Source organism: Salvelinus sp. IW2-2015, unplaced genomic scaffold (genome assembly GCF_002910315.2).
Source record: "Salvelinus sp. IW2-2015 unplaced genomic scaffold, ASM291031v2 Un_scaffold1253, whole genome shotgun sequence".
Taxonomy (NCBI): domain Eukaryota; kingdom Metazoa; phylum Chordata; class Actinopteri; order Salmoniformes; family Salmonidae; genus Salvelinus; species Salvelinus sp. IW2-2015.
In genome coordinates this window covers 205,904-348,116 of record NW_019942801.1, presented here as the reverse complement: position 1 = coordinate 348,116, position 142,213 = coordinate 205,904, and the positions used below count along the sequence as shown (strand labels likewise).

Sequence of the window (142,213 nt, the reverse complement as noted above, 5' to 3'; positions counted from 1 at the left end):
TAACGGTTCCCCACTTTAATCAGTTTTCCAGGGCATTCCACTCCCAAGAAAATTGGCTCATTGTTGCAAATGTTAGATACTGCCAGTGCCAACTGAAAGTATGAAATTATTATGGTTTGCTGGTTGCATTTTAAGTAAGAAATGATGCATTATGTAAGACAATATTGTGGACTAATAAATAGTCCTGCTGTAAGTTATTACAAAGGTATGTGTATACATTTTTGGCCTTGATTTAGGCTATCCTAGCACCTAGCCACTTGGAGCATATGGCAATTTCCTCAGCCTATATTCTAGATCCTTCTATGTCCTAATTTTGCGTCTAACCAATCAATATAGAGGCCAAGTTGCCCGGAAACAACCAATAGAGGTATGGCTGGTTACTGCTGTAGGCTACAGACCATAATGTACACAAAGCAACATCTGTTTCTCTGGTTAGGCCTAAATGTAGGCCTATTTCTAATTATTATGCAAATCTATATGTACGGATCTGCAGTGTGTTTTCATAGGCGCACTGGGTTTGGGATTTATCCTGTCAGACTATTGAGTTGGCGAGATGAAAGCAGAACCTGTTGGTATTACTGATGTTATTACTTGGTATTGTTCAGGCCCCCTCAGGCGGTTAATGTCTGGCTTCTCTGAAGACTTCAGCTCATGATGAATAATCTGTTCCAGTCAGACACTTGAAATCGGTCTGAGCAATCACAGCTTTATTCATGCATCTAAATGATCTGCTGTTGTGTTTTTTTGTAGAAGCAGTTGTTGTTGCTCATGTTTTTGGGTTGCAGGTATTTTACAACTTGGTTTGGCATATACTTGATCTGTCGCTTATGTGGACACATACACTAGTCTCTTTCCTGGAATCCTGACTGGAGGAAGAGCTGAAGGGTGACATTTGGCTGACTAAAACAACACCGTTGCTGGCTGTTTTGATAGTGCAAGCCTAGTCTGCCAAGGCCAAGTACATTCAGACACACACAACCTCCTATTTCATGCCCTCAAGCCAACATCCCCTCCCTCCACCTCAATCCATCTCAAACCAAGGGGCAGTGCCTCCCTCTGAACTCAACCTTGCTTGGAACACACCTGAAACAATACCTTTGTTCACTCTCCTCCCAGAATGCTCCATTCCTGAATGTTTTTTTCCCTTTTTCCCCCCGCCCCCTCACATAAGAGAAACATGGACCAGCCAGCCACGTGGGAGAAGCAGGAAAAATAAATCAACCCCATTCAACAATGTACATGGCCTGAAGAGAAACCAGAGGAGAAAATGACTTAAATCCCCAAATAAACTTTGATTAAAAAGGGAGGGGGGCGGAATATGGGCTAAGGGCAATGGGCTAATTTACCAGACTCCTGCCTAAACTTGTCATGGCTCCTCAGTAGGATGTTAAAGGCCAAAGTGTTTCACCCTTCCAGGCCTAACTTCAGACAAGCGAGTTGCCCAGATCCTAGAGGTCAGGACAGGGTCAAGAGGAAGCCTGACCACTGGTAGGCTCAGCAGGGAGTAGCTCGACTGACACACGGGCCCCCATTCGCTCCTGTGCTGAAGCCACCAAACCAGTCTGGAAGTGGATCCATATGCATCATATATCATCGGGTGAATTGTGGAACACAGAAACACACCATAGGTTTGCTGGTTCCTCAGAGTTTTACTTCTCTCTATGCCAGTTAGCCTATTCAGACACTGGCTTTTATTTTTGTGTTTTTTTAAAACCCTACGGTCAACTAATTGCCCCAGCTTGGTAGTACCTCAGACAACTGGTTGAAATCTCAATGTTTGAGATTAGAGGAACAGAGGAAACTCTGAATTCTTTTCAGACCCAATTGTGGTTTTCTGTTGTGTATTTCTGTAGCTTTTTTCCCTTCTCGTGGAGAAACCTGAACGATTAAGAGACTTCAAAGGCAGAAACCACTGGCACAGTGTTTACAAAACCAGGTGCGCTGCACTGTGTATGAGGAGAGGAGTGAGTATACCCACGGGTTGAACCCGACCTATAGTCTAAAGTTCAGTGTGATGTGGCCTGTGCTCCCTGATGGCCTAATGGCCCAATTAAAACTGCACAAAACTACATGCTTCCCTTCCTCCCTGGGTCGTTCCATATGATTTCAATCACTTTTTGACTACACCCCTTTTGGTTTGAACAAAAATTTATCTAGGCCTAGGTATTTGCCCATGGTAGAAGTAGGGTTGGGCGACATGGCCAAAATATCATATGGTATAAAAATAATTGTTGGGTATTTGACAGTATTGTATGTTTTTGAGTAATACTAGTTCTAAATATGCTTTGTGAGTATTGTGTGGCCCAAGGGTAGCAACACATACATTTTAAGTGATTTTAATGGGTCTTTCTCCATTCTGCTTTGTACTGTTCAATTAAACCCCCCCCCAAATTCTGTATTTCCTGCGCTCATTTGAGATTATTTCCACACTGCCACGTTGGGCTGCATGATATGGGCAAAACATGTAGGCCTTATTGTTAACCCAATGTTACAATTGCGATTTGACTTGCGATTTAGTGCAAACTACTTGGGTGAACTGTTGGCATTATGGCAATTCTAATTCTATAGTTAGAATATAATAGTGGGCACTTTGAATACAGTGCATTGACATGACACGAATGAAAATGCCAGGGCGGAGTTATTGCAACAGGGTAGGAACCAAAGTGTTGATAAGTGTTTCTTAAGGGACCCTATAATCTTTGGCTACATTGAATGTTTTCTCTTAGCTACTTCATGTAGCTAACGTATTCTTGCTTTGCGTATTCTTCTTTGATTTAGAAGATACTGTTGCACAAACAACATACTGATTTTAAGTCTACACCATCACTGGTATTATCAGGCTAAATAGCTAATTATGTTTGTGCTGACTCAGTACATTTATTAGCTAGCTAGCGATTAGCATTAAGCAGCTAACAAGATTTAGGCCCTACTTGCTAAGAAAAGACAAACTAGCTGTTTGCAGATGTAAGAAACACAAACTAATAGTGTAATTATAAAACACTAGTGGATTTATATTAATTGCCTGAATGCATCTTTATAGCCTAGGCATTAACAAAATATTCATACAAATGTGATTAGTCCTCTCATAGACCAGGCCTTGTAGAAAGAGGGTCAATCAAGTTAGGTCTGCCACATGAATGTAGCATTGGGAAAAAATACATAAATCCAGTATAACCTTTAATCATCATCAAAAAAAAGAGTTGTTTATAACATGCACAATTAGAAGCATCAATCAAAATAGAGCAAGCTTGACTAAATTCGAGCCCAGTTACTTTGCTCACCGCATCCTCCTTCGATTGTCTCGTCTGGCTTCCACAAAAAGCCCCGCCTGCTGATCTGCACGAAGTGTGCGAGTGCCACTGGCTATGTACTTTGCTGGACATGCTAGCTGTTCTCGGCGGCGCATCATCACTTCAAACGCATTCCGTTTGAAGTGATGAAAAACCATCGAATTTGCCTGGATGGCCACCGATTTTTCAACACTTATATTGGTCAGCCTGTTGTATCCTTTGGTGTGTGTGTTCCCAAACAAGGACCAGTTGTGCTCTGAGGCGGCTGATGTTGGTGGGATTTGGAGGATGATGGAGGCAACAGGGGAAAGAGCCTCAGATCTACAAAGTCCCTTCCACCAGGTGGCTAATGCAACATGGCAGTTGTACCAACATATCTCATCTTCATCCCAAAGCCCTTGCTTAGAAGTGTACTTCGCCAGACTGCCAAGAACCTTGCCCTCTTCCAGGCCAAGGTGGCGAGACACGGTAGTGATGACACCATAGGCCTTGTTGATCTCTGTACCAGACAGGATGCTCTTGCCAGCATACATGGGGTCCAACATGTACGCTGTGGTGTGTATGGGCTTCAGGCAGAAGTCTTCACGCTTTTTGATATATTTCAGAACTGCAGTTTCCTCTGCTTGGAGCAACAGTGAAGTGGGCAGGGCAGTACAAATTTGTTCTCTTACATCTGCAAGCAGAGTCTGAACATCAGACAGGATGGCATTGTCTCCCTCAATCCGTGCAATGGCTACTGCTATAGGTTTCAGGTTGCTTACCAGTCTCCCAAAATACATAATCCAGGAGGATCCTCTTGATGGGGCTGTCCATATCGGCAGACTGATATGGCCATTTCTTGGAGAGAATCCTTCCCCTCCAGGAGACGGTCTAACGTGATGACAACACCACCCCAACGGGTGTTGCCGGGCAGCTTCAATGTGGTGCTCTTATTTATCTCGCTTTGCTTGGTGAGGTAGATTGCTGCTATAACTTGATGCCCATTCACATACTTAACTATTTCCTTGGCTCTCTTGTAGAGTGTATCCATTGTTTTCAGTGCCATGATGTCCTTGAGGAGCAAAATCAATGCATGAGCAGCACAGCCAATGGGTGTGATGTGAAGGTAGGACTCCTGCACTTTAGACCAAGCAGCCTTCATGTTTGCAGCATTGTCTGTCACCAGTGCAAATACCTTCTGCGGTTCAAGGCCATCGATGACTGCCTTCAGCTCATCTGCGATGTAGACTGGTGTGTCTGTTGTCCCTTGTGTCTGTGCTCTTGTAGAATACTGCTTGGGGTGGAGATGATGTAGTTAATTGTTCCTTGCCCAAGACCATTTGACCACCCATCAGAGATGATTGCAATAGTCTGCTTTCTCTATGATTTGCTTGACCTTCACTTGAACTCTGTTGAACTCTGCATCCAGCAAATTAGTAGATAAAGCATGTCTGGTTGGAGGGGTGTATGCTGGGCGAAGAACATTCAGAAATCTCTTCCAATTCACATTGCCTGTGAGCATCAGAGGTGAACCAGTTCCATACACAGCTCGAGCAAGACATTCATCAGCATTTCTCTGACTACATTCCTCCATTGAGTCAAAAAAACTATTGATTCCAGAAGGACCATGAGCTGTTGCTATCGATAAGGTGTCTGATTCATAATTTTCACCTCGAATAGAAGTAGAGGGACTTTTTGTCAGAGGTTGCTTGTTGTGAGCGCTGAGGGAACTTCATGCACTTTGCCAGATGATGCTGCATCTTTGTTGCAGTATTTGCAAATGTACACAGCTTTTCCTTCTACATTAGCAGCAGTGAAATGTCTCCACACATCAGATAGTGCCCGTGGCATTTTCCTGTAAAGATTTTTTTTTAAATGAGTCAACAAATACAATTCCATGTACAGATAAATAGTTAAGCAGTTAGATTAAACAACTCCTTTGTAAGATCGATGTTTTAAAATGAAGCATAATTCTCCTGTTTCCAGTATGGAAACAGGGGAATTAACACTCCTCAGTTAGCAGGCTCAAGCAAGCTAAAACCCACATGGTAGCAAAAACTAACTAGCAGAAATTAACAAGTTAGAAATGATTTAAATACACTTTGCTGTAGGCTACTATTTACTAGTTAACAAAAAATCATGTATGTCAAATAAAGTATTTTCGCCTCACCCAGTATTGTAATCAAAACTTACCAGAAAGCATGTAGTCCTTGGCTCAGACAGTGTAGTAGTGTGGGCTCGATAGCATCTCATTAGTGTGCAAGATCTTGAGAATCAGCTGTACATGTGATGGGAAAATGCACTGTGCATGCAGAGGGTTGCAATTCCATTTGAATTGGGGATAGTTTAACCAAAATATGTCACAAGACCTAGAATTGCCTTGTGTATCCCACAAAAAAAGGTTCACTGTTATAAGCTAACTTTTTTTGATGAATTTAAGCAAAATTCCCGGGCTTAACTTCCCATGGAAAATTTCCGACTCTTTGCAACCCTAGTGCCTGATCCTTATTGTGGCAAGCTTCACAACACATAACCCGGTCCGGTCGAGCCTCACTAGCCAGATGAAGCTAGCTGGCTGCTTATAACGTTAGCTTTGGGCAACCGGGTTAAGTAGCTGGCTAGCTATTTATTTTCATGAACTGAAGTTCAATTTCAATAGGCGAACAAGTGGCAACCTAGCTAATACTTACTCACACGGATTCCTAAATCATTGTCTAGAATAATGAAAATGACTGCAGTTTCTACTGGTCATTGTTTTCAGGCTGGTTGTATTGGTGCTGGCTAGGTACCAAGCTAAAGCTAGCTACCCCAGAAGTTGTGGTCGAACAAATTATGCTTAATTACCATTGCGATATTGTAAACACATCATTCGTGGCTGCTGTTTGCTTGTTTGCAGACTTTTTTTGTACAGCTTTGACAGTGCTACTGCATTTTTTTTGACACGCAACAACCCAAGCGGCATTCCATAGTATGTATGAAGCTAATAGCAGTCACGCTATTACTGTGTAACTCCGGCAGGGCAGCATCTGAAAAATAGCACACTTGGTAATGTGTACCGGTGCTCAACCAGTTGGCGAAAGCCAACATCACCTATGACAGAGAACAGTTGATTGTCAAGGGCAATGAATTCCATTATCTTGGCTTTAATGGATTTCGCCTTTGAGTTGTCTCACTGAAATGTTCTTACTCTTTCAAATGACTGCTCAACTTGTTGACTGCTAAATCCACATAGCAGACATTGTTGGCTAGGTTAGGAATGCTGTGTAGCACTTGTAGCGCAACATTTTTATGTGGCGTCATTACATCATGTACCTACGTTATGTAGGTATGCACGTCAGCTTTGACATCGGTTTTGCACATGGGCATTAATCTAGACATCGGCCGATACTGATGTTGGCATTATTAGCTAATATCGGCCGATTCCGATATGTTCACCGATATTTCATGCATCCCTATAAATTACGTTGTTGTTTTGTCTATTAATCGCTTCTGATAGATCTGAAAATGATGCAATACCATGAATTTAACCGGGTGTTTGTTTATAATGAGGGATGTCCCACGTTTAACCTGGACACATAAATAGTAGGAATTTGCGCTGGCTTCAGCCATGACTGGACATCGCGTGCAGGTGCGAGTGTGTGTGTTTCATTGTCCAATCCGAGGCTTGAACTTGATCTGAGCGCGTGATCTGAGGCTGTTTGGTCTCTTGGGCATCAACTTGGGAAAGCCTCAAGGGAGAGCGAACAGTGCATTATAAACAAATAGCTGCGTATATTGGCCAAAAAACGACATCAGATTTATATAAAAAAAATCCCCTGTGTGTGGAGAAAAGTGAGGCGGGGCATCCGTTAAATAGTAATTCAACTTTGTCCGGCCTAATGATTTAATACAACGAAATGTTGTCTAAATGCTGAGCGCTTTATGTCCCTACCAGCCTATTGTCACACTCTCAAATGCTTCACAATGTATTTCTTTGTAGGCTATAGCCTTGAAATAATTGAAATAATATAACCTAAATACTTCCTTTTCGTTCTTCCTTAGGCTACTTGTCTGGTTCCTGAACTATTTAGTGTTTTATGCTGTTTAATCTGACATGTAGCCTATTTGAAATGATGTTCGCTTCTTACATTCACCATTTCATGTTTATTCAAATACTTTTCATTCAAATCCATATGGCTTGGTTTCAATACTTCAACAAATTGGTAGGTCCAGGTAGTCACAAAAATAGATGGATGTTGGTTAAATTGTGATTTTAATGAATGGCGCGAATTTGGAGTGGGAGTTTACTTTCTTTCTTGACCGCGGAGCAGTTTTTAGCGTTGCGCATCGCTCCATGAGCTTCCAACAGCTGAACACACACACCACACACACACACACACACCGGCCTATGCATGGGCACACACACAGTCATTATCAGTGTAGCCTGGGAACTTTGATCCGGACACATTAACTGCTGCATGCAGGAGAAATCCTTATCGCATTCAAGGGCTGGGTTTAATGTGAGTTGGTGGATGGTTCCCACGGATGTCAGAGATAAAGGTTATGACCTTCAGCTGCAATCCGAGTAGCTGCAGTCTGATGGATTTACCTGGTACTGGACCAGGTGAGGGAGAATCATTGATGTTTCTCAGTCAATAGGTAGGATATTGTTTTGTTGTAAAAATAACATGTGTATATATACAGTTGAAGTTGGAAGTTTACATACACTTAGGTTGGAGTCATTAAAACTAGTTTTTCAACCACTCGACACATTTCTTGTTAACAAACTTATAGTTTTGGCAAGTCGGTTAGGACATCTACTTTGTGCATGACACAAGTCATTTTTCAAACAGTTGTTTACAGACAGATTATTTCACTTACAATTCACTGTATCACAATTCCAGTGGGTCAGAAGTTTACATACACTAAGTTGACTGTTCCTTTAAACAGCTTGGAAAATTCCAGAAAATGATGTCATGGCTTTAGAAGGCTAATTGACATCATTTGAGGCAATTGGAGGTGTACCTGTGGATGTATTTCAAGGCCTACCTTCAAACTCAGTGCCTCTTTGCTTGACATCATGGGAAAATCAAAAGAAATCAGCCAAGACAATAGTACGCAACTATAAACACCATGGGACCATGCAGCCGTCATACCGCTCAGGAAGGAGACGCGTTCTGTCTCCTAGAGATGAATGTACTTTGGTGCGAAAAGTGCAAATCAATCCCAGAACAACAGCAAAGGTCCCTGTGAAGATGCTGGAGGAAACAAGTACAAAAGTATCTATATCCACAGTAAAATGAGTCCTATATTGTCATAAACTGAAAGGCCTCTCAGCAAGGATGAAGCCACTGCTCCAAAACCGCCATAAAAAAGCCAGACTACGGTTTGCAACTGCACATGAGGACAAAGATCGTACTTTTTGGAGAAATGTCCTCTGGTCTGATATGGCCAAACAGTTCTATTTTTGTTTTAATGACCATCGTTATGTTTGGAGGAAAAAGGTGGTGTCTTGCAAGCCGAAGAACACCATCCCAACCGTGAAGCACGGGGGTGGCAGCATCATGTTGTGGGGGTGTATTGCTGCAGGAGGGACTGGTGCACTTCACAAAATAGATGGCATCATGAGGCAGGAAAATGATGTGGATATATTGAAGCAACATCTCAAGACATCAGACAGGAAGTTAAAGCTTGGTCGCAAATGGGTCTTCCAAATGGACAATGACCCCAAGCATACTTTAAAAGTTGTGGCAAAATGGCTTAAGGACAACAAAGTCAAGGTATTGGAGTGGCCATCACAAAGCCCTGACCTCAATCCTATGGAACATTTGTGGGGAAAAGTGTGTGCGAGCAAGGCGGCCTACAAACCTGACTCAGTTACACCAGCTCTGTCAGGAGAACTAGGCCAAAATTCACCCAACTTATTGTGGGAAGCTTGTGGTAGGCTACCTGAAACGTTTGACCCAAGTTAAACAATGTTAAGGCAGTGCTACCAAATACTAATTGAGTGTATGTACACTTCTGACCCACAGGGAATGTGATGAAAGAAATAAAAGCTCAAATAAATAATTCTCTCTACTATTATTCTGACATTTCACATTCTTAAAATAAAGTTTGGATCCAAACTAACCCAAAACAAGGATTTTTTACTAGGATTAAATGTCAGGAATTGTGAAAAACTGAGTTTAATTCTATTTGGCTGATTTAAACTTCCGAATTTTCTTACTGATAGACCCTATTTCAAATCAAATTTTTACAAGTCACATACACGTGATTAGCAGATGTTATTGCGGGTGTAGCCAAATGCTTGTGCTTTCTAGCTCCGACAGTGCGGTAATATCTAACAATTATTATCTAAGAAATTACACAACATATACACACAAATGTAAGTAGGAATGAATTAAGACTATACATATGGACGAGCGATGTCAGAGCGGAACTAACTAAGATATAGTATTGAAAACAGTATATACACATGAGATGAGTAATGCCAGATATATAAACATTATGTGACTAAGATACCGTAGAATACTATGGAATAGAGTATACACATATGAGATGAGTAGTGCAAGATATGTAAACATTATTCAAGTGACTAGTGTTCCATTCCTTAAAGTGGCCAGTGATTCCTAGTCTGTGCCTATAAGCTGCAGCCTCTAATGTGCTAGTGATGGCTGTTTAACAGTCTGATGGCCTTGAGATAGAAGCTGTTTTTCAGTCTCTCGGCCCCAGCTTTGATGCACCTGTACTGACCTCGCCTTCTGGATGATGGCGGGGTGAACAGGCAGTGGCTCGGGTGGTTGATGTCCTTGATTATCTTTTTGGCCTTCCTGTGACATACTTAGCATGTTTTTGACCAACATTAGCTCTAGGTCTTTATGCTTAACCATCATAAATGCTAACTACAGTATATTGTGTTATGACAAAGTGACTAGCCTGTTTTCCTAATGTTAACCTTTATAGCACAGGCTACATTCTTCCCTCTGTACTGGAGGTTGATCCATTTCAGGTTTTACTGGTGCTACCTCTGCGAAGGCGGCCTCCACCGAAGAATAGCCTAATTTAATTACATCTATGCATAATAGGGTGATGGGTGTAGAATACGCATCATGACTAGGTGAGAGGGGCCTCATCGGAATAAGGTGATTGTGTGAAATTCGCGCCATCGCGGGGCATGTCCTAAACGTAGCCTGCGGTTGGTTGGACAGGGTATCGCTGGCTGGGTGGAGCTTCTTATACGCCTGCAACTGGTTAGACTGGGAGGGTTGGTCTTAAAGGGCTCTGTAACAGGAGTCCTGTTTCCAGCGCTCGGCTCCGCACACCGCCATGCCTGGCGAGCATTATGGCTCAGGGTCGTCCATAAGAAGGTGGATTTGTTTGTATCACCGTGTGTGTGTGTTGAGAGCCGCTCTTGCTTGCCTGGTTGTATAGGTGGAATAAATGTGTCAAATTCAATGGTGAGGAGTAGGGATGCACCTATATGACATTTTTGGCCGATATCCAATATTTTCCTTGCCAAAAAACACGATACCGATAACTGATATTTTACATTTGAGTGGCCTTTTTAATCATTCTAGTACAATTAAATAGTTGAAACACACACACTGACCAAAAGGTTTTTGTTTCACTTGCTGTGCTGTTTCGTTGTTCAGTCGTTTAATTTTCACCCATGATTTCATCATACATGTCAAGCAGTGAAGTTTCATCTCTGTCTGTCCGTTGCCTCTTCTGTCGTGGGTCCTCTTCCTCTGCGCCAACTGTCCCTGTATCCAATTCCATCTTGTCCATCTGTGTCTAACATTTCACGTAAACCCTGTTTCTCGTCTGCGTCGAAGTAGCGGTCCTTATACCTAGCATCAAGCATGGTGGCGTCACAGTAAAGAGGCTCAGAGAGAATACCACCGACTCGCTTGTTCACAGCCTCTAAGTAGAGTACTTTTGTAAGTTTTAACCCGACGGTCTGTGTCGGCAGTTTTGTTGAGCAGGCATTTCAATGCCATGACCGAGGGTATGATGTGTGCTGCAGATGCAGTTGGTGAGCTTATTTCTCGAGTCAGTCGTTCGAATGGAGCTAGGAGTGTGTTCATGTTTCAAACATGTTCTCAAATGCCATTGACATGGCAGCAGCAGTATGAGAACCAGCGCATTCTAGGGCATGCAATACGGCTTTCCTCAGTACAAAATCCTCGTCAACCCACTGTGCTGTCAGACTCCGCATGCTCATGGGGCTGACATGGCTGGCCCAAATGTCAGTTGTGAAGCTAATAGCAGTGACGCCCATAGCAAGTAACTCATGGATGTGCGTTTCAACAATACTGTGTAACTCCGGTAGGGCAACATCTGAAAAATAGCGCCCTACTTGGTTGTGTGTACCGGGAATCATGGTGCTGGACCAGTTGGCGAAAGCCAACATCATCCACGACAGAGATCGGTTGATTGTCATAGGCAATGAATTCCATTTTCTTGCAGTTAATGGATTTCGCCTTTGAGTTGTCTCACTGAAATGTTCTTACTCTTTCAAGTAGTTGTTGGATGTGTGCGCTTATTTGTTTTCAGCTTTTCTAAGTAGACATCTGGGGGTCATGCACTTTGAAATGGGTGGTATTGATGAGTGGTAGGTTTGTGGTATTGAAATATTTCATACATTACACGCCTACAGAAATGTATAATTATGTAATATCCTCCTTTGCATATTATTCTACACACTGGCTATTATTTTAATGATCTCCGCCCCCAAACAAGACCAAATTTGGTTGGACTGGACCAAATCTGAACCAATCATAGACGTCTATGTTTCACAAGTTTGGATATCAAAGTACAGTAGAGTTTAGTGCAGTGGCGCATAGTACAATACAGTAAATTATAGTATACTCAACTCAATAGTATACTGTACCATACAGGACTGTACTGAACTATACTCAACTTAAAAAAACGAACTATTTATCTTTACTGTACGGTGCTCTTCACACTTGTAAAACAAACGTCTATGGTTGGTTTAGATTTGAACCAATCATGGATGTCTATGTATGGGCCAAATCAAAGCCGGACTGGAACAAAAATAAACATCTGTGGATGTGGAAATTAATGCCGGTCCAGATCGTATCAAAAACGTATTCTCTGGATGTTGAAATCAGGGCCGACTGACCAAATTTCATTTACTTTTCCACTTCCATTGACGTCCGGTGTTGGTTGGTGCTCAGATGTGAGTTACAATAAATGGAAAGAGAGGGGGCTTGTGTATGTGTGTGAGAGAGACACCAAGGAGGGCCTACAGCATCACCTAGATCTTCTGTCAGACCTGGGCCCTGACAGTAAATCTCAGTAAGACAAAAAATAATGGTGTTCCAAAAAAAGGTCCGGTTGCCAGGACCACAAATACAAATTCCGTCTAGGCACCGTTGACCTTGAGCACACAAACTACACCTACCTAGGCCTAAACATCAGCACCACCGGTAACTTCCACAAAGCTGTAAACGATCTGAGACAAGGTAAGAAGGGCCATCTACGCCATCAAAAGGAACATAAATTCGACATCCCAATTAGGATCTGTCTAAAAATACTTGAATCAGTTATGGAACCCATTGCCCTTTATGGTTGAGATCTTATAACCAAGAATTCACAAAATGGGACAAACACCTAATTGAGACTGAAAAAACATCCCCCTGTGTACAACGTAAATCGCCAAATAATGCATGTAGAGCAGAAGTAGGCCGATACCCAATAATGATCAAAACCAGAAAAGCGCCGTTTAAATTCTACAACAACTTAAAAGGAAGCGATTCCCAAYCCTTCCATAACAAAGCCATCACATATAGAGATTAACCTAGAGAAGAATCCCCTAAGCAAGTGGGTCATGGACAGCAACAGAAACACAATTAGACCCAACCAAATCATGAGAGAACAAAAAGTTAATTACTTGACACATTACTCTGGTTTTTGTTAAATTCTTTCCAAACTGGAATAATATTTGGCCCTGAAAGAGAGTACACAGTGGCAGAATACCTGACCACTGTGACTGACCCAAAATTTAAGGAAAGAGAGACATATATTTCCCTCGATTGCACAGACCCACAAAGAATTCGAAAACAAATCAAATGTTGATAAACTCCCATATCTATTGGGTGAAATACCGCAGTGTGCCATCACAGCAGCAAGATTTTGTCAACTGTTGCTACAAGGAAAGGGCAACCAGTGAAGATCAAACACCATTGTAAATACAACCTATATTTGTGTTTATTTATTTTCCCTTTTGTACATGAACTATTTGCCCGTTATAACACTATACGTCGCCATATGACATTTTGAAATGTCTATTCCTTTGTAACTTGAGTTTACTGTTAATTCTTGATTGTTTAGTTCACTTTTGATTGTATTTGAGAGAGTGAGAGGGAGCGAGCCAGCTTTGACCACCAGCCAACAAGGAAAATGGTTGAGTTTAACGTAATAATATGCCAATGGAAGGGAAGACTGGTTTGTGACTACTGATTTCCCATTGTAGCCAATTCAATTGCAGTAATTCCTTTACTGATTTTAAGGAAATTCTGTCACCAATTTGGTTAATTTAAAGTTTTAATCACTTAATAATTAAGAAACCAAATGAATATGGTTTCTACCTTGTTACTTCTGTGAACTTTCATTTTCCTCCCTCATGAGCGAGAGAAATTAGAAAATATCTTAAAGATATATGGGCTTTTGGTAACAGAATTAAGGCACGGGCCAATGTTTCTTAAACAAAATATGTGTTGATATTAGTTGGCAGTGTCTTCACTTCTGCATTATTGTGTTTTGATATATTTCAAATGCCTTTTAAGACTTTTCCATCTGTTTGACCAGAAATCAAAGCCTTTGATTATTCCTAATTTTGAGGATGGAAAATGGTTAAAGTTATGTATGCCTTCATTTCTCAAAAAATGTAGACTCCTAGCTTTCATTTGGCACCAGATTTGACATGGAACTTCACATGTTGGTGCTCATGGGGCCTTTTTACATGGAAATGACCAGAGGTTAAAAACATGCTATGCTGTATGCAAAGGAAGTAGCCTAAGTCACGAGTAAATGTGTGCTAAGAATGTCTCATGGTTTCTCTCTCTCCTGGTCTATGACATCACCTTGTGAATAAACATTCTAGAGGTGTCTGGAATCAGTGGTGTATGACTGCTCTGTTCCTCCTCCCTAACTGGAACCCTATGTCCGTAGTATAGGCCATAGTGCATTACTTTTGACCCTGGCTGCATCAGACATTCTCCAGAATGTAGTCTACTTGTAATCTCTGTAGTCTACTTGGTGCCTTGTGTAGAGTGAGGTATTGCTGAGTCATTGCCATAGTCTGATCTCACTTTCTGACACAACAGCCCAAGGGAGGTAACCTTACATTCCAAACCCTCACTGGATCTTTACTCTCCTGGGTTATTATAGTGACGCTGAGCGAAGTTGTTTCAGCGTACTTGTGCGCGTGCGTGCGAGCACATGCGTGTGTGTCAAGGTTGGTCAACATACAATTATTTTCCCCCTTTGAATGGGGAAGACGGTGTTCTCTTTCCATCATGATTACATCCAAACTGTAACATCGTTTGGAGAGTGTAGGACGGGACTTCCCCAGACAGCCTAACTCCCTAATTTCTGTCCCTCCCTGCTGCCTCTCAAAGGCTTAAGTTGATAAAAGGCTTTTCTATGTAGAGACACTTGGGAAAGCACCCATTAAGAAACCCTGGGCTGCAGTAGCTGATACAAGAGGTAACTGGCACCTAGGGTAGACTACGTACCAAGCTGTTCTTGTCACACACACAATTTTAGGCTAAGATGAATCTTGTTTGTCCTATGTAACTCGGGCCATATTTGCATCTTCATTTTACTAAGTACATTCAATTTATATAGACCTACTTGAATCATACTGTCATTCACCCCCCCCCCTTCCCCCGTCCGTTTACTAGGGAATTGTGAACACATACATCGAGAAGGGAGGGGTTGTACCGTAGCCTACTTGTTTTCTACTGTAGTGGATTATTTGATTGAGGTTTGGTGAACTGAGATTGAACCTGGCTGCTGTATTAGTAATGTGCTACTAGCAGGCGGCTGGATTAGCTCCTCCCTACACATAGCTTCTCCTTTAGGCAGGCCCAAATGGTACCCTACTCCCAATACAGTGCACTGCTTTTGACCAGGGCCCATTAGGAAATAGGGTGCCAGTCGGTGCATATCCTTTGAGTTTCACTGTAAATGTCTCTGAGTTTGTGTGCCTGGACATATTTTGAAGGAACCACTTTACAGACCAAGGATCTGACTAGCGATGTGACAAATTGAACATTTTGCTTAATGTTTCAACTGCTATTTTTTTTAAAATCGGTTTTCCATTAAAATGACAAGAAAAATTCATAACATTCCACATCAATTCACAATGCAGAATAATGGTCCTCTTAGTATGTACGGTGTTTGAGTTGTGCAGGAGCTCACCGGATGCGAGTACCGGCACTTCGCATTTTCTACTGCTTGAGCTCCTGCACCTCTTAAAGAATATTATCTCAAGAGTATTGTGGCGCTCCTGTACCTAAATATAAACAGTACCGGCATCTATTCCAGTCCCAGTCAAGCACTGCATATGTATGACCGCTAGGGTCGGGCAATGAAGCGGGATTCATGTCTATCTCTAGACAACCAGAACTGTCAATCAAATAATGTTGAGCTGCCTGTGCAGACCACTCTCCAAAAAAAATGTTTTTAAAGTACCTCCAAAGTTAGTTAAATACAGTGACTTACCAAGACATTTAGTGGAATCGACTCCTAAGATTCTGTATTTTTGGAATGGAGGAGACTGATTGTACTTGTACTTCCGAGAACACAAACGAACACAAGCGAACTAGCAAGGGACAGAGAGAGAGGGGGGCACTGTCTAGATAGGCATAGTGCAGGGTTCTGTTTCTATCTATTGGCAATCAAAGTTGTATCTCGCAATGGTGTGCTGTATTTCGCAATTTTTTTGGCCTCGTAACTTCAGTAAACCAGGGCCTATCGTCATTAGATAGGCTAGGATGTTCTACATGCAACAGGCAGACTGAACACACACTCGCATCATTAGCGAAGAGAAAGAGCAGGCTCCACTGATTTTTCATTTTGTGGGTGACTTGGGCAGGAGATTTATTTCACTGTTCAAATACTATCAATATTTATTTTCCGGATATTCACAATGTAAAAAATTGACCAATCACAATGATGCAAAATGCAAACAGCTGAGGTGTAATCATAAGCTAACAATTAGATTAATAATTGTCCAATTAATAATTGGACAAATTCAGGTAGGTCCCTTCCCGCTTCGTTACGTTACGTTTGTTTCCATCTAGGAAATGTTTTGCAACATAATGTAATAAATACGTCCCAGACAGTGCGCCGGTGTTTCCAGGGTGCTATAGCAGTACTTTTTGGCTAACAACAACGGTGAAAGAGAAGTCTGATGTTTGCCATCATAGAACAGATTTTTTTTCTGCTGAGTACCTTTTTTTTTTGTATTGATCTGCCAGCAGGTCTTGAGGACTCACCATTGGTGTGCGTGCCTGTAGGCTAATTGCTATTTGAAGTTGGGAAAAGAGCATACCGTTGTCAGGGCTGACCATAGGGCTTAACGCACTATAATAATAAAATACCTTTTTGTGTAAAATGCAACCCATAGCCCATAAGAGTGAAAATGAGCTTGAAAATAAAGCAATTACTTTGTGAGTCCTCAGAACTGTAGGCTACATTTACAGTGCACAACTGTAAACAATGACTGTCAACACCACGTTGCGTCTGAAGCAGCAGTAGCTCAAAGAGCCTTAAGTAAACACTACATTATAAAGTTTTGTTTTATTCAATTAAGCGTTTCAAATGTCATAGTATGTCCTTGTGTGTAACAATGTAACATGGACAATATCATTTAGATGAAGCTTTTTCATTGTTAAAATAGGCCAAAAAATATCTCCAAAAATGAATACTCTCAATTGTTTGAATACGAACCGTCCGTTCGGATATCCGGATATTTGATTAACCGTGCCCATCCCTAGAAAGAGAGTGTGTGTGTTGGGTAATCATGCGTGTATTAAACATCTTCTATCATTTCCTTCACCTTTAAATAGATATAATGTCTGCCCTGGTCTTGCTAGGTGCTGCTATTTCATTGGCTCTGGGCTCTGGCTATTGTCTCAGTTGATATTTGACACAGCTGCATGGTTCTAGTGTCTAGTGTGATGTGACTAAATGCCAAGCAACAGTATAACACTCCTCTTTAAAGAGACTGTGTGTGTTAGTGATGCTTGGGCTGACTCATAACCCGCAGTCCCCGCTGTTATATCCGTGGCTCGGTCGTGTGTAGGGTCATGAAATGTTGTGTGGAGGAAGGGTAGGTGGATGGCGGGCGGGCGGGTTGAATAATGAGAAAACAATACCGTAAGTCCATAAATGCATAATTCTTGTGCAATTTATATATATATATATAGGCTACATTGAAGCTGTGAAATGGAGAGTTGAAAATAAAGAGAGGGGGGGGGGCAGAAAAGTAATGTCTGGGAACGATATGGGTATGTGGTGATTGTGAGGCGCTATACAAATTCAACAGGCACAAGACAGGGACTTCAAATAGGCCTATGGCACGTCAAGGGAATTGTAGCTTACTATTCAGATGGGATAAATGGAAACTGAAATCTGCACACCCGACTGTTGGTCTATAACCTCTCACATAGACTTTAATATTAATTCCTGCAGAATAAGGCATTTCTTACAGTAAAATAATACACCAAATGTAGGCTACATTTTGACTAGGGGACAGGAGTGGGGAAATATGATTTTTTTCATTCAGCATCTTGAGAGAATGCATGTGTGCTGTTAGATACCGCCTGTAAAGGTGCTATCTTTATCAGCATCATACAAGCTGATAGTATTTCAACCACATACAATCCAAAAGGAACTGAAATCTTATCGGAAACACGTTAGGTTGTTTTCACAGCTTTCTGTTTTCCTTACGATCGGTCAAACTGATGTCATTTGGACAGTTTAAATTTTCTCCCCGGTCCCTAAAAGGTTTTGCTCCGTGAAAGAATCAGAGATGACTGAGAGCTTTACCGACGTCAACTAGATTGAAACATTCACTCTATCGATTCATGATATTCTGGTAAGCAATGGTTTATTTAGTATTCAAGGGCAACATACTGTGTAATGACAGGAGAGAAACTACATGTATCTAGTTGACTAACATGTCCTACCAAAATGTTGGAAATTGTAAGCAGAAACATCTAAATCCTGCGCCCCACTGTAGTCTACAGGCCTCAGATTTTCACTTGTCACGTATAGTTGGGCGGTTGCGGATGGGTTAGCAATTGCCGGGTGGTGCGGGTGACCCGCGCACCGTGTGTGTGTGTGTGTGTGTGTGTGTGTGTGTGTGTGTGTGTGTGTGTGTGTGTGGCCATACAAAAATAAACACCTGGGGCCCTGTCCACAACTGGAGAGTGACTCCATCCCTCCTTTTAAAGTGTGGCCTTCCATCCCCACCTGACCCCTCATCATATGGTAGCAGCAGCACAGACGATGGGTTCAGATTAGCACGGTTAAGTTGACCTCTCATGCATGTCAGATAAACATACCCCTCCAGAATGTTCTAGAATCTGTTTACTACTTAAGCCGTCTCCCCACTCAACCAGCAACATGGGGGAACAGCCTTTCGGAAAACAACTCACCAAAGAGCATTTCTGAAAAGTGCTTCCAGAAATGGCTTTAGATAAACTCAATTGACTTAGGCCTTCCCGTCCCCCTCTTTTACTCTTTCTCTCCCTTACATTTTCCATGAATTTTGTGACGAGATATGCCCTTATCTGCATTGCTGTTCAACATTCCCCACCTACCAATCATGCAGAGCCGTCTGATTGGTTGCACTGACTGTCATTCAGCTTCGATTGATTGTCAGTGTTTTCCCGTCAATAAGATGTGGTTGGCCAGACGGGGGGGGCAACTTGTTTCCTCACACCTCTCCCCTCCCCCCTACTGCAGCAGCTCAACGTCCCAGCTTGTCCCAGCCTATCCATGGCTGTCACACGCAAGGCATTTTGAGTAAAACATTATCACAAGATTAGGACGAATATAACATATGCCTCTCCTCCCCTCGTCAGTTCGTAGCAGCTGCCCTTATTTTTAAGGTGTTTCTATTTGCATTTTCAGTTTCTTTTTAGGAGCTTCTTGCCTTTCTGCTTGCTAGCGCTGTTGCTTAAAATAGTGCAGCTGTTAAGTAATATTGAATGTAGTGTCATTCAGTGACACAGGTCAATATTTCCTCATTTACTTGGTACTGTTAATAAAACACCCTCCCTGTTGACAAACATTCAGTATTGCAAAAAATATGTATTTATTTTTTGAGTCAAGTTGAAAAATTAATTTTACATCTAGGAAGTGGGAATAGTTTGAATGCCTGCTTTTACTGGGTCAAATAGCCCAGTAAATGCTTTGCATTTATCTTGAAGATGAAACATGGACATTGTTTTTGCATTCTAATAAAGTCATAGGCTACACGTTTGCGTAAGACAAGCCTACGTGATTCTCTACATTATTGCACCGCTTTACATTATTGCATTATTTGTAGACAAATGTTATAAAGCTGAACACAACACTGCCTTTCTTTTGGTGATTTTTAAGCCTTGGCCTAATCTAATAGGAAATGATGGAGCATGTAGCCTATCCTTTTACGCAGCTGCACAGTGTAACCTAACACCTGTGCCATCCATCACCACACCCTTTGGATCTGCAGTGTTACAGCACGGCACCCTTTCAGAACGTAACACACCAGTCTTCTCGCTCTCTGTTCTCAGAAAATGAGTAGTGATTTCATGTCGTGTCAGCCTGACCTGTTTGTATTCATGACCTAGACATTTCTTAGAAATATTACTCACAGATTTTTCTATTGAACAGTTATGTTAGAATCGTGCTAGCATAATTTGCACTTGCAAAGCCAGCCAGCCACCTGCATATTTTTCCTTCCACCATTATGATTTACCTGTCTTCTCCTCAGTCTGTGCCCTCCCTTGTTCTTGAATTACATTAGCCAGGCAGCCTGCCAACATCTAACCAAATCACACATTGAAATGTTGAGCTTAGTTTGGCTATGGGGTCTTAAAAGCCCATCTGAGCTTCAGGAAAGTACTTTGAAAATACAGAAATTACTCCTGGTAGGGTACTTTTCCCATCACTCTGCTCCTTCCTTTTTTTTACCCTGTTAACCTACCGATGATCGGCTGCTGAAATCCCCCTTGTCTGGATGCGTTTTGGTAGGCCTTTGCTCCAGCTAGGGCTCTGACCTACATTTGGTGAGATCAGCTGTTCCCTCCTGTGTCCCACGCAGACATAAATTAAGCTGCATAGCTCCTCAATGTAGTACTGCTGGTAAATGAACCCCCACCCCCCCTGCTTCACTCTCTATCCTCCAGCTATGGTTTCATCTACGCACCTGCTCCTCTGTGCTCTAGAAACATGTAATTGATGTCTGAGTTCATATGTATAAAAGCTTCACTGTCTGTCAGCAACCATATTGCTGTAATGTGGCAGTAGGGCCAGATCATTATGGCTACTATAGGCAAATTTGAAGCGTTACATAGGATGCTCTTGGTTTAGATGACAGTGAATGATGATTTATCAAGTATGAACGTTGGAAATGGCTCATGGATGTGGTGCTGTGTTTTTAATGTATATCTCTGACTCCCCCTCTCTCCTAGGCTGTCCTCTGGCGAGGCGGTAGGTGGGTGGTGTGGAGCTGGCCTCAGCACCGGGAGAGGCCCCCTCGCCCGCCCCCTCCCTGTGCTGCATGGCTGCGATGGCGCCCGCTCTAACCGACGCGCCGGCCGAAGCTCACCGCATCCGCTTCAAACTGGCTCCGCCCTCCTCCAACCTCTCCCCGAGCGGCGTGGAGAGCAYCGGKGGCACCAGTCACATCCTCGTCTCCAGCAACGGCGCCGTCAAGCGCAAGGCKTCRGAAGAGCGCGGTCCCCACGGGGGMMCCATCACAGGTAAGGGGAYGGAGGAGTCGKCGCGAYGCAACGAGGCTRCTTCCACACCTCTTGGGAAACTACAGCCGCTGGTGGCGTCYTACCTGTGCTCYGACGTGACYTCCGTTCCCTCTACCAAGGAGTCACTGAAGCTGCAAGGCGTCCTGCTGCAGAAACACGGCCTTCTGCCCAGCTTCCTGCCCAGGAAACACAAGACACTGGAGCTCTCAGAGGAGCAGCTCAAGAGCATCATGAGTAACAGCAGAGGGGGTGGTCCCCCTGCCCTGTCAAGCCCGCCGCCACCGGTCAACGGCGTGGCTAAGAAGTTCGCCAAAAACGGGCCAGACTGGGACAGTATGACAACGGTCAATGGAGGTAATAACAGGCCTCCTGCTGGACGTGGACTGGACTCCCCGGTGCCCCAACCCAACACGACTGCCTCTAGAGGAAACTCTCCTCTCAACGGGGGAGGGGAGCACCAGCAGCCCACAGGACTGTCCTACAACCCTGCCGGAAACCCTGAACAGCCAGCACCCCCCGCAGCCTCCACCAACACCCCCATGGACTGCCCCGACAGCAAACCCTCCGAACGGCCACCATCGCTGGCCACGGACACATCATCCCTTTCCCCAACGGACCGACAGACCTCCCTGGGCCTGGGCAGCCTTGGAGTTGACGTTAAGGAGCGGACTCAGCAGAGCCAGAGCCGGCAGGGCGAGATTGAGGGGCGTCTGCGGCGCCTGAGGAAGCGCCTCCAGGTGGTTCAGGCCAAGCAGGTGGAGCACCACGTCCAACAGCAGCTGGGGGGGCTCCTGGAGAGCACACTGGGGCCACTGGATGCCCTCCGAACTGGCGGGAGACGAGGAGGCCAGGACGCCCCTCTCACCCCGCAGGAGAGGGAGGGGCTTGGGCGATTCCTGAAGGACGGCTCTGTACCAGCAGAGCTGGAGCGCCTGTCCCTCAGCGGAACCACCAACCTGAGGTCCACGGAGAGCGCCTTCGACTCAGACGCCACGGAGAGCAGCTCCGGAGGAGAGACTGACGTGGAGGAGGACGAGCTCACCAGGGTGGACATCGAGCAGCGACACATCTCTCTGTAAGTACCTAGTACCTGGACAAAATGTTTATTAGGTATTTTTTCCCGCTTAACAGAAAATTAATTGGATAAAGACAGAGTAGAATGGGCCTTTTTGAATGGGGGAATGTTGACTAAATTGGAATTTAGGATGGGGAGAAAGCAGAGAGGGAGTCAGCGACTGAAGTAGTGGAAAATACAAAGATGCTAGAGTGAGTGACAGGGAGGGACTCCATCCTGGCTTGGTTTGTTGGGTTGTTAGCCACTGGGGATCTGTAGCCTTGTTTTAGCAGTAACACACTGCCAGTTTCAGGGTTCATCTCCAGTTTACCACTCTCTGCTGCTGAAAGTAAGCCCAATCCAGGCCCATTCATGTTACGTACAAGCGCGTGTGTGTGTGCTATATCTTCCTGTGTTCATGAGGATGTGGCTTGCACCCTCCTTTGTGTGGAAGGTGACCCTGATGAAGTGATGGGTAATGAAAGTGAATGAAAACCCTGTTTAATAAAAACGCTGTTGTGTTCTGATGCTGCGGTGCAGTGCGGTCCTCTGGTTCAAACACACTTTTATGTCTTCAGGGATAAGCCTGGATCTAAGGCATTTACCAGAGAAAGAAACCACCATTTTCAGAGAAGTGAAGGCAGAGATATCCAGAACAAGCTGGCATGGCCCCAGGTTAGGTTAATTCCAGTGCGGTTGTTATCCTATGTCCGATATCTGATCTTTTGCCTTGTTGACTCCATTGGATGAGGCACTTAATGTGATCAACGCACGAGTAGATTTTAACCTATAGATGTTTCAATCTCTTTTTTTACATGCAGATGAAATGATGTAGGAGTAGATTGACATTCCACCCTCAAGTATTCAGTATTGGTCCTATGTTACCTTTTTGAAAAGCGCTGGCTAGCTTTTGCTGGTTATGCTAGATGTTCCTATTCAGTTGGATTGGCCTTTTCTTTATGATCCTCAGTGCCCACATGTTACTCAACTATGTTTGGATCTTTTTATAGTCAGCCCTGCAGCTTTCCCTCCACAAGGCCCACTGGTTATTGTGTGTAGTGCGAGGCCCATGGGCACTCTAATCAATCTACATAGTGCACTACTTTGGACCAGGGCCCGTAGGGCTAGGATCAAAAGTAGTGCACCATGTAGAGGATAAGGAGCCATTTGGGACTCCACGTGAGCCTGACTGGGTCAGAGTCACTGTGGCCTTGTTTGAATGTTGTGAGCTAAAGACGGACCGACGGCATGAGGGATAACCTACATTCAGGCATGATGAAGGCAGTTGGTCGGTCACATGGCCAATTGCGTAAGACCAAATAGGCTTACTTCCAGGCAGATTATAGTGAGAGAGCATGATGACACAGCTGCTGTTTTTTACAGTCTCTGTCTGACTGTCGGAGTGGGAGAAGAAAATAGGGGCGCCTGCACCTTTAAGAAGTGACAGGGCACTCCTCTTGCAGCGAGGGAGGGGGACTTTGTTTTTCTTCTTTTTTCTTGTACATGACTCATAGAATGTTACGGAAGTGGATATGATGAACAGATATAACATGTTTGCAAACACTTCAACTCACCAGACAGACCTATTCCTGCTTTTCATAGTTTAGGTCGGCAGCTCGTTGATGGTACCACCATGTCGTGTGTCTGGATGTCTGTTGCGTCTCGTGTAAGGAAAGCTTGTTCTTTCCAAACCAGTTGATGTCGCTATGGTGGTGTTGATGCAGCCACAATAAGATCATTTTTAACATTTTAGCTCTGAGCAACCCCCTGAGGATGAGTTTGATTTGTGTGATGTGTCTTGTATGTCTGTCTGCACGCAGTGTTTGTCCTGGCCCACACGTAATTACTCTAGGGGTGTAGCGGTTTACCAAACCACTCAGATTTTTTACCAGCCTAAATATCAGTTTTACCATAATTACACAAAGAAAAACAGATGAGCATGCTTAATGTTTCTAAAACAAGTAATGTGGTATATTGTTCGATTTAATATTCTGTGACCGGAGTATTTTAACAAATGTTTAGCTGCCCCTTTAAGGGTACCTTGGTAACAGGGCCACTCAAGTCATCACATGTGCCTGCAACAATGTCACTAGTAGAGGCCAACGATGTCTCTTTTTGTTAGCTGTGGGAGCAAACTCAAACATTGAAAAGCAACCGAGCTTGTGAACAAAACTATGTAAATAGCCAAGAAACACAAGGACAAAGTAGTAGACTTTCAAGTAAATTAGACCAACTTTTATGCCTGTGCCCATTGCTTCTGTAAACAAATCTTTCAGTGCTCACAACCCTCCAGACAGGCAGTGTTGCTGTGCGAGGTGGGATAGCTATAACGTTAGGATTAAGATTTCTTTGTGCGTTACCAGGTATGAAACCAAACGACAGAAATACTTAAACTGCTACTGCAGCATTTATTTAGCTATAAATCGCAACTCGCACTTGTTTTTATGTAGCACTCACACTGTAGAGTCCAAAGTGTTACCACACGCCATGGCTGTTGAATTAGACATTCTTACCCGCCCATGCCAAAATATACCCGTGTTTGGCAGGTGGCCAGTGTTCATTTTAGGCCCTGTTGGTTAGCCTTATATCCTCAGTTTGTAATCATTAACCTTTGGCTTCCTTCCAGGCAAGGTCTTGTAGCACCCTATAGGCCAAATGTTTCACTCACTCCCATAACCCTAAATATTATGCATTCAAGAATAAAACGTCTCTATTTCATTGCAAAATCAATTAACTTCTATTGCTTTCAGTTCTACCTAACAGGAGTTGTTTTTAGGTTCATATCTACTCATCCATAGGCTCAATGTGTTTGTGAAATACTGTTGCTTTGAGAATTATGTGCCTTCTGGTGACCTTCTCCCTGTGAACCCCTTCCCCATGTCAAAACACAACCAGGCAAACCTGTCTTGCTCCTGGAGAGCATGTTTGAAATACAGGACATGTCACCTGTGCAGGTAAGTGTCTGATCAACATGGCCCAGTAGGCTCTGGGCCCTTATCCACAAAGCGTCTGCGTAGCAGTGCTTATCTAGGATCTGTCCATATAATCTTGTTCATTATGATCTACAAGCCAAAACTGATCCTTGATCAGCACTCCATACTCTAAGACGCTTTGTGGAAATGGGCTCTGATGTTCTACTCCTTCAGCCTTAGTGCTGCAGTGCACTGACTCAGGATGATGATAGGCCTATTCTGGTGCATTCCACTGTCCGCTCCATTTTTTTGGCCTCTTCCAGAGACCAGCGCCTCCTATCAGCAGCTGTCTATCTCAAAGCCTGAAACTAGCCAAGCATCCATTATGCATACCCACTGCCTTTGCTAACAGGATGTTTATATTTTTTGTTGTGTTTTTTTCTCTCTCGCGCTCTCTTCCTCGTCTGTGCTCACCTCTCACAGGCTCCTCTTCATCTTAAGGAGAATCTCCACAAAGCCTCATGTGTTATTGTACTGTCGTGTCGCTGCTGCAACTCATTCTCACATGGTCTCGGTGCAATACCTTTCTTCCTTCAATCCCTTCAAATGGAATATGGAGAAATAGGTCCTTATCCTTTTTGCTCCAACTGATGTTAAACTTGGTGTGAAATATATTGGGTGATGGTGGGGCATGTGAATGTTGACCTAATGCAAATTGAGTGTGAGATTCGTTTGTACCAATACTTTTGGCATCCCAATTTGCTGTAAGTGCAAAACAGTGTTTTATATTCTTCTGCACCAAAACAATGGCAAGGAAATTGGGAGAGATGACTGAGGTGTGTCAAGGTTTTAAATAAGTAAAGCCCTCAAGCACTTACCGACCTCTTCCTTCTGTTACTGGTGTGTGAGAGCTTAGTCCTGATTGGTTCCCAGTCTGTCTGTTTTATTACCATAATTGCAACATTACCATAATTGCAACAGTTTGTTTTTCCTCTCATGCTCGCTCAGGTTCCTTTTATTGCATGGCCGTTTGGCACATATCTGTAGCCTAGGCCTACATTAGGCTAGTTAGCATGAGAGGAACTAAGCTCCTTCTAGCCAAACTATGGAACAACAGGCTTGGTCTTATGTGCCCTGTCCTTCAATTATTCTGTGTGCTTCACAGGGCTGTGCCAAGAGTCCTTCGTGTGATTTAAGGACCTGAGTTGCTCATTTACAAATGGATCCACTACGTCCTTGCGCCTTCCTGCTTGCTGACCTGTCGGTTGGCTTTCCAGTTGAGCCAGTTAGCTCGCAGGATCCTCGATGCAAGCGGGTTGGTTTGGATTTCTTTGTGTGGGTGGTTCTCGTCTTTATGTCCGTCCCATCTTTTCTCTCTTCTTTCTGCCTTCCTTTTGTCTCTTCTTTCCCTGACTTGTGTTGATACGTTCACCTGGTATGTCTGTTCATCAGTCTCTCAGCAGGACGCCAGGCTCTGTTAGCCCTTTTCTTGACGTTTCCATGCAACGTGTCCTCTCTGCAGTCCGTACCACATGTCGCCATATCCTGGGTCCTGTTCAGCTGCACCCCTGGGCAGTGAAATGAAAAAACCCACCCGGACTGACTCTAGCTGCTCAGTGCTCAACAGTAATGTGGCGTCTCAAGTGGCCCTCATCTGCTCCTCTCACACACTACAGGTCTATCTGTAATGTCCGTAATGACCATGTCATCTCGCCCCAAAGCAAGGGTACACTACAAAATAGTTTTTTTTGCCACAACAGTAATACTTTTGTTTGCCACATTTTTTTCATTATAGATCATTCTTAGTGTTCATCATTCTTATCCAACCAGAAGGTTTCCAACGGAAAAAATCTTGATGTGAAAAGAAGGCCGTGTTGGGTAGCACATGGTGCATTAGACGTCTGTTTAATCAGTCTGGAGATTACTAGCACGTTGGATTAGCAGACGGCTACCACCAGCACCACCACTAGATTAATGGGTTGGGATTGAAACGACAACACGCCTGCCTTCTCAGGATGGCTTTCTGTAGCTTATGGTAGGATATGGTTCACCCCCCACCCCCCCCCCATAATGAACGCCCTGGGAGTTGGATGGTAGTGTTTTCCTCATCAGGGTTGTGTTGATTTAGGGCACAGCGTAAATAATATTTTGCAACAGAAAACGAACATGAGCGTTTATTGGACAAGTCCAGGTTAGTCCCTTCCTCTTTCACTTCTTCCATTTAGTGCCTAATGGACACGACCCAGCTGAAATGGTTCAACTGATGTTACTGCAAGGCTGTGCCAATGCATCTGATCAAGATTAGGCCTATCCCAGGGACAGGATGCCGGTGCCTTCCGTTGCTACCAGATAGATCAATATAACTGGTTTGGGAATTTCTATTGGGCTCTACTAAAACAATCGCACGCACATTGACTGAATAGTTCGCTAGGGCAACCACCAGAAAAATTGTTTAGTTTAAATAAGCTGGTGGGCCTCGTCCTTTCACAGGTACAAGACGAGCTTGAAGTGGCATTGAAATGTCTTGTTCTTGGCTCGTTAATGCTTCCTATGATTCATTGAAATGGAAGCTGCTATGTGACACACCCATAGCATGGCTGCACAACACAATGACAATGGGAAGCAATAGCTACAGAGTGAAATGGTGGTGGTCTTAGGACTCCTTCTTACTCAAATGCAATCACATTTATGTGTAAAGCCCTTTTCACATCTGCAGTTGTCACAAAGTGCTATACAGATACCAGCCTCAAACTTCAAAGAACAAGCGATGCATAGGCAGGCAATGGCATTAAGTAATTTTTTCGCTCTCCAGGGAGGTTGGCCTCGGATCTCTTTGTTCTCTGGTACATTTGAAACAGGGTTTCCCAGTGTGCACTTTGGGAGTCTTATAATGTTGGCCTCGTGAATACTCCTGGGATGTGCCCTTGGGATTTGGCACACATTAGGATGGTAGATGGTAACCAGGCTTTTTAACATTACCTGGCAGTAGTCCCATGAATCTATTAATGTTCAAATTGGTATGGGGGTCAAGTCCTCCATTGTGTGTGTTTGCAGTCACTATGACACTCTGTGTATGCAGTAGTGCTGTCCAGAGTCATTTACGCTCTGTGATAGTAGGAAATGCCATACAAATACTAGTTAACCACCACACATGTCTCTGCCTGTGGTGATGTGACTCTATGATTTGAAGCATAGCTGTTCTCTCTCCCTCACCCTCTTTCTCACTATCTCTTTCACCATCTGTCTCTCACTCTCACTCACTCACTCTCACTCACTCTCACACCACTGTGTTTGCTTTTCACTAATGGAGTCAAGAGAACCGTTCTGGCTCAGAGCCTCCCCTCCAAAGATCATTGAGGTTCTCTCAGAAAACCAGCATGTCTTAAATCCTTGGACGAATACCACCGAAAGATGGATGGGGTACAGACGGTCATGTTCATGTGTGGTTTCAGGGCATGGTAGGCTACTAGACTTAGACCGTCTTCTCAAATTAATGAAAAGGGGAGTCTCATTTTATATAATGTTATATGACATCAGTCTTATTTACAATCCAGGGGGATTGGAAAACATGTCAACAAGAGGCTCCTGTTCATGTACATCTTTTTTTTGTCAGATGGAGTTGTTTGTGCAGTAGACAGAGTAGGTCTATATTTGGTGCTATCTTTTGAAACCTTCTGTGAGAAGGTGGCAGAGCTACAGCGGTGTTTCAGACATCCCGAAAATCAGTCTTCTCACAACAACGTGTCTAGCGTCTGATTGGTTTGAGCTACAAATTATTGATAATGGAAAGAGGTGACTCACAAACACGATGATGTTCTCCGTTTTGCTCTACGGCGCCCACAAGTGTCAGAGGCCTCGTCTGAAGGTAACCCATACAAACGAATGGGCGTATGGAGGTAGTTTTGTGCCAACAAAAATATGGGGTTAAATACACTGAGTATACCAAACATTACGAACATCTTCCTAATATTGAGTTGCGTGTGTCCCAAAAAAATATATATATTTCCTTCGCATTCTTGTACAGTACTAGTCAAAAGTTTGGACACACCAAATCAAAATATATTTGAGATTCTTCAAAGTAGCCACCTTGATGACAGTTTTGCACACTCTTGGCATTCTCTCCACTAGCTTCATGAGGTAGTCACCTGGATTGCATTTCAATTAACAGCTGTGCCTTGTTAAAAGTTAATTTGTGGAATTTCATTCCTCCTTAATGCGTTTGAGCCAATCAGTTGTTGTGACAAGGTATGGGTGGTAGAAGATAACCCTATTTGGTAAAATACCAAGTTCATATTATGGCAAGAACAGCTCATATAAGCAAAGAGAAAGAAAAGTCCATCGTTACTTTAAGACATGAAGGTCAGTCAATCCGGAAAATTTTAAAGTACAGTCGCAAAAACTGTACAAAAACAATCAAGCGCTATGATGAAACTGGCTCTCGTGAGGACCGCTGCAGGAAAAGAACACCGAGTTACTTATGCTGCGGAGGATAAGTTCATTAGAGTTACCAGCCTCAGAAATTGCAGCCCAAATAAATGCTTCAGAGTTCAGAGTCTGATTCTCTCCGTCACATCTCAACTTCAAGCATCATTTGGTGGGACTGTGAAATTGGCATGCTGGCTGCAGGAATGTCCACCAGAGCTGTTGCCAGATAATTTAATGTTAATTTCTCTACCATATGCCCCCTCCAACATTGTTTTAGAGAATTTGGCAGGATGTCAACCGGCCTCACAACCACAGACCGCGTGTAACCACGCCAGCCCAGGACCTCCACATCTGGCTTCTTCACCTGCGGGATCGTCTGAAACCAGCCACCCGGGCGGACAGCTGATGAAATCGAGAATTTATCTGTAATAAAGCCATTTTGTGTGGGGAAAGCTAATTCTCATTGGTTGGGCCTGGCGCCCCAGTGTGTGGGCCTATGCCCTCCCAGGTCCAGCCATGGTTGCTACCCTGCTCAGCCATGTGATATTCATAGATTAGGTCCTAATACATTTCTTTTAAATTGACCTATTTTCTTGTATTAGCTGTAACTCAGTAAAATCTTGGAAATTGTTGCATGTTGCGTTTATTTCTGTTCAGTATAGTAAACACCAAATTCAATATTTCATCAAATAATTTTTGTGTATATATATATATTTTTTTATACCTAAATGTGTCCTAAAATCAAATAGCTAAATGATCCATGGTATGGCCAGCTTAAAACAATTCCATATGTTAGCAATTGGGTACTTTTCCACCACTGACGCACACAAAGCTAGCTGCAGCAACCGTGTGGGCGGGCGTTACAGAAAGCTTTAAACATTCTGCCTGCACTGTTTCCCCCCCCCCCCCCCAGCAGCAATGCAGGGAAAACACTGACTCTGCAACCTGCCTTTGCATCATGTGGGTGCACCTGAGTTTTTGTGTGTGTTAGTGATGTGCGGTTCGAACGGTTTATACATTTTTGTGCGACTCTCGTGTCAGTAAAAAGAGTCATGATTTTTTTTGTGACTCATTAATTTAAGTCTTTCGGTTCACCTGCTGGCTGCAATGAATTCTATACAGCAGGATTAAAACGAGCTCCTCCGGCGACTCCGACCAACATCTATCTGTCTTTCCTATGGGTCTTTCGATAAATAATGGGGCCAGTGTTTGACATAGGATAAACATTTCTAAATGGTTTGAAATAAAAATAAGTGATTTTTATGCAGTTCTACATTTAAATAGAGGAATATATGCAAATTGCCCATAACCCCACCTATACATCCTTCAGGGTTCATACGTGACTTTTTCAAGCAGATAATTGTAGTTTTCAAGAACCTCAACATTATTCAATTGTATATTTTCTATAATTGTATGTGTATGGCCTAATATAGAACCCCCCCCCCAAGTAGTCAAAGTTGGCCATTATGCTTTTTTCTTTATGGCTTGCCATTGCATTCTAATTCTAATTACTTTTAAATTGTTAAATGTGACTCACCACCTGGATTTGGTCTTATGTAGCAACATTTGAATATCTGTTTTTTACATTGGATAAAAGTAGAGAATCAGCGCTACAAAATGTTATATCATACACTGCATTTGAGGAAACAATGGGAAAGTAATTCTGCTTTGAAAGTTTATCAACTTGTAAACTCACTTGAGAAAACCGTCTTTCAAGGTTTTGGTACTACTATTGGAGAGCCCTTCTTTGTCTTCACCCATTCAGCATTGTTCACACCCTCTTAAGCCTTAGCCCCACCCATCTCTTTAAGGGTTGATCCGAGTGTTCTGTACTTACTTGCCAGCTACTTCCAGACATCTCAGAGAGAGAACAGCTCACTGAACATTTCTCGCCGTAGCAGAGCTGGGTAGGCTGTTATGTTATCCAGAGCGTTGGTGACTGCAACTGTGCTGTCAGATTGTCCGTTCGTAAATTCAGAGCTTTTCGCCTTCAGAACACACACTGGACGCTCTGGCCAATATGTAGCTTTGTTCCGAAAGCTCTGACCTCACAACAACAGTCAAGCACCCAAGCTAACATGGCTAACATTGGCTATCTACTTCCAGACACACAATGAGAGAACACCCCACTCTGACCATTTTACTTCCCCTAGCAGAGCTGGTTAACCAGAGCGTTGGTGACTAACTGTGCTGCTGGCAACAATTGAATTACGCTTTGTTGCCAACGTTTATTGACACCGGACATATTCAAACAGGTGTTGAGCGTTCAAAAATTAATCAGTTATTCTGCGCTCTGGCACACTAAGACGAGAGTCTTTTGTTAAGAAATGTAGCTACAGTGGTTCCTCCTTTAAAAGTTGCGAGCTTACACTGCGGGACTTAGAGGTACCCAGCGTCACGGCTTCATTGCTCCAGACCACCACAAAGGGGAGTTAGAGCACTCATTATGCATTTGGGTCCAAGGTTTTTATATTACCAATCATATCAAGTGGTTCCAATGACGAATTTGACGTGGGCCACCCGTCCCTGGTGACTTCAGCAAATAATGATAAAAAATACTATTTTCAAAATGCAGATGTTGATTTAGTTATGGATCCATAACGAATTACTATGGGAATAAATATCACTGATTTACAGAAATATTGGAACAAAGTTGTCTAATGAAGGCAAACAATTTGGAATCCTCCAATCCTGTAGCCTACTCCCGACCGTCGTCATGTTGTACATCGCCATATTTTCCATTCCATCCTAACGGAAACCCTGAGGTTTTAGTTTTTCTCTGAATACAAACACCATAATATTAATCAAATTAATTAAGCCAAATTTCTTGATCAATCCCATATAGTATGTTATTACAAAAAAGGTTTTAAGTTCTCTGGTAATGCCAATAAGGAATACTATCAAATGTTTCTCAAAGATGCCCTCTGGTGGTCAAACTAGCGCTAACTTGCAGTAACAGAAAAAATGGCTAAGAATTAAATCACATGCCACAGAATGCTGCGGCAGCACGCAAGGTGTGCCGCAGTATGACGCAACTTTTAAAGGAGGAACCACTGTAGATAGCTAGCTAGGTAAAAAATGGATCCCAACGCATGACGTGACGTTAGTTAGCGAGCCAGGCAGCTAACGTTAGCTAGCTAGCTAACAGTACACTAACTTGAAATGAAAATCCTTTCTCAAAACTAGAGTCAAGTCTTTTATTAACTTCTCTGGGATATGTGGGATGCTTGCGTCCCACTTGGCCAAAAGCCAAGGAAAATGCAGAGCGCCAAATTCAAATAAAATGATATAAAAATCTAACTTTCATTAAATCACACATGTAAGATACCAAATTAAAGCTACACGTTGTGAATCCAGCCAACATGTCAGATTTCAAAAAGGCTTTTCAGCGAAAGCATAATATGCTATTATCTGATGATAGCACAACAGTAAACAAAGAGAGTGTAGCATATTTCAACCCTGCAGGCGCAACACAAAACGCAGAAATAAAATATAAATCATGCCTTACCTTTGACGAGCTTCTTTTGTTGGCACTCCAATATGTCCCATAAACATCACAAATGGTCCTTTCGTTCGATTAATTCCGTCCATATATATCCAAAATGTCCATTTATTTGGCGCGTTTGATCCAGAAAAAAACAGCTTCCAATTTGCGCAACGTCACTACAAAATATCTCAAAAATTACCTGTAAATTTTGCCAAAACATTTCAAACTACTTTTGTAATATAACTTTGGGTATTTTTAAACGTTAATAATCGATCAAATTGAAGACGGGTCTATCTGTTTTCGATACAGGAGGACAACAAACTAACGCTACTTTTCTAGTCTTGCGCAACTCTCGAACAGTACACATAACGTTACTCTGATTCAAGATGGCCGTACTTCTTCGTTTCACAAAGGAATAAGCTCAATCAATTTCCAAAGACTGGTGACATCCAGTGGAAGCGGTAGGAACTGCAAACAAGTCCCTTAGAAATCTAGTATCCCAATGAAAACTCATTGAACAGACAGTGACCTCAACAACAAAAAATATCAGAATGGTTAGTCCTCTGGGTTTTGCCTGCTACATAAGTTCTGTTATACTCACAGACATGATTCAAACAGTTTTAGAAACTTCAGAGTGTTTTCTATTGAAATATACTAATAATATGCATATCTTATATTCTGGGGATGAGTAGAAGGAAGTTGAAATTGGGCACGCTATTTATCCAAAAGTGAAAATGCTGCCCCCTATCCCGAAGAAGTTAAGACCTGAAGCTAGCTAGCTAAACAATGGACCATAATCACAACTCATGACGTTATTAGCCTGCATGAATCTGCAGGTAGCAAACCAACCAGGTTCTATGGCTATAACTAGTCAAGCAAATGTGTCTAAGATACGAAGAATAAGATCATACACATAACGTTAGCTAGCAACCCAGCCAGGAAACGATAGCTAGCTAACGGCACACTTGAAATGAAACCAGTTTCTGTCAAAATTGAAACGTGCAATATCTAAAAATGTAGCTGTCTTACCAGTATACGTCATGGTTGGACGCATCTCCTGTCTGATGCCATGAATGGTTGCCCTTTGACGATGTAATCCAGACCGGTGTTTTCTTCATCTCCTTAGCTATCATTCTCGAATTCCACTGATTTCAAAACTCTGTCCTCCAGAAAGTGGAAAGCATACACAACGTTAGCTAGCTAACAGTACACTTTAACTTGACATTAGGTTTATGCCGTTTTACTACGCGATACATTTGAGGGAGAAAAAAACCTGCTTTTGACACGATTAGCTAGACATACTGACCAGCTCCAATAGACAGACGCGTGCTATATGGCACCAATCTATAAACAAAACTAATAGAAACGTTAATGACCGTATCTGTTTTAGGTTTTAAGTATCTATTTTACGGTGACTCTTTTGGTTAGAAGCATTTTGATTTTTCAATCGCATAAATTATTTTGGAGTTGTGTGCCCATAAACTGACATATGGAGACATGAAATGTTTCGTAGTTACACTGCATTTCTGAAATCTCTGTACAAAAAAACCTGACGGCTATATCCAGGATTCATACAGGTTTCAAGTTCTATGTCTAACAGCTTAATAAATGATATAACGACAACTTACACTGTCATAAATGGAAGGACAGAAAGTAATGTTTAATGTCACATGATTCTGGACAAATCCGTCAAGACGCCAACCATGAGGAAGGGTTAAACAGGTTTTAAATCAACTCCGAATTGTAAAAAAATAAATTGGCAGATTATTATCAATAAATTCTCAACAGCTATAACAAGTTGTCCAGCGTAGTAAATCCTCACTGGTACCCTAGTTTATAGAAAGACTCATAAGCGCACAGGCAATATAGATAATGCTGCAGGCAGCATAGACAAGAAAAATACATGTTTAAAACTGATAATTGATTGTGTGGTGCAAGAATGAATTCAATTAATTGAATATTGAATGTTACAATGGACACAGCTTCGTAGAACAAAAACATACACCACCTCTGCTCAACAACCTCTGAGGTGCTGCAGTTCGCAGACGATATTGTGCCTATCAACCTCACGGCAGTCAAGCAATGCATCCACCAACAGTTGTTCACAATCTAGTCTGGTTGCGGCCATAATTAGACCACGTTTCAAATGTACCAAGAAATTATCTTATTTTTATGCCTAGCAATCAATAACACGTCTTTTGCATATTACATCTCGAACAGTCCCCTTATTGTGACCAAGAGGTTTGTGAGTTTTCTGTTCATTGTTCACCGGTAGGGGGGTCCCGCGTGCTCTGGGTATTACTGACTCAAATTAACGAAATGAGTCGAAAGATTAGTTATTTTGACTGAACAAGTCGAAAAGATCAGTCAGTAAAAAGATCAGAACTTCCCATCACTGTGCCTGCGTGGTTACGTGCGTGTGTGTGCCAGTGTCTCATCCACACCTGCATGTGTTAGAAATCAGTCATCCTAACCGGACCAGTTCCTTTCCCCTTCAGAGGTTATAACCTGGATTACGTTTCTAGTGGACAGTGCTTCCTTTCAAAATAAACGTGTGTGTTCCTTCATGGTTGAGCGCTTTATTCATTGCGGCTGCAGGTGAACACCTTGCCTGAACCTGCATGAGTCTGCATTCTGCATATAAATGACCTCTAAGCCATTTGATTGGCCAAATGTCCCTCTGCTGGACAATTTAAAGGGAAGTGTGGACTGTGGATGGTTTCCCCACCTACTTATATTAACCTGTGGTTACTACCCTACCTCCCTTTTAAGAGGAACTCCTAGCTCTACAGTTAGATGCTGGGGGCTGCAGGTGAACTGGTTAGTGGTTATAAAACCTGGTCATGTCGCTGTGAAATTAGTGCTGCTCGAGAAGGAATTGGAGAACCCTTGATTAGAGGTCGACCGATTTTATGATTTTTCAATGCCGATACTGATTATTGGAGGACCCCAAAAAAAGCCAATACCAATTAATCGGACGATTTTTATTTATTTGTAATAATGACAATTACAACTACTGAATGAACACTTTTCTTTTACCTTTAATATAATACATCAATACATTGATGTATAATACATCAATAAAATCAATTTAGCCTCAAATAAATAATGAAACATGTTCAATTTGGTTTAAATAATGCAAAAACAAAGTGTTGGAGAAGAAAGTAAAAGTGCAATATGTGCCATGTAAAAAAGCTAACGTTTAAGTTCCTTGCTCAGAACATTAGAACATATGAAAGCTGGTGGTTCCTTTTTAACATGAGTCTTCAATATTCCCAGGTAAGAAGTTTTAGGTTGTAGTTGTTATAGGAATTATAGGACTATTTCTCTCTCTACCATTTGTATTTCATATACCTTTGACTATTGGATGTTCTTATAGGCACTTTAGTATTGCCAGTGTAACAGTATAGCTTCCGTCCCTCTCCTCGCTCCTACCTGGGCTCGAACCAGGAACACATCGACAACAGCTACCCTCGAAGCATCGTTACCCATCGCTCCACAAAAGCCGCGGCCCTTGCAGAGCAAGGGGAACAACTACTCCAAGTCTCAGAGCAAGTGACGTCACCGTTTGAAACGCTATTAGCGCGTACCCCGCTAACTAGCTAGCCATTTCACATCGATTACACCAGCCTAATCTCAGGAGTTGATAGGCTTGAAGTCATAAACAGCTCAATGCTTGAAGCACAGCGAAGAGCTGATGTCAAATGCACGAAAGTGCTGTTTGAATGAATGCTTATGAGCCTACTGCTGCCTACCATCGCTCAGACTGCTCTATCAAATCATAGACTTAATTATAACATAACACACAGAAATACGAGCCGTTGGTCATTGATATGGTCAAATCCGGAAACTATCTACTACTACTAACTGTTTATTCTTTCAGTGAAATACGGAACTGTTCCGTTTTTTTATCTAACGGGTGGCATCCCTAAGTCTAAATATTGCTGTTACGTTGTACAACCTTCAATGTTATGTCATAATTATGTACAATTCTGGCAAATTAATTACGGTCTTTGTTAGGAATAAATGGACTTCACACAGTTCGCAACAAGCAAGGCGGCCCAAACTGCTGCATATACCCTGACTGCTTGCACGGAACGCAAGAGAAGTGACACAATTTTCCTAATTATAAGAAATTCATGTTAGCAGGCAATATTAAATAAATATGCAGGTTTAAAGAAACATACTTGTGTATTGATTTTAAAGAAAGGCATTGATGTTTATGGTTAGGTTTGGTGCAACGACAGTGCTAAATCATCACCCGTTTGGCGAAGTAGGCTGTGATTCGATAAGAACGTAACAGGCACCGCATCGATTATATGCAACGCAGGACACGCTAGATAACTACACATGGTTGATGATATTACTAGTTTAACTAGTGATTATGTTAAGGTTGATTGTTTTTTATAAGATAAATGTAATGCTAGCTAGCAACTTACCTTGGCTTCTTGCTGCCCTCGCATAACAGGTAGTCAGCCTGCCATGCAGGCTCCTCGTGGAGTGCAATGTAAGGCATGTGGTTAGAGCGTTGGACTAGTAACCGGAAGGTTGCAAAAACAAATCCCGAGCTGTCAAGGTAAAAATCTGTCATTCTGCCCCTGAACAAGGCAGTTAACCCACCGTTCCTAGGCCGTCATTGAAAATAAGAATGTGTTCAAATCGTTGTCCAAAAATACAGATTTCCGGTTGTTATGAAAACAACTTGAAATCGGCCTTAATTAATCGGCCATTCCGATTAATCGGTCGACCTCTACCCTTGATGGTGTGTGTGCTCAAGAGAAGGGGTCGGGTAGAGGGGAGCAGGTCACACATGTAAAACATCTGTCACAGTTCAAGTATCAGGAACAAGATAACAAACAGCGTAGCTGGTCTCGGTGCTATTGTAACACAAATACCACAGCTCATATTCTCTTTTGTGTGTATGAAAGGTTAGGCGTGTTTAGTGTCTGGTTTGGATGAGCCGGTAACGTGTGACGCTGTAGCAACATGTTATGGAGAGAAAAAAAGAAGTGCTAACCTAGTAAAGTGGAGCTTCCCTCATACACAGTACATAATAGAGCCTGTGCGTGAGAAGTAGCTGTGGTACTCAGTGTAAATAGACTAGATTGGCTGCTCAGGTATCCTGTTGCCTGCAGCAGAGAGAGGAGATTGACTTGTTTTAAAGGGCAGCTCCCTCTGTGCACTGCTCCGGAGCTGTCAATGTGAGCCACTGCCATCTTTGTTTGTGTCGCCGTGTTTGTGTGCGCACATGTGGGCAGTGTGTTTTTGAGTCAGAGGCGCAGAGACCGAGTGAGCTTTGTTCGTTCAACAAACCAGCTGTCGCATCACCTTCTCAGTTTCTCCTCCCGCTCTTTAACAGATACAGGAAGTGGGTATGCGTGTGTTTGTGTGATGATGTGTGTGGCGGTGTGTTTCCTGTTGTGCATCTCGTTCCAGTCAAGCTAAGGTGGCTGACAGACCAGTTTGTGTGTCTGGGAGCTGAGAAAAGGAAGGAGGAGTGCCGCCATTGTGAACTGTGGTGTATCATTACCCATAGGGTTAGATTTCTCGTTGACCTGTGCCTCTCTCCTCCCTTTTACGCTCGCTTGGTTTCTTTCTGTGTTTGGATATTCTGTTTTATTACGCCTTACGAGTCCAGTGGGAGCGTTTTATAGTAACATGATCATCTATGATAATATTTCTTCACCCCAGGCTAATACAGGCCTTATGTGACTCACAGCGTATACCCATTGGACAACCCAATTAAAAAAAAAAAAATTGTAATAAAAAAAATAAAAAAAAGAGTATAGAAAAGCTAACCAGGGACAGTGCTACCAACTAATACAAAATGGAGCCTTTATTAGTCAATCAAACTCTATATTATTATTATATCCTTTTTTTTAAATGGATGTGGCTTTTCTCTTTCAGGCCAAGCAGCATGTCCTCTTGCTCTGCTTGTCAGATTCTTCAGGTCCTTCCTCCTCAGAATGGCAGAATTACTTTGGGACATCAGTCTGATTAACGCTTTATCGGCGAGAACTCCTCTGACCTTTTACGAGACAAAGGGTTGATGGAATATGACATTTGGATGCTCTATATCAATGTTGCGGTTTTTCATTCTTTCAGAACCTAGCAGCCTTGGGCTTTGTCTCCCTACCCTTTGCATGGCGTTCGGCAAAGTGATCTTCTGCTGAACAATCTCTACGACAATTTATTCCAGACGTTGAGTAGCGAGGCCTATTTGAGACGGCCTACCCGTGTTCGGTGGAGCACGTGCTTGTTTGTATGGATGTACTGGATAGGGTTGGATGCGGTCAACATTTCGGCTACGGTTGCCTGGCTTTGTAAAGTGCTTGGAGGCACAGCGGAGGTGTGAGCTAGTATGCTCATCAGTTCCTGGTTTTAGTTGGTAGCTGCAACACACCCTTGGTTTCATTTAGAGAGTGCTGCTGCCCCGCCTCCTCCTCCTCCCCCCTATCCCAATAGGCCTAGCCCGAGTTCGGTGTGTGTGTGAAGAGCTCTTCTCATCCCGTCTCTGTGTGCTGCCTCAGTACCTGCAGCAGAGTCCCTCCCTCCTCCTATAGTCCTGTCTATCCCTCCTCTCTCTTTCTCTCTCACACACACACACACACACACACACACACACACACACACACACACACCCCATCATCTGTAACTGGCAGAGCCGGGCCCATAATGAAAGGGCTCCAGTGTGTGGGTGGCAGTGTGAATAAGGCTAATGTGCCTAGTGTGTTTGTGCTCGCATGCCTATATGGAACTTTTCTGATTGCTTGTGAATGGGTGTAGTTTGCAAGGTTTGTATGTTTTTTATTCCGCTGCGCATGGTGGTCATGGCCTATTTCATTTTAATGTCTAATGTACTTGTTCCCTCCTTTGTTGTTTTAGAAAACACTGACTTTTAATAACTTACTCAGTTTCAGTTGGAAATGGTGGGGGTTGAGGAACTGACTGTTACAATGATCTAAAAATAGAAGAGATGGCGCTGCTATTAATTTGGTCTCCATATCGCTTAGTCTCAAGTATATTTATAGTTAATGGGGGGAGGGGGTGGCGTTCTCAGTCCCCCAGGAGCATGCTTCATCCCTGGGCCAAATGAGTCCTGTTTCTGCTGCTCTGTGGAGGAAAGGTCTGCTGGATGGAAAATGAGATTACAGGGCAGAGAGCGAGGAGAAGACAGCCTGAGCCCCAACCAGCCTGTCTGCTGCCTCAGGACCACTGGGGACTGCACGGCGATGGTCCACTAAACTGTACCACCCCAGGCTTGAATCCTCTAGAAACACACCATCCTCATATTGCAGTGGATTTTCATTTGCTGTAGGCTACTACCCCCGTAATTGTACCTCACAGCTCAGAGTGGGTTTATTACAAAATGGAGGCAGGCGGGCACTGTGACTGAGGAATTACGATGCTATTGAGTCCTTTTTTTTAAAGACCATGCCGTAAACAAATTGATTTTTGCACGCTAGACATCTGTTGGGACAGGACAACTTCTGGTGCCCTCCAAACTTGGAGGTTGGCAGATTTGACACACTAAAATATACACTGAACTAAAGGCCTACACACTGCTACACAATACAACTATTAAAATGTAACTGTAAATGGTGTAATTCAAAGGTTACCCACGAGAAAGGGGAAAATGTGAAAACAAAAGCAAAGCAAAGGGTGTAAGTGGACAGGATTTTGGCATCGTCTCGTTATGTTTTTCTCAAGTTGACACCCTCACGTGGTTTCTCCTTTGACCATTATATGTTTAACAACAACTTGTGACTACATTTGAAATAGCATGACATTTTTACGGAGAAAAAGAAAGTAAACAGAAACCATGCATGTTAACCATATTAGCATGACATCAGTCATGGGGCCGCAGATAACTCAATATTTGCATATTTTCTCCGTGGGGTGGTGGGTAGTATATCAATCTGTCTGTGAATTAGGCTTAATTTAAGATTCTCATGTAATCCTAAACCTGTTGAAAGCACTTTAAAAGCTATACGCCCTGATGCTCCCTGCTTGAGCCTCCTTCCTCTGTCTTGTGCTTAGGCCTATATGTACACAGTGGCCAGTTTATTAGGTACACCCATCTAGTATTGGGTCCCCCTTTGCCTCCAGAACAGACTGAACTCTTCGAGGCATGGAAACATTGCTCAATTGGTATCAAGGAAAATAATGTGTGCCAGGAAAACATTCCGCGCACCATTTATACCACTGCCACCAATCTGTACTGTTGACACCAGGCAAGGTGGGGCCATGGACTCATGTTGTTTACACCAAATCCTGACTCTGCCATCAGCATGACGCAACAGGAACCTGGATGCGTCGGACGAGGCAATGTTTTTCCACTCCTCAATTGTCCAGTGTTGATGATCACGTGCCCACTGGAGCCACTTCTTGTTTTTAGAGGATAGAAGTGGAATCCGGGTCGTCTGCTGCAACAGCCCATCCGTGACAAGGATCGACGAGTTGTGCGTTCCGAGATGCCTTTCTGAACACAATTGTTATTTGTCTGTTTTTAAAGCCTGCTTGTTAGCTTGCACGATTCTTGCCGATATCTCATCAGCAAGTTGTTTTCACCCACAGGACTGCCGATGACTGACTGGATGTTCTTTGTTTGTCGCACCATTCTTGGTAAACCCTAGACACTGTCGTACGTGAAAAGCCCAGGAGGCCGGACCTTTCTGAGATACTGGAACCGGCGATTATACCACGCTAAAGGTTATTTAGGTCACTCGTTTTGCCCATTCTAACGTTCAATCGAACAGTAACTGAATGCCTTGATGCCTGTCTGCCTGCCATGGCCACTTGACTTACTGTCTGTAGGAGCAAACCATTTCCGTGAACGGTGTGGTGTACCTAATAAACTTTCCACTGAGTATGTGTTTGTGTTAATTCCGAGGAGGCACTAATGCGTTGGAGATAATCTTGTTGTTTTCTGACATTGTCTGTGGACAACAATACACATTCCTGGACCGGTGGGCTGTGCCATGGAGGAAGCCACTGGGTTCTTGTTGAGTTTATTTCCCTTCCGGTAGGACAGACGCTGGGAGTCGGGTCAGAGAGAGCAGTCTACTGGGCTCTGCTCAGGGTTTGTTTGGAAAGAGGATTCCTGCCCTGACGCTGCCGTGGTAAAGATTTGGATCTGCCAGAAGCTCAAACTCTCGGGCTCCTCGGCCTTCGTGCAAAATCAACTGGAACTACTGTCGACTTGTTATGAGTATATTAGTCAGCGTGGGCACTGGACATGGTGCATGCATAGGCCAAAATCAGAATGCATGGACACGTACCAGTCTTGCCCACACACACAAAACAAGGCATGAGAACATCGACACCCATACACTTTTCCCAACTGTTACACAGATAAACTCATTTCTTTCATTCACAACGCCCACTCCTAGTCTTCTACCAAGGCCTGAGACTCATTCATCACGCGCGCACACACGCACACAGACCGTTCTGTTTCCTCTTCCTGTTTCAGCACCAACAGCCAACCAGATTGGCCAAGTGGAATACTGGCAGGTCACATGGTCCTCTAGGCTAACTAACCCAATCAGCTGGTTGAGACTCTCCGCCAGTCAGACTGACATTATATCCAGGCAACAGCCAAAGGCTACTTAACAAATGGCACCCTATTCCCTATATAGTGCACTACTTTTTACCAGAGCCTGTGGTAGAGAATGGGATACCATTACTGACACTAAGACTCATCGTGGGTTTTCTCCCTTCCCTGTTGGACCTATGGCAAAAGTCCACGGCTAAAGTAATGCACTATATAGGAAATTTGATGCCATTTGGAATGTTGCTGGTATAGGGTCATTTACATTTAATCCCCAATCCTTATTTCAACCGCAGTCCTTTCAGCAGCTGAATTGCCATAAAACATTTTTTTTTTTTTTTTTTTACATGTTTTATTCTCGATCATTCTATTTCATTGGTACACAACTCTTTGTGATTGTAATGTGCTGGTCTTTGTCCACACTTTTTTACATTGGCAACTGATACAAGCCCAGGCAACAAACAATTGGTCATCTCCCTTGTCAAAATCGGACACAAAACCAGACGACACAGAGAGGAAGCTAGGCTAGGATGGTACATTGAGACGGTCTCCTCCAGGGCTGGTGCTAAGCCTAGAGTGAGGGAGGGCCCAACCCGGGCCTGGCGGTGAGCTAGCTGCAGCCCAGCAGCCTGCCTGCCTGCCTGGCCTGCTAAATAATACATAGAGGAGAGCTGCTGCCAGTCAGATTGTGCGGTAGTCTGGAGGAGGAGTGGAGCCTAGCGCCCGGCTGTGACACCGCAGCCCAGCCCTCACAGCTCCCGCTTCTATTTAAGACATTTATGTAATGTGTAGGCCTTCCACGAACTGGAAAGGGTGCTTGGTTTCCATAGCAAAAGATGTTCAAAGGGTAGGCTAGCCGAGTCATAGCTCACAACCTAAGGAGGCAATTTGTATTACTGATTCTGATATTAACTCCACCGCGAGGTTGTTTTGTCCTTTTGAAAATCTATAATGGATTATTGTGTGAGCCACCATTTTAATGTCCGCAACAGATTTAGTTCTGTAAGCTCTGTCATCCTTTTCATACAACAAATAAAGGATGGCTGGTAAGATTGATTCGTACACCACCTCTTTTTGACCCATCTAGGCCTATGTATTTCTTAGTGTTAACGTCTATATTTCAAGGTTGTATGTATTTCGGGCCGACGTCCCTGTGTCTGTCTGCTTGTATGGCCAGTATAGACTTTGTGTTGTGTACTGCGTTTGTTGTCTAAGCGTAGACTAGGAGCTTGGCTTACTTTGATGTGGCTTGCTTTGATCGCTGCTTCCATCTGTTGTTGTAATATGCACAGCCTTCCCCTCCCCCCCTCCCGTTCAACAGAGTCACCGCTCTGCTGGGTGACGTCACCGTCCCTGTTGCTATCTTGTCACTGTGGTAATTAAGCTAGTAGCACACAAGTACCCCTCACCGGAGCACGGTGTCCGCTCTACCCTGCTCTGCTCAGCTCTGTCTGGGTCATGTTTTTTTGTTATATTCTCTGACAGACAGGCAGGAGGTGAACAATGGGAGTATGGTACACTGTAGGTAGCCCAAGGCTGATTTTCAAGGCCTGTGTACTGTGAGTCTTTTGAGTAATGTTTGGGTTGTATTCTATGCAGGTAGATAGGCTATACTAAGCCTTACCCCCAATTACACCTAATGTTTTTATGACGGCGCATGTAACCTAGGTTGAATACGACCCTGCTGTCAAGTGTCGAGTGCTTGCTATGAACAGTGCCTGGGAGGAGGGAGTTTTTTGTCAAGCAAATTCCTATTGCGATTAAAGTATTAATACGTCCGGTTGCCAAGTAACAGAGAGCATTTGGCCTTCGGTGGTATTTGTGTTGAGAGTTCATGAATCTAGCTTTTCGATTTGAATATTCAAATGGTCCTTTTTGTATTTTGCTTTCATTGACCTATATGGGCCAAAGGTGAATGGTAGAGCATGCAACACTGGCTTGACACCTCCCCTGTGCAGCAATCTAGAGGGTCACCTTTACACCCATCTCAACATAGATTGACAGCCTACTTGATTTACCACCCATCAACAGTAGTATACATCAGTATATCAATTCTCTCTTAATTTGATTGTAAATGTCACAGCATTCAACTTAAACTGAAGTGTCACAATACGTAAGACTTCCATTGTTTGATTAATGAGAAGTCGGTTGACAGGAGATGACAGCAAAACAACGACGGTAGCTCCAACGTGATAGGTTGAAGATGAACTAAAGGTAAAACAGCCTAATTATAGGTGCCAGGCTGTCAGCCCTATCGAAGCCGATGCAGAGCGAGAGCAGTGTGCTGTCGGGACAAGTAGTTTTGAAGTCGTTGGCACTGAAATACGTTCACATGGAGCCGAACCTGAAACTCTTCCTCGTCCACCTATCACCAGCTAAAGGCAAGATGTCTTCCTCTGTTGCTGGCTGGCACCACTCTACGAAGGTGTTGCATTGCTAGGAAAGATTCACCGTAACATGCAGCCGCCCAGCCTCCCTGTGGGAACCTATGAAGGAATATGCTGTGGATTAGGAGAGAAAAAGAGTGGTGTGCAATTCCAGATAAAATCTAGTCAATTCAGGAAGTACACAAAAAACTCAAGAAAAAAATTATTAAATAAGGAAAATGTGGAATTAAATGGAATTTGGTTTACTTTCTGAATTGAAATGGAATTGGCCCCAACCCTGGTGCGTCTGCGGCTAACATCCCTTGCCTAATATTTTATTTTGGCTACTGAAGTTATTGTATGATGACTAACACCCAGTGTCAAAAAAGGATAGATCTGGATTATTCTGGTCTTTTTTTTTTGTCAACAGAATATGTTATTTAGCTCAATATTTTCATCCGGACTGGATTTAATTGCCTCTCATGATGATCTCTCTTATCCGGCCATCTCTGGACAGCATGGTGATGTTTCTCTGGACAAGCCTGAGCCAATAGGGATGTGTGGAATTGGAACATGCAGAGGAGTGGAGCCTCAAACCGGTATCTGAGTTCCTGCCTAACCCCTGTGTGTTGTGCAATCGGACACGCAATATTATTACTAACGCGTCATTTTCCCCTTTCCCATCCTCACATCTGGACTGGGTTAGCCAACACACCGTCTCTCCTTCCCAATACCAACCCACAACAATTTCATAACACACACTCTTTATTCACACTCTGTTCTCCCTCTTCAACTCTCACCCTAATTCATATCTCTACTCGCTCTTTACTACTTCCTCTTTCTTCTACTTTCACTCTCCCCTACTCCTTCTCTCTAGCTCATTATTTTGTCTTTATGTAATGACTCCAACATTCCAGCCCCACTTAACCCCGTTAAAGTCACAGAAGCAGGGCTTTAGACCCCCGCCCACCCCCTCGGGCCCAGGCCCCAGCCACGGTCTGGTCTGGCGTCCCATTAGCACACATTCTGTGTCTCCGTTCACCTAGAAACAAGACGCCGGCCGGGGACGTCACAGAGCACAGAGAAGGCCCCGGGAATACAGGCCTACAGTCTTTTATCCCCGTCCGGTCTGCACCCGTTGAACCGTTTGCTTTGAATCATCTGCGGCCCAAATGTATTGCAGTATAGTCCTACCCCTTTCAAAGAACGCTGTGGGTGTTGCCTGGGTATTGCATCGAGTTATCGGTATTTAGTGTCGTCGTCCCCGTCTTTTTTCCCCTGGAAAGCAGCTGTGCTTCTCTTTGTATGGATTGAAGCTTCCATGTGTGTTTTATTAGCAGAGAAAGGGGGTAAATACTTTCCAGGAAGCCAGGCGCTAAAAGACAAACGTAAACACAAACATGAAAAATTGGGTCTCGACATCATGTCTTGTCAATCTTAGTTTCCTGTTCCTTTCTAGAATTTTCCCAAAGTAACTCTCGCTGGGAACACAAGAACCTTGCCTGTTGCCCCATATTACAGAATACTGACAACATATTCCAGAACCATGAGAGTTTTAAATCTGTGTTCCAGCATTCCTCAGCTGCCTGGTTACAGCAGAACAGACAGGGAGGCATGTGACCTTCAGGGGTTAGATCTGTCTCCTTCCCCAGATAGGAAGGAATCCTCAACCTTGTTCTATAACAAAGATTTTATTTTCCAGTGGAGGTCACCCCCCCGAAACAGTGTGCAGAAAAAGGAATTCATATGCAAAAACCATTGTCTGAATAATCAAAGAATTATATGTTATGAACCTAGCAAATATGAAAACCAGATGTGTCCTACCTTTTTGGTAGGGTCGTAGAAACAAGCCTTGTTGTTTTTGTCTGGGTTTGTGCCCCCAGTTAAAACGTCCACAATGGTTTACAAGACTTCCAAATGCAGTACTCTGCTATTCTTCCCGACTTATCTCCTCTCTGCGAGATATTGCCCCTCATTGCAGCGAGGTCAAGAATGACACCAGTCCTCCTCCTCTCCAATCCGGCCATGTTTAGAACCTGTGGAATATGCCGGGCCAGGGTTGTATCTCAAATGCCTCCCTATCACTATATAGTGTACTACTATTAACGTCAAGAGTATGTCATTTGGGATGCAGACCAGGTTTTTGGATGGCTGGTGATTTATGTCTCTCATGGTGTCTATAGAATCAGGTATGTTATCGGGGGACCCAGAGAGGAGCGGCTGGTCCATTCGCCACCGTCATACAACAGGAGTTATTCACTGGGTTCTACTGCCTTATCTCCCACACCAGTTGGCTAATAGTGGGGGGGGGGGTGGAGGCTGGGTTAGGGGAAGAAGTATTGTGGAAGGGGATAGAGGACGGTGGGAGGGGATAGAGTATAATGGGGGAGGGGGGAAATGTAGACAATTTCTGTTGAAATGTAGACAATGCCACTTTGATTGCATTTCGATGGTGGACATTCTTTTCCTTGTAGAGAAGCTGGAATGACAAGAAGCTGCAGTATGCAGGACATGAGAGTTTACCATTCTCACATAAACCCCTTCTGATTTACAGACAGTCTTAATCACACAGTGCCTTCAGAAAGTATTCACTTTTCCCACATTTTGTTGTTACAAAGTGGGATTAATGCCCTAAGATCGATGTCCGCACCCCCGCGGAAATCTAATTGGCATAATAAAATAAATCCCCATACAAGTCTTTTTTTTTTTTTTTTAATTGGATGCGTCTCAATCTGCCGCATCCACACACAAACGGTTTGGCCTACAAACTACACTGAACTAAAATATAAAGTGTTGGTCCCATGTTTCATGAGCTGAAAACTGGTGGTTGGATTATCTTGGCAAAGGAAAAATGCTCACTAACAGGGATGTAAACAAATTTGTGCACAAAATTTGAGAGAGAAGCTTTTTTGGGGACGATTTGTTGTTCCATGTCATGAATCTGTTATTCAATGTGCTTGTATGGGCTATAAGAAGTTATTTATTTTCATCAAAACATTTTTTATACAGGACCAGTCAAAAGTTTAGACACACCTACTCATTCAAGGGTTTTTCTTTATTCTTACTATTTTCTACATTGTATAATAATAGTGAAGACATCAAATCTATGAACTAACACATATGGAATCATGTAGTAACCAAAAAAGTGTTAAACAAATCCAAATATATTTTAGGCTCTTAAGAGTAGCCACCCTTTGCCTTGATGACAGCTTTGCACATTCTTGGCATTCTCTCAACCAGCTTCATGAGGAATGCTTTTCCAACGGTCTTGAAGGAGTTCCCACATAAGCTGAGCACTTGTTGGATGCTTTTCCTTCATTCTGCGGTCCAATTCATCCTAAACCATCTCAATTGGGTTGAGGTCGGGTGATTGTGGAGGCCAGGTCATCTGATGCAGCACTCCATCACTCTCCTTCTTGGTCAAATAGCCCTTACACAGCCTGAAGGTGTGTTTTGGGTCATTGTCCTGTTGAAAACAAATGATAGTCCCACTAAGCACAAGCCAGATGGGTTGGCGTATTGCTGCAGAATGCTGTGGTAGCCTTGCTGGTTAGGTGTGCCTTGAATTCTAAATAAATCACTGACCGTGTCACCAGCAAAGCACCAACACACCACCTCCTCCATGCTTCGTGGTCGGAACCACACGTGCAGAGATCATCCGTTCACCTACTCTGCGAATCACAAAGACATGGCGGTTGGAACCAAAAATCTCACATTGGACTCATCAGACCAAAGGACAGATTTCTACTGGTCTAATGTCCATTGCTCGTGTTTCTTGGCCCAAGCAAGTCTCCTCTTAATGGTGTCCTTTTAGTAGTGGTTTCTTTGCAGCAATTTGACCCCGAAGGCTTGATTCACGTAGTCTCCTCTGAACAGTTGTTGAGATGTCTGTTACTTTAACTCTGCAGCCCAAATAAATGCTTCACATTCTGAGGTGCAGTTAACTCTAATGAACTTCTCTGCAGCAGAGGTAACTCTGGGTCTTCCATTCCTGTGGCGGTCCTCATGAGAGCCAGTTTAATCATAGTGCTTGATGGTTTTTGCGACTGCGAGCGACAGCCACCACTATGCTTGAAAATATGGAGAGTGGTACTCAGTAATGTGTCGTATTGGATTTGCCCGATTTATATAACACTTTGTATTCAGGACTAAAAGTTAATTGCTTTGCGCATTTCTTGCAGTATTACTTTAGTGCTCTGTTGCAAACAGGATGCATGTTTTGGAATATTTTTTATTTTGTACACGTTTTCTTTTTACTCTGTCAATTAGGTTAGTATTTTGGAGTAACTATAATGTTGTTGATCCATCTTCAGTTTTCTATCACAGCCATTAAGCTCTAACTGTTTTAAAGTCACCATTGGCCTCATGGTGAAATCCTTGAGCGGTTTCCTTCCTCTCTGGCAGTTAGGAAGGACTCCTGTATCTTTGTAGTGACTGGGTGTATTGATACACCATCCAAAGTGCTATTAATAACTTCACCATGGTCAAAGGGATATTCAATGTAAAAAATTGTTTACATATATTGGAAAACCTCCCTGGTCTTTGTGGATGAATCTGTGTTTGAAATTCACTGCTCGACTGAGGGACCTTACAGATAATTTTGTATGTGGGGTACAGAGATCCGAGGTAGTCATTCCAAAATCATATTAAACACTATTATAGCACACTACAACATTAACTTATTATGTGACTTGTTTATCACATTTTTGCTCCTGATCTTATTTAGGCATGCCAAAATAAAGGGGTTGAATACTTACTAAAATTTCAGCTTTCAATTTTAATGAATTGTTGGCCAGTGACAATCTTTCATCTTTAATAGTAGCATTTAGCGAGAGCCTTTGATATCTGTCCTCCATCACTTGGTCTAAACACACTTTTACATAGTAGAGGACGATGGTAGAGGAATATGTAGGCCTGAGGATTGAAAGCCATTGTAGCGGATTGTCCCACCCTTGATCTGGCGTCATTATAAAACATGTTTTGAAGCAGGTCACCCCACCACTGTTTTAATGGATGTAGGCCTATATCATTCATTTAAAACACATATTGCCCCTTTAAACCATGTTTCCCTGTCAGTGCTTATGGCATGTTGGTCTCAGTCGGTCAGTCAAATAAAATGTAGCAGTCTTGGGGGTAGAAGCTGTTCAGGGTCCTGTTGGTTCCAGACTTGGTGCATCACTCCCGCTTGATGTGCAGTAGCAGAGAGAACAGTCTGTGACTTGGGTTGCTGGAGTTTGACAGTTTTTAGTCTTCCTCTGACACCGCCTGGTATAGAGATCCTGGATGGCAGGAAGCTCGGCCCCATTGATATACTGGACCGTACGCACTAGAGGTCGAACTATTCGTCGGAATGGCCGATTAATTAGGGCCGATTTCAAGTTTTCATAACATTCGGAATCGGTAATTTTGGGCGCCGATTTAAAATATATATAAAAAAACACCTTTATTTAACTGGGCAAGTCAGTTAAGAACACATTCTTATTTTCAATGACGGCCTAGGAACGGTGGGTTAACTGCCTTGTTCAGGGGCAGAACGACATATTTTTACCTTGTCAGTTTAGGGATTCAATCTTGCAACCTTACGGTTAAGTAGTCCAACGCTCTAAACACCTGCCTCACGAGGAGCCAGCCTGTTACGCGAATGCAGTAAGAAGGCAAGGTAAGTTGCTAGCTAGCATTAAACATATCTTATAAAAAACAATCAATCAATCATAATCACTAGTTATAACTACACATGGTTGATGATATTACTAGTTTATCTAGCGTGTCCTGCGTTGCATATAATCGATGCAGTGCGCATTCGCGAAAAAGGACTGTCGTTGCTCCAACGTGTACCTAACCATAAACATCAATGCCTTTCTTAAAATCAATGCACAGAAGTATATATTTTTAAACCTGCATATTTAGCTAAAAGAAATCCAGGTTAGCAGGCAATATTAACCAGGTGAAATTGTGTCACTTCTCTTGCGTTCATTGCACGCAGAGTTTGGGCCGCCTGGCTCATTGCGCACTAATTTGCCAGAATTTTACGTAATTATGACATAACATTGAAGGTTATAAACGTTTTGTTTTCGAGATGATAGTTTCCGGATTCGACCATATTAATGACCTAAGGCTCGTATTTCTGTGTGTTATTATGTTATAATTAAGTCTGATTTGATAGAGCAGTCTGACTGAGCGATGGTGGGCACCAGCAGGCTCGTAAGCATTCATTCAAACAGCACTTTCGTGCGTTTTGCCAGCAGCTCTGCTGTTTATGAATTCAAGCCTATCAACTCCCGAGATTAGGRTGGTGTAACCGATGTGAAATGGCTAGCTAGTTAGCGGGGTGCGCGCTAATAGCGTTTCAAACATCACTCGCTCTGAGACTTGGAGTAGTTGTTCCCCTTGCTCTGCATGGGTAACGCTGCTTCGAGGGTGGCTGTTGTGGTTGTGTTCCTGGTTCGAGCCCAGGTAGGAGCGAGGAGAGGGACGGAAGCTATACTGTTACACTGGCAATACTAAAGTGCCTATAAGAACATCCAATAGTCAAAGGTATATGAAATACAAATGGTATAGAGAGAGAGAGTCCTACAATTCCTATAATAACTACAACCTAAAACTTCTTACCTGGGAATATTGAAGATTTATGTTAAAAGGAACCACCAGCTTTCATATGTTCTCATGTTCTGAGCAAGTAACTTTTAAACGTTAGCTTTCTTACACTTTCTTGCACTTTTACTTTCTTCTCCAACACTTTGTTTTTGCATTATTTAAACCAAATTGAACATGTTTCATTATTTATTTGAGGCTAAATTGATTTTATTGATGTATTATATTAAGTTAAAATAAGTGTTCATTCAGTATTGTTGTAATTGTCATTATTACAAATACCGATTAATCGGACGATTTTTTAAATGTATCTGCTTTTTTTGTCCTCCAATAATCGGTATCGGCGTTGAAAAATCGTAATCGGTCGACCTCTAGTACGCACTACCCTATGTAGCGTCTTGTGGCTGGATGCCAAGCAGTTGCCATACCAAGCAGTGATGCAACCAGTCAAGATACTCTCAATGGTGCAGCTGTCTAACTTTTGGAGGATCTGAAGGTCCATAACAATTTTTTTTACAGCCTCCTGAGGGGGAAGAGGCGTTGTAATGCCCTCTTCACGACTGTGTTGGTGTGTGTGGACCATGATAATTCATTCATTGGTGATGTGGACAGCGAGGAACTTGAAGCTCTGGACCTGCTCCACTACAGCCCCGTCGATGTGGATGGGGGCGTGCTCTTACCTTTTCGTTTCCTGTAGTCTATGATCAGCTCCTTTTGTCTTGCTGACATTGAGGGAGAGGTTGTTGTCCTGGCACAACACTGCCTGGTCTCTGACCACCTCCCTGTAGGCTGTCTCATCGTCATCGGTGATCAGGCCTACCACCGCCGTGTCATCTGCAAACTCAATAATGGTGTTGGAGTCGGACCGTTCAGAAGAGCCTTGATTAGCTCCCTGTATTTTTCCAGCAGGAATGGAATGGGTTTGTAAATGCCCTTCCCAGACTTCTCCATTCCTCGCCCTCTTCTCTTTCACCAGCTTCTCTCTCGGCTCCTCACTCCCCTCTCCCTCAATTTTTTCCGCCTCCGCCTCTCTCTTTCACTCCCGCCTTCTCACTCGTCTCTCTCACTCGTGCCGCCTTTGCTGCGCCATGAAGGCTAGTCATGTGACAGGGGAGGTGGGTGGGATCGTTATTTTTTTTTCCCTCTCCCAGCACATCAAACCCTTTGTTCTCCACTAAACCCCGCCCATAGACAGACACACACACACACACACACACACACACACACACACACACACAGGCTGACTGGAAGAGCTACTCTCTCTTCCCATCTTTCCTCCCTCTCGCTCTTTTGTTGCTGCTAAAAGCAGCATGAGGCTCCTGGCTCATCCCACACTGCTAATGGCATTTAGATATGCTCATGTATTTTAAAGAAGGGCGGATGATTTTTCTCCCCTTGCGCTCGTTCCTTTACCCTTTTAACAGTCAGATGTTATGTCCCTGTTACCTCAGCGACCATGACGATTACCACCCGCCTTTTATATCCTGTGTTTTTGTTTTGCCTCACTGCTCGCAGCGTTCATTTCCTGGTTGGGCGGGTTTCTCGTTTGTGTGCGTGTGTACACTACTGGCTGACTTCTGAAACTATCTGAAATATTAATCAAAGTGTTAGATTTTTACATAAATCATAAGGCACTTGGTTTGATGTTGGAGTGGTGGGCTAGGTTGATGTTATCAGTGCTATGTTGAGCATGAGATTCCGTCTTATTTCTCTCTGTGGTTTACCAGCTAGCCATCATCTTGTGGTCTGGTATTCCTTTACTATGGACATTGCTACTGTCTAGCTACACACACACACTACAAAACTGTAGGGCTGTGACGATACCAGTATCGCAATATTTTGTCCATGCTAAAAATGATAATGCGGTGCATTTAAGAACCTGCTGTATGTCAAATATATAAAAGTCACCATGGATAACCATATAATGATATTTGTTTCCAACATTAGGGCTGTTCTCTTACAGAAGTGAAATCCACTTTGTGTTTTGTTTCCTTGCAGCAATACTAACGAGTATGTTGATACTGGTATCGTCTCGGCCCTGCAAAACAGCTCCCATTCCTAGGTGAGAGCAGAGTAGAGACAGGTGTGAATGACTCATCCCTGGTGAGAGGACAGGACCCCACGCTTCAAGGTCACACACACACTTTCCTACCACAAAGCCAGTAATACTCCTTACTGACGTTACTCTGGATTTCTTCTCAATGCCAGGCAGTATATCCCTATATTTCCACCAGGGCTTGTTTCACCCAGACACGGCCTCCCAGAGCTCTGACCCTTCTGTATGTGTCTCTGACGTCAGGCCTCTCACAGAGACACAGGAATCTAATTTTATTCTTCACATGCTTTGTAAACAACAGGTCTAGACTAACAGTAAAATGCTTACTTACGGGCCCTTCCCAACAATGCAGAGAGAAATAATAGACAAGTAATAACACGTAATAATAAATACACAATGAGTAATGATAGCTTGGCTATATGCACAGGGTACCAGTACCGAGTCGATGTGTAGGCGTATGATGTAATTGAGGTAGATATGTACACATAACTAGGAATCAAGTGACTAGGCAGCAGGATAGATAATAAACAGTAGAAGCAGAGTACGTGATGAGTCTAAAAGATCAAATAAAAAGTTAGCAAAAAGGGTCAATGCAGATAGTGTGTGATGGATGGATCTATAAGAGGGAGCCTCACCAGAGAGGATGGCACATGGCCACTTAACCTCTCCCCGACAAGTCGGAGACCGCGTGCATGCAACCGAGAATGTCAGCTAAAAGTCAGAAGAGAGAAGCGAGTGACTCGGTGGTATGTGTTTGGCAGCTACTAAATCCACAGTGTGTGTTTAGTGAATATCAGCTACACTGCACTAGTCAGAGATGAAGAGTGGCTGTGGTTTTTCCCGATGGCCGTCACACTCCCACAGAGAATTGTATTATGGTATTGTCAGAAAGTCAAGGAAGAGGCCTGTTTTTGCCGGACGCCCTCGCCGGCTCTGAGCACTTATTGAAATGAGTTGTGAATAAATGTAAAATGTATTTAAATGTCTTGGCTATTTCTAAAGAACCTCGTCTGGATTTCTGAAAGTCAGCAGGGGCACTTCACATGCCCTCTGTGAGAGTGTTGTTATTATACACACACGTCATGTTTTGTGTGAGAGTGACTTCTTGTCGGAGCTCCTGTCCTGGCATTTGTTTTTTAGATTGTGTGTGTTTTCCTGTGTGGGTGTTTCTGTGAACGTCAGTGTTATTGGTTGTCCCTGTACTGGTGCTTTTCCACTGAGACTAACCCCTACACCAGTAGGTTGCCAGTGTTTTATGTTAATGGTAGCGCTAGTGTAATTGTTTCCATCCGGAGTGTGACACTAAGACCTCTGCATCATTCAAGACTCCTGTCCTGTCTGTCTGTCTGTCTGTGAGAGAATGTGATTGTGGCTACTTCCTGTTTGCCTGCTTCCTGTTCCTGTGTGGATCACAGAGAGGAGCGGGGGGGGACTCATTGTGTCGCTACAGCAGCAAGCAGCAGCCAAAACTCCTCCCTCTGTCCCTTCCTCTCTCTCACCCTCACTCTCCACAGCCCTACTACACACAGCATTCTCCCTCCTCTCCATAGCCCTACAACGCATGGTTCATTCTCTCGCCCAGCCACTGCCCCCGGTGGTTGACTGTAGCACTGCAGTACTTGGCCTACTACAGTACTGCCCCTCCCCCACACTCACCACAGCCCATGTGGAATTTTTTTTATTGAAAAAAAAAGACTTGGAGGAAGAAAACAGCACTGTTAATTTATAATGAACTGGAAAAACTGTATTCAGGTGTCCTGGTTCAGATTTGTGTTTGTTTGGTTAGACATGAGGAGGTAATTGTTTCTCTCCCCACCACCTCCCGCCCTGCAATGGCCTTGTTTATAAGTCCGTGTGTCCTTTTTTACTCATCAGAATATAAAATACACCATCTCTGAGTAGCTGATTATTCCGTCTTCTGAAGTCCTCCCATATGTTGTTGCTCACTGGCTACCTTTATGGAACTGGCCACGTCACGCTCCTTTTGCTATATCACACTACCAATGGAAATGGGAGGCTGCCTTACTTTCCTTTTTCCTACAGTTTTGTGTGTGTGTGTGATTGTGCTAAAGAGAGGGATTATACATGCATGTTCTCATGCACATCCATTTTATCATGTCTTTTTCCTAAAGGGAACTGTGAAGAGGAGTGTATTTATATCCAGCCGTCATGAAACTGTGTGTGTGTGTGTGTGTGTGTGCCCGTGTAGACAGGCGAAACTTTGGAACCTTCTTCTGAATGTATGACATAAAGTCTCTGACTCTTGGAAAGACGTTTTCTATTTTACATTGCCACATTCTAAAAAACAGCATGTTTTGCTATACTAGTCTCTTTGTCGGTATAAGAGATTCTGGAAGAGAGAACTCAGCCCCTTCTAAGCCAAAAGTGACCTTGTTCGGTTGGTTTGTACTGATTATTGATAGCTGTAAAGAGGGTGAGAATGAGAGCCGTAGGGGGATGGGTGCTTGGGCGAGTCTTGAACTGGCGGCACTGTCCCAAATGATACCCTATCCCCTATATAGTTGACTACTTTTCACCAGAGCCCTATGGACCACGGTCAAAATGAGTGCGCTAAATAGGGAATAGTGTGCCATTTGGGATGCAATGTTTGTTGAGAGGTTGTCCTCTAAATTCCAGTCAGAGTAGATGAGGGGGTGGGGAAGGAGGAGGAGGAGGAGGGCCTGTAACAGCAGAGGCCTCACTGGTCTCCAGCCATCTCACCAGACTGATAGGAAAGTGGGTTATGTAATGTTGGCTCTATAGAAAGAACATAGCAGCCCTCTCTTTTTCTCTCGCTCTCTTCACTTTCTCCATTTCTGATCATCTGTCTTTTCCCTGCCCGCTCTTTTACCCCCATTGCACTGATTTCTTGCCCTCGTTGTCCCGGTCTTCTCTGTCGCAACCTCCCACCCTTGTTTTTCTCTCTCTCTCTCCCTCTTTCTGGGACAGAGTGTGATCGAGGGGAATCTTGAGTCATTTCCTACCCAAAATGTCCTTCGCTCACATCGGCCATCATGTCGAAATCTTGGCTTGAACACAGCTCATTCAGGGTTGGGGAGGCAACTACTAGGCGTGCAGGCCCAGGTGTAGAACACTACAGTTTTGTGCTGCTACTGCTATTTAAACGTAAGAAATACAAACAAAGTCGAGCAGCTCGGGGAGCCAAGAGAAAGTGTCGATTTGATTACAATAAAGGTCATCAGTCACTGGGGGACTGGAAGTGTGTGTGTGTTAGGCATGGACATTTGATTTTACTATTCAAATAATATCATGAATATATATATTTTTTTTACTTCAATGGCAACTTGCTCACGTGACTCAGGAGAGGTGGTGCACTTTGCTTGTTGGAGAGAGGGGGATTTTCCATTGGTTAGAAATGTCCCAATTCACTTGCTACACGTGAAGCTTCTCTGATTGATTGACCGGCAATAACGAGCTAGACGTGTGAAAAGTGTCGAGGCTACCGATGCGTCTTTTTTATGGGGCGCATTCGTAAGAACTGTCAGAACTGTTGTTATATAAACATTTAGAGTGGCAAGGTCTGTCCTAGAATGTAGCAATGTCACAGATAATTAAATCAAATTTTAGAAAAAGCCTCTCTTTTTTTAATTATGAGCTTGGAAGTAACCAAATACTAACGCCCGTTCGAATAACCACACCCATCCATCCCGTGTGTGTGTGGTGGCTTAGATGTAATAACAAAAGTCTGTGGCTAGTGTTGTGAATGAAGGCGGGTGGATGTTTTTGAGGCTTTTTTCCCCATTAGTGTTATTTGTGTGACGCCCGTTTACTTCATTCCAAAAGTCCTTGTCACTGACCTCGGAGCCCTCACGGACCCTCCTCCAAACAAGCAATCACACTTCCCACACACAATCTCTCTCTCACACTGACGCGCACACTCCCTTCTCTGCTCTGACCCTGTCCTCCTCTCGCTCTAACCGACAGATGGAGACGTGCGGAGGGGCGCTACGCGGTGGATAGGGCCTCCATAGTCAGCCACTGGAACTGGCTGCAGGCCCACGTGTCTGACCTGGAGTACCGCATCCGCCAGCAGACGGACATCTACCGTCAGCTCCGCTCCAACAAGGTCAGCACCACCACCACACAATACATACAACACTGGTTCTTAACACTGGTTACGTGTTTTAAAAAATTAAAAAGTAGTTCAGTGTTTCTCTATGGTCAGCACCCTCCGTCTCTGCCACCTGGTTGCCCTGGCAACACATTCAAGAGTGGAAGGGAAGGGGCGGACCGGGTGAAAGTCATGTCATTGGTAGATGGGGATGTAGAAGCATGTCACGTGACCTAACGTGTCTCTCAATCCCCGCGCTCAAACTAGCTTAGCTCACACCTCGACTACGGATGAGAAAAGTGGGAACGCTTTTCTACTCTGTTCTTATCAAGAGTATGTTGCGAACCTCGATACCTCTGACATGCCTGTCTGCTTTTAGCCCTCATTTTCTTCCCCACTCTTATCCTCTGCTTCTCCCACTTTTTCTCTCCTTCTTTCTCTCACTTCATCCATCCAACGGTAATTTCCCAGTGGAATATCATAGCCTTCCTGGTAAAATGTGTAGCTTGTTCATGGTGCCCCTTACCTTGTCTGTGGCTACACCAAAACCAGTTACTTTGGTGCAAAGCCACTGTTACCTCTGGTGTTATGAATCAGAAGGACTGAAGAGCTCACCCTGGCCTATCTGCGCTCTCGTAGGGTTCCATAATGCTGGCAGAGACCTCCCCCTTTGACGTGTCACCTGAGGACGGGGAGGTGAAGGCGGAGCCTGTTGGTTGCCCGGTAATAAAGGTAAATGAGTCTGACGATGTAACTGTCCAATCAGATCCTCAACAAGCCTGTGTGTCTTCATTTCTTCGACATCAACTCGCGTATCCTAAACATGTCCTAGTTTTAGATGAATAGGTACACATTTCAATTAGTGCTGACATCCTCTTAAGTCATGTAGTATGATGCGCTGTTTTCATAGAGAAGGAATCAGATGCGACTTTTCCACTTAGTGTGGTCCCTCCCTACCAGTTCAGGGGAGAAAGAGAAGAGGGAGGGAGAGAAGACACCGCTCAAGATGGCACCCTGGCACTGTGCCCAAAATAGAGAGACGGGAATAAGACTCCCCCACAGAACCCCAACCAGCCCCCGGGACTTGGGAGGGAGGGAGGAGGGACTACTATCTCGGGAGGGGGAGGTCCCAAAACAGTGGTGGTCTTTGTTTTGTCATGCCAAGTAGTGTTGACCTTTCTATCCATTCAGTTGTGGCCCGAGGAATTCACTAGGTCATTCAACTGTTCTGGGCTAGGCTGTAGTGGAATGGAGTTGAGGAGGGTGGGTTGGGAGAGAGTTTCGAAGGGGAGTTCCATGTTAGCCGTGCCAACCTTGTCTTTGGTTCCAGGAGTGCGGCTCAGACGGTGGGGCGGAAGGTCCCGGAACGGTCTCCGTGGAAACGGGCCCGAGGAAAGGTTGCGCGTCCGGGAGACGGGTCAACGGGATCATCAACAGGTACGACGCGATGGAATGAACCCTCTTTACCCGTCCACTAGGTCTGTGTCCTTTCAGCAAGGCGGCCTCTATGCCAACCACTCCGTCTGAACAAAGGGGTGTGTGTGCGAGGGGACATGATCCATGTGGGAATTGCAGCTGCTCACTGTTCTTCCCAAACATACCACAGGGTTTGTACACACAGCACTGTACAAGCTTGTACGTACATGTGTTCATGCTGCAGCCTTTTTCATCTAGTGGAATGCAGAACTGTGAATGGCATAATCATTCTGTCACCGAGTGATACGTATTCACACTCCTTATAAATGGGATGGGAGTTTTCCCCCCATGCTGTTACATTGAGACCTACCAAATAAAGATACTCAATGGACAGTCAAAACATAAATCCAGAATTATCATGATGAACATTATCAATCGTAGTAGTAGTAATATACAGAGTCATGTATTGCAGTGTTGATCAGCGATCTTCCCTGCAGCTTATGTCATAAGTCTCTAGACATAGATTGTCCATATTTGTTAGTGCTGAGCGACTATCCGAATTTTCTGTTATTTTTCGGTTTTTAAACTAGTTGACCGACATCGGTTCAATTATTTGAGTTCCATGTTGTTCAGTTTTATTCTGTGAGCTCAATGTGCACATTGCACCGTTTCTCTAGAGATAAATCAGATCCAGCCTGAACTGTGCGATGTAGTAGGGAGTTGTAGTTTCCAACAGGCCAATATTCTACATAGTTTAGCTCATAAAACGTGGTAATTAACTACAATGACCATAATCCATTGTACGTCTACTTGTCCGGTCTCTGTTTCATTTATGCCTGCTAGGGAAGAGGCAGAAGAATGCGCGTTTGTGAGGTGATATAGAGAGCATCTGTTGCTTCGCTAGGTATCACTACCTGATAATACATGATCCAAGTGATTTGATAGTTGGTATTCAGCAGTCATAAAAGTATGCCTTATTTACGTTGAAGAACTACAAAATAGTGATTTTTGTCAGAAAGCATTGGCTCTATAGAGATGAGATGATGACTTGGAATTAAATAAAGTCATAAAATATACACAACTGAAATATTTTTATTGAAGTAATGTGAATAAATGATGGTTAATAAGTGATAAGTAATAATGGGTAGTGGTGTAGTGATGGGTGATGGGCAGTCACTACCATTAATGGGACTTGTATTGTGTTATTTCAGTGTTACAGCATTCAACCCAAATAATCGAAACCGACCTCAAAAAGCACTAATGGACTCGGCGCTAACATTTGTCCGGTCTAGATGCACTGCTGTGCACAGGGTTTCTTCTTTCGTGTAGCGTAGTATTGATGAGTGACTGTCCCTCCCTCCAGCCTGCGGCCTGGTTCTCCAGAGTGTTCTGACCTGGAGGAGCAGCTGAGGAAGCAGCAGCAGAGCCTGCCCTCGTCCCAGCACCAGCTACCGTGCTCCCCTCAGGACGACACGTGTGTGGCGGCCCGCACACGCCCCCTCCTCAGCTGCAAGAGACGACGCCTCGTCAGGCCTAGCACCGTCACCAACCTCAACCGCAAGGTTTGTTTGTGTGTGTGTGTGTGTGTGTTTGCGCTTTACTGTGTGCGTGTGTGTGTTGTAATGTCTTTGTGTTGGTACGCTTCCACTGCTACATTGTCATTCTGTGTGTTTTCAGCTCTTTTTTTGTTGTTTACTGGGTAGTGAATGGGTGTATTGTTTGCTAGTATGACTCAGTGTCCTTGAACTACGGAGGGGTTGGCAGATTTTTGTCTGTGTATAGCCTATATATTATGTGTGTGTTTATATGGATACGCTATCTGCAATGTGTGTCCTTTTACTCATGGGTGGTGGATTGGTGTGTATTTGTTCACGGCGCGGCATTAACGTTTGTCCGGTATGTGAGACAAGCAGAATATAGAATGCAGAATATTGCATGTCGTCCGGATGGACAAGTAAAAAAAAATCACACAAGTCACAGTATCAAACAATTACTCACATCGGAATTGGACCAGAGTATCCTCCACATGCGTTGTTGTGCACTGTTCTCCCAATTTATGCAGAGCGCCATCAGAATATGATTGTATTGCATTGAAAGGCTGGATATGTCCATCACTTTTGAGATCAGAGCCGCACGTAGCCACGTTTGCACATTTCTTCATATCCCTTGCTAGTTAGTGAGTTATTTGCCCAGGTATAGCACATTTTTGGTCAGCAAACAGGGTTCGTATGGTCATGAAAATCCTTGAAAAGTCATGGCGTGGGCATCACCTGCTTTGTGCCTGTTTGATTGGGCCCGAGGAGAGAGAGGGAGACATTATAGCAGGTAGGCCTATAAAATAATGATGGACAACCTATTAAACTAGAGAGCCAATTCAAAACATATCGTGTCGCCTGGCTAGTTATCTCAGTAGTTAAGTATTTATCTAAAAGCTACATCTATTAATGTCGTTGTCATGTCCGACGTCCCAAACAAACATTTCACTAGCACTCGTCGTGAATAATGAACGGGTGTAATACTGTTGTGAAACCACCTCTCAAGCACTCAAAATTGGGAGTTGAGAAATAAATCTGACACATTTGAAAAGCTATATTAAACATTGGCCGTGTCATTCTGACAGCGTTAAAATATTTGTATGATTTGATCCAAGCCCAAATGACAAATGATTCCCAATGCTGTCAATAGATCTCCACTGAAACCTGAATATTTTAGCCTTACAATGCAGATAAACATGTTAGTTACCTTGCTTTGAGGTAGCCAACCGTAGCCGTTTGATCCCTGATTCATTTAATGAGGAAAGTATGTTGTAAAGACAAAGTGTTTAGTTGTAATATGTTTTCGGGCCAACCATCCTCCAGGAGAGCCTTAAAGGGGCAGTGTTCTATTTTCAGACAGGCTTGAATATGCAAAGAAGCCTGTTGGCAGAGGGTAGCCTACATTTTTTGTGATTCTCTGTATGGTAATAATAATGGTCATTGTATTTTGTAAAGTGATACCTTGCATCAAGTCACCCTTTTGGCCCACGGTGTTACAGACCATCAAGTGACTTGAGCTTTTGGATAAGTACAAAATCGGTCCTACTTGTCCAGAGGACAAGTGGCTAAAAAAGTGAATGTATGCCGGTCTGTGCGTGTCTTGAGTTACAAGTGTGAAAAGGACATGCGAGCATCTGTGTTTGTACTAGCATTAAGTGTGATTCCACGTGGGGAGTGTACGTGTTTGTTAATGTACTAACTACAGCATATGGGTTAGTGAGGAGTGACCACCAGCCCTCCACACCAGTACATTTAAGGATCTGCATTAGAACTCTCATACCCTCGGTGTGTGTACATAGTCTACATGTCTTCTACCTCTGCATTCTGCAAAGAGGTCTATTCCTTCATGCGAAGTGGCCTTGGAACAGGTGGCTAGTTTCCAACGACACAGGTAGGGCTGAATGCTGCTGACTCGTGTTCTGTTAAAACCAGACGTGTTGTTATATTTCTCGACTAGGAGGAGCTGCCTGACAGAAACCCACAATTCAAAAAGGTCTGGCTGGGCGGGATGGGGGGGGGGGGGGGTACTTATCCTAGATCAACACTCCTACTCTGTTCAGTAACAGGAAACGCCGACATAACGGGAACGCGCTGTAAACAAGCTGTCCTCTCAGCTCCTAGTGTTTCAGATAGTTGTTAAAGCCATAAACTAAACAGGAACTCTGGCTTATCTTGTTAAACCAGCACCGCCGCAGTTTCAAAGGCTTCGCCTACGCTATGGCAATAAAAGCTAAGCTAATGGTGCTATCTGTCCATGTTTATTTCTTAAACAATTTGAATCTGGTCCACTTTTTGGTTGCCTTGCAAGAAGGCAGGCGTTGTAGAAAGTGTCCATGTTTGCAGCGGTTTCATTGCTGTTGTGCAACAGTGTGTTGTTGCTGGAACAGGAATATGATGACTAGTTCTATCCGAGCTTCCCTCTGTTGTTTACATGTTCCCCATGTGTCTGGATATTACACGCTTGTTATTGCATTGAGAATTTGTACTCACTCAATTACTCAGGCCTACCTGGTTAAATATGTTTAAAGAATCATCCCACTTTCCTTCCCTCTCCCTCCCTCTCTTCTCCAGGGCCAGAGGCTGTGCGTACCGGGTCCTCGCTGCGGCTGCGAGGTCAACCCCCAGTGTATGACGTGTGGTGGCCGCACCCTCTCCTCCTCTGACGTCCAGTACGAGCGCCCTCTACTGGAGAGGCTGTCCCAGTTCGATCCCTGCGTGCACCCCATCCTCTCCCTCTCAGACGGTAAGATTGATTGGTTGATTGATTTGATCATAAACACGCATCCAAACCCGCTCCCGCCGGAGACAACGTTGCATTAAAACAGGGTACGCCTAGTAGCTACGTGCACCCCATCTTTTCTCTCACAGTTGTAAGTAGCTCCGACCTCGTCATGCCCTGGGTCAAAAGGGTTGGCTAACAAGGGACAGGGGTTGCTGTGCCGTCCTGTGCTTGCTGGGTAGTGGAGCAGCATAGTTGGTTTATAAGTGATAAAGATCCAGTATGGAATACTTAGGCGCACCCCATTTTATATAGACTATTTTCTAGGCAGAAATTGAGCTGTAGCTTTGACGTATGGAGAACTTGCAGCACCACCAGCTTCAATCCAATCAAAGGTCATTGTTCGACACATGTCATGTAGCGTTTATTTCATTCTGACTCTTGGGCCTGCCAGTGCTAAGATTAAAGGCAAGGGGAAATAGGATGTAGAGAGCAGGATGAAAGCAGGCCAAATCCTCAGGGGGTCAGCAGGGGTGGAGGGACTTCTAGAGCTTCCGGTCTGGACTTGCTGAAGTCCTCCCCCTGGTGGATTGAGTGAGAAATCCACTCTGACGCTCTGTCAAAGCACTGCTGCTCAATGCATCCACCCTCCCCCTCTCTCGCAGTCCCAGATGTGCCTTTTCCACATGAGAGGAGCTAGCCAGCTAGCTAGGCCTGAGAGATGTGAAAGCTTCAAAAGTCTGCAGCGTAATGAGGTATAAAGGACTGGCTGGAGATGGATGGTGCAGTCAAGTAGGTCAACTGGTGAGAGAGGCGATGGTTGGTGGTTGAACAGGCAATGACCGTGCTATGCTACTGTCTGTCTAAAGGTGGTAGCGAGGGGCTACCACCTGCTGTAGCTGGCACACACAACGGCGTTGGCCTTTTTAATAGTGCACGGTTGACGGGGTTTGTCGTTTTTATAAGTTTGATCTGATCTGTAGTCCCCCTAGAATCTACGCCTATACAGTTCTCGATACCTGACCGGTGCTTTGTTTCTATTTTGCTGGGCCAATGTGTTTAGGTGTAGGTTTATTTGAACATCTTGGTACATATGCAGAAACATACACTATTTGCGCCCCTACTAGATGGAAATTACAAGTGTAATGGCTGTGCTCAATGCAATGGCACTTATAAATGTAGATCCTTCAAACACCCACAAACGGGGAAATCGATCCCAATCAAAGGTGTTATTACGTGCTCCACTAAGGCAGTTATTTATCTTATAACTTGTCCTTGTGGTAATAATGATGTGGCTAAAACAAAGCGTGAATTAAAAGTATGTATCTCAGAAACTTCTGCAAAAACTTGAATTACCCAGTTGCGGCTCACTTTTTGGAGGCAGGCCACTCGATTTCGTCTCTGCGTTATATTGGCATCGAACATGTCACCCTCCCTAGAAGAGGGGGTGACCTTGATAATTTATTGTTAAAATGAGAGGCTGCCTGGATCTTTAACTTAAAGACCCTTGCTCCCTTCGGTCTCAACGTAGACTTTGATCTGAAGCCATTCTTGTGATTATTGTGACTTTGCCATTGTAATTGTTTGTAAGCTTGTGTAGTCTAAAGTGAATCTATGATCGTATGCTATCCATTTGTTTTTTGTATGCTGCTCTTTGTATGCCATTTTAATATTTGAGAATTAACCAATGATATTAGGCCACTCTTGGCCATGATTACAGACACCTGTGTGTCCTTTGACACTATATAAACGAGTCATCCCGCAGTGTTTGTGATTATACCCTGATGAAGACAGCTTTGCTGTCGAAACGTTGGTAATTACATTTTTGCATCTGAGCTCCTAGAGTGTGCGGCTCTCCTTTATTTTCAAGTTTTCTACTCTGCTAGCCAGCACCTCGCCTAAATAGGTGTGCGTTTCTTTTTCTTCTACATGTGCAGAAACAAACATAACATTTGATGTCATACAATGTAAAACACAAGTAAAAGATAATGATCAGCTGAACTATATGGACAATGAATTATCAATAAAGCATGAGTCATAAACAGCATAGTTTGAGAGCTTATAAAAAATATATATTTTTAAAACTATGTTATTTTCTGCTGCTAACCACAACCCCCCCCCCGTGTGTTTATGCAGACGTGACGATGAGTCTGCACCTGCAGCGCGTCCTGAAGTCCCACTGGAACAGCCGGCCCCTGGAGAAGATGAAACCCCTGAAGAAGCTCTCCCTGAAACACAAGCTCTCCGTCGGACGCCCTCACGACCCCTCCGCCTCCTTCACCTCCAAAGACAAACACAAGATGACCAACTCCCTCCTCTCCACAGTCCGTAAGTAAAGCCTCTTCACCTCCAAAGACAAACACAAGATGACCAACTCCCTCCTCTCCACAGTCCGTAAGTAAAGCCTCTTCACCTCCAAAGACATACACAAGATGACCAACTCCCTCTCCACAGTCCGTAGATAAAGGCTCATCAACTCTAAAAGCCTTAGACTTTAAGCCAAGCACCGGGGTATTGCCTCCCAGTAGGGAAGGCTAGTTTAGCCATTTATCTCTAAGCATGTTCATTTTCTACACCTTAAATGTTGTGTAACGCAACAGACCCAAATGTACACTAAGGTGACGTATAGGAAGGATCTCTTAGTTTTGCAAAGCTCTTAGAGATATGATCAGTATTGTCGGTTCATATACTTGTGTAACAACGCGAAACGTATGAGGCCCCACCAGCCTGAAATTTCACAGTCCTACATAACAAGCGTTTCTTTTGTTTGGTACTCTGTAGTATTCAGGTGTGAGTGTGTGGCCCAGCATTTCCTGGTAAATACAGTGACTCAGCGCTTTCCTCTGTGTGATTGATAAAGAAGCTTAGGTAGTTTTCTGCTTAGAATGCATGGACCCTATTCAGAGAGCACAGATGGATGGAGCGTGATACACTGATAATCATTTCATTACGACGTTACATAATTGATGCTCAGTGCTCTCCAGAGTTTCTCAGCACAATGTTAAAATGTACATTTCTAAGCCAGTTTTGTTCGCATTTTTACTCTCACGCAGACCCACAGACCTTGCTGAAAATATGACCGCTTTAGTGTCGTGGTGGGGTCTATTTTATGAGGATTTTTTTTTTTACAGTCAATTAACACTTGGACAAAATCGGAAATATATATATATATTGACTGGTTGTAAAAAATATATTCATATAATAGACAATATATCCCTATGTGTTTGTTTGTGTGTGTGCGAAAAATATACACACTGCCTAACCCCCACATGTTGCTCTACCCACTCGCCAGGCCTGTCCCACCACAAGGTGCGTTCAGAGAAGCTACACAGGCATCAGCTGGACAGCCTGCTGGGGTCCACCAAGCTGGAGGGCCGCCCCCACTACCGAGGGGAGCAGGGCCACGGGCCCTACGACAAGAGCCACGCACGCAAGAGACCCCGAGAACACTCACTGTCACTGGACAGTATGGACAGTAAGTTGCCTACAGTCTATTTATTTTCCCCTCTTTCTTTCTGCCTCTGTATCTTTCCCTCTCCCTCACTCAGCACCTGTCTCATAGCTTGAGCAGCTCAAATGAGTTCCGAAGGGTAATTGTCACACCGCTTCCACCGTTTTTCACTCTACGTTTGACCCTTTCCATATAACTTTTTAGAAGGTCCATCTTTATTCAGTATCCATTTTATCCAGAGTCAGTTACTGAATTTTTAAGGCTCGAATACTTGAGAGATGGATGTATATCAATCAGTCTGGAGGATTCCAGTGTATTTAATATGATTTTCCCTACTCTCTCTCTCTCTCTTCCCCCATACTCTCTCTCTCCTCAGACACCCCTAAGCTGTACCTGGATGGGGGCGGTCTGTGCCAGTCTCTATCTGCTGGGCTCCCCACCCACAGCTCCCTGCTCCGACAGCTGTCAGCCTCCTCAGAGACCTGCTCCATGCCCTTCACCTCCTTCAACAGCACCCCGGTACGATACACACCACATCTGGCCTTTACACCCGTGTGCGCATGCGTGTCCTGTGTGATTGATTGAAACAATAACGGTGACGTAATTTGTATAAGTTGGATTGACGGTGACTGACCCTGCTCCCCTTCTACCCCGTACAGCATCAGCCCATCCGCAGGAGGAGGGGAGAGAGCTCCTTTGACATCAACAACATCGTCATCCCCATGTCTGTGGCTGCCACCACCCGCATGGAGAAACTGCAGTACAAAGAGATCCTCACCCCCAGGTACGCAAGACACAAAATGGCCGCCATGCCTACCTCGGCATGAGGAAGTTGCCTAAAGTCAGGAAACTAAGCACAGATCCAGAGATAGTTTGGGTATTTCCCCCCATCTAATAGATTAATAACGGTTAGGATATGGGACTGTAATTCTGATCCTAGATATGTCCAGAAGGGCAAATAACAATTGTTAGGATATGATTTGGGGGGGGGTCTGTAAGCTGATCCTAAATCTGAGACTGCCAGACTTACGGCACATCAGCTGTACACTCACTTGAAACAACACACACACACACACACACACACACACACACACACACACACACACACACACACACACACACGTGGGTGGTGTATTACTGATGTATTAATTTATCTGGCTTCCATTTTGCAGTTGGAAGGAGGTTGACATTTGTGCTAAGCCAATCGCTGAGGAGGCTGACATTGAGGAGGTAAAAAGGATTTTCTCTTGGTATGACCTTTTCAGAATCTCAATTGGTGTAGTTTACCGATGCAGACCAGAAGTATGATTCAGCTGCACAGTGTTGTCCAAAGAAGTCAAACATCTAGGTAGAGCTGCCACCAACCCCCAAAGAACTGCTCTCTTTTCACCGTATAGCTCTGACGCAATACATTTAATGGTAATACCAAACCAACGTTTCCGCAAGCTGCATTCATCAAGTGTACAGCACTAACTTGGAGTGCTGGTCTCTCTCCCGTCTCTCCCTCCCAGATTGAGGACCTGACAGACACTGCGTTCTCCCAGCTGCACCAGCCCTGCGAGCGACCAGGAGCGTTCCCGCTGGAGCTGGACGGCCAGCGCCATCGCCAAGAGGAGAGGCAGCCGGTCAGTAACACACACCAAAACACCCCCCCCCCCCCCACGGTCTGCCCTAATCCACCCACTCCCCATAGTTTTTCCAAGAAGCAGTGTGTGTGGAGGTTTTTCTATGTTTATTCATCCAGGAATCAGTCTTTTTGGTGCGATCTGTAGCAGAGATGAGGTTCTGAGCTGCATATTGATTGTGATGCTCTTATCTCAGAAACTTGACATTTTTGCACTGTCGTTTCTCCCTAAAATAGCCTGATCCAGCACGTTATACTGCAGTGCAGCACAGGGAATAACTTGGCAAATAGCCTAGCTGTTAAGAGTGCTGGGCCAGGTCGCTGGTTCTCAGATCCCCGGGCGGATTAGGTGAAACATCTGCCGATGTGCCCTTGAGCAAGGCACTTAACCCTAATTGCTCCAGCGTTGCTGTGATTCCTGGCCTTGATCCCACTTTCCTAGGGTGTCTCGGCGAGTTGGGATATGCATTAAAAAAACGAATTTCCAATTCATACACTCATACAGGTTACCCACTTGTACATTAGGTGAAACAGGACAAATATAATCAGCCCCTATTTGACCTTCTAGAATCTAGATGATAGGTTTCTCTACTTAAGGCTATTCTCCTTTCTGTTCAATTGAAGTCTAGCTGAAGACTTCATTTCTGTTCTCCATGTCAAGTTAACTCCCCTCTCCCTCCTCCACCCCCTTCCAGTTCATATGTCAGTGGACGGCTGGACGGTCGCACTACTCCCCTACTGAGCAGCACCAACCCCTCCACGCCGCAGCCCTCCTCCCCAGACACAGCCCACTTCCACGCCCTGCAGGACTACGGCAGCGCCGCCTCCCCCTGCTCCCCGGCCAGCCCCGACCTGCTGTCCTACCCTTACGCCCCAGGGTGTTACACAGCGGGAGGGTACTCCTACACCCCTATAGGCTCCAGGGACTCCCACCGCCTGCTCTCCAACGAAGACACGCGCTGCTCCACGCCTGATGGCACCTACGAAGAACTGGTAGGCTCCCCATAGCACATACACTTCCGTACTATACACACGTTGACACACTTCAGCTGTTTAATCAGTGTGTATGCCGTCTTTGTGAATACTGTGGCAGATTGTAGAGGATATATGAGAAGACACCAGGCCTTTAGGGGATAAATGTACACAGACAGACCGGTAATCTTTGATAAGTGGGTGATAGCCCTGTGTTAAGTGGTGTGGTTCTTGTCCAGTCTGACGGGAGTTTCCTCTCTCCCTCTCCAGGTTCACATCCCAGTACACCCGTGGGACCGGAGGAGCTTCCCCCTGGAGAGCGACCCGCCGCCGGAGCCCGAGGTGCAGCCAGGGAACGCCGAGGAGCGCCCCTATAGAACCATGCGCCACATCTCCGGTTGCAAGACAGGCTCGTCCAGGTCTGAGTCTGACACCGGAGGTCCCCCCTCGCCGCTCCTTCCCCCTGACGACAGCAGCAAGCAGAAAGCCCCCTCCACCACCACTCTCACCAGACCCTCCCACCGATGAACGAAGGCTCTCACTGCATAAAGGACTCAACGCTTTTTTCTTTCACAAGACTCAAAACAAGAACTACATCAACAATGGAATAATGGACTCCTGTTGTTTGATATTCAAACATCAGTCAAATTCTTTCACAGTTTTTAGTGAACATAGACAGAGACCCCCCGTCAGAAATCCGTTTTGTTCTTTTCCTGGTCACTGAAATTAATAAATATATATAAAAGTGAATGAAAAAAGGAGAGAAAATTAAACTGAATTTGTGATGAGCAGGGCATAGAGTTGCTTCCTGTTTCTGGGCCAATGGGCTGAGGGCTAAGCAGCCACTCAGGCAGTGTGTGTACCATTGTAGCTTTCTGTTCCCCGCCCCATGTCAGTTTAAAATGGAGTGAGTAAAACAAAAAACAGCAATGCCTTGTTGTCATAGCTTGTTATGTTGTGTCCCCTTGAATCAACATAATAATATTTGTCCCTCCCCAGAGAATCGGCGTGAACCTGAAATGTTCCTTTAAGCACTTGTTTCACAGAGCTATTTTCCTTGATGTCTGTCTGTGCTTTTCGTTCATCTGTTTGTCTGCATTGGTGTAGTTGTTTTATACATATAGGTTTAATAAGATATTTCCTTTCAACCCCGTCACATAGACTGATGGAACAAGTGGTTGCGGGCGGTGTATAAAATCATTTTAGCACGGCAAGTAACACCACCCTCGATATGATATCAAACAAACCAAAGTGAAACGTTAACTAATATAACGACAGAAAAAAAAACGCATCACCTGTCCTACATAGGAATGATCCTATAGAAATGGAGGGAGGTGATATGAGAGTTCAACTGTGCATATTGGATTTCTGTCTTCATTTTCTTTGTGGTGTGCGTGCGGTTATTTCACTCTTTTCTGATTTGGTTTGGAGAATGTGCAAGAAATTACTAAAGCGTGCAGCCAGGTTCCAATTACAAAGAAAGCTCCTATGTTTTTGAATGTAGTATTTTGGCTTTATCTTGAATCAAGGCCCTTCATTATTCGCTCTTTTAAATTTCTGTACCCTAGCTATTGACACAGGTTGGCGTAGTTCACATCCGGTGCAATGTTTCCAGCTTGTAATGCATAATTGCCATGCAATTTGCATGTCACTTGGTATAATAAAAAAGAACATGAGACAAATTGGGGAAAAATATGTAAATGTACATAATTAATCTCGTTCCTGTGTCACTGGTTTTGGAATTGCACAAGGCAGATAATGTCAGTGTACCTGTTGGATTGTCAATGCAGTTCCACAATTGGATTAAAATCACTCAAGCTCTGAGTCTTATTGGGAGTTCAAATGTCAAATGCTTTTCATGTAACAATGCAAAAGAAAACTCCAAGTTTGGGTTGTTCATTAGAGCGGACAAATGGAAAATGTTGTGTAATGGTTATAAAAAAAAAGTGCACAAGTCCAGGTAGTCCCTGCCTGTTATATTCCGTTTGGTGCATACTGAACACCCAGATCTGCCCAGTCAGCTGCCCTAGTTCCCAGCACCCCCTGCTGTGTCCCTCCCAGCAGATGAAGTGGAGCATTGTACAGAAAGCCTCTCGACTAATCGCTCCATCTAAAAAAGGCTTTTTATGTTTGAGTCACTAAGTCAGAAGGCTGTGGCCATCACACACACAGGAGGCTATGTAGGGATTTATCAGTTGTGGAGTCACTTTGACCGTCTCTCCAAACCTCCCTGCCGCCTGGCCTTTTCTACTATGTAAGTCTGATTCATGCTCTGCCCCAGCAGTTAAAACCACATGTTAGCCCCAACCAATGCCCTGCTCTTGTTCCAATTACTGCTAGTTTGGAATCATGTCATGTTTGAGTGTGGGGGGAAAATCCTTCAGATCACTGTTCAGTTGAGCCTTTATTTTTGTCTTCACCTGCTTCCTTGATTCTGCTGTCTGTCATTGCGAGGAGGTAACTAACGTGAGGTCTTCACTGGTGAATCCTTTGAATCATTGTCCCCTTGGTCGGTCCAGACAGACCAAAAGACAAACCTGACTCAATTTCTAGGGACCATCGATGCCTGTCCCTATCCTTTTCTCCTCACAGAAGTCCCCCGTCATGAATCATTATCAACTATGGTTTGTCTGCGAGTGGGGTTCAGAGGACCCACCAGAAACTGTTTCGATGTACAAGAAGGTTTGACTAGCGTTAAACAGATATTGTATTGTCTGGGCTATTTTCATACTTTCCAACGTGGTGTATGGGGTGGGGTGAGTCTGGTATATCCTTTAGCATGTAATAGTTTGTACAAAAAGTATATTTTGTAAATAACTTAACTGTTTGACGTTCAGGCTGTAGCTGTCCTGATTGTATAGGGAGAAGACACGACAAGTACAAAATATTGAACACTTTTCTTTATGCAGAGGCAAAAAAAAAAGTGTATGATTGACGAATCCGACGGGCAGGCAGCGTTTGTGCTTCTCAAAATAAAAGTGAATTATATTGTATCAACTGTGTCCTTGTGTTCCCTATGATCTTGTAAATTGTATATTTCACAAACAAGGTAAGTTTGACAGGAAATACCCCTGTCATTCTTTGAAACACCATCACTCCTTAGTGTCTTCACAAATGCAATGGAAAGAAGAAACCTTTAACATTGCTGTTCCAATACTGACTTTATTTCCTAATCCACGTTTACAGCAACAAGTTATCAGTGTAAACCAAATATTAATAAAATGCACATCACAATAAGGACAATCACGACTGTCAAGATAAAACTGCAAACTCAGCAGAGAAGGAGAAACAAAACGGGACATGAGAGCATGGAGAGGAGAGAAGCTAGATAACTTGTATCATTGCTCCCTTTTTAAGAGGCGAAAAGTAATTTACTACACTGAAAAGCCCCAAATTACCCTGTCTTTTCCACGTTCTTTTCTTACCCTTAAGTTAAATGACATTAAGTCCTAGGCCTACAACATCCTTTGCACCAACTTTCTCCCCCTCTTGTCACGACATATTTAACTACAGTACAATTATCAGTTTGCTTAAAATGTCAGTCATTTTAAGAAAACGTTTAATGAATTATAAACTTGAGGTTATGCTGTCCTTTCAGAATAGTAAACCACTCCTTCAGATTCACTTACTGTATGTGGTTCTAAAACTAGAAGAGTGATATGACATTTCAAATTTCAGCTTCGAAATAACTCATTTGGGAAAACAGCCTTACTCTTTTGCGTAACATCATTCACCACACACAAAGTGCATAGGGTTGTTTTATGGTACCCTTTCTAAAACAGTCTAAAAGTTTATGTGGACTAACGTGAATATCAGTCTTAGTATCCCTACTTATATGTACAAATATACCTCAATTTCCTTGTACCCCTGCACATCGACTCGGTACTGGTACCCTGTGTATATAGCCAAGTTATCGTTACTCATTGTGTGTTTATTCCTTATTGTTTTTCTCTCCATTGTTGGGAAGTGCTCATAAGTAAGCGTTTCACTGTTAGTCTACACCTGTTTATGAAGTATGTGACAAATAATATTGGATTTTAGTATTTTGGGGCTAATATGAAAACATGTCTTACCTTGAATAGATTTGTTCAATCGTAACAATTAATATAATCCGCTTAACACACTGTATATATGTTCAGCACAGTACATATTGTTCATGTTGACCATGAGGAATGAGGAGAGCTAGCCAGTTATCATTGCCACACATTTAGTAGTGGTCAACTTGAGAACTTCAGTGTGTAAAAACTACCTTGCAAAAACAAGAATGCATCGTGAGGGTCGGGAGTAAAAAAAATAACAGGGGGTGTCAGCAGGTGCATCTACAAGCATTCGTAAATATCAGTTTAATATGTCTTACATCCACAGAATAGGGCTACTAGTAGGAAAGAAAGTGCGCAACATAAGTTTTGATCTACAAAAAAAAAATGGTGCTCGATCATTGCGAAGAAATATTTACTTTAGTTAAAATTCGCTACGTAAGTAGTGCGCTGTGGGTAGGTAGGGGATGATCATTTGATCATCTCGGACAAGAGAGAGGGAGTGTGCAAGTGCACACTTCGGGAGTAGGGTAGAGATTTTGAGCGCAACCTATGTCAGGCTTTAGAATTTCATGCAGGGAAAATCAAGACTATTGTCTAGGCATGTGTGTTGTGGGTATGCAGTGGCATTTCTATTGCCTGGCCACTCAAACTGAATTCTTCCTCTGCTCTATCGTTCCTACATACTTCAGTCGGAGACAGCCATCATTCAAGTCGTTTGTGGTGACAAAATGAGGGGTGTTGTACAAAAAAAGTCATCAGCGATTGGGTCATCTCTAACAAATCAGAGTATCAAAGCCAATTACGAATTTTCAAAACGACCCTATACCCAGGTGTGTTCTGGCTCTGGACCAATCAGATGGTCTAGAATGGATTTCCATTCTAGAAATCGGAGGGGAGTTACTCAAATCCAGACTTACTGCTGAGAAGAAACGAATGTCCATGGGCGTGACGTTTGGCAGGAGCAAGAAGTTTGGGTAGCCAGGCAAGCATTTCTTATGCATTCATTAAATACTATAATCACAATTTATACTATAATCACAATTATGAATGTTCCGTAATTGTAGCGTTAACTATTCTGAAATGTTGACTAGATATGAGCAGTGAATTTATAAGCCATTGGTAGGCACTTTTTAACTCTGTGGCAAATTTGAGCTATGTTTATGATAAGGAATCAGTCAATATATTCCCAATAGGCATTTATACATTTCTCAAACATAGTATTGATGATATACCACCAACATACCGGCACGTAGACTATACCATACAAACAAAAAACCCTCAACTTCAAATTAGCAATCTTATCCAATCGATTGACGTTGTAGCCCAATTACTCCATTAAATCATAATTCATTGATTACTTCATTGCTTTCAATTGCTCAGCAATGGGATCCTTGAATTGTTTTGAACAGGACATGGGCTTTAACTCTAAGTCAAATACTTTGGGTGTTTTCTCATAAATAGTTTATTTTATAATTTCACAAACGATGTCTATTTTAATCATTTCAAAGGCAGAGTCAATGTGCCTTACTTACACGCTATTCATTACATCACAGCAACTGTTTACTATAACGTTCCAATTTCAGAATCCCGTAAATAAATCTTCGCGGATTTCTCAACTGGGGAATATCGGAGTGATTTAAGCACGAAAGGGCAGCGGTCTTTTTGGCACTTGACATCGTTTGAAGTACAGTATCACTTGAATTTAGCTGACCTTTTCTAGTTGAGAAAAGAGTTGAGTCTTTGGCTAATTCACATTTTAAGGCCTAAATTAGCATATTCAAAACATCCACAGCGTGGCAATGCGCAATATTTTCATGCGAGCATTTGCGTTCAAATTGAGCAGCCCAATTAATTGCACTGTTAAATGTAAAGTAAGGTAAATGTATCTTATAAGCAGGCCTGGCTGCGAGTTTATGGGTATAGAATAATGTTGCTTTTCTTTCACGTATATGTTTTCATGACCTGTGTCTACCTAACTATCAAGACCATAAACAGCTGTTCATTAATGGACCACTGACTGATATCCCCGGTCGGCAAATCCTGCGAGCGAATTTGAATTTCAAGGAAGAAGGGAGAGACTGAGTGAGGTGCTTCTTTTTCTCTTCGTTTCTCTTTTGTATCACGCGGTTGGTTCCCTTGGTAACCTACAATGCTTTTTTTCAGGGAGGGACGTGGTCGAATCACAGGCCTTGCTTGGCGAGGGAGGCGGAGACCTGGTCGGCTAGCATGGATAGCGGCGGCGTCTCTGTCATGTTCTGGCTTCCGGGGGACGACACGTTGCTGAGAAGATGGGCGGGTGAGCCGCCTGTGATGATCTCCAAGGGGACAATCTCCGCTCCGTGGTCGGTGCGGGCCTTCGCCGTCTCACGGAAACTCAATTTGTGGCTTTCAATCTGCAGGAGTGATAAATTAGGTGTGAATGGCAAGCATGGGCACCTAGAGTGATGAGCGAAATCTTCCATGTGTAATTATGCATCATTCATGGATTGTATGTGTGTAAACCTTCAGGGCCAAGTTTCCCGTTAATTTAGCTTAGTCGTGGAATAAAATGTATTCTAAATCGAGAAATTCCATTAAAAATGTATTCTAGTCAAGGACTAGGCATAATCTGCATCTGGGAGGAGTGAAGTAAAATCAGAGCAAATCCAGTATTGTATTTTCTATGTGATGACATCATAATGTAGTATGACAAACAGAGGATGTGCATATCACTGAACACAGGACCAGTGATGCTGTTGTTTGAAAGGCTCTTGACTTTGTGTTAATGCCCTCTTGTGGTTAAATATATACAAATCTCCCTCTTGATAGTGTGTGGTGTCCTATGGACATGCTGTGTGGGTGGGTTTGTTTGGCTGCCCTGGTGCATGCATGTGTGGGTGGGTGCATGTTTTTAATGGGGGAATTTAGGCCTTAATTTCAAGGATGAGTATCTATGTTGTGGCTGCATCCATCCAATTGATTGGACAATTTTGGCGACTTTGGTCTGAAGTAAGACGTTGTGTACTTACTGGAGACTTCTAGCTTTACCAGGACGCCCCCTCGATTGGGCTGTGTTCAGAACGGAGTGATTGAGGGGGCTCAGTGGAGAGGCCAGTAGGGCTGGGGCTAGGACCTTCCCCATTTAGGGAGGTGTCTCCTCCAGAAACCCCCTCAGCTTCCTTCTCCTTCTCTCTCTATTTATGGATACCATATCCAGTTTGGATGGAAAACATGCGTTGGGGTTAAACAAAATAAATGAAACATAACAAACGAATGAAACAAAATAAATCTAAATTAATGTATGTAATGTTGAAGTCGGAAGTTTACTTACCTTAGCCAAATACATTTAAACTCAGTTTTTCACAATTCCTGACATTTAATCCTAGTAGAAACTCCCTGTCTTAGGTCAGTTAGGATCACCACTTTATTTTAAGAATGTGAAATGTCAGAATAATAGTAGAGAGAATGATTTATTTCAGCTTTTATTTCTTTCATCACATTCCCAGTGGGTCAGAAGTTTATATACACTCAATTAGTATTTGGTAGCATTGCCTTTAAATTGTTTAACTTGGGTCAAACATTTTGGGTAGCCTTCCACAAGCTTCCCACAATAAGTTGGGTGAATTTTGACCCTTTCCTCCTGACAGAGCTGGTGTAACTGAGTCAGGTTTGTAGGCCTCCTTGCTCGCACATGCTTTTTCAGTTCCACCCACAAATTTTCTATAGGATTGAGGTCAGGGCTTTGTGATGGCCAATCCAATACCTTGACTGTGTTGTCCTTAAGCAATTTTGCCACAACTTTGGAAGTATGTTTGGGGTCATTGTCCATTTGGAAGACCCATTTGCGACCAAGCTTTAACTTCCTGTCTGTCTTGAGATGTTGCTTCAATATATCCACATCATTTTCCTGCCTCATGATGCCATCTATTTTGTGAAGTGCACCAGTCTCTCATGCAGCAAAGCACCCCCACAACATGATGCTGCCACCCCCGTGCTTTACGGTTGGGATGGTGTTCTTCGGCTTGCAAGGCTCCCCCTTTTTCCTCCAAACATAATGATGGTCATTATGGCCAAACAGTTCTATTTTTGTTTCATCAGACCAGAGGACATTTCTCCAAAAAGTACGATCTTTGACCCCATGTGCAGTTGCAAACCGTAGGCTGGCTTTTTTATGGCGGTTTTGGAGCAGTGCTTTCTTCCTTGCTGAGCGGCCTTTCAGGTTATGTCGATATAGGACTCGTTTTACTGTGGATATAGATACTTTTGTACCTGTTTCTCCAGCATCTTCACAAGGTCCTTTGCTGTTTGGAGGAAAAAGGGGGAGTCTTGCAAGCCAAAGAAAACCATCCCAACCGTGAAGCACGGGGTGGCAGCATCATGTTGTGGGAGTGCTTTGCTGCAGGAGAGACTGGTGTACTTCACAAAATAGATGGCATCATGAGGCAGGAAAATTATGTGGATATATTGAAGCAACATCTCAAGACATCAGACAGGAAGTTAAAGCTTGGTCGCTAATGGGTCTTTCCAAATGGACAAATGCCTCAAGCATACTTCCAAAGTTGTGGCAAAATGGCTTAAGGACAACACAGTCAAGGTATTGGAGTGGCCATCACAAAGACTTGACCTCAAACCTATAGAAAATTTGTGGGCAGAACTGAAAAAAGCGTGTCTGAGCAAGGAGGCCAAAACCTGACTCAGTTACACCAGCTCTGTCAGGAGGAAAGGCCAAAATTCACCCAACTTATTGTGGGAAGCTTGTGGAAGGCCACCTGAAATTGACCCAAGTTAAACAATTTAAAGGCAATGGTACACCAAATACTAATTGAGTGTATTAAACTTCTGACACACTGGGAATGTGATGAAAGAAATAAAAGCTGAAATAAATCATTCTCTCCACTATTATTCTGACATTTCACATTCTTAAAATAAAGTGGTGATCCAACTGGCCTAAAACAGGGAATTTTTACTCGGATTAAATGTCAGGAATTGTGAAAAACTGAGTTTAAATGTATTTGGCTAAGGTGTAAGTAAACTTCTGACTTCAACTGTGTGTGTGTGTGTATATATATACTAGAGAGAGAGAGAGAGAAAGAAAGAGTCTGTACAAAAAAAATTGAAAATAAAAACGAAATACATGCAAGTTGTTTAAAAACTAAAAAGAAAAATTGTAGTTGAATGAGCTGAGCAAGAGATTGGTCTGCAGTGCCAACTTGTTATCAGAGAGAGAGAGGTAGTCTGAGTATCAGTCTCTTTAGCTAACATTCCACTCCTTGACACTCTGCCATTGCCAAAGAGACTGGCCTTTCGGCAATCTCAACATTCAAATATGCGCTAGATTTACGGCGGAGTTGCTCATTAGTTGTTGGAAATAACAATATTTTCCATGGGGATCCTCAAAAATATAATTTAATAACAAAATCAAAAATGTAGCTGTTAGCTAGGCAAGTTGTTGTATTTTGAGGCTTAAAATCTATTTTGTGGTTGGAATTGCAGTATTTAGTTTGAGAATTTAGACATGAGCTAACAACTTTTGACTGACTAGTTTCGCCTGGACAAACAAACGGTTGCTCAGCAACCGGATACCAATGTGTTCCAATAATGTCTATCTGCAGACTGCGGTTACTACATGCCACGCCCACTGCCATTGCGGCTGCTAACGCTGTCTCTGGCACACACTCCAGCAGAGTAGGTGGCGGTAATGCACCAACTTTGGATGCCAACCGCCGAAAACCCTCACCTAAGAAGGGGGCCGGTACACAGTGTCCTTCGACCCCGCCTGCCGAGCACTGCTTTCCTCCAGTTCTGTTAACGATATGGCGAGGGAAGTAGCTAGCTAGCTGACTAGAACACCGGTACAGTGTCATTCTCCCCCGCTTGCCAAGCAGTACCGGGTAGTGATTATCCTCACCATAATGTTAAAATAACTGCTGGTTGGCATCCAATAAATGTTGCATTACCGCCACCTACTAGACTGGGTGGGGTATAACTCCCTTATACTCAGCAGAATATATATATTTTTCAATTTAAAAAATGATATATACAAAAATTACAACAAATACTCTACCATCTAACACAACACCCACAAAAAAATAATAAATACCATACTCCACTATTTAGTCCTACTTCAGGCCAACAGCCTGAAAAGATTTGACATCACCACTTAACACATCCTGTAACTCTTCTGATGTCAAGTCTTGCACACCCAAATACCTCTCTGCAGCTGCCACCAGAACCTCAATTTTCTGCGACTTACGTTCCATCCCAAAAATCCAATCTTACTGAAACATATCACTTGTTGATTTATTCCTCTGTACTTGTACAGATCTACTACTCACACCACTCCTCTCAGGATCCCTCCCTCTTGACCCATCTTCCTCTACTTTCTTCACTGCCTCAGCATATTACAACGTATGCACTACTCTAACCCTGGAAACCTCAACCTTCCTCTCTCACATGGGACATTTCTGATCCCCAGCCCGATGGGCACCCCTACAATTAACACATACCACTACCTTCCCCAATGCTACACATTCCTTTGTCTCATGCCCTTCTGCACACTTCTCACACCTAGGAACCTTCCTCCTACACACTGCTGCCACATGCCCATAAGCTTGACACCTGTAACAACGTAATTCACATCTCTTGCCCCCATTCGTTAAACACGGAGCGCCTGCTCCCTCTGACCAGAAGAAACACAATTATTACAAGACCACTTATGGTTACCGTCACCGATTCCACAGCACCCAACTCTGTTTTCACCCACCCTGAAACCTCAAATGGATCAGCCAAAAGGCAAGGGTCCACTTTATCCAAAAACTTCACTCCTACTGTCACAGACTCATCTTTATCCTGACCCTCGGTGCAAGCCTGGGATCCGAGAACTTCACCACACCTACCACCTCCGATACTTCGCCCTCATTCACTTCCATTTCTCATCCTGTCTTCAGCTCACTCTGCTTACACTTTCTAACTTTCTTCTTTAACCAACCATCTCCTTTTCCCCCGCCATTTTTAAACGACTCAAGGTCACCCTCTTGCTCCCTCTCTCTCTCTCTTAGACCTCCTCTTCCCCTCCTTTTCCCTCCATTCCTCCTCCATATTCCAAGTATCTCCTTATGATAATACTGCACTTCTCCTGACATACATCTTGTTCTTGCCTTGTCAAGGGACGCCATTTAACCGGCTGTCATAATCGCCGTACAATCAGCACGAACCCCTCGGGATGTCGCGCTCAACAGTGCATCCCACTTGTAAAGCAGCTGCTTAGTCTTGATGTTTTTCTTCATCAATAGCTACCGCGACGCTTTTCCATTTCAAACAAGCGCGTTCCTCTCAACTGCCGGTCTCCTAGCTAGCTAGCAGCCTTAATGGCAGTGGGCGTGGCATGTAGTAAGTGGGGCGTTGTGGGCGCGGCATGTAGTGGGCGTGGCATGTAGTACGCGGTCTGCAGGTAGACCCTACTCACGTGTTCTGTGGAGAGAAAAAAAGTTCAAATATTTGCACAACAGTTGTGATTGGAGGATAGCTCTAAGGGTGAACGAATCAGGATCAAATCCTCCGTTCTCCTCGAGCTCATTAATGATAGAATGATCATATTTGAAGATGGCAGAAAGGCCACTCTCTTTGGCACATGACATGGAGTGGATTAGCTAAAGAGACTGGTACACAGGCTAAATGAGAAGAGGTGCTGCCACCCAAACATGCTGGGAAAAGAGAAGAGGAAGGAGAGCAGGAGAATGGGTCGCCAGAGTTGAGAAAATATAAATCTCTTGCTATAGGCTTAACAATTAAAATATTGAGCATCTCATTTGGTTCTGGGTGCCAAGATTAGGGAAAATACTACCTCAGTTTTTTACTGTATAGACTTTAAAATTGGCCTGTGTGTACTATGTGAGGTTGAGTTTTTTTTTAACAGGGATCAGTTACCTTGAGGGAAGTCTGTATTTGCAATAAAATATATTTATGATCTATTGTTAGGCTTTATATTAAATATCGATATAAAAAAATGTGTTTGTACATACACTTTTTGTAAGTACATGACAAGTAAATGACAAACTTAGGCATATGCCTATTGGCAATGCAGAGACATAGGCGTACTTAGTAATCAATGTGACCCTGTGTTAATCGCTCTTTTGCATCACATTTTAGAAATGTTTACAAGCAAGTTTCACGGCATGCTCAGTTTGCTAAGGACGAGTTTGCGCCAAGCGAGAGGAGTTTGATCATTTCGTTTAGATTTTCCGAGATTTGAAGACAGAGAGAGTGCAGACTCCAGGATTCGGCAGAATAATTCAGTATTTCAGAATAGAAATGAGTAATTGATTGTAATAGGTTTGTACATGTTGTTTTCTGAAAGATTGAAACGTGAAAAGTATTGTTTTGAAAGACGTGCGTGTCAATGCGGACATTAGAGATAGTGAGTCTGTTTGTTTACCTTCCGCCCGCCACCTCCAGCCACATGACCAACGTTGTCCATGGACCCAATCTTAGACTGAACCTTGAAGTCCATCTTCTCGGATTTGATCTCCACATTACCTCCACCTAATCAAGACCATTGTAATGGTAAAGATTGACAAAGGGTATTTTCAACACATTTTCCTGTATTTCACATTCATCAGGGAGCACACATAAAACAATGATTTGATATATTTGTTGATATGGCCGAGTATAGACCATCTCTGTTGCACGTTCTTTCCATTTCAGTCACCAAGGTTTTATTTTGTACGGAAGTTACCTGGTTTGTGGTGAATGTTGGCCTTCGATCCACACTTTGACTGTACGTTGCTTAAGTCAATCTTTTTGTGAGTAATTTGAACCTGGATATGGCAATGGGGAGAGACAACAAAGGAGATCATCAGACAATAGATAGAATCAGACCAGAGGAGTGGTCATTGTTGGGCGATGCGAGGAGGCAGAATACAGAATGACTCAGCATCAGTCACATGCAAGGACAAGGACACCGCCATGAATGGCTTCCTGAATAGACTTGCTTCTGGCATTGTCCTTAATACATGTTGGTTGGAAAAGGGAAAGAGGGGTTATTCGACTGCACCCACACATGAGAAATTCCTTAAAAATGAAAAGATAGCTCGAATATTTCCGTGAATTCAGTCAGCTTTATCAAAAATCCCGCCATATTGATGAAATTTGAATCTAAATGAGACAACTTGGTCTCAAATTTGGATGCAAAGGCCCTCTTGGGTACATTGCAGAGATGTTTCATTACATGGAAGGGAGAGAGGGAAGGAGTCTCGCGTCGTCTTCTTCTTCTTCGGTGGGATTTATCGGCAGTTGGCATCCAACGTTATGGTGCATTACCGCCACCTACTTTACTGGAGTGTGGGTTAGAGACAGGGGGGAAACTAAATCCTACCTGCCAGCACTGTCGCTCTTAAAAAAGATAACAAAATATTTGAGACTATATCGAATGACGTTCAACTCAATATACTCTAAACTAATTTCCCGGGTGGCGCAGTGGTCTAGGGCACTGCATCGCAGTGCTAGCTGCGCCACCAGAGTCTCTGGGTTCGCGCCCAGGCTGGGCTGTGTGCGCGCCCAGGCTCTGTCGCAGCCGGCCGCAACCGGGAGATCCGTGGGGCGACGCACAATTGGCATAGCGTCGTCCGGGTTAGAGGGGGTTTGGCCGGTAGGGGTAGGGATCCTTGTCTCAGTATGTAAAAATGTAATAAAATGTATGCACTCTACTGTAAGTCGCTCTGGATAAGAGCGTCTGCTAAATGACAAAAATGTAAATGTAAATGTAATCTCTAGAAACCATGACGATACAATGTTGTTTTCTAACCCAGTTTAACCCACGTCTTGTAAGTAAGGATACATATTTGATTGGGTGATATTTTTCATTCGATTTTTCACAGGAATATTCTCTACTACACATTCCCCCACTTATTTCTTCCTGAGAAGCGAGACAAGATACCTGATGATCAGGAGGATGAAGGTAATCACAAAATTAACGGCATATTCATGAAAACAACAATGTTATAATCTGATCCAATGTTTATAGAAGTAAATTGCTAAATAATACATGAATATGAAATTGAAATGACCAGAGCTCTCATAAAATCCCCCCATCCATGATTTAAAACAAGTCTACACAACAATCCAGACTAAATCAAATCCCCAAAGCAACCTAAGCGAAATGGGTTTACTCTCTTGAATAAAATGAAAAAATGAACAATATGCCGATTTTTTTCTCTTTTTTTTTCCAACCATACCCCACTAGTCTACATACACACAAACACATACACATTCAAACATGCAGCTATTTGCTGGTATGCAGTTTGAACATGTATTTACACAGTACAGACACATGGTGGTGTCATTGCTGCATAGTGAGCCAGGCTTTCATCACTTCATTATCTACACAGAACAGAAGCCCAGCCCTGTTTCTCCAAGCAGACAGACGCGACTACAGCAGGACTGCGACGCTGCAGCCACATCCAACTCAGCGCAGCTTAGTGCAGCCCAATCACTAGCCACTTACCGGTACCACTATAAACAAACTGGCCTCATCATTTCTGTTGTAAGAGTTGAATCTTTACACATCTACTTAGACAGCACCAGCAATGCATTACAGAGGCCACTAGTTACGGCCTATATAAACAAATACATCATAGTTATACAGTGGTTTTCCTAATGCCATGCTCTCTTGATTTGTAGATTATATAGTACAGACATTATTGATTGACAGAGGTTGATGGGTGGTGGCGGAGGGGACAATGAGTTGGAGGTTAATATCACAATTGACAGGATTCAGGTTGAGCCCAGCGGGCAAAACTGGTTGCAACGGTCAACGTCATTCTGTCTTTCGTGACGTCATGGTCAGGTTGCATTCTGATTATAATCATGTTTGTAGACGTCTTTTTTTTTTAGCTAAAAGATGCCTTTTAACTGATTATCTGACCTGACAACTCAAATATGACCTCTTTCCCAGACATCTTGATATTGTCATGAACGAGATGATTTTGACTGGTTGTAATATCAGACATTTTTAGAACCAGAAAATGACGTTTACCGTCCCAAATTGTGCCCGCTGGGACTGCATGCTCACGGTCATACACCAACCTGGAGAACCACGCCGCCAATATAAGTCAATGGACACACCGACGACAATAACATTCTACTTTGTCACATACTACTGCATTCACGTCATGCAAGGTAACAACAGCACTGATGTCGAGGTTTTCAGCTCAAGACGCTGAACCGTATATTGGACTTGGAGAGTTCGAGACTACAAGAGCCACTGGGGGTGCATCAAACGGGTTATTGGAGACACATTTGATGAGACAGATCTAGGGCAGACAGACCAAAAACACAAACTTGGCAACGGCATCTCCAGGCAAGGATGCCCTGCCCCCTGTAATGTCTTACTCATGCATCCGTTTTCAGGGACTCAAAGGGGCCGAGGTACTACGCACCTGTCCCTGCCATGTCCTAACCTTAAACCAGTGTTCCATTGCAGTTGAATGAAATCAAAGTTTTTAAAGAGATTGATTAGGTCTTTATCTTGGCTTTCTGGGTGTTTTTTGTGTTGCCCTCTGCAGAAAGTTGAAGCAAGTAAGATTTAGTCTCAGATGCAACTCTAGTCTGCTACTCTTCTATTTTGGAGAGTAAATTGAACAAAAATGAAGAAAACACAAACTTACCCTATCAGCCTGTAAACTCCTCAAACTTAAGTAACTATCATTCTGTAAACTATCTAGCTATAAACTACCGAAGTCCTCATTTCCTTGAAGTCTAGGAGGAGCGGAGAGTGGAGAAGGAATAGCCTTTATGTTCTGGCCAAAGCCATGATCTGGTCCTAACTGCAGGAAGACTCAAGACCAAGCCATGAGTTCATCCTCAAGTTACTCACGTCACCACCTCTGGGGACATGCTTGAGATTGTCTTTTGGAGCCACACCTAGACTGAACACTAGACAAGTCGATCTTCTTATGTCAAATTTGCATCTGGAAGAGGTAGAGAGGCGAAAATAACATTATCTTTCTGGCAGGTTGATGCAGCAGCTGCAAGGCTGCGATGTGGACCTTGCTGCTGACTACTATTTTACAATTGACTTACACCAGATTATCTACAAGACAGCCTAAGAGTCCGTGGTTGGTATCTGCACTGCAGGTACCAATTCAATAGCTAGATTTCTCACCCTCAGAAGTTACAGGTGTGAGGCAATGTCCTTATTTTACAGGTCAGGGATATCTGACATGCACTGATCTCAAAAATAGTTACAGATCAATGATCAAGTGACCAGTCTTTATGGAAGTTTGTGGGTTGTGTACTGTAGGAGTCCTGAAATGGATAATGTCTCTGTCTGCAGTCTCTTGACCGCCATGCCGTCGGTGTTACTCACATTGCCACCTCCTGGGGTATACTTGAGATTGGCTTTGGAGTCACACTTTGACTGAACGTTACTTAAATCCATCTTCTTCTCAACTATTTGCACCTGGAAGAGTCGGGAGGAAGAAAGTGTTGTCCTTACAACATCCAAGGAACTAATACAGAACAAACCATTTTTTTTTAAATTGTTCTGGACATATTCAACATATACCGTAAAGCCATTTGTGATCACAACTCGAACAAAAGCTTTGAATGGCCAATTACTGGAGTTAAGGAGTAGTACGTGGATTCCGGCCTGTGATAAACAACTTGAGCTTGGGGGAAAGATAGCTAAGAACAACAGCACTAGGGTTGTACATTTCAGGCCACTTTTCAAAACTTCCTGGGTTTTTCAGAAATCACAGTTGGAGGATTTTCTGTTGGCAGATTCCCTCCCCTCTAACCTGGGTTTCTGAAAAACCTGCACATTTTTGGAAGGTTTCTGGAATTCTTCAACCCTACATATCATAAAAAAAACGAAAGAAAACGGTTTCAAGCCCTTACCCGTCCTCCACCAGGCGAGTGCTTGATGTTCTCCGTGGAGCCAATCTTTGACCGGACGTTCTTCAGGTCGGGCATGGGGACGGCCAGGGGCACCGGACTGCGCCCCCTCATGGACCCAGGGGATTTAGGAGGGGTCCGCACCACCGCCACCTTCTTCACCTCCCGGCTGGCGGGGGACTTGGGTGCGCTGGGGCTGCTGTAGCCACTACGATCTTGGGGCGTCTTGGGGGAATCCACTACAAGGTTAGGAGAAACATAATCTTGGATTAGGTTATTCCAATCTATGTTGCACTCCTAAGAATAAGTTTTCAAGAACAAGACCTGCAAAAGTTAAATTATTTGAACTAGGTGACGGTGATGTTTTGCTCAGCCTGTAGTTAAAGCCAAAATGTCCAGACACTTCTAGGTACATTTTTCTCCCCATCACTCCATTCCAAAGAGAGCACAGCAAACAGTGGCGACACCATCCAACGTGCTGGGGATGTAAATGTAGTCAAGCTGCCACGTGTTAGAGATGGCAAATGTAGGTGAACCTTTTTCAATGGGGATATGGAGTCGGACCATATCCTTACCATGCTCTCTCATCTCTGTTCACACTCCATTTGTTAACCTCTCTCGAATTGGCGAACTCTCAATGGATTAATGGTGATTGCATCTGTTCACGTTGTAGGTACTGCTGTACGAGTTTAGTTAAAGGAACATAATTGAGAGTTGAGCATCTGTTGAACATGTCCTGAGTACTGACTGACCTCCAGCAGTGGTCTTGGTCTGCATCCTGGTCCCAGCACCCTGGGGTTTAGCACCTGGTGTCCTGGTGCTGGCGGTCTTCCCATCTCCAGTCTGGAAACCAAACAGCACGGTTACTTCTAGAATGGGGAAAAACTAGAAACTACACAACAAGCGATGAACCTGTGTTGAAACAAAAGACTCCTGACTAATTTGGGAAAGAACTGACTGAGTATTTCGGGTTTAGGAGAGGCATTGCATAAGATCCTCAAACACCATGGAAGTTTGAAGTATTCGAGTCATAATGCCATTGAGCATTATGAGTCTATGGATAGGCTGGCCTGGGTCTGGGATAGTGGTCAAAGTTGAGGCCTGTCCATGTGTTACTTACCCTTGGCCTGGGTTCTCTGGCTCCTGCACTGCCTGGACTGGGTTTAAATATTGAGCTGGGCCTGCTAGTGTTGCAGGCTGGGGCAGAGGAAGAGGACCAAGGCTTTTTGTTGGGGGTGGTTTGGACCGAGGAGGGTCGTTTGGGGGTGGATGCTTTGGCAGGTGTGGTGGCGTTGGGTGTCTTGTGACCAAAGGTGGTAAAAAAGTGTTATGAAACACAAAGGAAAAGACAAAAGTGAAAGCAAACATTTAAAGAAATGCATTACGATGGTGGAACTTAACAAAAAGCTATAAGCGATATAGACTTGAAAACAATTCAAACCAATTTAAGCAATTAAAAAAAAAATGTAAACAGTAAAAATCTTAAAATCAATCAAATACTGTGTGTGATTGGTGAATGGCTTTACATGCAGATGTGCTGTACTGCAATTGCAGAGCAAAACCGTTCGTTTTTAAGGGCATTCCGTTGAAGACCGATGGTTGATGCAAAAGTTTGTCAAATTTGAGCCAACATGTTTGGAACCTCCTTTACCAGCTGTAAAGTAAAGCACTGAGATATATTGATGCCTGCTGTATCGCAAGGTCACTCCAGAGGTCAGACCTCTGGTCCACACATCAGTTATCACCTACCTTTTTCTCAGCTGCTTCTTTCCCAGCCCCTGCACCGGCCTTGGCTGCAAGAGAGGGTCAAAGAACGGAACTTGAGTCAGTGCTAATATCATAGTCCCGTCTCATCAGCAACGTTGAGACCTCGCTGTGCTGTGCTAGGCTAACTCTCTGACGCTAAAATGCCTGTTCATGCGTGTTGTTAACTACTCTAGTTGCTGTATCCGGATGCTTTAAAGTTGCTTTTGGATTTCATAGTAATTGTCAGCACCATGAAATTAATTGCCAGAAAGTAAATTTGCCATAAACTTTTATTGAACTTTCATTTGAAACTTGCCCCAGATTCGCAATTATCTGTGTATTGACATTACACCGCATGGGGAGGTTTTAGCACATTAAGTTGTCTATATTAAAAACTAAACTCTCAAAAATGACTTCAAGCCTCTTGGCCTCATTTCTATCCCCCTAATCAGTCCACTCAGAGAATCACAGAGATCATAATACACTGTCTGGGACTAGGCTAATCATTTGAGTGGGGAACTAAATTAGTTTTAGGGCCAATGAATGTAGTACAGACAACTGCTTAGAAACAGTCCTTTTTTCTTTTTTTTTTACGTCAAGCCTGCGTGTTATTGGATAAGCACGAAATTGGGTCTCCGTGGTGACTGTGGTGCTTGCAAATGGTTAGTTAGGCAGGCAATAATGTTTATCTCTTATCAATAGACGACCCCCATTAGTCCAACTAGGACCCTGAGTGAGTGACAGGGCTGTATTGATAGAGTGGGTGGTTCCCATTAAAACGGATTCATTATTTAGACTCTAGGGAGTCCGGTAATCATTTAAAAAAAGCTTTTACCGAAAATGTACCGTAGAAACGGGAATCATTTTGTCATCATGCCATGTGCAAGTGCTTATCAGCGATCATCTGATCATTATTGATAATTGGCAATTTAGGCAACCTTCAGATGATTCGCATAAAGAGAACCAGTGATGCATCTATTGATAAGTAGTGGTAGTGTGTAACACATACCACTACTGATGGGGAAGATAGGTTTAATGTAGGCATCCATGTACACTGACAAACTGTGCTGACTTACACTCTTCTGGTAATATGATAGATGGTTAGGAAACAGTAGCCAGAGTGTGGTGTGTGTGCATACACTTGTGAACCATACCATACGTGTGTGCGCGCGTGTGGTGGTGGTGTGTGGTGTGTGTTGTGTGTGTGTGTGTGTGTGTGTGTGTGTGTGTGTGTGTGTGTTGTGTGTGTGTGTGTGTGTGTGTGTGTGTGTGTGTGTGTGTGTTTCAGAAGACGGGAGGTGGACGGGAAGTTGACCCATAAATACACAGTCACGATGATGTGATGCTGCACACCCAACAAACATGCAAGTGACATGCAAAAGGGGCTGACCAGTGGAAAACATTGCCAGCAAAAATAATTTGGGCACAGGAGGGTTAGTGACATAAACAGGGGCTGGAAACACAGACAGAACACAGACCACAAACACAGAGAAGATAAAAAAGCTCGAAAGAGAACGAAGTGAACAAAGAAGAGACAAGAAAGAAACCGGCGGTGGTGGTGGCTACAAGCAGTCCGTTTCATCAACCGAACACGTTCATATTTTGCGTTTTGTGCGTGTTTTTCAGAAAGGGTGCTGCTTTATTGTGTTGCTCTAGTGAGAACAAAAAAAATATCTGTGAGAGAAAAGAAAGGAGGTGGTGGAGAGGTGGGATTGATAAACTAGAACGGACAACAGACCTTTGAGCTGGGCACCTGGAACATTTGCTTTTCTGCCCGGTGGGGCGGCATCTTTTGGGGGTGCTTTCTGAGTTTTAGCGGCGGTGGGAGGGGCAACAGCAGTAGCGGTCACTTTCTTATCTTTCCTGACCGGGCCTTTGGCTGCTGTGGGAGCACCTCCTTTGGCATCACCTTTGAGGCCACTAGCAGGCTTGCCAGCCTTAGGCTTTGTTTCTGCAGGTTTGGCTTCTGCAGGTTTGGCTTTGGTCGCCGACTGAGCTGCTGTCACCGCTGCGATGTCGTCCTCGTCTGCAGACTCCAGGTATTGGCCTTGAGCGTCCTTTGAGATCTTCACAGGCTCGTCATCCTTCTGGTCTGGCTCAACCTCCATCTGGGGCACAGCAATCATGGGCAGGGGACTAGCTACCTTCTCCTGCACCTCTTCTTCCTCCTGCACCTCCTCCTCAGTCACCTGCTCCTCAGTCACCTGCTCCACCTCGTCGCGGGCATCTGGCTGGTGCTCGATGAGAGGAAACTGGTCCTGGGTCCGGTCGGCTGCGGTGCTAGGGGAGAAGGGAGATCCAGGGTCGGCCCTGTTGGAGTCAGGGCTCTTGCTCTCTGGGGGGGTCTTGTCTGCTCCGTTCTGCCACCCTGCAGGGATGCCCTGACCAGGGGGGTGTCCCTCAGGCTCCGTGTAGTCAAAGGACAGGACGCGCTGCTTGGCTTCCTCCGGGGTCATGGCAACGGGAATGACAGGGGCGCGACCTTCATTTTTCTGCTGCTCTTCCTCTTCTGAGCTGGCTTCACGCCGGGGCCTCCTGCGGATCGTTGACACCTCTGTTCTCTCTTCCTCTTCTTCATCCTCTTCCTCGTCGCTATCCTCCTCTTTTTCTTCATCCTCCTGCTCTTTCGTTCCCTCCTTTTCTGTGAAGAGAGGGCTCTGAGGCTTCCCAGGACTGATCATGTCTTCATAGGCCGTGGTAGGAGCCTCCTTGCTCTCACACACGTCCTTCTTATCCTCGTCCTCAGACCCAGAGCCGCTCAGGCTGTGGCCCACAGAGACATCAGAGACCTTGTCAGACGGGCTCCTCTTCAGCTCAGACCCCAGCGAGTCTGGGTAGAAGAGCCTTGGAGTGTCCCTCTCGATTGGGGCTTCAGGGGCTGAAGGAGACGCCCGGGGGCTCACCGACCCAGCTCTCTCCCCATCTTCGCTCCCACCGTCGGCAAAGCCGGACCTGCTACTGCGGCCGCTCTCTGTGGCAGGACTGAGGCCTCCTGGCGTGGGGCTGAGCGACGCGGTGAGCTCCTCTGGTGTGGTGGGAACCGGGAAGCAGAACGATAAGGGACAGAGGGATAGATCCACAGCAGGACTGTGGTGTTAGAGACACTTACCTCCTCCTCAGAGACACACATTCAACACCCAACAAAAGGAACAGAAATAAAGGGAAAGAAAGAATCGAAAGGAAAGAAAAGAACCACTGAAGGAGAAGGTACACAAAACAAAGGGCAAAGGAACCTTTTTTGCTGGCATCAACAGGAACAACAATGAAACATCAAATGCATAAACTACAATTATCTGGATCGTTTTTGTACCTAAATGTTGAGAGCTGTAGGCGTTTTTTAATAAAGAAGCTCAGTTTGCAGTTGCAAACATTTTGCTTCCATGTTTACAGCAGAAAAGATGGGTAGACTATGCAATGAGAGCTATGAACTATGTACGTAAATATGGGTTCATAAAAAGCACCTTACAGCTCGAACACTAAACTGTCAACTTCTGCCATCAACCAAATTCACAGCAGAATTCAAAGCAAAGCTGTGTCACATCAATACGAAAAGTCTCTCATTCAACACAGTACTCACAATGACCCAACAGCGCTGTATTTCTCCCTCTCTTGGATTGTTGTGAAAAGCCATGTGATAAATGAAATTGCAATGGCGATGAATCAATGCCAGGCTACTGGCTGCCGCACTGTCCAATTTGCAAATGGGCTTTGCGGCGGGTTTTCTGGCTGCTAGCCTCACATACAGTACATCATGGTTCTCTCTTCCTTTTAAAAAAGGGAAATCTGCAGTTGCTACATCCATTTCTGGACTTAGAAATGAGCGATATGTACCCATTGATTCTTGAAGAATATAACTCAGAAATGAATGATATGTACCCATTGATTCTTGGAGAATATAACTTTTGCCTCGAGATCTTAGTTCCAACAGTCATGTCCCATCAGAACCCAAAATAAGCTTGTTTTACTCCAATGTTTGTGACGTTAAACAAATGACATGTAAACAAAACATGGTTAAAACTATATAGATACGGTGTGGTATCACTCGGCGTAAGATCAATTCTGACCTCCTTGAAAAGGATCGACTTTGCTCTCGTAATCAAACTCCATTACCCACTTAAGATAAATACATTTCAAGGGATCAATATAAAATTGTGAATCTATATAGTAAAACAGATTACAAATCGGACAGTGTCCTCTGTTCTATAATGCACACGCTGTGGTACTACTATAATGGTGATTGAGATGAGTTGTGGTTCAAATCGATACTGGAGTTTGTCCATTACTCTCAATGGTAAACCCGACCGTGGTTTCAATGAGCTGTATGAGCTATTGGAATGAATAGAATGAATAGAGACGTTGATGATGATTCGATATGGACGGTAGTTGGTCTCAGAAACTCTACTTCCTCATGGCTACATGTAGTCTGAGGAAGAGACATGTCAGATGGGTATTGTAGTCATACCTTGACCTGTAGCGGTCGTCCCTCCGGTAGCTGCATGGTCCAGGGTTCGATGGGAGAGGAGGAGGATAGGGAAGACGAGAAAAGGAAAAAGGGGGACTTCATTAGACTTTTTCTACAGGTACCGGTAAGCTGATCTCCCAACGTTCAGCGAGCACTCACACAATTATGATCAAACTTAACCACACACACACACACACACACACACACACTGCTGAAATAAATCCTCTAGTCTAAAGCTCGCTAAAACCACTAACTTACTCTCGGTCATGCGCAAGTGTGGGCAATGAAGGGGCACGACTGCCTACACCGTCCATCTGTTGATCTACATTGTCTTCAGAAAGTATTCACACCCCTTGACTTTTCCCACATTTACAGCCTGAATTTAAAATGGATTCATTTGAGATTGTTTTGTCACTAGCCTACACACAATACCCCATAATCTCAAAGTGGAATTAATGTTTTTCAAAATGTTTATAAATTCAATACAAATGAAAAGCTTAAATGTCTTGAGTCAATAAGTATTTAACCACTTTGTAATGGCGAGCCTAAATAAGTTCAGGAGTAAAAATGTGCTTAACAAGTCACATAATACGTTGCATGAACTCACTCTGTGTGCGATAATAGTTAACATGATTTTTGAATGACTAGCTCATCTCTGTACCCCACACAAGTTAAGGTAAGGTCCTTCGGTCGAGCAGTGAATTTCAAACACATATTCAACCACAAAGACCAGGGAGGTTTTCCAATGCCTCGCAAAGAAGGGCACCTATTGGTAGATAGTTAAATGCAAAAAAAGCAGACACTGAATATCCCTTTGAGCATGGTGAAGTTATTCATTACACTTTGGATGGTGTATCAGTATACCCAGTCACTACAAAGATACAACCGTCCTTCCTAAATCAGTTGCCGAAGAGGAAGGAAACCGCTCAGGGATTTCACCATGCAATGGTGACTTTAAAACAGTTAGAGTTTAATGGCTGTGACAGGATAAAACTGAGGATGGATCAACAACATTGTAGTTACTCCACAATACTAACCGAATTGACAGAGTGAAAAGAAGGAAGCCTGTACAAAATAAAAATATTACAAAAGCATTCATCCTGTTTGCAACAAGGTACTAAAGTAGACCTAATACTGCATAAAATGTGGCAAATACATGTAATTTTTTTACCTGAATACAAAGTATTGTGTTTTATTGGATTTGCCCCAAACATACTACTGAGTACAACTTTCAATATTTCAAGCATAGTGGTGGCTGCATCATGTTATGGTTATGCTTGTAGTTGTAGTTGTTAAGGGCTGGGGAATTTTCAGGATTTAAAAAAATGGAATGGAGCTTAGCACAGGCAAAATCCTAGAGGAAAACCTGGTTCAGTCTGTTTTCCACCAGACCCTGGGAGATGAATTCACCTTTCAGCAGGACAATAACCTAAAACACAAGGCCAAATCGACACTGGGAGTTGCTTACCAAGAAGACAGTGAATGTTCCTGAGTGGCCGAGTTACAGTTTTGACTTAAATCAACTTGAACTTTTTGATTTCACCTTTATTTAACCAAGTAGGCCAGTTGAGAACACGTTCTCATTTACAACTGTGACCTGGCCAAGATAAAGCAAAGCAGTGCGACACAAACAACAACACAGAGTTACACATGGAATAAACAAAACATACAGTCAATAACACAATATCTATAAGAAGACCTGAAAATGGTTGTCTAGCAATGATCAACAACCACTTTGACAGAGCTTGAAGAATTTAGAAAATAATAATAGGCAAATGTTGCACAATCCAGGTGTAGAAAGCTCTTAGAGACTGACTTAAACCTATGTAAATAAGATATTTTTGTATTTCATTCTCAATCAATTTGCAAAAAATGTCAACAAAAGAAATTCACTGTCATTATGAGCTATTGTGTATAGATGGGCGAATTCAGGCTGTAACGTAACAAAATGTGGAATAAATCAAGGGGTATTAATTACTTCACGAAGACATTGTACCTAACATTTTCTGGGGTCGGCGGGGGGGGGGTTAGCATAGGTGTTAATAAGAAACGCTTTATCAGCTAAATTTTTCCATTCCAGGAAAGCTTGATGATTCCGCCATGGCAACCATTAACAGTTCTCAGTCTGCAAGCTCAGCATCATCTAAGTGGCTATAAACGATTCTGCCTACAGCTAATAGGGCAGTCATAGACACCGAACCCCAGTTAAGGACTAAAGCACCAGACACATGCATCATAGCCATGGCCCTTGTATTACAGTTGGCTGTCCTGTATTGACAAGTGTAACTTATGGACTATTGCTGGTAGTAGACCTACAGTACACGCACGGGAAAATGAACATGAGTTCCCACAATGTAGGCCTGAATCTAGACATCTAGCCTTGTGTTCTCTTGTTGTGTCCTGCGGCATATTGTTCATGCCAGTGTTTCAAGGAAGGTTTGGAACTAATTACATTACGCACATAGTTCCATTCATGGAAATTGCTCAAATCTTTCATGTTTTCGTGGACAGGGGTTAGAGCCAAGGCTGGCCTGTAGTGCACAGCAGAGCAGACACCGTGGTATCTTTAGCTGTGGGCTGTTGTTGAGATAACAACACCACCGCCAAAGTGCCTTTTGTCCTCCTGGCAAAACCATAAATCATTGTCGAATAAAGGCCCAGTGACAGTCGAGAGACCTGGAGTCACTGAGTGTGTTAATAGCTAAAGGGGTTATAACACCGAGGACACGATTATACGAAGCATTATGAGCTCCATGACCATCACTTCCTATGGTAAATGAAAACCGAGTGTGAGGATGAATGAAGTCCCATGACATCAATCCTACGAGCCATGTTTAAAATGCTCTGGGGTGACTAGCTATGGCTCTATAGGGACGGTGAGGTTCAGCCTTCTGTTACCATGGCGCCACCGTGCTGACCAAGGCCACAGCACCGGTTAAGTGGCGACCATATTGACCCATTAGCCCAGAAACACACCCCCCCCCCTTTCACTTATTCTGAGGTTGGCCTGTTGGCCGTGACTGTTGAGAAAGCATGTTACTGCAGTGCCACTTATGCAACGCCGTGTTCTCAGATTCAAAACCACAACGGTTCTTAACTTACCGACCGCCGACGGGACATTTGTCTAAATACAGGAAGCTTACGTCCACTCTCTTTGTCCTGACGACAGCCTAAAACGTAATGCTAACAGTTAGGATGCTGACAATCGTGAATACGAGAGACCACAACTCCAGGCCTGACGCATGATGCTACGATCTGGGGGGAGCTGGCTTTTTTCTATCAGTGTGACCTGAATGAAACGTGCTCTGAAAAGCTACAACAACAAGATAGTTCACCCACACAGAACTCAGAACAGAACTCAGAAGCATGGCATAATAATTCAGAATAAAAAAAAATGCAATTTATGAACAGAAGCAGGAAATAGCATGGATTGTTGCGAGGCCAGCAGCAGGGGAGCAGCGGTATCATCCTCAAATCCTGACAGGAGATTTCATTAAAAATGCATTAGGAAGGAAAGGCAGACGCCCTCAGAAGAACTGACCTTTGTCTCTCTCTCATTCCTACAGACAGAGAGACAGAGAGGCAACTCATTAAAAATAAGCATTGGGCGCTGATTGCGTAAACTGGAGGAAGAAACGGGAAGAGAGAGGAAGAGAAGACAGGAAAAGAGAGGAAGCACATTATTTTGGGGGATACAAAGGCACTCAGAATCCGGCTGCTACAGGGTTATCTGTGAAAAGTGAAGCAGGCAGCTGTGAAGCAAGAAGCTAAAACAAATGCATGTCGAGGTTGTGACAAGAAGCTGGATGATGATTCGCGAAGAGGCAGAGGGCAAATGGAACCAATGAGCAAATTGCTTTTGAAGCCACGACAAGAGGCACAATCACAACCAGAGGTGGACTCAATTCCATTTCATAATAATCTATTCATGATCAGTTTATGAAGTATTTCCGATTCATGAATCAATTCCTGAAACATTTCGGGAATGGACACTAAACTAAATGGAATTGAGCCCAACCCTGCAGCTCACACAGCCCCTATTGGAAAATAAAGGGTTCGGATGTGAGGAGCGGCATACCCGAGAGGGCGCTCTTAGACACAGAGACCTCTGACACTGGTGCTTGAGGCTGTGATTTCAGTTCAGGTGACAGCTCCAGCAAATCATCTACGTGAGACAGAGGCAAGATTATAAGTTAGTGTGTGAGAGAGTGAGAGAGTGAGAGAGTGAGAGAGTGAGAGAGAGAGAGAGAGAGAGAGAGAGAGAGAGAGAGAGAGAGAGAGAGAGAGAGAAAAAACGGGCATCACATCACGTCAGTTGGAACAAAAGAGCGGGCTAGCCTATATTTTGAGGCAGGTGAACATATTGAGGACGCAGTGAGTCAGTTAAGAGGTACAGTGGAATATATATATATTTCTAAAGAACAGCCCCCAGTCCCAGTGTGCCCTACATTTCCAACTCAAAACACAAGATGCCTTGCTTTAGAAGTTGTTCCTTTTCATATTCAGTGGCGTAGTGTACGCTGTACAATAAAAACGGTAGTAATGCCCGTCTGCTCCCTAAAGAGGAAGTATTCTACGTGAAGCGAAATACTGAGGATAAAAATACCCGACTGGAGAACTTAAAGCCACATCCTTGATGGAATATGCCTTCCTTTCTTTTCTAGATATAGATAGACTGTCTCATGTAATATTTAGGCCTCATCTGGCCCCTGACATACTGTCGGCCTACAGTACAGTAACCAAAACCTAAAAAGCTGAGACAGCTGGTGCATGTCATCCAATAGCACTGAGCAAAACTCTGTACGTTAGAGGGACACTCGGGAAATTCGGGCGTATGCTACCGTACCTGTAGACGTACAGTCATTGCGCTAGCGATAGTTAGCCATGGCTGGTTGAAACTACCTCAAACTTCCTTCACACGGCACTCAGAGACATACAGATGCTATCCACGAGTTCATCTGACTGGGTAAGTAGAAAAGCGACTGATTGCCAGAATCTCGTAGTATCCCTTTAAGGTCCTCTGTAGATGACGGTAAAAACCAAAACGTGTTTATATTATCAGCATATGCATCCCTGCTCTTGTAGCCCGTCAGGATTATTTGTTTCACCATCTGAATCCGGTTTTCTGGAAGAGAGTGCTGGCTCTGTATAATACAGGATAGAATGTCTGTCTGAGGAGCGACTGACCCAAATGCCTGGATTAGTGTAAACGTAAACACACAGACACACACACACACACACATCTGTAGGGTTATTTAACCATGCAATATAAGGAAGGGCACTGCAGAGAACAGGCAACAATAACATCCTCGACTTCCATCTGTCTGGATGAAACAGATCGCCACAGTCTGCTTTTTACTATTAAGGTCTACAAGAAATGCGAAGACAGATTGACCAGATTCGAAGAAACTTATTTTCCACTAATGTGTATCTGATGCTCTCTCTTTCCCATAAACCCCCCCCCCGCTGTCAGAATCTACAGTCCTAGTGACCTAGTCCATCACTGACCTTTCATGTCCCCAGGTCCCATGTGTGCGTCTGGCATCCCGTTAGGCTTCTTGACCTCCCGCTGGTCCAGGGGTCCCTTCAGGGTCATGTTGGCCAGGGCAGCCGAGGCCGTGGTCTCCCCAGAGTTGAATTGCAGGGCGGCGTGGCCGTCCGTGCCCGAGTTGAAGTCCTGATGCTGATCCATGGCGAAGCGAGTTCGGGCTGGGAGGAGAGAGAGGAGACGGAGGGAAGAAGAAGAAAAAGACAACAAGTTAAACGCTCCATTCAGTTTTGGATACCTTCGTTTTGATGTCATCCACACGAGCTACGTTGGCAGGTGGAGACCGATAATTGCTGCTTTCAATAACGCCTTGAAAAAATGAGATGGGGGGCCTGCACGGAACACGGACTGAACTGAGAGGATTCTAAACATTGCTGTTGTTGTCGGCTTCCTTCAAAAGGGAGTCAGAGGAGCGGAGGCCTGAGAGAACCAACCAAAGTTGGCGGGATCTCCGTAATAGGCTACAATGTCAAAGGGCGAAGGTGAAAGAGAAGTCATTGACAACGATTCCAAATCGGCACCCAGCACACATGCTTGTTGGGCCTGCGCTGTTCCCCACAGAGAGGGTTATGACTGCTGAGCTAAAGACAGACAGATACCAGCGCACTGTTGAATTCTCCCACAGTTTTATTGTGCAGTGTTTTTCGGCCCCAAAGGCCTTAGTCACCAACACAGACCCTTCATACAAGAACAACAACGGATTTGTCTGCTCATCCCAGGCAACCCGAGCCTGATCCCAGATCTGTTTGCGCTGCTGTCTTGCCAACTCCTATTGCCATTGTCACACCAACGGGCTGCGACACTGCGATTTCTATGTCGCCCCCTCATAGGGACTGATGGGGGGGGGGACAATCGGGACTTTTTCCTTTGTCTCCCCCTCACTTTATATAAGCTTTACGTAATCAAAGGGACTTTAGGAGCTGAAAGGGCACTCGGCTTTGCTAACGCAGGCAGACGTGGTGCAACAACGAACTAGGGGGAAGATGGAATTCCAGAAACATTTGTCTGATGCCCTTTCTCAGTGATCGTGATTTGAATGGACTCGGCTAGGTGTCTTTTGTTTCTTCAGGTTCTTGCTAGGTAGGGTCTAAAGTGCCATCATGTCTAATGTGGTACCGAGGGACATACCAAAGCAACGTAGGCCTAATGTCTCAACCTAGCCTGTTTCTTCTCTGATTCGAGTCCCCAAGCAAAGCTGTCACCTCAATAGTGAGTGTGGAGAGACGACACCTAGGCTAGTCAAACGTTTCGAGTTGCTCCACAGACTCGAGGCAATCCTCCTCTTCCTCGGCTAAGCTTAGAGAATCGTCATTCGTGTTACATGTGATATTGAGCTACTTCCCTTTAACGGATTGTCATCATGTCAGGGTCGGCGTACCGTAATGTGAGCATGCTTCTATTTGTTATGAAGCAAGATGATGGACGTGGCCAAGATAAACACTGGCCAACCATGAGGTTGTGAGCTGCTCTTTCAGAAACAGCAGCTTAGAGACTACACACACACACACAGACACACACACGGGCCCCTCCCTCCTCCTGCAGAAACAAGCTTTGCACTGCAGCTCATAGAGACTACAAGATCAGATGCACCAATAATAGGGTCATATTAATGCAGGGGGGGGGGGGGGATTTCCTCCTGTCTTCTCGAAGGGGGAGTTCCTCTCAAAATACACACGGCAGCCTGCCAGGCGTTTCCTGTTTCTGTTTCCTTAAGTCCAGCGGTTTGGTTGGTGTTATGAGGGCGTGTTTTTGTGTTTATTATTAAGAGGGTGATTGTGTTCTGTTGTGCTTTGGGGTCACTTGACGATGTGGGCTTCTTCCATGTGTGCATTTTCTGGACTGCCTTTACAAGACTGTGGAACTGCGTCATTTAGCGATACCGCACAGAGGATTGCTTTTGAGTTTCTGACAAAACACAATCAGCATCTGCTTCGGACCTGCTTCGGACCCCTGTACCGACAAAAAAAAAGCTAACCCCATCATAACTGGATCTCCATACAAGTAGCCTATCTTAAGAGTATATTTTTTTATATGACCTCACCTCACTCTAAATAGGCATAGGTCAATAGTAAGGAGGTTGAGATCTGGCCACTGTGAGATCTGTGAGATCGGAGCACTTGGCCACTGTTAGCTAGCCTATGTCCTGTATAAATAGTACAAGATGATATTGGTGAAGTTAGTAGGAAAAAACATAGTCAGGAGGACAAGGCAAACTTGTTTTAACAAACAATGACTGGACTACAGTGATCTTTAGACAGAATAGAATTTCTCCCAGAGACAGAAGTCGGGGGATGGGCGTACTGGGCAAGGGAGAAGGGTTGAAACCATGTTCTGGCCAAGCCCACCCTGTAATTTGTATTGGCCTGTGACTGGTCTGGCAGCTGTGTTCTGATTCTCTTTGTGGGCTGATTGCTGTAGCCCTAGAGAGAGAGAGAGCGAGAGAGACACACAGACACACAGACAGAGCAGTCACAAAGTGCATCACATCACAGCCAGAACCATCACCAGAACCACAGACCTCCTTATGCACTGTCAATCTACTGCAATTAGGCTGCCTTAGGGCTCGAACAAAGAGGTGCGGGGAAAGACGTAGGCTAACTGCGAATAGGCTCACTCGGTTACTAAAGAGGAGGGAGCAGGGCCCCATTTAAAGGAAAGGGGGATACCTAGTCAGTTGTACCAGTGAACGCCTTCATTCAGCTAGTTGGAGAGACACAAAGAAACGAGGCAACTACCCAAAAACAGCAGGGGAGGGAGAGAGGAGACCAAATTGGTGGTATGATTTTTGATCTGAAATGCCAGAGGGGCAGATGGATGCTCATGTTAATCCTCTTTGTTGAGCATCTCACAGGCGTTTACACCTAATCTTTGTCCCGCACTTAGCTGAGCACCCTCCAACGCCAGGCCAACACACACACACCACTGTGTGAAGCAGGGCCAATCCTCAATGAATAGGCTAGGATATTCTACACACAACAGACGGAAGACTGAACACACTCGTCTCGCATCATTAGCGAAGAGAAAGAGCAAGCTACCCAGCTGCACTGTGATTAAAATGTTGTGGAGAAGAAAACCCCAACAAAATAAACATTGTTTTTCCTTTAGGAATTCATACCAATTTCGTTTAAAACGTTTGAAACGTTCGCACCCCTAGTCGAGGAACATGTCATCAAAGGCAAAGCACTAGGCCTGGAAAAACATTTTCTCCATGTTTGACACGATAAGCCTAGCCTACACCCCGTTTATGTGACTGTTGATTTGTTGGTCCCGATTATAGTTTTACACCCAAGCATCGAGACAAGACGTGTTAACCAATGTCTCTTATTTGTCTAGGAGAAAAAGTGGTCAAATCTCAGAGCATGTTAGACCGTCACCTTAAAAACTCCCCAGTCTCTCATCCCATGTCTTCTCCCTCCCGGTCATCTCCTCTGTGGATTGTCTTTCTGTAATACTTTAAAAAGGTGCAATATGCAGAAGTTTCTCCGCCATGTCCTGGTTGCTAAAATTCTAAACGTTCACCTAATTTCAGTTTGTGACAAAATTCAAAAAGGCACTCGCACATCTGAGCTATCTTTTTTTGCAGGTGCATGGTAACAGTTGAATAAGATGAGAAAGAAGAAGAAACCCTCACACTGCTCTTGCAAGTGTCATCGTGTTTTTTTCCTCAGTTTGTGAGAAGAAAAAATATGCAGATTTATTGTACAATCTAAAATATTGTATTATCAGCTGTTTGAAGCTGGTGTACAAAATCAAAAGTAAAAGAAAACTTAAGAACGGGAGGCATAGAAATAGCGCACATAGAACAGATCTACCGCTTCTTAGACTTGCTTTCAATGAGAACGGCAGCTCTATAACTGAACATTTATTTGTGAATTTGGTCAGGTTGCCCAAAAAGTGACATATTGCAGTTTTAAAGAGCGGGAGGAATAAAATGGCTGAGATGATCTGGTGCTCTGTCAGCCTGGAGACAGCCAGGGAGGGGGGGTGGTGGGTGGAGCTAGAGCAGCGCTGCACTCAGAGAGCTGCCAGCCTGCTGAATGGCCAGGCAGCGCCCAAAGGAAGCCTCTCTCTCTCTCTCGCTCCTCTTTAATATTCATCAGCAGTCGCTGCAGCAAGCAGAGAGAAGGAAAGAGAGAGGGGGAATCTGAGGGAGATGGGGGGGGGGTCCACACTAAACACGAACGCGTCAGAGACGACCCAGCCCTTACCCCACCGCCTTGCTGTAAGAAAGGCATGTTAAAGCTAAAAGGGAGAAAGTATTAGAGCAGCAGATAGAACACGGCAAGGATAAAGTAGGCCGCGTGGGATTTAGCCCAGCTCAACGATGGAGAGAAGAGAACGGGGAGAGAAGGAAAGCAGACGGCACAACGAGAATGAGACGGGGAGGGACCGTGTCTACGGGAGAGGGTGAGGGGCGGTACAGGGCGAGGGGAGGGAAAAAAAGATGGAGAGGGAATGGGAGTGAAAGAAAAGAGGCAGAGATTGATGCTGACAGGGAGGAGAGAGAGAAGGAGACTGTTAGAGAGGAAGGGGACAAGGGGAAGGAGACTGCTGTTGGAAGAGGGAAAGACAGAGCGAGAGGAGAGGCAAAAGGAGTAAGGGAGGGAGAGGGAAAGAGAGTGAGCGGAGAGGGAAAGGAAGGAAGGAAGGAAGGAAGGAAGGGAGGGAGAGGGAAGGTGCGCCTGCAAAGCCTCTGGTCCTTGCAGAAAGAAAGCTGGCGCATGCTCAGACAGGGACACACACGCCCAGCCCAATGCAGCGGCGTGATACAGCAGAATCCAAAAGAGAAGAAATGGAGGAACTCTCCTCAGTCTTCTAATGCTTGGCTCTCAATCTAGCCTACGTCCCCAATGTCCGACGGTAGATACAGTGATAAAATAGAGACATCTTAGAGATGAACTGGAGACATTTTAGAGATTAAATAGAGACATTTTAGAGATTAAATAGAGACATTTTAGAGATTAAATAGAGACATTTTAGAGATTAAATAGAGACATTTCTCCTCTGGTGTCGTTTCCAATAAAAAAAAAATCCCAGAATAGCCTAGACGCTTTCCTCTCAGATTAGGCTAGATGCAGTCTTTAGCTTTCCACTTGAATTGGTTTCAGCATACCATGTATATTCATGTGAAATTAGGCTAGAGGAGAGTACGTGGGTGATTTGAGCATAACACATGCCGAATATGAGAATATTTTTTAAGAGACGTTTTCTGGGGGGGGGGGGGGGGGACCACGAATGCAGTCATGATCTGAGCGCTTCTAAATGACACGCTAACTTAGACGCTATATAGTAAATTCGCCTAACCACCTTCGAGAATCAAAGGCATAATGTTCATGGCGCTCCCTTTACTCTAACCCCTCTACACCCACATAGCACTCCTTTGCAAGGCACTTGATTAGCTCTGAACAATGCATCTGTGACGTGATAAGCGAGCTCCTGAAAACAGGCGGCTCCAGGCCGGAGTGGTTGAAAGTAGAGTCCTTCCACTTCCTCGACATTCACTTTCTCCTCTGTGTGACAACAGAGTAAAGCAGAACGTGCCGACTAAGAGAAGTCCACCTGACTGTTGTGTAACCGTAGAGTTCGAGGTGTCATTCGAGGTCTGCAGCTGAACCACAGGACACAGTCAGACAAATTTTTTAAAGGAGGAGAGAGAGAAAACGGTTGTCGTCTGAGGCTCGGAGTGTTCGCTGCCCATCCATGCAGATCCACATAATGTCTCAAATGGGACCCTATTCCCTATATAGTGCACTACTTTGGACCACGGTCCAAAAGCAGTGCCTATAGTGAGTATGGTGCCATTTGGGACGCACAGAATGACAAGGAACGCTTGACAAAAACAGCTGGTTCAGTCGAATTCCCTCTGAGAAACAGAGGGGAGAGTCAGGAGGAGAATGGGTGGAGCATCGTGTGGGACAGAGATGGAATGCATGACACATGAAAACAAGCTGCTACAATATGGAACAGTGGGATGTTTCTTTCTAACGTGCTGAACTCGGCGTTTCCTGCTTTCACTGTCCCAGAAAATACCAGAAAAGAAAGAGCCCAGAAAGGCTACAGCAATGCATCCACCTTGCCCTCTCTGGGGTCCTTCTGAGTGTCCGCTCTTAACATTGTCACCGTTTGGCTCCAGCCAGGGCCATTCTGTACAGTAGCTGTGATGTGACGCGGCCCTGGAAGACTTCCCTCTTGGGATAGTCGAGAGGGTGAAGCTGCAAGGCTAAGGGAAAGCAGACCGGTTTTATGTAAAACAGAAGAAAGGATTGTTCTGAAATTACCCCACAGTATTACACAATTTAGTTCACAAAAGCCTTGCATTGATTTCTCCCCAAAGAGGAAACCATGGCCTTCTTTCTTGTAATTACAGAGAAGATTAGGGGAAAATTCAAACAAGGTTTCTGGTGATCGGACCAAAATCCCCTAACGTTGGCTCTATTTTCAGATGCCTGAATGAAAATGTTGATGCCATTTGTACAACTCAGGCAGGCATTATCCTGACTCGATGAGAAGCCGGTATTGTTTGGGGATAATGCGGATCATGAACCCAGACCCAGCGGGGAAATACTGGGCAAAACTGGTTGAAATGACGTCATAATCTCAATCCGTTTCTGCCTGTAACGGTAAAAGCTTCGATCCCTTATTGATGGCACTTGTTAAATCCACTTCAAATCAGTGTAGATGAAAGGGAAGAGACAGGTTAAAGAATGCTTTTTAAGCCTCGAGACAATTGAGACATGGATTTTGCCCTCAGAACAGCCTCAATTCGTCGGGCCATGGACTCTACAAGGTGTCGAAAGTGTTCCACAGGGATGCAGGCCCATGTTGACTCCAATGCTTCCCACGGTTGTGTCAAGTTAGCTGGATGTCCATTGTGTGATGGACCATTCTTGATACACACAGGAAACTGTTGAGCATGAATAACCCAGCAGCGTTGCAGTTCGTGACACAAACCGGTGCGCCTGGCACCTACTACCATACCCCGTTCAAAGGCACTTAAATGTTTAGTCTTGCCCATTCACCCTCTGAATGGCACACGTACACAATCCATGTCTCAATTGTCTCAAGGCTGAAAAATTCTTATTTAACCTGTCTCCTCCCCTTTATCTACACTGATTGAAGTGGATTTAACAAGTGATCATAGCTTTCACCTGGTCAGTCTATGTCATGGAAAGAGCAGGTGTCCTTTAATGTTTTGTACACTAAGTGTATATGCCTAGAATGATGCTTTGTTAATGTCAGTATTGCCTTGTACCTTAAGCTTTATGCCTTGTATGCGAGTCCATTCGTTTGACAACGTTATTAAATAATACTTGCTGTGACATTCGCTCCTCATGACCAGTCCTTGATCTTAGTCAGCCAAACACATAATACTTGATTGCACATGGTTTAACTATATTTTATGGAGTCAGAAAAACATTTTAATAGGCTAATTGCTTAGTCTTATTATGAGCCGCAGGTGAGGTATATATAATATGGATATGTCAAATATTACCCCACTACAACCCTGTAAGCAGTCTATGGAATATACTGTAGATGCGCAAAAAATGCTAATATCGGTACCATGACTTGACTGGGATTTGTGCCACATATGCTAAAACGTTAGCATTTGGAAACAGTGCTAGGGAAGCTAAACCAAAGCATGGATTGCTGTCATACCTTGTCAATAGACTGCTTACAGGGTAAGGAAACCAATGTGTCATTTTTGGTGAACTGCCCCTTTAATTTAGGGCAACAGACCTGCTGCCACTGACGGAGGCATAAAAATACCCCATGAACTCAGACCTACTGACCATCATCCGTCACAATACGAATTTAGTCACAGTATGATTTTCAGTGATTCAGGAGTGGACGATGACGCGCAAACCCAAAAGTAGGCTAGGTCTTGTATCTTCTACAAGGGACACGGTCTTCATCTGTGAGCTCTTGTGTTCCTCACTGTGGTGACAGAAGCCAAAGAAAGTATCTATTTATGAGCCGTGCTGTGAGGAGAGGGGACATTCCAGTCATGCTGATCACGTCCCATCTGCTGACTGACCGACATGCTTCTCGACATTCCTCCGTCACTAGGCCGGGCTCTACACACTCCCTCAGGTCAGGGGGTCAGGGAGAAGACATTGTTGTCGGTGATGTCCTCCAGGACACCCCCCCCCCCCCTTCAACTCTCCAGAAGTTCAGTCAGGGCATGTGGGCCCCAACGTTGACTTCACTACAAACTAGAAGAAGTCGACCGATTACATCGGCATGGCTGATTTAATTAGGGCCGATTTCAAGTTTTCATAACAAATCGGTAATCGTCATTTTTGGACGCCGATTACATTGCACTCCACGAGGAGACTGCGTGGCAGGCTGACCACCTGTTACGCGGGATCAGCAAGGAGCCATGGTAAGTTGCTAGCTAGCATTAAACTTATCTTATAAAAAAACAATCAATCTTCACATAATCACTAGTTAACTACACATGGTTGATGATATTACTAGTTTATCTAGCTTGTCCTGCGTTGCATATAATCAATGCAGTGCCTGTTAATTTATCATCGAATCACCGCCTAATTCACCAAACGGGTGATGATTTTAACAAGCGCATTCGCGAAAAAAGCACTGTCGTTGCACCAACGTGTACCTAACCATAAACATCAATGCCTTTCTTTAAAATCAATACACAAGTAATTTTTTTTAAACCTGCATATTTAGTTAATATTTAATAATATATAATATTTAATATTTAGTTACCTGCTAACATTAATTTATTTTAACAAGGGAAATTGTGTCACTTCTTTTGCGTTCTGTGCAAGCAGAGTCAGGGTATAATGCAGCAGTTTGGGCCGCCTGGCTCGTTGCGAACTGTGTGAAGTCCATTTATTCCTAACAAAGACCGTAATTAATTTGCCAGTAGACTATTTCATGGCAAGATTAAAAAGACACACCATCCTCCGATGCCACTGTGTGGGTAAAGCAGTACTCTTCTTCCCAGTGTTCAGTTCAGAGCAGGGATGGGTGATGGATGTAGTGCCCGTAAACAGTACAGAGCATTAAGCTGATGGCTTCTGGGAAGCAAGGGGAGGGACAGGCTGAGAGAGGCTGAACATAGAGGCAGAAGTTTCATTGGCCTGATAAATGTCTAGCAAAACATGTTCCCCGGATTTATGTAGCTGGTTGGAGGACCTGTTTGTGCTACGTGGTTTTGAACTAGAGCTGGGCGATATAGGAACATATCCACAGTTTGATAAATTGACCCATTGTTTGCGATAATGATAAATCTGCAATAAATTATTTTGGGGGGGCTGGGCGATATGGACAAAAAGTAATATCGCGATAAATCTAAGTATTATGCCTGATAACAAATACAACCATTTTTTTTTATGGACAGTTACTTTACAATAGCGACAGGGCTGTAGACATTTTTTTTCAAGTGCCAAGTAAGGCAACTGAGATGGTAGCCTATGGATAAAAAAGTGCCCACAGTGGGGGAGAGGGAGTAAGAGCCAGCAGCCAACAGCCGACAGCGAAACAGGAAGACATTTTCATAGCAGGAATCAACATAATGCATAGGCTATTACTGTTGACCAAAAAATGTAGAACAATCTACAGCCCCCATACAGACCCAGAACATGGTCAATACGGACCGCGGGTCCCCCCCCCCTCAAAATAAATATATAATTGTATTTTCTTTTCTTACTCGGTCGGGCTTCGACCCCTGGTTTTATATAAACATACAAAAGACATGGAAGAATGCGTAGAATTGCAGGATATTCCCTTAAAAACAGCAACAACAAAAAGTCCCCATGCAAAATGTGTAGAATTTGCAGGAAATAAATGATATTATCAATCCAGACCTTTGCCACCTAGAAAATGTGTTTGACCGAACCTCCTCAAATAGTACTTGAGTACCCCCTGACCTACAGGAACGTTGTGTAGCAAAATCACCTCGAATTACTGGCGTAAGCTAAACGCGTCGATAAAGGCAATGTCTGTAATTTTTTTTTTTTTTTTTGGCAATGACGAGGTCAAACGTTTTCTGTAAGTCTTCACAAGGTTTTCACACACTGTTGCTGGTATTTTGGCCCATTCCTCCATGCAGATCTCCTCTAGAGCAGTGATGTTTTGGGGCTGTTGCTGGGCAACACGGACTTTCAACTCCCTCCAAAGATTTTCTATGGGGTTGAGATCTGGAGACTGGCTAGGCCACTCCAGGACCTTGAAATGCTTCTTACGAAGCCACTCCTTCGTTTCCCGGGCAGTGTGTTTGGGATCATGTCAAGCTGAAAGACCCAGCCACGTTTCATCTTCAATGCCCTTGCTGATGGAAGGAGGTTTTCACTCAAAATCTCACGATACATGGCCCCATTCATTCTTTCCTTTACACGGATCAGTCGTCCTGGTCCTTTGCAGAAAAACAGCCCCAAAGCATGAGTTTCCACCCCCATGCTTCACAGTAGGTATGGTGTTCTTGGATGCAACTCAGCATTCTTTGTCCTCCAAACACGACGAGTTGAGTTTTTACCAAAAGGTTCTATTTTGGTTTCATCTGACCATATGACATTCTCCCAATCTTCTTCTGGATCATCCAAATGCTCTCTAGCAAACTTCAGACGGGCCTGGACATGTTCTGGCTTAAGCAGGGGGACACGTCTGGCACTGCAGGATTTGAGTCCCTGGCGGCGTAGTGTGTTTACTGATGGTAGGCTTTGTTACTTTGGTCCCAGCTCTCTGCAGGTCATTCACTAGGTCCCCCGTGTGTTCTGGGATTGTGCTCACCGTTCTTGTGTCATTTGACCCCACGGGGTGAGATCTTGCGTGGAGCCCCAGATCGAGGGGAGATTATCAGTGGTCTTGTATGTCTTCCATTTCCTAATAATTGTCCCACAGTTGATTCTTCAAACCAAGCTGCTTACCTATTGCAGAGTCAGTCTTCCCAGCCTGGTGGCAGGTCTACAATTTTGTTTCTGGTGTCCTTTGACAGCTCTTTGGTCTTGGCCATAGTGGAGTTTGGGAGTGTGACTGTTTGAGGTTGTGGACAGGTGTCTTTTATACTGATAACAAGTTCAAACAGGTGCCATTAATAACAGGTAACAAAGTGGAGGACAGAGGAGCCTCTTAAAGAAGAAGTTACAGGTCTGTGAGAGCAGAAATCTTGCTTGTTTGTAGGTGACCAAATGAAATTTTCCACCATAATTTGCAAATAAATTCATAAAAATCCTACAATGTGATTTTCTGGATTTTTTTTTTCTCATTTTGTCTGTCATAGTTGAAGTGTACCTATGATGACAATTACAGGCCTCTCTCATCTTTTTAAGTGGGAGAACTTGCACAATTGGTGGCTGACTAAATACTTTTTTTGCCCCACTGTATGACATGTTTCAAACAAGGCCCGGGCCTGTGTGCTCTCTGTCTACAGTGGATTAGGACATGAAAGGAATCTGTTCAGGACGCGGACAGAGAAGAAGTCATCAGGACAGCTGCTTTCCATTCAGCCTGGTTTATGCAAATCGGTTGAATTTCCTGGGACTAGGCAACATTCCTAACACAATTTGACAAGGGTTCCTTCCTTTTTGAACTTCACTCCGATTCCTAAAAAAGGTTTAGGCTAGCATTCAATCACCGAGGAGGAGGATAACTAGGGCGCAGTCAAGTCAACCATGACGTGACAGAGAGTCGACCATAAATAAAACGGACGGCTCCGGCGAGTCTGTTGACATTCATGGACTCAAAGTGAACCGTCTATTTCAAGGTAGTCATCACCCCCCCCCACCCCGGCACCAAAATATAGCAGCACCCATTTAGCCAAAATGCCTGGACACGCTCTACTGTTAGCTCTAGGACACCCTCACACTGCCAGAGCAACTAACCACTCCCTAGCGGGCATAGCTGGTTGCAGCTGCGTCATTATCAACTCATTGGAATGATATCATCGCAACCCGTTTTGCCCGCTGGGTCTGAATCTTCTACTAAGCATGTCGACCACCCAGGCTAACCATAATTAACTGGCCGTCGAAGTCTGCTACAGATAGACCACTGATAGAACAAGCAGCCTCTCCGTTATGCAGTGAACAGCCCCAAGACCCAGAGACATGTTAAGAAACATTGTTACCGTGCCGAGTCTGCAAACAGAGTCAGGCTGCGTGATGTCAATACATCCGACTCAAGGCTGAGAGTAACCATGAATCGGCTCAATTATGTTGTAAGAGTAAAGATGACGGTAAAAACAAGATCATAGAGTCGTTCATGTTTATAGTTGAGGTTTTGGCTAGTGGGTTATGGGGCTGTGTGTGTGTGTGTGTGTGTGTGTGTGTGTGTGTGTGTTCGTCTTTATAGACAGAGGGTCACCCACTCCAGGAGTCCTGCCCGCCCGCTCCACTCACAATTGGCTGCCTCAGTCAGTGGATCTGACCTAGTTTCCACAGTCAGTCCCTGCTATTAGGGATGGATGGGATAGAAGCTGGACTTCACCACGCTCTCTTTTCTCTCTCTCTCTCTTTATTTCCCCTCTCTGTCTCTAACGGCATCCATGTGAACCATGAACACCGGTCTCCTACTACAGACGTGTAGGTGGAAGCAAGGAAAGCCCCGGGTGCCTCAGAGGCCAGGCCAGGGCAGAGCAGGCAATCTATAGGCAGCTCTCTGCAGCGCAGCGATCTTTGCTCAGCATGATGAGAGAGAGTGTGAGGAAGCGAGAGAGTGGGGGGGTAAAAGAGTGATAGAGAGAGAGAGAGAGAGAGAGAGAGAGAGAGAGAGAGAGAGAGAGAGAGAGAGAGAGAGAGAGAGAGAGAGAGAGATGGTGATGCCGACTTCCTCTGGAAGCATCAGTATCCGCTGGAAACATATCAGAGATGCTCTCCGAGTGCCACTGCAAATGGACATACAAACCGCTCATGCGTGCAGCATTAGGCTACCACTCCCCAGAGCTAGAGAACCAGCAAGTCCCAAGGCTCAAAAATGCATGAGAAACACTGACCGTGTTCCCGCCCAGAAGCCCAGGGTTAGCCCAGTGCTGAATCAGGACTCATGGGTGCGTTTGATCCTACCGCTAGGAGATGTCAATCTCCTCAATGCACAAACGTGATGAGTGGTGGTGGAGAATGAATACCATTAGGCCTAGTTTAGTATTTTCACTCAAAACAACTAAGAGGAAATAGACTAGGCAGCCTAACATCCCTACAGGCAGAGTTGAACCACAACTCAAAGAATCAGCATGACAACGAGGCCAAGACATCCCAGATTAGTAGAGAGCCGGCCAAGCCAAAGGAAGCTCATCTGGGCTCTCTCTCTCTCTCGCTCTCTCTTTGCAGTGCTGTGGCTCAGTGACCTTGCTACCTACACCACCCTTACACTACAGCACACTACAGTACAGTGGAGGCTGCTGAGGGGAGGATGGCTCATAATAATGGCTGGAATGGAGGGAACGGAATGGCATCAATCACGTGGAAGCTGTGTGTTTGATACCATTCCACCTTTTCCGCTGCAGCCATTACAACGAGCCTGTCCTCCCAAATTAAGGTGCCACTAACCTCCTGTGCTACAGTAGAGTATGCGTGTCCTTGAGATCTGACAGAGAGCCAGGACAAGACCTAGCATCTGCTCTGGAGATCACCTACCTGCATGAGGTATAGGTTCATTAATTAGGCTAAATGTATCCTCAAGTACTTGAGTCAATATTATTGCTAGGTTTTTGTATTCCACATTAAATGCAGGCTAAAATGTATGTAGCCTATTCTTTCTCAAGCGTTAGGTGAATCCAATGACTGTATAAATAAGGGTGGACCTGCTTTTCCAGTTTGTTTATAGCTCGCACTACGGCTGGGCGATATGGTCAAAATCTCATATCCCGATATAAGTCATTTCATATCCCGATAACGATACATATCACGATATAGCACATTTTCTGTAAATTCAATGAATAAATAGTTTAGATAAAATTACCACATGTAAAGGACTAGTTCTTATTACATTTTGAATTATACTCAACAAATAAAAGGTACTTACTCAAATTTGATTATTTCTCCTTTTATTTTGAACCTTTGTGCAAATTTTCAACTAAGCATGTAACAAAATATAAAAGTGTATAAAATCTAAAAAGGTAAATAGAAAACACGTCAACTATAGTTGCAAACAGAATTAATATAGGCCTAAAATATCTCTATATATATATACACACTGCTCAAAAAAATAAAGGGAACACTTAAACAACACAATGTAACTCCAAGTCAATCACACTTCTGTGAAATCAAACTGTCCACTTAGGAAGCAACACTGATTGACAATAAATTTCACATGCTGTTGTGCAAATGGAATAGACAAAAGGTGGAAATTATAGGCAATTAGCAAGACACACCCAATAAAGGAGTGGTTCTGCAGGTGGTGACCACAGACCACTTCTCAGTTCTATGCTTCCTGGCTGATGTTTTGGTCACTTTTGAATGCTGGCGGTGCTTTCACTCTAGTGGGTAGCATGAGACGGAGTCTTACCAACCCACACAAGTGGCTTCAGGTAGTCGCTCATCCAGGATGGCACATTCAATGCGAGCTGTGGCAAGAAGTTTGCTGTGTCCTGTCAGCGTAGTTCCAGAGCATGGAGGCGCTACCAGGAGACAGGCCCAAGTACATCAGGAGACGTGGAGGAGGCCCGTAGGAGGGCAACAAACCCAGCAGCAGGACCGCTACCTCCCGCCTGTGGCTGCAAAGGAGGAGCACTGCCAGAGCCCTGCAAATGACCTCCCAGCATTTGGAGTTACCATTGTGTTGTTTAAGTGTTCCCTTTATTTTTTTGGCAGCAAGTGTAATATATATATATATATATATATATAATAAAAAATGTTTTGGGGGCTTGCCTGTTTGCATTGTTATTTTGGCATTAATATGTGTCACCATACTATCAATTTGCATTTGGTACCTTGGTGTCAAGTGTTAGCACCAACTCACAACACAAAAACACCCGTTCTCGACCGTGTAAATTGGGCCATGTCTCTGCAGATGTAAGTTGTAACAGCAGCTGTTATCGCCTTCCATCTTCGTGATTCTTTGCCATATGGTGTGCCGCGAGCAAAAGCCTCTTGCAACGTCTGAGTCGGGGTTTGTTTTTGAGCACTTCAAACTATACTGTTTTGGGTCTTGTTCCTATGCTTCCTGGCTGATGTTTGGTCACTTTTGAATGCTGGCGCGTGCTTTCACTCTAGTGGTAGCATGAGACGGAGTCTACAACCCACACCAAGTGGCTCCATAGGTAGTGCAGCTCTCCAGGATGGCACATCAATGCGAGCTGTGGCAAGAAGGTTTGCTGTGTCTGTCAGCGTAGTGTCCAGAGCATGGAGGCGCTTACCAGGAGACAGGCCAGTACATCAGGAGACGTGGAGGAGGCCGTAGGAGGGCAACAACCCAGCAGCAGGACCGCTACCTCCGCCTGTGTGCAAGGAGGAGCACTGCCAGAGCCCTGCAAAATGACCTCCAGCATTTTGGAGTTACATTGTGTTGTTTAAGTGTTCCCTTTATTTTTTTGAGCAGTGTATATATATATATATATATATATATATAAATAAAAAATGTTTTGGGGGGCTTGCCTGTTTTGCATGTTATTTTGGCATTAATATGTGTCACATACTATCAATTTGCATTTGGTACCTTGGGTCAAGTGTTAGCACCAACTCACAAAACACCCGTTTCTCGACCGTGTAAATTGGGGCCATGTCTCTGCAGATGTAAGTTGTAACAGCAGCTGTTATCGCCTTCCATCTTCGTGATTCTTTGCCATATGGTGTGCCGCGAGCAAAAGCCTCTTGCAACGTCTGAGTCGGGGGTTTGTTTTGAGCACTCAACTATACTGTTTTGGGTCTTATCCGTAGACTCTCTCCGTACTGTTTCACATGATTCTTGCATGGGTGGTAAAAGAGGTTAGTGGCGTTTGAGGCTGTTGTCGGGACCGGCCTGCGGCATATTTTGCCCTTGTCAGACTTTTCATACCCAAACCACGTCCATGCGACCGAAGTGGCCCCTCTTTTAGGTACGGTCTCCATGCTCTGTGTCACGTTCACTCTCCTCCATGTGTGTTTGTGTTGCAAATTTCCTTCCACACGGCATGTGTGGAAGAACGAAAACCAACGTCCAATTGACAAAAAATATTGCCGTAAAGAGTGTGATTTGCGACACAATGAAATAAACGAGCATAATGTGAAAACGATAGACGTTTTTCTATCGTCACACAATATATATCGTCATATCGCCCAGCCCTAGCTAGCACATTCAAGTAATTCTGTATTTATATGCTAAGATGTCAGAGGCTCATGGCGCAAGCAATCAGTGAGAGTGGCCCTCAAATAATGTCTGGCATTTACCTATATTCTGTACTGAAAATGTGATACTAATCCTATACGTAGGTACATCTTATAACAGAGTGCAAGAGAGAAAGCAAGAATGAAGACAGCTTTGAAACCAAGTCCCTTAATCATGCCCTCAAAGGCAACCAACAGAGCTAGTAAGAGTTGTCAATCATGACATACTTGGTAACATTGGTCTCCTCTACATCCAATGTCCTTTAAGAATAATGGACTGGCGTGTTTGAGATTTGAGGTTTATTTCACGGGTGCGAGCGATCATGTTAAGTTAACAAGTCATGTCCTGTTCATCTGGCCAGGGGTTGAGTGTGAGAGACATTTGCATGTGTACAGCTGCTTGTGGCAGGGCAGACAGGCAGCGTCCCAAATGGCACCCTATTCCCTACAGCTGGGGTACAGAAGCAGCTAACACCAGGCTATGCTAATGCACTCTCCGAGACAACTCTTTGATTCATAGTGCACCCTGACATGTGTAGAAGTGCAGAAAGTAAGGAGTGCCTTGGCTAAATATTGGACCAATGCCAATTAGTGTTGGCTAGGATCTCTTTTTCGTCATCCAATCACAGTGATGCACTCTAGTTTTCTGCATATTGTTTATAAAGAGTTAGGTGATTGTCAATTTAGTTTAGTCTTTAATCTTAACTTGAAAATGAACCCTAAAAGCATTGTTACTGGGGCTACGTCGTAGAACTAGGGCTAACTGAATTATGGTCCCTGCCTCTGATCACATTCAGTGAGGTCAAAACGGATGAGTGCAGATGTAAATTCCCTGCCGAGGACACAGAACAACAAATCACCGCCATAAATTAGGGGCATAATTTAATCATAGTATGTAGTATGACTATCATACTACACTGCAGTAGCATGTAGCCTGCAGACCAGCTCATCCAATTAGGCTTTAGACATGTTTTACAGAGCTCCCTAATTGGGCGGTCCAATCAAATTATGCATGTAAATTTGAAAACTAAAGGTTTGTCAGAGAGCAGAGGGCCATTTGTCAGCATTTTTTGTATCAACAAAACCATAAAATGATGGCTAGGAATAAACCATTTACCTTATTTTCTTAAGTCAGGCTATATCCCAATACTAATGAGCATAGAATACAATGTTAATGGAAATTAGGTCTAGTTCTTGAAGAGTTACTCAAACAGGACAATGTCATTTCTACAGATTTCCCACATGTGAGATCAGGGAAGTCCAATTCTTACAGCATTCCCCGGGATACATTTAACAAGATGGGCGTGGAGGAGGAATTGAATAGGAGAGAGATGGAGATAAGCCTTTGTCCCTCGATATTCCTTTGAAATAGACTCTGCCTATGATTTTCGACCTCGAGCAAAAATAGTCGAGGGATAAATGGAGGAGTGTTGATTCATCTAACAAATGTACAGACCTATCGGCAAGTCGCGAAATCGGAGTGAGATCATGCATGCTCATCTCTCACTGCAACTCAAAGCACAAGAGCTATGAAAGAAAATACGGAGAGCAGAGCGAGAATGAGGTGTGTCCGCAACATAGAAAACACCGACAAAACGCCATCATGTTATGGCCCAATTTGGCAAAAATAGACCTCAATATGAAAATTACAAGTGTGCTGAGTAATATCGAAATAGTATGGAAAAAAACTGAATCGGTTACACAGTGAATCGATTTGTTTCAGACAAAGCACCACATGGCAAGGGCACGCGGAATGCATCTCCTCAAAAATTAGATTGGACATTGAGCCAAGATGTAGAGGCCTACATTTTATAACAAAGTGGCTTAAAAAGAATACCCGGCCTACTACTTGATTACAAAGTTGTAATAATAATACTTTACATCGCATGCATCCCTGGAAAGGGAGGTGCGGCAGCGCACGACCAAACCATTACAAAGCATTTCTGAAATATGAATAATTAGCGAGTTAGCAAATTAGGTAATAAGCAGGTGAAATAACATTAGTTTCACAGTCTACTTTTGGAGTTCTATAGTGGACAGCAAGTAACTACAGTCAGGCAAGCCACTGACAATAAGTGGCCTGGTGATAAGGTGTAGCCACCAGCCAGCAAGTGGCGAGCTGATAAGCCAACATCAGCACCATTGACGGCGGAAAGCTGCGGAAATCCAATTTCATCGGCTCCAGAGGCAATGCTACTGCCTATGATTCAGCACAAAAAAATCTAATTGACACACAAGTGTTGTTGTAGCTATAAAAGTTTGCTACTGTCTGTACATGGATCAAAACAGATACTATATAAAGCAAAAAAAAACTATCCTGTCAGGAACACTGTGTGATTTCTTCTTTCAGTTTTCTCAAGCAAGACAATCTACCCAAAGTAAAGACAGGCCTCAAGTAGGGAAAACAGAAGGGCACCACTATCTTAAAATCATAGCTACAAATCTGTGGCCATAATAATTGGCGAGTTAGATAGCTAACGCTCAGCTAATTAGTTTGATAGCTAGCTAGATCATTTTGTAGCTTGCAAGCTAAGTTACACCCCTTGGCTACATTAATTAGCTAGCTTAGCCTCAGTTTACACATCATGACAGCTGTCATATTTTAATAATGAATGTAAAAGACAAAATATATAACATTAAACTACAAAGTGCGTGTTTATGGACAAATCCATTTAGCCACTTTTGATCCAATTATCCACATGGCTAGTTTGGGGCTCCCGCCTGGTGCGATGAATTTGCTAGCCAAGGCAAGACAGTACCCAGGCCCAACCTCTCCTCACACCCAGACCTAGAGTACGCAACGAAAAAAAGATAAGCTCGGTGCCTCAAAGCTAAATGACAAGCCTGAATGGCGCTTTTGTTTTACCCCGGGAAAAAAAAATGCCAACTGCTCGAATTCTTCATCATTCGAAGACACCTAGGAGCAATGACTTGCGGAATGTACAAGGCTTGCTATAAATAGATAAAGCGTCTTTCTCTCTTACCTGTGTGGCAGACAGTTATTGTCTCTCCAGCTGCAGTCACTCAGTGGACACCCGACAGAGAAGAGTAGTTCGCTAGGCGGCCTTAAGGGGAGGAGGGCGCCAGAGTACAGACAGAGATTGTTCTGAAATTCTTCCTGAGCGTTCTGCACTGATGCTTGAATAAAAGAGGTTTGTGTGTAGGTTGGCCTACACTGATCTCAGAGGAGGCTGGTGGGAGGAGCTATAGGAGGACGGGCTCATTGTAATGGCTGGAATGGAATGCATGGAATGGTATCAGACATGTGGTTTCCATATGTTTGATGTGTTTTATACCTTTCCATTATTCAATTCCAGCCATTACAACGAGCCCGTCCTTCTATAGCTACTCCCACCAGCCTCCTCTGTCTGATCTGTTGATAAGATGGTGTTAGAAGATAATAATATTAAAACTAGTTTAGCTGATATAAACAAATTGCAGGTCTTCAGAGATGATCTACAATGCTAATCCAAACGAATGACACAATGATAGACCGAACTTGTTAAATAGCCTTTTGCCCTATGTAATAGGTGACAGACACCATTTTTACCAATAGGCCACCTTTTGTTATTTTCTCACATAAAACCAATGTCTCATCTAATCTAATATATTTGAATTTCCATTCCTCTAGGCCTGGCTTAGTGTCAATTTACCAATGATTATGTAAGAATTACTGGAAAACCTGCTTAGAAGGATCTGGAGTGGCAATACCCCTCTTGCCGTAAAACCTGTGGGTGGGGTATAGCAAGGGAAGCACTGTGCTTGCCACTGTTAGTGACCTCTAAACATCTATAGGCCTTTACTGCTCTGGCAGACTGACTGATCTAACACTCCTCCATACTAAACCAACCCTAGGGGACAGTAATTGGTTACAATGGTGTAATGACGTGTAACTAGACTACACATACACTTACAGTGTATGGAATATCATTTGTTTCCTTATGGAACCAATGGAATAGTCCCCAAAGTGCAAACGCCAAGCTAAATCAAGCACACCTCAAGTTTATAATATGAAACTATTTGGCATATTTCACCCTAGGTCTGGTATGTTTATTAGGAGATAGAGCCTCCTAGAAACATACTGATATTTTGCAAAGCAACAGAGATTGTTGCTAGAAAGCATTGCATTGTGCCATACATTTTATTGACGAAGTCTTAACCATGAGGCAGGGTTGAAGTTAGCCCCTGGAGTTGCTTAGCAACCAGACCACTGGAGGATAAGCATGCATTTTATTCTCCAGTTAGGGACAAAGGAGGGAGAGGGTGAGAAAGAGGCAGATGGTACATGTCTGAAATTACTATGGTGTGTTTGGTCTGCATTTTATTGTTAGGTGATTTGACATTATTCCTCATTTTAAACTGTAAACAATATATAACAATTGGTCTTAACATACCTTGAAATAAATCTTAATATTTTACTACTGATTAAGGTTATTCAAAGCCAAATATAATAAGATAAATCCTCATCTGCAGTTGTGTGGTTTGAAATAGTTCTGTCTATGCCATACAGCTTTGCATAATAGCGTGTAGGCTATGGTACGGCACTGTTCATTTAATTGCAATATTTAATTGTCATGTAAGTGTAAGTACGTAAGTAGCCTTGCATTAGCCTTGGCTGTTTCTATAGCATGAGGCAGCTTGACGTACAAGTACACCCCTTGGACAAGACACTAGTCTATCACAGGGTCAATCTACTGTATGTGTAGAAGACAGAATATGTCAGTCTGTTCTGGTCTGGATTTAGGCACGTGAGACAGATTTATGTTAGATGTCAACTAAAGGCAGTCAAGTACGAACAGAGAAAAAGCTCCTTGATTTTTTTAGCCACAGGGTGGCATTCTTTCTCTGGATAACATACCCCAGCACAGACTTACACTGAGCGTACAAAACATGATGCTCTTTCCATGACATCGACTGCCATAATCCCTTATTGATGTCACCTGTTAAATCCACTTCAATCAGTGTAGATGAAGGGTTTGAGACAGGCTAAAGAAGGATGTTTAAGCCTCGAGACATGGGTTGTGTGTGTGCCATTCAGAGGGTGAATGGGCAAGACAACAGATTTAAGTGCCATTGAACAGGGTATTGTAGTAGGCGCCAGGCTCACCGGTTTACACACGCTCAACAGTTTCCCGTGTGTATCAAGAATGGTCCACCATCCAAAGGACATCCAGCCTACTTCACACAACTGTGGGAAGCATGTGTATGTGACAAATACAATTTGATTTGATTTAGAGTAGACATGGGCCAGCATCCCTGTGGAACGCTTTCGACACTTTGTAGAGTCCATGCCCCTATGAATTGAGGCTGTTCTGAGGGCAAAAGTGTGTGCAACTCAATATTAGGAAGGTGTTCCTAATGTTTGGTACACTCAGTGTGCGATCATAGACTCTGCTCTAAGGAGTTGGTACAAGCATTCATGTCTCCCACGCTGAAACTTGTGTCATTGTGAGGTCAAAGCACTATGCACAACATGGATAAAACGTACTGTAGTAGGCATTTATTTGTTAGTCATACACAAGTGCCGGCTACTCGTTTTAGCGGCCTACATTTTGCGACAGACATGCATGTATTCTGTACAATTTCTTTATGAGTGTAACCAATGCTGTTTAACCATACCGACTCTGCATACAGACTCTGCATTGACAGCCTTAGGAGAGCAGGTACAGGCTGCTAGCAAAATGACATGGCAGAATAGGCAGGCTTTGTTGAATTGGCTCTTAGCTGAGAAAGGTGGAGTCTGCGTAATGTTCGGAGACGAATGTTGCACCTTCATACCCAATAACACTGCACCAGATGGATCTTTCACGACAGCTATGACCAAGCTGAAAGGATTACGGCAAGAAGTAAAAGACAATGCCGAATTTTGATTTGATAGCCATGCTTGGGATTGGCTGGACTTGACTTTGGGAAAATGGGGGGCAGTGTTTACAAAGATGGCTATAACGATAGGAGTCGCACTGGTGGTCATGGGAAACGTTTCTTGCTGTGTCCTACCTTTGTTGAAATCTCTTTTGGTTCAAACTACAGTAAAACAGATGGCGATAGATAATTACAACCCACCGGTGGTAGTAAACACTGTGCCGGGGGCTCCTGGGCAATATACAGATAGATATGGAAAAGCATGCAATGCTCTTGGAGGACCACTTGACTGTCCTTTTGGAAACCCAAACTGACTATATGGAGTTACACCAGGAGGAGGATATGCTTGTCATGATTATCTTGATCCGGGTTTTCCTGTCTTTGGCCCAGCACCCGGACTCTAATGGTTATGAGGTTGTCCATGTACACAAACCTTGTCGTAAAGGAAGTGGTGTACAAAGGATGAGCGAGATGGACATCTTCATTATCCTGAACCCTTTTTCTGTGCAATGTGTCAGATGGGGGGACTGTCCCATATGTAAGGATGAGGAATGTGCTTAAATGATATGCGTACTATCAAGGGATATAACCATGTCATCAATGATTAAGGATTATAATCATGCATTTACTGTAACTTTTGATAATGGATAAATTCATGTACTAAACAACATACAGTTGCAGAGTATTCGTATAAGTATTTTGTGTGGTTTACCACAGTTACATGCATTGACGCATACTTACCGTAGTGTATTAGTGACGCTCAATACTTTGCACTAGCATTACTGTGTTGAAGTCCTACTGGTCAGTGGCTCAAACTCTTCACATCATTCCATCATCTTTTCTGCTATAAAACCACAAATTGGAGGGTGCTACACCAACTGACTAGCCATGCCTGGAAGATGTCTATCTTCTCCTTTCCGGCCCAAGCCAAGCCCAGTCTTCAGGGAGAGGTCAAGGGTGTATTTTGGGTGGGCAGATGGTGCGGCTGTTGGACTGTTTACCGGCCAAGGCTATTGTCCCTGAAGATAATCTGGCAGGTTACCCTCCTACACTACCTCCAGATTTGCGTGGTGTCACAGACCCCTCCTCTCCCCTCCCTCTCCAGATTCCTCTTCCATACAATGGGTAAAGACTAGAGATGTTGGTACGCACATCTTACTCACACGTACTCACACACTATGACATATTATCTAACCCTACAAGTACAAAGTGAAAACAACAGCTGATGTGGATTAGCTACTGTCATGTGAAAAAGGCCAAGAAGGGATGCCAACGTTTATGGTGTCTCATCATGACCAACAGGTGATTAGTGGAGGGAGGCAGACAGACAGGTTGGTTGATTTATGAGAAATTAGATCATGCAAACATATTTGTTGTTTAAGAAAAATGTGTTTGTGTGTGTGTGTGTGTGTGTGTTTTTGTGTGTGTGTGTGTGTGTTTGTGTTAGATTTTACGATTCTGCATCTGCAGGGCTGGGCATCCTTATACTTCAGTGTTAAGTCGGTCGGTACAACAGTCCCTAAGCTCCAGCTTAGGTCAACAGCAGCTGCGCCCAATGGCTCTGGCATCCCTCACTGAATAGGGAGAGCTCTTAACAGTTGTCTCATCCTCTGTGTATAGGGTCAGATCCTCTCAAGCCTCCAAATCAGTCCATCTTACCAGCAAAGCTAGGGATTTTCCAATTATTGTTCATTTACTTTGACTTACAGTAGCTACACCCTTCAACTGTTCTGGTGCCAGTTCGCATTACCATTGAGGCAATAATCATTTTGGTTTATGGTTTCAGTGTTATGAATTGTGCTTAGGTTAAATTACATCCCATCAGATATAATGCTAATGCGACTGAATTTACATAGACACAAAGTAATTGTTTCTAGTTAATGTTCAACCAGTAGAAAACAGTTCCTTAGCAACATAATATGCTGTACATGTATGAATATACACATTTCACAACTAGTTCTCCCTCCCTCCCTCTAAAGCCTCAACCCTCGCAGATATGTAGTTGACAAACAGAAGCGCAGTTGTCACTCACCTGTTTGGAATGTCATCACGTCATCGCTCCATTAGCTAGTCTAAATATGCGTACGTGACAGACGCAGGCTTTTGACATGTGAAACCGCAGAATGCGCTAGAGACCCATTACGTAATGGATTTCAATGGGACCACCAAAGAAAGAGAGGATCTCCCCCACTTTAGGGATTACACCGCACTCCTATTTCAGAGGAAGTGCACACCATTTAGAAAATAGTTACCATCTCTCAATATTGTCACTTTGCAACAGTCACGCAACCACACCATGGAAATAAGGATTAACATAGCTTTGGACCTAGATGTTTGACACTGAACATGTATTTTCATTGTCGAAAACGTTGTGACACACACATCCACTCACACACACATGGACAGAATCAGTCGCACACATTGAGGATAAAGATTTGAACAAAAGAGGCGAGGGACAAAAGAAAGATTCAGGTCAGCGACATCTTGAATTCTGCAACAGAGAGAGACACCTGTCATTAACATCAGTTTGAACATTTTGATGCAGGACTCAGGGTGCAGGCAAAAAGGTCATGCACTTTACAGTTAAAACGCTGTACTCACTTGATCATTCAGCCAGCCATGATGTGTTTCACAAAGGCTGAAATAGAGCGATAGAAACAGAAATTGTATTAACAATAGATGCCCACAGCACACTGCATAAAGTAGTCTATTGCCGCACCTTCGTAGTTAATGCAGCCATTGCCATCCTCTTGTCCTTCCATCACTACCTCAACCTTTTTCTCTGTACTCTTCTCTCCTGTAGGTGTAACAGAGGGGTGTGAGACATTTCAAATGGTGTTAAACAATCCTCAGACACAACCCTTTTGAAAAAAAAAACACAAATTTCAAGTGATCATACAGTACCAGTCAAAGTTTGGACACACCTACTCATTGAAGGTTTTTTCTTTATTTTTACTATTTTCTACACTGTAGAATAATAGTGAAGACATCAAAACTATAAAATAACACATATGGAATCATGTAGTAACCACAAAAGTGTTAAACAACGATTTTAGATTCTTCAAAGTAGCCACCCTTTTCCTTGATGACAGCTTTGCACAAGCTTGGCATATTGTATAACCCCCCAAACCACCAGCATTTCACCCTGGAACTGCCTTTTAAAACCAGGTCTACTGAAGAGTTCGGCCACCTACATGTATTCTGCTGCAGCCACTCTGTTGCTGTGCTTTTCTCCCTCTTCCACTCTAACACGTTTCACCAAGTTATCCCAAATTTACTTCATTCTATCGAAGTTTGCGGTTTCGAGGTGCTACCAGGGGTCGTGTGTAGGGTGATGTTGTGGAGTTGCCACGGGTGAGTTCCGGCTCTATTTGTACTGTGCCAGCTACTCCTTAGATCCACTCTCCTTTCTTTCTTATTGCGTCCGAATATCGAGTGCCAGCCCCATTCAGCATCTAGCCATTGTCGAGGTGAGTCTGGTAAGAGTCAAATTCTCCTGTTGAAAAAACAAATGAATAGTCCCACCAAAGCCGAAACCAGATGGGATGGTAGTAGAGCCATGCCTGGTTAAGTGTGCCTTGAATTCTAAATATTATCACAGACAGTGTCACAGCAAAGCAATCACTCCAATCACCCATCACACCTCCCTCCTCCATGATTCACGGTGGGAAACAACACATGTGGAGATCATCCATTCACCTACTCTGCGTTTCCACAAAGACACAGCAGTTGGAACCAAAAATCTCAAATTTGGACTCATCAGGCCAAAGGACAGATTTCCACCGGTCTAATGTCCATTGCTTCTTATTATTGGTGTCCTTTAGTAGTGGTTTCTTTGCAGTAATTCAACCACGAAGGCCTGATTCACAGTCTCCTCTGAACAGTTGATTTTGAGATGTGTTACAGCTGGAGGCAGGGCTTTCTCCTATAGAATCTCCATTTTTATGAATGGTCTGCCTACCCATGTGAGAGACGCAGACTCGGTCTCAACCTTTAAGTCTTTACTGAAGACTTATCTCTTCAGTAGGTCATATGATTGAGTGTAGTCTGGCCCGGACGAGAGGTGAAGGTGAACGGAAAGGCTCTGGAGCAACGAACGCCCTTGCTGTCTCTGCCTGGCCGGTTTCCCCTCTCTCCACGTGGACTCTGCGCTCTAACCCTATTACAGGGGCTGAGTCACTGGCTTACTGGTGCTCTTTCATGCCGTCCCTAGGAGGGGTGCATCACTTGAGTGGTGAGTTACTGACGTGATCTTCCTGTCTGGGTTGGCGCCCCCCCTTGGTTTGTGCTGTGGTGGAGATCTTTGTGCGGCTATACTCGGCCTTGTCTCAGGATTGTAAGTTGGTGGTTGAAAGATATCCCTCTAGTGGTCGGGGGCTGTGCTTTGGCAAAGTGGGTGGGGTTATATCCTTCCTGTTTGGCCCTGCCGCCCGGGGGTATCATCGGATGGGGCCACAGTGTCTCCTGACCCCTCCTGTCTCAGCTCCAGTATTTATGCCTTAGTAGTTATGTGGTCGGGGGGGCTCAGGGTCAGTTGGTTATATCTGGAGTACTTCTTCTGTCTTATCCAGTGTCCTGTGTGAATTTAAGTATGCTCTCTCTCTAATTCTCTCCTTCTCTCTTTCTTTCTCTCTCTCGGAGGACCTGAGCCCTAGGACCATACGTCAGGACTACCGGGCATGATGACTCCTTGCTGTCCCCAGTCCACCTGGCCTTGCTGCTGTTCCAGTTTCAACTGTTCTGCCTGCGGTTATGGAACGCCCTACCTGTCCCAGACCTGCTGTTTTCAACTCTTAATATCAGCTATGAAAAGCCAACTGACATTTATTCCTGATTATTATATTTGACCATGCTTGTCATTTATGAACATTTTGAACATCTTGGCTCTCTCTAATTCTCTCCTTCTTTCTTTTTCTCTCTCTCGGAGGACCTGAGCCCTAGGACCATACGTCAGGACTACCGGCATGATGACTCCTTGCTGTCCCCAGTCCACCTGGCCTTGCTGCTGTTCCAGTTTCAACTGTTCTGCCTGCGGTATGAACCCCTACCTGTCCCAGACCTGCTGTTTTCAACTCTTAATGATCGGCTATGAAAAGCCAACTGACATTTATCCTGATATATTATTTACCATGCTTGTCATTTATGAACATTTTGAAACATGTTCTGTTATAATGTCCACCGGCACAGCCAGAAGAGGACTGACCACCCCTCATAGCCTGGTTCCTCTCTAGTTTCTTCCTAGGTTTTGGCTTTCTAGGGAGTTTTTCCTAGCCACCGTGCTTCTACACCTGCATTGCTTGCTTTTGGGGTTTTAGGCTGGGTTTCTGTACAGCACTTCGAGATATTAGCTGATGTACGAAGGGCTATATAAAATAAACTTGATTTGATTTGATTTACTTGAAAATGTGAAGCATTTGTTTGGGCTGCAATTTCTGAGGCTGGTAACTCTAATGAACTTATCCTCTGCAGCAGAGGTAACTCTGAGTCTTCCTTTCCTGTGACGGTCTTCATGAGAGCCAGTTTCATCATAGTGCTTGATGGTTTTTGCGACTGCACTTCAAGAAACTTTCAAAATTCTTGAAATTTTCCAGATTGACTGACCTTCATGTCTTAAAGCAAAGATGGACTGTCATTTCTCTTTGCTTATTTTAGCTGTTCTTGCCATAATATGGACTTGGTATTTAAAATAATAGGGATATCTTCTGTATACCACACTTACCTTGTTACAACACAACTGATTGGCTCAAACGCATTAAGAAGGAAATCAATTCCACAAATTAACTTTTAAGAAGGCACACCTGTTAATTGAAATGCATTCCAGGTGACTACATCATGAAGCTGGTTGAGAGAATGTTTCACATGTGATCTCACATAATTACATGTGATCACGTGGTCCCGTGTGGCTCAGTTGGTAGAGCATGGCGCTTGCAACGCCAGGGTTGTGGGTTCATTCCCCACGGGGGGACCAGGATGAATATGTATGAACTTTCCAATTTGTTAGTCGCTCTGGATAAGAGCGTCTGCGAAATGACTTAAATGTAAATGTGTACTTACTGTATGTGATAATGTGACAACATGTAAAAGAAAAAATGTGATAACGTAAAACTACACGTGAAAACATTTCAGCACATGTGAAAACATAATCTCACGTAAAATAAATGTGACAACACGAGGATGCAACATTTCAACATGTGATACCATGAAACTACATGTAAAACTGCAAATTAGATTTTCACATGTGAAATGTTTTTGAAAGTTTTTCAAATGTGAAAGTTTTCAAATGTGAAAATCTCTACATTTAATACATGTGAACAACTGACCTTACCTTGTGTCTCTTTTGCTTTCATATGTGAACATTTCAGCTCAACATGTGAAAACCAAATTTCACATGTGAAACTGCAGATTTCACATGTTTTTTGTAATGGAAGTAATTAAATGGTGTGGGGGTCTTAAGGTACAGTGAGGGAAAATAGTATTTGATCCCCTGCTGATTTTGTATGTTTGCCCACTGACAAAGAAATGATCAGTCTATAATTTTAATGGTAGGTTTATTTGAACAGTGAGAGACAGAATAACCACAAAAAAATCCAGAAAAAAACAAACAAGAAATGTCTGACCTCTGTGATTGCCAACAAGGGTTTTGCCACCAAGTACTAAGTCATGTTTTGCAGAGGGGTCAAATACTTATTTCCCTCATTAAAATYCAAATCAATTTATAACATTTTTGACATGCGTTTTTCTGGATTTTTTTGTTGTTATTCTGTCTCTCACTGTTCAAATAAACCTACCATTAAAATTATAGACTGATCATTTCTTTGTCAGTGGGCAAACGTACAAAATCAGCAGGGGATCAAATACTTTTTTCCCTCACTGTAAGTGGTACGATGTTCAACTAAAATAGTGTAAAAGTCTTTAACCAATGACAATATGACATGATCACTTTGTACTGACTTTTCAATATGACCCCACCTGGGATTTGAACTCAGAACCTCTGGATTTAGGTTATGCTGATATTTTTCACCACAAAGTCTATAACATGCTCAGAAGTTCAGCAATTAGAGGGTTTTCTGTAAAGTCTAATGTTAATGCAACATATTATTTCGTTTTAATGTTACTCCTCAATCACTATGATAAATATAATAGTTTTTCTTGAGTGTATTTTTAACATGAACTGAGATTTACTTTGATGTCCAAAGTGTAGGAATACAGGTGGAGTCAGTCATCGACACAGAAATGGTGGCTTAGCAAGAAGATCTGAATGCTGTGAACCAAGAGGTTGTGAGTTCAAATCCCAGGTGAGGACATGTTGAATAATAATGACTGTATAAATAGATATTATAATAATGTATGCAAAATTGTGCCAAATATGTAAGTCAAAAACAATGTGTGACTTTCCCGGGACATCCTAACGACTGATTTTTGTTTGCAGGGCATCCTCTGTGAAATCTCATGTGAAGAATATTCCCATGTGAAAATCTAAATCCACATGTGAAAGGTTAAGTGATCATGTGAAATTTCACATGTGAAATAAAATGTTACATGTGAAATCATGTGGTTTTTCCATAAGGGAAGACAAACCCCAAACCAATCCTCCTTTCAGATACCCTTAGGGGTTTCACATTAACTTCATAGAGCATACATTACACATCTATAATCACATCATAAACATGAGATTATAGCTACAAAGAACATGGGTACTAACCAAGAGTTTTGAGTGCGTGACATAACTCGGAGCCCATGACGGTGCCGTTGCCCTCCTTGTCAAAGACAAGCAGTCCTTCCACAAAGTCCTCAAAGGTACCCCGGTTTTTGGACTTGGAGATGTGCTGGAACATTGGTAGGAAGGTCTCAAAGCCAATCGGCTTGGTGTTCATTTCTATAGTGGCACAGTGAGCAAGGGAAGGAGTTACTTTCGATGAAACCAGCCCAACCCATCAACATACAAGCCTCCACAGAGTTCAAGGTGAATAAAGAGAGAACGGAAAGTAGGAGAAAGATGGCGACTTAAGCAATGGTGTGGCCATGCACATGTTCAAAGGCTGGAGTCATTGTCCAAAGGCAGATATGTCTACAAACTGTGATGCCATCAGTTAAAATGTTGCTCCTGATGGATACACTTGCAGAGCAAATGATTGATCTCTTTGTCTGTGTGAACATGTAACCAGTGACCACTTCTACTATACAATGTAGAACTGGCCGCCAAACATACCCGCCAAACATACCCTCGTAAAGCTGACTATCCTACCGATCCTCGACTTCGGCGATGTCATTTACAAAATAGCCTCCAACACTCTACTCAGCAAACTGGATGCAGTCTATCACAGTGCCATCCGTTTTGTCACCAAAGCCCCATATACCACCCACCACTGCGACCTGTATGCTCTCGTCGGCTGGCCCTCGCTACATATTCGTCGCCAGACCCACTGGCTCCAGGTCATCTTTAGATCTTTGCTAGTTAAAGCTCCGCCTTATCTCATCTCACTCGTCACCATAACAACACCCACCCGTAGCATGTGCTCCAGCAGGTATATCTCACTGGTCATCCCCAAAGCCAACACCTCCTTTGGCCGCCTTTCCTTACAGTTCTCTGCTGCCAATGACTAGAACGAATTGCAAAAATCGCTGAAGTTGGAGACTTATACCTCCCTCACTAACCTTTAAACATCAGCTACCTGAGCAGCTAACCGATCGCTGCAGCTGTACACAGCTCATCTGTAAATAGCCCATCCAATCTACCTACCTCATCCCCATATTGTTTTTATTAACTTTTTTGCTCTTTTGCACACCAGTATTTCTACTTGCACATCATCATCTGCTCATCTATCACTCCAGTGTTAATTTGCTAAACTGTAATTATTTTGCTATTGCCTTACCTCCTCATGCCATTTGCACACACTGTATATAGACTTTTTTTCTATAGTGTTATTGACTGTACGTTTGTTTATTCCATGTGTAACTCTGTGTTGTTGTTCGCACTGCTTTGCTTTATCTTGGCCAGGTCGCAGTTGTAAATGAGAACGTGTTCTCAACTAGCCTACCTGGTTAAATAAAGGTGAAAAAAAATGTCTAATGAATACTGGTGTGCCCACTGACCCTGTGGCTTGCGTTTCCCTAGGACTCATGACCTCTTCGTTGGAGGCGTTCTGGCCCAGCGCCCTCATCACGTCACCACACTGGGCGTAAGAGATCTTCATCTTGATTTTGGTGGTCCTGTCGAAAAACATGAAGGTCTCTTTGAACTCTGGGGAAGCACACAGATCATTAGGGTTAGCTGGGGAAACTAGCAAGTCATCAACAGGTCAGGTCATCCAAAAAACTAGTCATCCAAAAAATTGACATCAAAAGATTTACCGTCAATTTTACCGTCAATTTGGTCTGCAGTGAACACAATCTGAAATAGAAAAAAAGAACACTTCAATAGTGGGAATATTGCTACTGATTTTGCCCAGCTCATCATTGTAAGCACATTTAGTAGTTCTACTGTGAAGGAATTTGTGTCTGGAAAGTTTTGTTGGATGTGTGCTGCTACGTCAACAGTCTTTGATCGTACAGTGAATGCCAGTTGCCAAGGCCAAAGGAACAGAAAATGAAAAAAAATATGAATTTGATTAGGAACGCTTATAATATACTTTGATTTACCTCCTACATAACTTCATTCAGATGTTATCTTCAACAATCAATCCAATTTCAAATGTATTTATAAAGCCCTTTCTACATCAGCCGGTGTCACAAAGTGCTATACAGAAACCCAGCTTAAAACCCCAAACAGCAAGCAATGCAGATGTAGAAACACTGTGGCTAGGAAACACTCCCTAGAAAGGCAGGAATATAGGAAGAAACCTAGAGAGGAACCAGGCTCTGAGGGGTGGCCAGTCCTCTTCTGGCTGTGCCAGGTGGAGATTATAACAGTATATGGCCAAGATGTTCAAAAGTTCATAGATGACCAGCAGGGTCAAATAATAATAATCACAGTGGTTGTAGAGGGTGCAACAGGTCAGCACCTCAGAAGTAAATGTCAGTTGGCTTTTTATAGCCGATCATTCAAAGTTAGTGTCAGCATGTGCGGTAGAGAGAGAGAGTCGAAAACAGCAGGTCCGGGACAAGATAGAACGTCCAGTGAACAGGTCAGTGTTCCATAGCCGCAGGTAGAACAGTTGAAACTGGAGCAGCAGCACGACCAGGTGGACTGGGGACAGCAAGGCGTCATCGGGCCAGGTAGTACTGAGGCATGATAAATACTCAAGATATAACAGACTGACCCTAACCCCCCGACACAAACTATTGCAGCACAAATACTGGAGGCTGAGACAGGAGAGGTCAGGAGACACTGTGGCCCCGTCCGACGATACCCCTGGACAGGGCCAAACAGGAAGGATATAACCCCACCCACTTTGCCAAAGCACAGCCCCCACACCACTAGAAGGATATCTTCAACCACCAACTTACTACCCTGAGACAAGGCCGAGTATTGCCCACGAGTATCTCCCCCACAGCACAACCCGAGGAGGCGCCAAACCTGGACAGGAAGATCACGTCAGTGACTCAACCCACTCAAGTGACGCACCCCTCCTAGGGACGGGATGGAAGAGCACCAGTAAGCCAGTAACTCAGCCCCTGTAATAGGGTTAGAGGCAGAGAATCCCAGTGGAGAGCGGGGAGCCGGCCAGGCAGAGACAGCAAGTGCGGTTCGTCGCTCCAGTGCCTTTCCGTTCACCTTCACACGCCTGGGCCAGACTACACTCAATCATAGGACCTACTGAAGAGATGAGTCTTCAATAAAGACTTAAAGGTTGAGACCGAGTCTGCGTCTCTCACATGGGTAGGCAGACCATTCCATAATAATGGAGCTCTATATGAGAAAGCCCTGCCTCCAGCTGTTTGCTTAGAAATTCTAGGGACAGTCAGAAGGCCTGCGTCTTGTGACCGTGTCGTACGTGTAGGACCAAATCAGAGAGATAGGTAGGAGCAAGCCCATGTAATGCTGTACAAAGCAGAGGCAGTTTAATGATCTGAACATAACTAACCTGAAAGGTTATTACATCACTGAAAATGTGAAATCCTTTGCAGAAGATAGCCACGCCAATAAATGTTGCCAATAGAACTTTGCCAACTAATACAACGATGGGTTTTTTCACTAGGCAAATTCCTCAACTTTTGACAGACAACCCTGTACAAATAACACAGCACTAACTCGTCAACTAAGGACAGCATCCTCTTCTCTCATACTTACCATCATAAGTTCTACTACAAACACAGGAGGATGAGAGGAGATGACAGCAAAGACTCACAGAGAGGTTAGACCATAGAATTACAACATGGATTCTATGTCTACGAGTCGGACACTCGCCGCAATGCTTTTGCGGTCAAATTCGGGCTCCTCGGGCTTCTCTGGCTCCAGAGCTGGTGGGTTCAATTTTGCCGCCTCCTTCTTCGGCTCGGGCTTCTTGGGGGCCATTGTCCTGGACGGGGGAGTGTGTAAGCGAGAGTGTGTGTGTGTCGAGGTGGAGGCTGAGAGAGGACCATCTCTAGAAGAGTTATATACCCAGCTCGGGGGTCCCCACTGAGACAGGGGGGGTTGGCTTAGCCCACATGAGCCAGGATCACATTCTATGTAAGGGTAAACAGACAGTCTTAAGGATAGAACTTCACAAGACTTCCTTGAAGAACCTGTGGCATGGAATTCATCTAGACAGTCATCTACATGGCTACTAAGACATCAACAGGGTTATCTCTCTCATAATGGCCAATATTATCAATACTCAGGTCCCAGTCAACGCTTAACTATTTAGCACATCAGTTGTGACATGTCGGGTTAAGGACTTAGGTGGGTAATAAGTATTATTTCCCTCTCAGTATTTTTGTCGGGTATGGAGGGGCTGTGGCTTAGCTACAATTAGAGAAGCAGGACATTACTCAGTGAATGGGGAGTATGGAGGAAGGGGTCTTTTTAAAGATGTTTAACTATCTTCCTCTTCTAACTTAGTTGCCCACAACTCCCAATGGAGAGAAAGAGAGAGCAAGAGAGAGAGAGAGAGCGAGAAGAGCGAGAGAGCGAGAGAGCGAGAGAGCGGAGAGAGCGAGAGAGAGACGAGAGAGCGAGAGAGCGAGAGAGCGAGAGGAGCGAGAGAGAAGCGAAGAGAGCGAGAAGAGCGAGAGAGAGAGAGAGAGAGAGAGAGAGAGAGAGAGAGAGAGAGAGAGAGAGAGAGAGAGAGAGATGGGGGTAGAGGCCTGATGGGACTGTTTGGGGTTGGAGAGGGGGAAGACTTGTCGGAGTGCAGATGCAGAGTCTGAACAGCTGACTAAGGACGGAGGAGGGAGACACTGATGATGAGGGAAGGAATGGCCTGGCCGTTGGTGTGCTCAGTGAACTGAAATGAACTGACTGAGCTCTTGGCCTTGTAGGCACCGAAGCATAAACATTTGAATGATCTAAACTCTACAGTTACTGTACATACACAGTAAATATTTTGACTCTCATAACGTACTGTGTTACACAGTGTTATGTCATGTCGTTGAATAATAAAATGCGCTGTAGGCTTATACGGGGTGTTGGTGAAGATTATGAGAACACCATCAAAACATACCACGGTGACCCCGAAAAAGCAAACACTAGCCTCAGTTGCTTTGTTAGCCTCTGCCTGGACCCCTTAAACACCCAAGGCACCTTTCCCACCCTCTAAATACAGTTGAACAAGAGGAGCCTGTAGCAGGCTGGACAAGTGCTAGAGTGGCCCCTAGCATAGCTTCTTTCCTCAGGCTGTGGAGGGTCTGGGTCATCCCCTTGTATGCATCGCGGAAGTTAGAGTAGCAGTGATCCAGTGTTTTTCCAGCGCGAGTGCTACAGTTGATATGCTGATAGAATTTAGGTAGCCTTGTTTTCAAATTTGCTTTGTTAAAATCCACAGCTACAGTAAATGCAGCCTCAGGATATGTGGTTTCCAGTTTGCATAAAGTCCAGTAAAGTTCCTTGAGGGCCGATGTGGTATCGGCTTGAGGGGGGATATACACATCTGTGACAATATCCAATGAGAATTCTCTTGGGAGATAATACTGTCAGCATTTGATTGTGAGGAATTCTTGGTCAGGTGAACAAAAGGACTTGTATGTTGTTACAATTACACCATGAGTCGTTAATCACGAAACATACATCCCCACCCTTCTTCTTTCCGGAGAGATGTTTATTCCTGTCGGCGCGTCGCACAAAGAATCCAGGTGGCTGTGCCGACTCCGACAGTATATCCCGAGAGAGCCATGTTTCCGTGAAACAGAGTTTGTACCAAACCCTGATGCCTATCTGTCAAGCAACTCTTGCCCTTTTTTCATCGACCTTGTTATTTAGAGACTGGACATTAGCGAGTAATATACTCAGAGGCGGTGGGTGGTGTGCGCGCCTCCGAAGTCTGACCAGAAGTCCGGTACGTCTTCCTCTTCTCCGGCGGCGTTGTTTTGGGTCAGCCTCTGGAATCAGTTAAAATCCCCTAGGTGGTTCGGACAAAGGATCTGCTTCGGGAAAGTCGTATTCCTGGTCGTAAGTTGACGTCTCTCTGATATCCAATAGTTCTTCCCAGCTGTATGTAATAACACTTAAGATTTTCTGGGCTAACGATGTAAGAAATAATAAATTTTTTAAAAATACTGCAAAGTTTCCTAAGGACTAGAAGTGATTCAGCCCTCTCCGTCGGCGCCATTTTGAGAAAAAAAAATAGTAGTGGGGTGAACAGGCGAGGAATATACTTGGGTGGCTGAGGTTCTTGATGATCTTCTTGGCTTTCCTAAGACACCTTGTGCTGTAGATGTCTTGGAGGGCTGGCAGTGTGCCCTCGGTGATTCGTTGGGCTGACCACACCATCCTGTGTAGAGCCCTGCGGTTACGGGCGGTGCAGTTGCTGTACCAGGCGGTGATACAGCACGACAGGATGCTCTCAATGGTGCATCTGTAGACATTCGTGAGGGTCTTAGGGGCCAAGCCGAATTTCTTCAGCTTCCTGAGGTTGAAGAGGCGCTGCTGCGCCTTCTTCACCACATTGTCTGTGTGGATGGAGCATTTCCGGTTGTCAGTGACGTGCACACGAGGAACTTGAAACTTTTCACCCTCTCCACTCTCTAAACAATAACTGGTAATGTTGCACAGTCATAGAAAGGACTGTAACTCACCTTTTTGGTAAAAAATAGTTATAAATTGTGAAAGTGTATTCAGTTTTGAGGACACAAGCTCAAGTACATAGTACAAATATTATGAAAATATGAAAAATCATGTATTATTTTTTCCCTATTCACAAAAGTGGGGCAAGAGGACTTGATATGACTGAAATGCTTTCTATATATAAAAACAATTACATTACAAACAACTTACTATAAGATATCGCCGGTCTTATAATTGCAAATAAACATGAAATATTGGCACTATTTCATATAATTGATGACAGAGAATTTTCTCCCTAACATTGCGGAGTGACGCAGAGATGCCATTCAAATGTGTGCAGACTCGCTACAACTTCAGCTGTAGCTTTAAGCATGATGTGATTTTGTCTGTCAGTGACCAAGAGAACGTGTTCTTGTTTCAATTCTATGAAATGATCAAGTATTTTTTTTATGTTGAGAGCTCTTAGTTGGCTGTGAAAATCTGGCTATGAAAATCACAGCGAGGGTGAAACTACTATTGTTGCATCCGCTAGACTCTTCCATTTTACAGGCACAGGAAATCATTCCTTTGTCTGGTTTAGGCCAGAACATTTGAAACGTCTCTCCCATGCAAATGTAGGGTCTGAAACCTGACACTTCAAGTCAGCTCTGCTGAGAGAGTGGGAGCGGAGAGCAGACAGATGGGGTTTTCTGCCACTATAAGGCACCCTTTGACGTTCACAGAGCCTTTTGTACACCAAAATGTCAGTTGTAACCGGTCCAGAAACTCTCAAAGTTCCCCTTATGGAGAATGATGACACCTTTGCTTTTAGATCATGGCATATGTTTGTGAAAGTAGCTAAATGGGCATATTTACAGACTGTGATTTTTTATTTAAAAGTTGCGTTCTATATTTGTAAAACTTTTGTTTCTGACTCACTGCTTATATATTTTAAACATTTTGATATAAATCAATTTGAATACCATTTCAACTATTAGCTCCTCTCTCTTTACCACATGTCACGGCCGTTTAGTGAGGGGACCAAGGCGCAGCGTTTTGAGCGTACATACTTGTTTATTTAACGATGTCTCCAACAAAACAATAAACAGACCGACACGTGACGCCAACGTAGTGCTCACAGGCAACTAAACATGGACAACTACCCACAAAACCAACATGGAAAATGGCAACGTAAATAGGCTCCCCAATCAGAGACAACGATAAACAGCTGTCTCTGATTGGGAACCCATTCAGGCCACCATAAACCTACATACCCCTAGACAATGCAAAATCCCCATAGATAACCAAAAAAACCTGGACAAGACAAAAACCCTAGACAATACAAAACTAAACAAACCACCCCTTGTCACACCCACACCTAACCAAATAATAAAGAAAGCAAATATAACTAAAGTCAGGGCGTGACACCACAACCAGTACTGTAGCTACTCACGACTGTTGTAGCTATAACTTTAGCGGTTGAGACTCGGCAGAAAGAGGCAGCCGGTTGATGACAGTTAATCCTCTCAGTCTGAGAAAGTAACTTACAAGCAACAAATTCCTCTCTGTCCTTACGGTGATCAGGGATCCTTAAACTAAATGTTCATCCTATATATTTACATTTATTTACACTGGTGAGCGAGTTGCATAACTTTAAACTACGTGAAACTACGTAAAATGGGGGGACTATGTACAATAGTAATAGTGACGTTATAAAATGTATTTGCGCAAGTACATTAAAAAAGTATTATTCACATGTATTTTTATGCTTATGCTAAAGAACCGGACTTAACATCTATTAATGATGACACTTTTGCTTTTGGACCATGCCATATGTTTGTGAAACTGTATGGGCATATTTACAGACTGAGGCTTATTTAAATGTTGCATTCTATATTTGCATAACACATCTTTTGTTTGTGACTCACTACTTACAGTTGAAGTCGGAAGTTTACATACACCTTAGCCAAATACCTTTAAACTCAGCTTTTCACAATTCCTGACATTTAATCCTAGTAGAAACTCCCTGTCTTAGGTCAGTTAGGATCACCACTTTATTTTAAGAATGTGAAATGTCAGAATAATAGTAGAGAGAATGATTTATTTCAGCTTTTATTTCTTTCATCACATTCCCAGTGGGTCAGATGTTTACATACAGTCAATTAGTATTTGGTAGCGTTGCCTTTAAATTGTTAATTTTGGGATAAACGTTTTGGGTAGCCTTCCACAAGCTTCCCACAATAAATTGGGTGAATTTTGGCCCATTCCTCCTGACAGAGCTGGTGTAACTGAGTCAGGTTTGTAGGCCTCCTTGCTCGCTGTCAGGTGTGTGCGTACTGGTAGCGAAGTCAGGTGCAGGAGAGCAGAGATTTGTGAACAGCCGCACACTTTATTGAGGCAAAAGTGCAAAACGCGCAAAACAGTCACAAGAATTATGTTTAACAGTAAACATCTTCGTGAAATACCACGGAAAAAAACAAACCAGTCTGGCGTGTCAACAACAAACACGTAACACAAACAATCTTACACAAAGACATGATGGGGAACAGAGGAATAAATACATGTAGATTGATTGGGGAATGAAAACCAGGTGTGCAGGGAACAAGACAAAACAAATGGATACATGAAAAATGGAGTGGCGATGGCTAGAAAGCCGGTGACGTCGACCGCCGAACGCCGCCCGAACAAGGACAGGAGCCGACTTCGGCGGAAGTCGTGACACTCGCACATGCTTTTTCAGTTCTGCCCACAAATTTTCCATAGGATTGAGGTCAGGGCCAATCCAATACCTTGACTTTGTTGTCCTTAAGCCATTTTGCCACAACTATGCTTGGGGTCATTGTCCATTTGGAAGACCCATTTGTGACCAAGCTTTAACTTCCTCACTGATGTCTTGAGATGTTGCTTCAATATATTCACATAATTTTCCTGTCTCATGATGCCATCTATTTTGTGAAGTGCACTAGTCCCTCCTGCAGCAAAGCACCCCCACAACATGATGCTGCCACCCCCGTGCTTCACGGTTGGGATGGTGTTCTTCGGATTGCAAGCGTCCCCCTTTTTCCTCAAAACATAACAATGGTCATTATGGCCAAACAGGTCTATTTTTGTTTCATCAGACCAGAGGACATTTCTCCAAAAAGTATGATCTTTGTCCCCATGTGCAGTTGCAGACCGTAGTCTGGCTTTTTTATGGCAGTTTTGGAGCAGTGGCTTCTTCCTTGCTGAGCGGCCTTTCAGGTTATGTCGATATAGGACTCGTTTTACTGTCGATATAGATACTTTTGTACCTGTTTCCTCCAGCATCTTCACAAGGTCCTTTGCTGTTGTTCTGGGATTTATTTGCACCTTTCGCACCAAAGTACGTTCATCTCTAGGAGACAGAACGCGTCTCCTTCCTGAGCGGTACGACGGCTGCGTGGTCCCATGGTGTTTATACTTGCGTACTATTGTTTGTACAGATGAACGTGGTACCTTCAGACGTTGGAAATTGCTCCCGAGGATGAACCAGACTTGTGGAGGTCTACAATGTTTTTTCTGAGATCTTGGCTGATTTCTTTTGATTTTCCAATGATGTCAAGCAAAGAGGCACTGAGTTTGAAGGTAGGCCTTGAAATACATCCACAGGTACACCTCCTATTGACTCAAATTATGTCAATTAGCCTATCAGAAGCTTCTAAAGCCATGACACAATTTTCTGTAATTTTCCAAGCTGTTTAAAGGCACAGTCAACTTAGTGTATGTAAACTTCTGACCCACTGCGATTGTAATACAGTGAATTGTAAGTGAAATAATCTGTCTGTAAACAACTGTTTGAAAAATGACTTGTGTCATGCACAAAGTAGATGTCCTAACCGAATTGCCAAAACTATAGTTTGTTGACAAGACATTTGTGGAGTGGTTGAAAAACGAGTTTTAATGACTCCAACCTAAGTGTATGTACACGTCCGACTTCAACTGTATATTTTTTAAACATTTTGATAGAAATGTAGCTTTCTCCTACCATTCGAACTATTAGCTCCTCTCTCTATACCCCAACCAGTGGCTTCTCACGACCGTTGTAAGTTAGCTATAACGTTAGCGGTCGGGACTTGGCAGTAAGAGGCAGCCTGTTACGACAGTTGATCGTCACACATGCTGACCAGATCGCTTGCGCGCGCATGTTGATTTTGTCCACCCAAACCAGACACCATCAGGACACGCAGGTTGAAATATCAAAACAAACTTTGTTATCATGTTATCCAGAGCGTTGGTGACTGTAACTGTGCTGCTGGCAACAATGTAATTACGTTTTTTTTGCCGACATTTACTGACACCGGCCATAAACCGGTGTTGAGCGTTCGTAAATTCATCAGTTATTCTGCGCTCTGGCACACTCAGAAGAGAGTGCCCTGAAATCGGAGTAGATAGCCAGAGTGAATTTCCGAACGCTCCATAGACTCTCACCTCTAAACCCATGCAATTTTCAGGGCTGCGTTGTTTTTATTATAAACATTATTATTTTATTAAAACAATACAATACAAAGACAATACGAATTTCCGCTCATATTAGTGGGTGCTCTGGTGAGTGTGTGCGCTCTCACCCAACCGCCTGGAGACGCTGTCAGGGCGAAGCTCCCGCTTCGTTTTGCCATCTGGGTGAAAATCCAACAGTCTTTGAGTTCCCCCTTTGGAGAGAACGTGAAGGTCTTGGAATCCCCATTCACTGTCCAAGCAATCAGGTTTGTAGATTATAACTAGTCTGTTATCTAGAATGACATTACTCAATACAGTGTTATTGTGGCAGCTTTGATGGACAGGGGAACAGCATCACTCTGATATCTGACAGTGATATCTGACCTCTAACCTTGCGGTGAGAGAGGCCAGTTGACTTTTATACCCACTGTTTTCTCTATGCTATGCTCATGTTAGAGGATTGAGAAAGGTTATGTGGTCTTGCTGTACACAGCTGATTCTAAATTGAGTCACTGAAGTCCACCAAGTGCTTAGAAATTAGAAAGTATGCTACTGGTAGAATATTCATAGTAACTATAAACTATAAATATGGGTCCTTGGGACGTCCCTACCCTAAACCCTAATGTTAAAACCTACCCTTACCCTAACCTTAACCATAACCCTTAATCATGGTAGCATCCACATTCACGTAGAAGTGTTTAGAAACATATTTTATTCTTATTTACAATAAAACTGACTCCAAAATGACATTAAGTTATTTAACATTCATTTCTATTGGGCACAAAATAACCCGAAACACAACCAAAACAAACAGCAAATGCATCCAACAGGTTTGTAGATTCACAAGCTTGATGTAATCATTGCGTGCTAGGAATATGGGACCAAATACTAAACTTTCGACTACTTTAATACACGTATAAGTGCATTTGTCCAATACTTTTGGTCCCCTAAAATGGGGGGACTATGTACAAAAAGTGCTGTAATTTCCAAACGGTTCACCCGATATAGATGAAAATACCCTCAAATGAAAGCTGATAGTCTGCACTTTAACCTCCATAGTTATGATCATTTCATCCAAAGCGCTAGAGTACAGAGTCAAAACTAACAGAACAAGACTGTCCCAATAGTTTTGGAGCTCACTGTATTACAACGTACAGGTTCTGGCAAAAGAAAGGAAACTCTTGAGTAAATGAGGGATACAAAGTATATATTGAAAGCAGGTGCTTCCACACAGGTGTGGTTCATGAGTTAATTAAACAAACAATTAACATCCCATCATGCTTAGGGCCATGTATAAAAATGTGTGTGTGTGTGTGTCTGTCTGTCTGTCACCAGATTTCAATCCATTTGAACACTTATGGAATTTCCCATAGAAGAATGGTGTCACACCCTTCCAAAAGTTACAGACACTAAGTAGAATATATGCCAAGGCACATTGAAGCTGTTCTGGAGGCTCGTGGTGGCCCAACACCCTATTAAGGCACTTTATGTTGGTGCTGCAGTTCTGCAGTTCTACCGCTTTCGTTTTTGGACTGAATATCTTTCATCACAAGAGGGTGCTGTAGACCAATATTTCACAGTGATTAATGTTTTTGTTTCTGCCCTCTAGGTTGGAGGCTGCTGTGTGAGGATCTATAAGAAACTCAACATTCTGTCATTCATTTTGTATGAGATGTTAATTGGAGTAAAGGTTCAAGGAAAGTTATGCCTGGAAGAAGCATTTTCCAGCACCTTGGAGAGCACTGCATCTGTGAGGAACAGTGTTACCCAGTTACATAGCAAAGCTATCTGGAGTAACCTTGGTCTTATGTTAGACTGCTTACTAACTAGATCCCTTGAAGTGACTTAATTATTTTAATAATACAAAATTAAACGGTGAAACAAATATTCATGCAGAAACCTGAATATCACTGAATCTATTTTTATTGTGTTGTTATCAGGGCATCACTGAAACCAGTTGTATTTGTTGAAATACAATAATGTCTCATTTTGCAAGGCCTGTGACCTATGGAACTATTCCCTCTCTTACAGAAAAAATACATGATTTCACATGTGGAAAATCACATGATTTCACGTGTGAAATGTCCATATGCTTTGTACACGTGAAATATCATCACATGTGAAGTGTTCCAAAACCATTTGGATTTTCACGCGATCACAACCTGTCACGTGAAATTTGGTTTTGGAACACTTCACGTGATCACGTAACATTTCACATGTGGATACAAATTGTCACATGGTGCCCTGCAATCAAGAAGTCGTTAGGATGTCCCCGTAACGTCACAAAATAGCCCCGGTGTTGTCCACTTACATATTTGACATTATGCACATTTATTTATACAGTAATTATTCAATATGTTCTCGTATGGGATTTGAACTCATAACCTCTTAGTTCAGGGCATTCTGATCGTCCTGCTATGCCACCATTTCTGTGTCAATGACTGGTTTCACCTGTATTCCTACACTTTGGACTTCAAAGTAAATCGTATCTTTGTCAAATACAGCCATATTGTCAGTACTGAGGGATCATATTGATTAAAGATTTCCACACTTTTTTCAAACCCCATTTTAGCTGAACAGCGTACCGCTTACCTTAAACGGCCATACCATTACATGACTTCCCTTTGAAATTTGCAGATTCACAAATCAAATTGTATTTGTCACTTGCTCCGAATACAACAGGTTACAGTGAAATGCTTACTTACAAGCCCTTAACCAACAATGCAGTTTTAAGAAAAATACAACAAACAAATAAATAAAAGTAACAAATAATTAAAGAGCAGCAGTAAAATAACAATAACGAGGCTATATACAGGGGGTATTGGTACAGAGACAATGGCACCGGTTAGTCGAGGTAATTTAGGTTATTTTTAGGGCCTCCCTCTGACACCGCCTGGTATAGAGGTCCTGGATGGCAGGAAATTTGGCCCCAGTGATGTACTGAGCCGTACGCACTACCCTTTGTAGTACCTTGCGGTCAGAAGGCCGAGCAGTTGCCATACCAGGCAGTGATGCAACCAGTCAGGATGCTCTCGATGGTGCAGCTGTAGAACATTTTGAGGATCTGAGGACCCATGTCAAATCATTTCAGTCTCCTGAGGGGGAGTAGGTTTTGTTGTGCCCTCTTCACGACTGTCTTGGTGTGCTTGAACCATGTTAGTTTGTTGGTGATGTGAACACCAAGGAACTTGAATCTCTCAACCTGCTCCACTACAGCCCTGTCTATGAGAATGAGGGCGTGCTCAGTCCTCCTTTTCATGTAGTCCACAATCATCTCCTTTGTCTTGAACACATTTAGGGAGAGGTTGTTGTCCTAGCACCACACGGCCAGGTGTCTGACCTCCCTATAGGCTGTCTCGTCGT

The 142,213-nt window shown here is 43.7% G+C and overlaps 2 protein-coding genes, 1 long non-coding RNA gene and 1 pseudogene across 9 annotated transcripts; 1 reads left to right on the top strand and 3 right to left on the bottom strand.

Moving 5' to 3' along the window:
• The first annotated feature begins 20,800 nt into the window (after window positions 1-20,800).
• On the top strand, window positions 20,801-72,479 carry LOC112070197 (KAT8 regulatory NSL complex subunit 1-like). The gene is given in 15 exon segments (XM_070438871.1): window positions 20,801-22,331; window positions 57,643-57,784; window positions 58,409-58,501; window positions 59,100-59,206; window positions 60,549-60,747; window positions 63,292-63,463; window positions 65,576-65,767; window positions 66,732-66,914; window positions 67,267-67,409; window positions 67,550-67,674; window positions 68,063-68,120; window positions 68,402-68,452; window positions 68,454-68,515; window positions 69,210-69,507; window positions 69,757-72,479. Coding segments are annotated over 15 exon segments (3,360 nt in total). The 5' UTR covers window positions 20,801-21,054; the 3' UTR covers window positions 70,015-72,479.
• LOC139024258 (uncharacterized) lies at window positions 48,087-53,074 on the bottom strand. Of its 2 annotated transcripts, XR_011475536.1 has the most exons (3): window positions 52,322-53,074; window positions 48,636-48,721; window positions 48,087-48,516 (listed from the first exon to the last, which is right to left on the bottom strand). It is a non-coding gene; the product is annotated as an uncharacterized lncRNA (long non-coding RNA). The 2 variants fall into 2 exon arrangements; XR_011475535.1 differs by having other exon boundaries at window positions 48,087-48,721.
• Window positions 72,480-72,628: 149 nt separating the features above from the next.
• LOC112067727 (microtubule-associated protein tau-like) lies at window positions 72,629-117,545 on the bottom strand. Of its 6 annotated transcripts, XM_024137617.2 has the most exons (14): window positions 117,396-117,545; window positions 98,113-98,313; window positions 96,683-96,769; window positions 92,605-92,634; window positions 89,881-91,167; window positions 88,146-88,189; window positions 87,517-87,696; window positions 87,149-87,239; window positions 86,400-86,635; window positions 85,870-85,962; window positions 82,240-82,321; window positions 81,940-82,046; window positions 76,535-76,699; window positions 75,829-75,919 (listed from the first exon to the last, which is right to left on the bottom strand). In XM_024137617.2, exons 2-13 carry the CDS (start codon window positions 98,294-98,296, stop codon window positions 76,550-76,552), a joined length of 2,571 nt encoding a protein of 856 aa, XP_023993385.1. In that variant the 5' UTR covers window positions 98,297-98,313; window positions 117,396-117,545; the 3' UTR covers window positions 75,829-75,919; window positions 76,535-76,549. The 6 variants fall into 6 exon arrangements, with proteins under 6 accessions (XP_023993384.1, XP_023993387.1, XP_023993388.1 ...); XM_024137616.2 differs by lacking the exon at window positions 76,535-76,699 and having other exon boundaries at window positions 72,629-75,919; XM_024137619.2 differs by lacking the exons at window positions 76,535-76,699; window positions 85,870-85,962 and having other exon boundaries at window positions 72,629-75,919.
• A 5,337-nt stretch (window positions 117,546-122,882) lies between these two features.
• Window positions 122,883-131,728, bottom strand: LOC112070202 (myosin light chain 4-like; annotated as a pseudogene).
• Window positions 131,729-142,213: the final 10,485 nt, after the last annotated feature.

Excerpts from the sequence above, each read along its gene's own strand:
- LOC112067727 (XM_024137616.2), bottom strand. The coding sequence starts at position 98,296 with ATGGATCAGCATCAGGACTTCAACTCGGGCACGGACGGCCACGCCGCC. Across the intron at positions 92,635-96,682 it reads GTCTAAGAGCGCCCTCTCGG|CTACCGGAGGGACGACCGCT; the intron begins GTATGCCGCTCC and ends TGGACCATGCAG. Across the intron at positions 82,047-82,239 it reads CAACATTCACCACAAACCAG|GTGGAGGTAATGTGGAGATC; the intron begins GTAACTTCCGTA and ends GGTCTTGATTAG.